The 144179-nt window shown below is 44.7% G+C and overlaps 1 protein-coding gene across 1 annotated transcript; it reads right to left on the bottom strand.

Annotated features, from left to right (window-relative positions):
• Positions 1-38627: 38627 nt before the first annotated feature.
• On the bottom strand, positions 38628-129397 carry LOC138365575 (probable glutamate receptor). The gene is made up of 6 exons (XM_069326051.1): positions 129350-129397; positions 129019-129185; positions 126287-126501; positions 96984-97201; positions 50873-51198; positions 38628-38844 (listed from the first exon to the last, which is right to left on the bottom strand). Exons 1-6 carry the CDS (start codon positions 129395-129397, stop codon positions 38628-38630), a joined length of 1191 nt encoding a protein of 396 aa, XP_069182152.1.
• Positions 129398-144179: the final 14782 nt, after the last annotated feature.

Below are 144179 nucleotides of genomic sequence, written 5' to 3'. Positions count from 1 at the left end.
ACAACCAAATTGCCAGCCAGGTCCACCGGCAAGCGGGCGCACTGCACCACAACCCACACCCGCCTCCACGCAACACCAGGCGACAACTGGCAAATCAGGGGGGGGGGCACGTCCAGACCCCCCTGGTGGTCGACGTTGCGTTGATGGTGTTGGGGACGCCGTGTGTTGTGTTGATGGCGTTGGGGACGCCGGGTGTTGTGTTGATGGCGTTGGGGACGCCGTGTGTTGTGTTGAGGGCGTTGGGGACGCTGTGTGTTGTGTTGATGGCGTTGGAGACGCCGAGTGTTGATGGCGTTGAGGAAGCAATTGGGTGGTGTAGTCTAGTGGCGTTTGGACGCCTGGTATGGAGTGTGGTGTTGTGGAGTATATGGTGGCGCAGGGGCGCAAGATAGTGGTCGGTAAGGTGAGTATCGGCGTAGCAAGGTCGGTGCGTTATGACGCAGGAAGTGGTTGGGGGGGATGTGTGGCGTTATAATGAGGTCATCAGTGGTTGGGATGACCAGAGGTGATGGTGTGTCGGAGTGGGTAAGTCTTATGGAAAAGATGAAATGTGGATAATTGCAGGAGTTGGTGGCTGCAGTAGGTGAGCCAAGTCGATATATCTACCAAGACTCATAAAAGACTAATAAAATTTCAATATTTTCATTAAAATTTTCTTTAATTAAGTCGGAGTGGGTAAGTCTTATGGATAAGACTACAAGGTAGAATTTAAAAATTTCAGGTGTTGGTGGTTGCAGTGAGCGACCCAAGTAGATATACTAATTTCTCATTAATTAAGTTGCTACAAGAATCTCGCTTGAGGCGAGCCAGTGGCTGTACGATGCTTTAGTGACATAAGTTGGAAATTATTTTTAATGAGGTATTTATTGTGATAATACATGTGTATGTATATATATATATATTACCTTATCGGCACCATTACTGAGTGTTAGGCTTGAGAAGGTCCCCTGGGATCATGTCACAGAGCTTCAGGTAGAGGAGAAGGGAAGCCATGACGCTAAACTCAGTAACTCTAGAAAAAAAGGGGGGAGGAAGTGAAACCAACGTGACATTATAGGCGAAATTCGCCCCCTGACATAAATGCAGGGATAAGGGTCAGCTGCAATGGCTTTGTAGCTGCACTCAGGCTATATACGGGGAGAGAGTAAGGAGCCGAGGGGGTGTCATGTACTCATTGGATCGAGCCAGAGGGCTCCGAGGGAATATTTTGCAGATACTGCGGTCGGGAAGGTGTGAATACAGGTGGACACACTCTGGGCAGATGGGTCTAGAGTAATGTGCTACAGCTGTGGTGAGCACAGCGAGGAAAGATGACCAGAGTGCTGTGAGGTATCTACAGCGTTCTGGGGTTGGTGCCCTGGAACGAGACGGCAGCATGGACCCGAGGGGACATGACCCTGGGGAAGGAATCTCCGTTGCTATGGATGCCAGGATCACATTAGCTCAGAGCAGCGATGGGACATTGACAGCAATCACCAGGCTGGGACAGCCTGTGTTTTGTCTGGGTCATGGAGGATCTATGACCTGGCAACCATGGGAGACGAAGACAAGAGAAGTGATGCGGCCATTTGTGGATGAGGCCAGTGAAACATTGTGTGATCATTGTAAGCCCTTATGTTAACAGTACAGGGCAAGATGTTAAATTGTTATTAACTTGTTACTAAGGATGAAGAACCTTAGATATTTATGTGTTGTGTACATATTAATGACTAGTGTCCTTTCTGTTTAAGTGCCAGCATTCTGGTCCATGTAATTATATGATTATGTATGTATTATGTCAGCAGTTTAGGTATATGTGCATTGTGAGGGATGGAAAAAAAAATATTACAGACTATTTTACCTATACTATGATGTGAATTTAATGTATATGTTGTATTGGTGTGAGTCATGTCGGGGGAAATTTTAAATTAGTTCATCGTGTTCATGATGAACTTATTGGATGAATTTTTAGTTGTACATATATGGTGGGTGCATCCTCCACGTCCTTGCTCCAATGGAACCATTGCAATGATGCATATGGGGACATATGCGTGTTTAAGGAGGAGGAGTGGTGTTGTAATTCACAAGTTGGTAGGGATTATTAGCTAGAGGATCATTACTACAATACTTAACGAATGAGGATTGAAGTACATGTTAAGTATACACACTATTGTCACACATCCAAGAAAGGTCAAGGGATTAAGACCGCAGCTGCTTAGCCAAACTAATAATTCCTGGAATTATTAGTTTCACTTTGAATTATTAGAAGACTCAGGCTTCTAGGAACAAGGTTACCACTTCTAGGGATAAGGTTAATCGGATTATACCTTCCTTGAGAGGCGGAGTGAAATGTTTGAGGTCAAGGCTGGCTGAAGACAGTCTGGTTGTGGGAGTGGAACTGGCAAGTCCTCTGGATCTCGTCTGTGGCAGCAATGAAGTGTAGCAAACAGCTATGCGGGAGCCTGATGTGATCTTAGTGACCAAGTTAAGTCTGCAGTATGTGAGTATTGAATGTAAGAGTAACCGGGTGTGATGCATTGCAGTAATCATTCAGTATTAGGGACTTAGGCGAAGTTAAGAGTGCAGGTGGTGACCTACACTCGTAAGGTCAAGTGGTATATGGGTATTGGGAGTTTATTTAACAAAATAGAGTATGCTAATATGTTATTTGTCAGAGTCTATTCTTTGTAATTAAATGACAACACCCGACGGCCTTTAAATACCTTCCATATGTTTCCTCATTGTGTTCCTGAACAAACCTAGTGGTACGCCTCAAGGGTCTGGTGTGTGTAGAAGTACACAGTGGTAGAAACGATTGCTGAGGCAAGGTGTTATGTGTTTTGTAATCGCTGTGTTCGGAATGAACTGGGGCTCAGCGTTACATGTTCACCTAGCAGTAAATAGGTACCTGGGAGCTAGACAACTGCTACAGGTGCTTCCTGGGGATGTGTTAGTGCGAAAATTAGGATTAAGGACTTGCCCGAAATGATATGCGTGCTAATGGCTGAACAAGAATGTAAGAACTCTAGTATATATAAATAAAAAAAAAATCTAATTTAGTTTGACTTTGGGGATATCCTAGATATATTTATTTCTGGTGTGGTGCTCATAGGTTCTATTACTCTTATAAATGAAAACTTTCAGATCGAGATAAGCACTTAGGCACAAGGTTTTGTACATGTAAATAGCACATGAGAATTTGTGGAGTGAATGTTTAACATGTTAGATGACTTAAACAGAGAGGCTGAGTCTTGTCTGAAGACAAAGTTTGTAATAGTTCAGGTAGCAGATTTCTGCTTAGTGATAATGGACTTTGCTTTACTTAAAAACAAAAGACTTGTACAGCCAGGTGTGTGGCTTCTTGGCTTCATTTTTATTAATTAATGTTACATATTAGGCATTTAACTCTAATAATTATTATTATATACAAGTATAACTATCACATAAAAAAAGTAATAGGAGTTTACCAATAAACTGGCCATAGTCTTGTGTTTTGGGCGTTCGATCATGTTTGTGAGCATTCAGACGTATAGTGTTTACACTGGCATGCCACGTTCTTATTAAGTCCTGATTATGTCTATCACATCACTAAACGTCATTTAATAACTATATGCATGTTAAGTACAAGATTTTAACTGTAAACATCATTATATTGTGGTTTTAATACTAAGAAAGTATATGTATACGAAACATACAAATTTGTTGGTACTGTGTACCGTGTTTTGAGGCCACTGTTACAGTCGTCAGTAAGTGGGGGTCACTTAGCTACTGTGTACCGTGTTCTGAAGCCACTATCACAGTTGTCAGTAGATGGGGTCACTTACTGTCTCTTGTCACTTGAAAATGACTGCTACTATCTAAGGTAATAGTAGCAGTCATTTACAACCCTCCATTAAATGTCTGAAGTCCCAGACAAGAGCTTGATAAAAACAACATGGTAACCATTAATATAATAGAGAGAGCAGCTTCAGCTGCCTGCAGGAATGGATCTAGACTCTTAATCATGGGAGACCTCAACCATGGAAAAATAGACTGGGAGAATGGGGAACCACTTGGAGGTGCAGATACATGGAGAAGTAAACTCTTGGAAGTGACAACAAGATACTTTCTTAGCCAACATGTCAAAGGATCCACAGGAATGAGAGGCAACAACGAGCCAGCTAGAATCGACCTGAAATTCATCTTGAAATAGTCAGACATAAGGGAAGTCAAATTTGAAGCCCCATAGGAATGTGTGACCACAGCATATTGACATTTCAATATCTGGTGGAGGTTGGGATAGCCTATCCAAGGTAGGGATCGGAAAGGAAAAAGCCAAGTTACCGAAGAGGAAAGTATGACGAGATGAGGGGCTTCCTAATGGGGTCGCCATGGGTTCTCCCCTAGGTGTCCTGTTTGCGAACTTCTACATGGGTACCATCGAGCAAAAAGTCTTAGTCGACATGAAATTGAAACCGGCCATATACTGCAGGTATGTTGACAACATTTTTACACAGGTACCTGATGTCAGACATCTGCAGGAGTTGAAGGAGGCATTTGAGCAGAATTCTGTGTTGCGTTTCACTTACGAGATGGAGAAGGATGGGAAGCTGCCCTTTCTAGATGTACCAGTCATGGAAAGGAGCGGAGGTTTCCACACTGCAGTCTACACTAAGGAAACAAACATAGGAATGTGCCCAAATGCCAACAGTGACTGCCCAGACCGGTACAAGAGGAGTGTTGTTAACACTTATGTCGACCGTGCTCTCAGCCACAGCTCAGGATGGAAGCAAGTCGACGAAGAACTCTGTAGGGTAAGGCAGGTCCTAGTCAACAACTGCTTCTCCAATGGTTTCGTTGAAGACATCATAAGAAGGAAAGTGAAACACCATGCAACCTCTGAAGAGACAACTAACACAACACCTATACCCCCTATTAGACTATTTTACAGGAACTTCTTTTCCACAGCTCATAAAACGGAGGAAAGGGTCCTGAAAGATATTGTTAATAGAAACGTTATCCCTACAGACAAAAATCAGAAGATACAACTGACGATTTACTATAAAACCAAAACAACGGCCAGCCGACTCATGAGAAACTCTCCAGACACAAAGCAGAACGCTTTAAAAGAGACCAACGTCGTCTATGCCTTCAAATGCCCTCTTGGGGTCTGTAAGCCTCAAAAAACTCAGTATATAGGCAAGACAACAACATCTCTTTCCAGGCAATTAACGATGCATAAGCAACAGGGCTCCATTAAGGAACATATAATCTCTTCCCACAACCAAACCATCACCAGAGAAATCTTAGCAAACAACACAGAAATCATCGACAGATATAGCGATAGCAGGCGGCTTGACATCTGCCAGGCACTACACATCAAGAAGTCAACACCAGCAATCAACAGCCAATTAATGCACAACTATATTCTACCCACTTCAAGACTCCGCTCCAATATAGAAGCATCAAGAAATACGGGCCAATAGGCCCTCGGCAATTACTTCCTTTCTTACCTTCAATACCCATTGTTTCGTGTTCTATCCTGTGTTGAAAGTTTTTGTTCACCTCATCCAAACCTGTTGTAACATACCACCTCACCCAAAATGCGGGTATAAAATGAAAAATCAAAGCTGTCTAAATTATAGCATAGTAAGAACTCTGTTTAGTGTTTGCAGGTAATAGTTGTGTGTGTGTAAACTAAAAGTCTTTGAAAATGTAATAAGTTATTATGAAACGCGTTCAAGTGTCACGTCAGACTAGAAATAAAAATGAATTTTGGAGAATTGATTTTTCAATTACCTTCAACAGTGAAAAGAAACATAAGAAAGATCGATTAAATTCGTGTTAGAATTATTAATCTTACTTTTTCAGTCATATTTAACATTTAAAAACAAATTGACCTCATACATAATGAAATGGGTAGCTTTATCATTTCATATTAAAAAAATTAGAGAAAATATATTAATTCAGGAAAACTTGGCTTATTAGGCAAAACGGGCCTTGCATAGTAGGCCGAGAACGACGTTCTGGCTACTAGGTACGACATATATATATATATATATATATATATATATATATATATATATATATATATATATATATATATATATATATATGTCGTACCTAGTAGCCAGAACGCACTTCTCAGCCTACTATGCAAGGCCCGATTTGCCTAATAAGCCAAGTTTTCATGAATTAATTGTTTTTCGACTACCTAACCTACCTAACCTAACCTAACCTAGCTTTTTTGGCTACCTAACCTAACCTAACCTATAAAGATAGGTTAGGTTAGGTTAGGTAGGGTTGGTTAGGTTCGGTCATATATCTACGTTAATTTTAACTAAAATAACAAAAAATTGACCTCATACATAATGAAATGGGTAGCTTTATCATTTCATAAGACAAAAATTAGAGAAAATATATTAATTCAGGAAAACTTGGCTTATTAGGCAAATCGGGCCTTGCATAGTAGGCCGAGAAGTGCGTTCTGGCTACTAGGTACGACATATATATATATATATATATATATATATATATATATATATATATATATATATATATATATATATATGTCGTACCTAATAGCCAGAACGCACTTCTCAGCCTACTATTCAAGGCCCGATTTGCCTAATAAGCCAAGTTTTCATGAATTAATGTTTTTTCGTCTACCTAACCTACCTAACCTAACCTAACCTAGCTTTTTTTGGCTACCTAACCTAACCTTACCTATAAATATAGGTTAGGTTAGGTTAGGTAGGGTTGGTTAGGTTCGGTCATATATCTACGTTAATTTTAACTCCAATAAAAAAAATTGACCTCATACATAGAGAAAAGGGTTGCTTTATCATTTCATAAGAAAAAAATTATAGTAAATATATTAATTCAGGAAAACTTGGCTTATTAGGCAAATCGGGCCTTGAATAGTAGGCTGAGAAGTGAGTTCTGGCTACTAGGTACGACATATATATATATATATATATATATGTCGTACCTAGTAGCCAGAACCCACTTCTCGGCCTACTATGCAAGGCCCGATTTGCCTAATAAGCCAAGTTTTCCTGAATTATTATATTTTCTCTAATTTTTGTCTTATGAAATGATAAAGCTACCCATTTCATTATGTATGAGGTCAATTTTTATATATATATATATATATAAAAATTGTATGTATGAGGTCAATTTTTCATAGGTCATACTTTCTTATGTATGAGGTCAATTTTTATATATATATATATATATATATATATATATATATATATATATATATATATATATATATATATATATATATATATATATATATATATATATATATATATATATGTCGTACCTAGTAGCCAGAACGCACTTCTCAGCCTACTATGCAAGGCCCGATTTGCCTAATAAGCCAAGTTTTCATGAATTAATTGTTTTTCAACTACCTAACCAACCTAACCTTTGGTTAGGTAGGTTTATATATATATATATATATATATATATATATATATATATATATATATATATATATATATATATATATATATATAAATATTTATATATATATATATATATATATATATATAAATATATATATATATATATATATATATATATATAAATATATATATATATATATATATATATATATATATATATATATATATATATATATATATATATATATATATATATATATATATTTATATGTCGTACCTAGTAGCCAGAACGCACTCTCAGCCTACTATGCAAGGCCCGATTTGTCTAATAAGCCAAGTTTTTTTGAATTACTATATTTTCTCAAATTTTTGTCTTATGAAATGATAAAGCTACCCATTTCATTATGTATGAGGTCAATTTTTTTTTATTGGAGTTAAAATTAATGTAGATATATGACCGAACCTAACCAACCCTACCTAACCTAACCTAACCTATCTTTATAGGTTAGGTTAGGTTAGGTAGCTGAAAAAGGTTAGGTTGGTTAGGTATATATATATATATATATATATATATATATATATATATATATATATATATATATATATATATATATATATATATATATATATATATATATATATATATATATATATATATATATATGACAATGTCAGACCACGGAGGAAAAATGACACAGGAAATTTCCTTAAGTACTTCCTGTTTCATTTCCTTTCCTGTTTCATTTAAATTTCCTGTTTCATTTTTCCTCCGTGGTCTGACATTGTCACATTCTTAATCACGTGTTTATTTTCGTGATATACACACACACACACACACATATATATATATATATATATATATATATATATATATATATATATATATATATATATATATATATATATATATATAATATATATATATATTAGCTCTCTTACAGAAGACCAGGCAGTAGTAAAATTAGATATTAAAAACGCTTTCAACTCGGTCAAAAGGGAAGCAATCCTCACTGCAGTCCAGGAACATTGCCCAAGCATTCTCCCGTTTGTGTCAGCAGGCTACAGCAAAGACTCAACCCTCCTGTTTGGCAAACATGAAGTCACCTCAGCAGAGGGAATTCAACAGGGTGACCCACTTGCACCGTTCCTCTTTTGCATAGCGGTTCGAGAAATTACAACCAGACTGTCCAGTGAGCTCAACATCTGGTTCCTGGATGATGGCACTCTGGCAGGCACACAAGATTCCCTGCTAGAAGACCTACAGCTGGTGAAGACACGGGGGGAGTCCATGGGTCTCGTTCTTAACCCCTCCAAGTGCGAAATTATTGCATCCAGTGAAGTAATCATTAGAGCAGTGAAATGAGTTTTACCAGAAGCCTCAGTCGTTAAACCTACCGACAGCACACTACTCGGAGCACCTCTGGGCCACAATGCTATTGCTGCAGTCCTTGACGAAAAGTTTAGAGACCTAAAGAGGATGGAAGAGAGAATTGGGGACTTGGACTCCCACGATGCCCTCTACCTTCTCACAAAGTGCCTTACCTTGCCCAGGCTAACATACTTCTTAAGGTGTGCACCAACTTTTGGCAACCCACTTCTACATCAATATGATGAGCTCCTCAGGTCAATATTCAGGAAGGCGCTCAACCTAGATTTAGATGACAGTCAGTGGGACCAAGCAACATTACCAATGAGATTTGGAGGGATAGGCATACGAAAGGCAACTGAGGTAGCACTTCCAGCATTCTTATCCTCATGTACAGCAGCCAACGAATTGGTAGGGCAGATCCTACCAGAGCGTATGAGAGAGACAGCGGGAACTCATGATCAAACGTTCATCGAAGCAGCCAAACAATGGGACACCATTTCACACCCTCAACCCCGACCACAAGTCCCAAAAGACCACAAGCAGGCCCACTGGGATAGCCCCATAATGGAAAAGACTGTCACAGCAATGATTGACAACGCTGATGCTGAAAACAAAGCCCGCCTCCTAGCGGTAACAGCACCCAACGCTGGGGATTTTTTATTTGCTGTGCCCAATGCAGCCCTGGGAACTCGCCTCAGTCATGACGCTCTCCGCATTGGAGTTGCCCTTCGCCTTGCCGCCCCCATCCTCACCGAACATAGGTGCATCTGCAGAACTGCGATGGCAGACCAATATGGTCGTCATGGTCTGGTATGTCGTAAATCACAGTGTAAAATTGCAAGACATGAAGAAGTCAACGACATCATCAAGAGGAGCCTCGCCACAGCCCGCTGCCCGGCACAAAGAGAACCACACTTATCCAGACCTAACGACCCTCAGAAGCGCCCTGATGGGGTCACCTTGCTACCTTGGAAGGATGGTAAGCAAGTGGTATGGGACTACACGTGCGCTGCCACACTGGCCAGTACCTACCTTCACTACAGCACACGTGAAAGCGGTGGTGCTGCTTCTTTCAGGGAATCGCAGAAAATTATTAAATAAAGAGGTCTAGCACACTGCTACAGCTTTGTTCCGATCGGCTCGGAGACCCTCGGTTCGTGGGGAAAATGTGCATTGAAGTTCCTGAAGGAATTGGGGGACAAATTGATCAGCGCTACAAAAGACCAGAGAGCAAAACGTTTCTTGTTCCAGCGCCTCAGTGTTGCGATTCAGAGGGGAAATGCCTGTTGCGTCTTGGGCACTAGTCCAACTTCAGAGGAATTCGAAGAAGTGTTTGACTTGCAACAATGATCGAACCCGTCTGTGACATTCATCAATGTTTCCCATTGTTGTGTTTTTCAAGAGATCCATAACCTTTAAGCACCTTTTTGCATTATTATTTTTGTATCAACCCATGTATATCTTGTAACCATCAAATGCACAATAAAGCACAAAAAATAAAAAAGGAAGGGGGTGGTAGGAGAAAAGCACACAGAAACTGTATTGGAGGGGATCTAAACATTCCCTCTAATGCGTTATGCGTGGTTTCCTCCAAGGCTATGGGTCCCCCTTCTTCCAGCTAGGGGTGGTACTCCCTCCTATATATATAATATATAAATATATATATATATATATATATATATATATATATATATATATATATATATATATATATATATATATATATATATATATATATATATATATATATATATATAAATTTGTGAGGGTACCACCTCTGGTGCCAATGTGGGGACCCATAGCCTCGGAGAAGAAAATAAAAAGTATTCAGAGGAGACCTTGTGGTTTCTCACTGAACACTAATATTATCTTCTCCTACCACCCCCATTCTTTTGTATGTACACATATATTTACTTTATTTGAAGTTTGTTACAAAAAAGGAGTTACATATATATATATATATATATATATATATATATATATATATATATATATATATATACATATATATAAATATATATATATATATATATATATATATATATATATAAATATATTTATATATATAAACAGACTTTCCTATAACTCGCAAGCTGAAGTTTATAACTTTTAACACTCAGCCCCACCAAGAGACTCGAACCCTGGCCCACAGAGTGGCAGGTACACACTGTATCCACTACACCATACTTCAAAGCCATAAGAGAGGTAGGAATTCTGGGGTATTTAACCCACAGAATTCCATTCTCTCCCAGGCAATGAGATGGATGAAGGACCTCTGGTGTTCTTTAATGGAGCCCTGTTATGTGGGAAAACTCAGTGTAAATGCTCAATGCACAGACTTGCCTATAACTTGCAAACTGAAGTTTATAATTTTTTAACACTCAACTCCACCAGGAGACTCTCTCATTGCCTGGGAGAGAATGGAATTCTGTGGGTTGAATACCCCAGAATTCCTACCTCTCTTATGGCTTTGAAGTAAGGTGGAGTGGATACAGTGTGTGCCTGCCACTCCGTGGGCCAGGGTTCGAGTCTCCAGGTGGGGTTGAATGTTAATAAGTTATATATATATATATATATATATATATATATATATATATATATATATATATATATATATATATATATATATATATATATATATATATATATATATATATATATATATATATATATATATATATACCCGAAAATATTCTAAGGAAACTACTCCAAGCTTGTACTAAAGAGGCACCCTTCTTGAGCCCGGATGGGCACATGTATAAGCAAGTAGATGGGGTCGCCATGGGTTCTCCCCTAGGTGTCCTGTTTGCAAACCTCTACATGGGTACCATCGAGCAAAAAGTCTTAGTCGACATGAACTTGAAACCGGCCTTATACTGCAGGTATGTTGACGACATTTTTACACAGGTACCTGATGTCAGACATCTGCAGGAGCTGAAGGAGACATTTGAGCAGAGTTCTGTGCTGCGTTTCACTTACGAGATGGAAAAGGATGGGAAGCTGCCCTTTCTAGATGTAACAGTCATGGAAAAGAGCGGAGGTTTCCACACTGCAGTCTACACTAAGGAAACGAACATAGGAATGTGCCTAAATGCCAACAGCGACTGCCCAGACAGGTACAAGAGGAGTGTTGTTAACGCATATGTCGACCGTGCTCTAAGCCACAGCTCAGAATGTAAACAAGTCGACGAAGAACTCTGTAGGGTAAGGCAGGTCCTAGTCAACAACGGCTTCTCCAATGGTTTCGTCGAAGACATCATAAGAAGGAAAGTGAAACACCATGCAACCTCTGAAGAGACAACTAACACAACACCTATACCCCCTATTAGACTATTTTACAGGAACTTCTTTTCCACAGCTCATAAAACAGAGGAAAGAGTCCTGAAAGATATTGTTAATAGAAACGTTATCCCTACAGACAAAAATCAGAAGATACAACTGACGATTTACTATAAAACCAGAAAAACGGCCAGCCTACTCATGAGAAACTCTCCAGACACAAAGCAGAACGCTTTAAAAGAGACCAACGTCGTCTATGCCTTCAAATGCCCACTTGGGGACTGTAAGCTCCAAAAAACCCAGTATATAGGCAAGACAACAACATCTCTTTCTAGGCGTTTAACGATGCATAAACAACAGGGCTCCATTAAAGAACATATAATCTCTTCCCACAACCAAACCATCGCCAGAGAAATCCTAGTAAACAACACAGAAATCATCGATAGATACAGCGATAGCAGGCGGCTTGACGTTTGCGAGGCACTACACATTAAGAAGTCAACACCAGCAATCAACAGCCAATTAATGCACAACTATATTCTACCCACCTCAAGACTCCGCTCCAATATAGAAGCATCAAGAAATATGGACCCATAGGCTTTCTACAATCACTTCCATTTCAATACCTATTGTTTCGTGTTCTGTCTTGTGTTGATGAAATTAATACCCTATTAATGCCACCTCTTGTTCTGTCTTGTGTTGATGAAATTATACCCTATTAATGCCACCTCACTCAAATGTAGATATAAACAAAATCGGAGATGTTTAAGTTCTATTCAGTTGTGTATTTGTAAACTAAAGTCTTTGAAAATGTAATAAGTTTTACGAAACGCTTTCGTGTCGCGTCAGACTAGAAATAAAAATGAATTTTGGAGAATTGATTTTTGAATTACCTCCAACAGTGAAAAGAAATGTACGAAAGATTGAGAAAATTCGTGTTAGAATTATTAATCTTACTTTTTCGGTCATATTTAATAATATACGTCTACAGGAAAGACTGCTACCAAAATATACTAATATATATATATATATATATATATATATATATATATATATATATATATATATATATATATATATATATATATATATATATATATATATATATATATATATATATATATATATATTTATATTTTAGTAGCAGTCTTTCCTATAGACATATATTATTAAATATGACCGAAAAAGTAAGATTAATAATTCTAACACGAATTTTCTCAATCTTTCTTATATTTCTTTTCACTGTTGATTGTAACTGAAAAATCAATTCTCCAAAATTCATTTTTATTTCTAGTCTGACGCGACACTTGAACTTGTTTCGTAAAACTTATTACATTTTCAAAGAATTTAGTTTACATACACACAACTATAACTGAACATAGTTTAAACAGCTTCGATTTTATACCTGCATTTGGGTGAGGTGATATATTACAACAGTTTTGGATGAGGTAAAATCAAACTTTCAACACAAGACAGAACACGAAACAATGGGCATAATATTTTGTAAGTTGAAGGGAAGAATGGAAGTAACTGCAAAGGGCCTATTGGCCAATATTTCTTGATGCTTCTATATTGGTGCGGAGTCCTGAAGTGGGTAGAATATAGTTGTACATTAATTTGGCTGTTGATTGCTGGTGTCGACTTCTTAATGTGTAGTGCCTCGCAGATATCGGCTTGATATCTGCAAGGCACTACCCATTCGTGTAGAAAATTTGTGTTAGAATTTTCTACACGAAAGAATTAGTTAGAAATGAACTCCTAACTCCATACACTCCAAGTAAGTATAGTCTACAATCATCAGCAGATTTCCTAGAATTAATCAAATCTACTCAGCCCGATGGAATCATTGCTTCCCTGGACGTTGAATCCCTATTTACCAACGTCCCAGTCGACACAACCATAGGAATGATACTGGACAGAGTATACAGAGACGAGAGCACCCCCAAATTAGACATACCTGAGCCACACTTGAAGAGTCTTCTCGAAGCATGTACAAAGGAAGCCCCTTTCATCAGTCCACAAGGAGACATGTATTTACAAATAGACGGAGTAGCAATGGGCTCCCCCGTAGGAGTTTTATTTGCTAATTTTTATATGGGAACCAACGAAGACAGAGTCTTCAGTAGCAGACAAAAACCAACTGTATATTGCGGTTATGTAGATGACATATTCGTAATAGTTAAAGACTCAGATGAACTAATTGATCTAAAAAACCATCTAGAGAGAGAGTCAGTACTCCGATTTACACATGGAAATAGTGAAAATAACAGTCTGCTATTCTTGGATGTACTAATAACAAAAACAGGAACCTCTTTAAGCACCAACGTATATACTAAGCCCACCAACATAGGATTAAGCCAGAATAGTAGAAGTGAGTGCCCCCAAAGATACATAGCCAGTGTTCTCAATGCTTATATTCGTCGAGCGCTTACCCACTGCTCTGAATGGAGCAACGTGAGTAGAGAGTTTGAAAGAGTAACTCAGGTATTGGTGAACAACGGATATAGCAACGCGGAAATAAACGCTGCTATAAGAAGACACTTCGACCGTTGGTATAATCCTGAACCCAGAACTGAAACTACAAAACTTCCAATAAAATTATATTACAAATCAACCATGCTCAGTGAACATATAGAAGAGGAAAGAATAATGAAAGAAATATTCCGTAAAGGAGTAAAAAGCATTACTCCTAACCAAAACATAAACCTGATAATATTCTACAAAACCAAGAAGACTTCCAAACTCCTTATCAAAAACAGCCCGAAGCCGACGGAGAACCCTCTACAGCAGTCAAGCGTTGTATACATGTACACTTGCCCCCACGAAGGATGTAACCTTCAATCTAAGTACATAGGTATTACGTCGACCAAGCTGACGAGACGTTTGACATGCCATCTTCAATCCGGTGCCCCCAGGAATCACATGAGACAAGCCCATGACATCACCCTAACAAGAGAAATGTTGAACAAAAATACCTGAATAATAGACAAAACCCAAGATGCAAGAAGATTACAAATTCTTGAAGCAATTCACATAAGAATAGAACAACCTACCATGAACACCCAAATCACGGAACTATTTACTCTACCCACCATGAGAGTAAGGACAAGACCAGAACATAACGATGCCAACACAGAAGACACTGTTCAACATAAAAGGCCAATTACACCTGATTAATCTTTGTATGTAGATAGGAGCTGCCTCGTATGGGCCAATAGGCCTTCCGCAGTTACCTCTATTCTTATGTTCTTATGTTTCACCCCCCAATTTATCCCTTATGTGTCCCCCATGTTTTCACCTTTATTGTCTTATCACCTGACCCAGTGCAACTATAAAATCAACCAGTCCTGAAAATTCTTTTCACTTGAGAATGAACCATGGAGGTTCGAAACGATGTGCAAATTGTATAAATGAGTGTAATACATTCTATAGTAATTCACTTCTTTTCTTCACCTTGAAATTACGAGAATGAGTTTTGGAGAACTCCTCTTTCAGCTAAGCCCTGATGCTAAGAAAATAGTTAGAGGAATAGAAGCCCTAAATCAGAAAATAGTAAATACAGAATATGCGGTCATATTCAATGAGACATGTTTAAAAGAAAACCTGCTGCCAGTATACACCAATATATATATACTCGGCACTCGGATGGTAATCTTGGGCATAGCATTTTATCAAATAACCTCATTTTTAAGGGCACACGTGAGGAACACAAATTTGAACAAGCCTGAATGGTCCCCAGGACTATATGCAACTGAAAACTCCCACCCCAGAAGTGACTTGAACCCATACTGCCAGGAGCCACACAACTGGTATGTACAGGATGCCTTAATCCACTTGACCATCTCGACCGGACATAAGGAAGTGATAGCCGAAGCTATATGAACCACTTCCCCACCGGCATTCGGATGGTAATCTTGGGCATAGCATTTTATTAAACCACCTCAATCTTTGGGGCACACGTGAGGAACACAAATGCGAACAAGCCTGAAATTCCTTCAGGCTTGTTTGCATTTGTCTGCCAGGTTGCTCCTGGCAGTATGGTTTCGAGTCACTCCTGGGGTGTGAGTTTTCAGATGTATATATATATATATATATATATAAATATATATATATATATATATATATATATATATATATATATATATATATATATATATATATATATATATATATATATATATATATACCTCTGGCTGGAAGAAGGGGGGGACCCATAGCCTCGGAGGAAACCACATTGTTTTTTTCCTTTATTGTGTATTTAAAGGTTACAAAACATACAAGACAAATGCCTAAAAGTTATGGATCTCTTGAAGCTCCTCCGCTTCTGGACAGAAACCGAGGACTCAGCAAGCATTTCTCCTCTGGATCGCCACACTGAGACGCTGAAACCAAAAACTTGAAGCCCTTGGGTCTCTGGTGACGTCAATGAGCTTGGAACCCAATTCCTTGAGAAATCCCAAGGAACTCTTGCCCCAGGGGCCATGCGTCTCAGACGCTATGGGAACAAAGAGGTATTGACCTTCCAGTCGCCTGTACTTGAGTGATTTTGCTGTTTCCCTGTGGATGGCCGCCCCACCTGCTTGATCAGCTCCGAAGTGTGCATAGGTGTCAGCCAGGGTGAATACACATGTGTAGTCCCACACCAACTGTCTACCCTCCTTCCATGAGTATATGGTGATGCCATCAGGGCGGAGTGCGGGGAAATCCGGGTTTTGGACCCCTAGGATGCGAGGTTCTCTCTCCGCTGGGCACCTAGCTGAGACGAGGCTTCTCTTGATGATGTCATTGACCTCGTTGTGTCTTGCATGCCAGCCCTTTGTGCTTCCGCAATGCAACTCATGCAGTCCGTATTGGTCTGCTTCCACCCTGTTGCAAATACACTTGTATTCAGTGTGAATTGGGGCACCAAGGCGGAGGGCCAATGCTACACGAAGGGATTCAGGATCTAGGCGCGTGCCCATTGCTGACATGGGTACTGCCAGGAGGAAGTCTCCTGCATGGGGGGCACGCACTGCTCTGAGGCGGGCTTTCTCCTCTGATGTTGCGACGCTGAGCATGGCATCAGCTACTTTTCCACTAGAGGGTGGTCCCAGCCGGACTGTTTGTGTTGTTTTGTTGGCTCTATAATGGTTGCTGGGGCTGCAAGAACATCCCACTGATTTGAACATTCAGTGAAAGCAGGATCGTGTATTCCTGCTGAATCTCTCAGGGTTGCAGGTAAAATATCTCTGACGAGGTCGTGCGATGCATGGGAGGAGGAAAGGAAGGCTGGTAGAGCAATTTGGGAGGCTGTGCGGACACCAAGGCCGCCGAGTCTTACAGGAAGGGTTGCTTGCTCCCACTGAGAGTCGTCCAATGGCAGGTTCAGGACTTTCACCAGCATGGACCTCAGAAGGGTGTCATACACATTTAACTTAGGGCTGCTGTAGGATGGAGAACATCTAAGAAAGTAGGTCAACTTAGGGAGAGATAGGCATCTTGTGAGGAGAAGGAGAGCATCATGGGCATCAATCTTGTCAATCCTGTCCAGCATTCTCTTTAGGTCAGTGATTTTTGCAACCAGGACCTCCTCGATTGCTCGTGGGCCAATGGGGGCACCCAGGAGAGTGCAGTCCGGTGGCTCGACAACGAGAATGTCTGGAAGAACATTTTGTATTTACCCAGTGATGTCTGGGTTGCGGGAGATTATTTCACATTTGGATGCATTGAGAATGAGGCCTAAGGCTCCTGCTCCCTGCTCCTGGATTTTCCTTATATCCTCCAAAATGGTTTCCGGAGTTCCAGCTAGAGTGCCATCATCCAGGTACCAGATGTTTAGCTCGCTTGTCAGACTATCAGTGACCTCTTTGATAGCTAGGCAGAAAAGGAGGGGGCTAAGGGGTCACCTTGTTGGACACCTTCACAGGAGTTTATTTCATGCTCCCCAAAAAGAAGCTTAGTGTCCCCACTGTAGCACGATCGGATGAATGGGTAAAGGGGACGAAAATGGTTGTGTACAGCCCTGAGGACAGCGTCTCGTCTGACTTGATTGAAGGCATTTTTGAAGTCAAGCTTTACTAGTGCCTTCTGGTCCGGGAGATCAGCAATGTAAGCCCGCGCTGCATGTGCTGCAGCTTCACAACCTAGGAGAATCCCAAACCCGAGCTGATGAGGTTTCAGCAAGGTGGCTGCTTCCTGGCTGATAGATCTCACTGCAGCCTTAGCTACAAGGCGTCGGAGGGTGTTGCCAATGGCAATGGGCCTGATACCCCTATCCTTCTTCATTAGAGCACAGAGTGCTGCTCCATAAAAGGCAGGCCTGATGTCCTCAGGAATGCCGCCAGCCAAACACATGTTGGAGAAACTGGTAAGTTCCATTAGAAGGTCCTTTGCAGCATCTCCAAGCACCGGGTTCAGCATTTGTTTGATGTGCTGGGGTCTTAGGCCTGTAAAGCCCCCTGCTGAACCTGTTGGGAAAGACATGGCTGCTTTGTACACCTCAGATTCTCGAACAGTCAAGGGTTCTATGCCAGCATTGTTTTCCTGGGGATCCCTGCTGCTGTTTGGGGCTCTGGGTGGGTGTTTGTCTTGAAGAGCCTCTGCTGTCGTCGCGTTCCTGGGGGCAATAGTGTCATCGCTGGTCATGATTCTGATGGCACCTGTTGTATTGCCCTCTTCTATTTTCCTGGTGATCTGTGCTCTCATTTTGTGGTTCTCAGATGAGTTATTGTTGGTCGTCCTGCGGCTGGTGTTCTTGGCACGAGGGGGGAGGCGGACCAGGTTGTCTGCTCTGGGGAATTCATTAAGTGCCCTGATTACAGAGGTTGCTAATGACTTGTCTCTCCTGGGCGGTAATGCTAGGCATTCATTCCCAAATAGAAGGAGATTGTGCCACGATCCAGAGGTTCTGGGAGCATTGTTGACCTTTGTCAGCAGACTGGTGAGTTTGGCTGCTGCTTGATGATGGGCAGCCTTGGGAATGTGGGGCAAGGTCCTGGTGGACGTCGCTTTGACTGCTCAAGCAGATTATCTGCTGAAATGAAGTTGAGGGAGGTATTGTTCCTCGCTCCTGCACCAGGTTGTCCATCGTCACTGCCCCGGGGCAGGCGCCTAGACCCTAGACAACCACCTGAATTGACAGAATGATAGCAGACAGTTCCATTTGAATTGAGACGATACCGTCTGTCACACACTTGACAGTTTCCTCTTGGGTGTTCATCTTCTTGGCTGGAAAGAGGCTGTGTGTCAGGTGCGACATGTGCCATGCCTAGATGTGATCCCAGCAAACACAAATCATCTAGAAAACGTTTGTCTATCTCTTCCCATAGGCGTGGGAATGATTTGCATTGAGAATGGTGCAGGAGAGCCTTTGAGAAACTTTTAATCAAAAAATCCAAACACAAAGGTTTTATAATAAATTGTTTTTCTCAACTTTTTTGTTCCTAATGTATTACAAATAGTTTTTACATGTTTAAATATAAAATTTATGGTGTTTTTTTTTGTAAAATTCATTAATAAATTGTGAATGATATATATTGGCTGAGTGAAACGTTCAAAATCCATTTTGTTACAATATGATCAGAAAAAAGTAGTTTTCCAAATTTTCTAAAAATCGCTCTTTTTAACACAATTTGACTCCTTATGCATTCCACTAAACACTAATATCATGTTTAAATATATAATTTATGTATTATTCCCTAAGATAATTTATATAAATTATAAAAGTTGCTGGAAAGTGGTGTGAAAGAATCTGAAAACGTTTTGTTGTCTTATATTGGCGTGTTCTTATTAACTAGAGTGAGTAAGAGTGAGCGAGAGTGGGTAAGAGTGACTGAAGGTGAGTGAGAGTGCCAGAGAGTGTGTAAGTGTGAGTAAGAGTGAGTATAAGTATGAGTGATTGAGAGTGAGTAAGAGTGACAGAGTGAGTAAGAGTGAGAGTAAGGGTGACAGAATGAGTAAGAGTGAGAGTAAAAGTGATTGAGAGTAAGGGTGAGTATGAGAGTAAGAGTGATTGAGAGTTAGAGTGAGAGTAAGAGTGATTGAGAGTTAGTGAGAGTAAGAGTGATTGAGAGTAAGAGTGATTGAGAGTAATAGTGATTGGGAGTAAGAGTGATTGGAAGTAGGAGTAAGAGTGAGAGTAGGAGTAAGAATGAGAATAAGAGTGATTGAGAGTAAGAGTAAAAATGAGAGTAAGAGTGATTGAGAGTAAGAGTGATTGAGAGTAAGAGTGATTGAGAGTAAGAGTGATTGGGAGTAAGAGTGATTGGGAGTAAGAGTAAGAGTGAGAGTAAGAATGAGAATAAGAGTGATTGAGAGTAAGAGTGATTGGGAGTAAGAGTAAGAGTAAGAATGAGAGTAGGAGTGATTGAGAGTAGGAGTGATTGGGAGTAGGAGTGATTGGGAGTAGGAGTGATTGGGAGTAAGAGTGATTGAGAGTAAGAGTAATTGAGAGTAAGAGTATGAGAGTAAGAGTGAGAGAGTGAGTATGAATGGGTAAGGGTGACTGAGAGTGAGTAAGAGTGACAGAGTAAGAGTGATAGAGAGTAAGAGTGATAGAGAGTAAGAGTGACAGAGAGTAAGAGTGACAGAGAGTAAGAGTGACAGAGAGTAAGAGTGACAGAGAGTAAGAGTGACAGAGAGTAAGAGTGACAGAGAGTAAGAGAGACAGAGAGTAAGAGTGACAGAGAGTAAGAGTGAGTATGAGAATGAGTAAGGATGACTGAGAGTAAGAGTGAGTAATAGTGCGTAAGAGTGATTGAGAGTTAGAGTGAGAGTAAGAGTGATTGAGAGTTAGTGAGAGTAAGAGTGATTGAGAGTAAGAGTGATTGAGAGTAAGAGTGATTGAGAGTAAGAGTGATTGAGAGTAAGAGTGATTGGGAGTAAGAGTGATTGAGAGTAAGAGTGATTGGGAGTAGGAGTAAGAGTGAGAGTAGGAGTAAGAATGAGAATAAGAGTGATTGAGAGTAAGAGTGAGTAAGAGTAAGAATGAGAATAAGAGTGATTGAGAGTAAGAGTGATTGGGAGTAAGAGTAAGAATGAGAGTAAGAGTGATTGGGAGTAGGAGTGATTGGGAGTAGGAGTGATTGGAAGTAGGAGTGATTGGGAGTAAGAGTGATTGAGAGTAAGAGTAATTGAGAGTAAGAGTATGAGAGTAAGAGTGAGAGAGTGAGTATGAATGGGTAAGGGTGACTGAGAGTGAGTAAGAGTGACAGAGTAAGAGTGATAGAGAGTAAGAGTGATAGAGAGTAAGAGTGACAGAGAGTAAGAGTGACAGAGAGTAAGAGTGACAGAGAGTAAGAGTGACAGAGAGTAAGAGTGACAGAGAGTAAGAGTGACAGAGAGTAAGAGTGACAGAGTAAGAGTGACAGAGAGTAAGAGTGACAGAGAGTAAGAGTGACAGAGAGTAAGAGTGACAGAGTAAGAGTGAGTATGAGAGTGAGTAAGGATGACTGAGAGTAAGAGTGAGTAATAGTGCGTAAGAGTGATTGAAAGTTAGAGTGAGAGTAAGAGTGATTGAGAGTTAGTGAGAGTAAGAGTGATTGAGAGTAAGAGGGATTGAGAGTAAGAGTGATTGAGAGTAAGAGTGATTGAGAGTAAGAGTGATTGGGAGTAAGAGTGATTGAGAGTAAGAGTGATTGGGAGTAAGAGTGATTGGGAGTAGGAGTAAGAATGAGAATAAGAGTGATTGAGAGTAAGAGTGAGTAAGAGTAAGAATGAGAGTAAGAGTGATTGAGAGTAAGAGTGATTGAGAGTAAGAGTGATTGAGAGTAAGAGTGATTGGGAGTAAGAGTGATTGGGAGTAAGAGTAATTGAGAGTAAGAGTATGAGAGTAAGAGACATTTTGAGAGCACGAGCTGGCAACACTGTTCTGGTGGTGAGAGAGACATGGTTAGTTGTGCTCAGACCTTCAGTGGTGAAGGGTGTGTCCCAGCTGGCCGCCACCAGCCGCCACCCGCCGCCATCCGTCACCACCCACCACCCACCACCAGCCGCCACCCGCCACCACCCACCACCAGCCGCCACCCGCCACCAGCCGCCACCCGCCACCACCCACCACCAGCCGCCACCCGCCGACACCACCCACCGCCACCACCCACCACCAGCCGCCACCAGCCACCACCACCCACCACCGCCACCCGCCGCCACCACCCACCACCACCAGCCGCTGCCGCCACCACCACCACCCACCACCACCGCCGCCACCACCCATCACCGCCGCCGCCACCACCACCCACCACCACCGCCGCCACCACCCACCACCACAGCCGCCACCACCCACCACCACCGCCGCCACCACCCATCACCGCCGCCGCCACCACCACCCACCACCACCGCCGCCACCACCCACCACCACAGCCGCCACCACCCACCACAGCCGCCGCCGCCACCACCACCACCCACCACCGCCACCACCACCCACCACCACAGCCGCCACCACCCACCACAGCCGCCGCCGCCGCCACCACCACCACCCACCACAGCCGCCGCCGACACCACCGCCACCACCCACCACAGCCGCCACCACCACCCACCACCACCACCACCCACCACCGCCGCCACCACCAGCCGCCACAAGCCGCCACCGCCCGCCACCGCCCGCCACCAGCCGCCATTACCACCACCACCACCACCAGCCGCCACCAGCTGCCACCACCACCAGCCGCCACCACCGCCCGCCACCAGCCGCCTCCAGCTGCCACCACCACCAGCCGCCACCACCGCCCGCCATCAGCCGCCACCGCCCGTTGCCACATCCGCCACCGCCAGCCGCCACCACCAGCCGCCATCACCGCCACCACCAGCCGCCATCAGCTGCCACTGCCACCAGCCGTCACCACCAGATGCCACCGCCCGCCACCAGCCGCCACCACCACCACCTGCCACCAGCCGCCACCACCCACCACCACCGCCGCCACCACCCACCACAGCCGCCACCACTCATCACAGCCGCCGCCGCCCGCCACCGCCGCCAGACACAGCCGCCAGTGTCCGCCACCGCCGCCACTGGCCGCCACTGTCCGCCACCGCCACCGCGGCCACTGTCCGCCACCGCCGCCACTGTCCGCCACCACTGTCCGCCACCGCCACCACTGTCCGCCACCGCAACCACTGTCCGCCCACCGCCACCACTGTCCGCCCGCCGCCACCACTGTCCGCCCGCCGCCACCACTGTCCGCCCGCCGCCACCACTGTCCGCCCGCCGCCACCACTGTCCGCCCGCCGCCGCCACTGTCCGCCCGCCGCCACTGTCCACCACCGCCGCCACAGCCGCCACGGTCCGCCCGCCGCCACTATCCGCCACAGCCGCCACTATCCGCCACCGCCGCCACTCTCCGCCCGCCGCCACTGTCCGCCCGCCGCCACTATCCGCCACCGCCACTGTCCGCCCGCCGCCACTATCCGCCACCGCCGCCACTCTCCGCCCGCTGCCACTGTCCGCCCGCCGCCACTATCCGCCACCGCCGCCACTGTCCGCCCGCTGCCACTGTCCGCCCGCCGCCACTATCCGCCACCGCCGCCACTGTCCGCCCGCCGCCACTATCCGCCACCGCCGCCACTGTCCGCCCGCCGCCACTGTCCGCCCGCCGCCACTATCCGCCACCGCCGCCACTGTCCGCCCGCTGCCACTGTCCGCCCGCCGCCACTATCCGCCACCGCCGCCACTGTCCGCCCGCCGCAACTATCCGCCACCGCCGCCACTGTCCGCCCGCCGCCACTGTCCGCCCGCCGCCACTATCCGCCACCGTCACTGTCCGCCCGCCGCCACTATCCGCCACCGCCGCCACTGTCCGCCCGCTGCCCACTGTCCGCCCGCCGCCACTATCCGCCACCGCCGCCACTGTCCGCCCGCCGCCACTATCCGCCACCGCCGCCACTGTCCGCCCGCCGCCACTATCCGCCACCGCCGCCACTGTCCGCCCGCCGCCACTGTCCGCCCGCCGCCACTATCCGCCACCGCCACTGTCCGCCCGCCGCCACTATCCGCCACCGCCGCCACTGTCCGCCCGCTGCCACTGTCCGCCCGCCGCCACTATCCGCCACCGCCGCCACTGTCCGCCCGCCGCCACTACCCGCCACCGCCGCCACTGTCCGCCCGCCGCCACTATCCGCCACCGCCGCCACTGTCCGCCCGCCGCCACTGTCCGCCCGCTGCCACTATCCGCCACCGCCACTACTGTCCGCCACCGCCACCACTGTCTGCCATCGCCACCACTGTCTGCCACCGCCACCACTGTCTGCCACCGCCACCACTGTCTGCCACCGCCACCACTGTCTGCCACCGCCACCACTGTCCGCCCGCCGCCACCACTGTCCGCCCGCCGCCACCACTGTCCGCCCACCGCCACCACTGTCCGCCCGCCTCCACCACTGTCCGCCCGCCGCCACTATCCGCCACCGCCGCCACTGTCCGCCCGCCGCCACTATCCGCCACCGCCGCCACTGTCCGCCCGCCGCCACTATCCACCACCGCCGCCACTGTCCGCCGGCCGCCACTGTCCGCCCGCCGCCACTATCCGCCACCGCCGCCACTGTCCGCCCGCCGCCACTGTCCGCCCGCTGCCACTATCCGCCACCGCCACTACTGTCCGCCACCGCCACCACTGTCTACCATCGCCACCACTGTCTGCCACCGCCACCACTGTCTGCCACCGCCACCACTGTCTGCCACCGCCACCACTGTCTGCCACCGCCACCACTGTCCGCCCGCCGCCACCACTGTCCGCCCGCCGCCACCACTGTCCGCCCGCCGCCACCACTGTCCGCCCGCCTCCACCACTGTCCGCCCGCCGCCACTATCCGCCACCGCCGCCACTGTCCGCCCGCCGCCACCCGCCACCACCCACCACCAGCCGCCACCCGCCACCAGCCGCCACCCGCCACCACCCACCACCAGCCGCCACCCGCCGACACCACCCACCGCCACCACCCACCACCAGCCGCCACCAGCCACCACCACCCACCACCGCCACCCGCCGCCACCACCCACCACCACCAGCCGCTGCCGCCACCACCACCACCCACCACCACCGCCGCCACCACCCATCACCGCCGCCGCCACCACCACCCACCACCACCGCCGCCACCACCCACCACCACAGCCGCCACCACCCACCACCACCGCCGCCACCACCCATCACCGCCGCCGCCACCACCACCCACCACCACCGCCGCCACCACCCACCACCACAGCCGCCACCACCCACCACAGCCGCCGCCGCCACCACCACCACCCACCACCGCCACCACCACCCACCACCACAGCCGCCACCACCCACCACAGCCGCCGCCGCCGCCACCACCACCACCCACCACAGCCGCCGCCGACACCACCGCCACCACCCACCACAGCCGCCACCACCACCCACCACCACCACCACCCACCACCGCCGCCACCACCAGCCGCCACAAGCCGCCACCGCCCGCCACCGCCCGCCACCAGCCGCCATTACCACCACCACCACCACCAGCCGCCACCAGCTGCCACCACCACCAGCCGCCACCACCGCCCGCCACCAGCCGCCTCCAGCTGCCACCACCACCAGCCGCCACCACCGCCCGCCATCAGCCGCCACCGCCCGTTGCCACATCCGCCACCGCCAGCCGCCACCACCAGCCGCCATCACCGCCACCACCAGCCGCCATCAGCTGCCACTGCCACCAGCCGTCACCACCAGATGCCACCGCCCGCCACCAGCCGCCACCACCACCACCTGCCACCAGCCGCCACCACCCACCACCACCGCCGCCACCACCCACCACAGCCGCCACCACTCATCACAGCCGCCGCCGCCCGCCACCGCCGCCAGACACAGCCGCCAGTGTCCGCCACCGCCGCCACTGGCCGCCACTGTCCGCCACCGCCACCGCGGCCACTGTCCGCCACCGCCGCCACTGTCCGCCACCACTGTCCGCCACCGCCACCACTGTCCGCCACCGCAACCACTGTCCGCCCACCGCCACCACTGTCCGCCCGCCGCCACCACTGTCCGCCCGCCGCCACCACTGTCCGCCCGCCGCCACCACTGTCCGCCCGCCGCCACCACTGTCCGCCCGCCGCCGCCACTGTCCGCCCGCCGCCACTGTCCACCACCGCCGCCACAGCCGCCACGGTCCGCCCGCCGCCACTATCCGCCACAGCCGCCACTATCCGCCACCGCCGCCACTCTCCGCCCGCCGCCACTGTCCGCCCGCCGCCACTATCCGCCACCGCCACTGTCCGCCCGCCGCCACTATCCGCCACCGCCGCCACTCTCCGCCCGCTGCCACTGTCCGCCCGCCGCCACTATCCGCCACCGCCGCCACTGTCCGCCCGCTGCCACTGTCCGCCCGCCGCCACTATCCGCCACCGCCGCCACTGTCCGCCCGCCGCCACTATCCGCCACCGCCGCCACTGTCCGCCCGCCGCCACTGTCCGCCCGCCGCCACTATCCGCCACCGCCGCCACTGTCCGCCCGCTGCCACTGTCCGCCCGCCGCCACTATCCGCCACCGCCGCCACTGTCCGCCCGCCGCAACTATCCGCCACCGCCGCCACTGTCCGCCCGCCGCCACTGTCCGCCCGCCGCCACTATCCGCCACCGTCACTGTCCGCCCGCCGCCACTATCCGCCACCGCCGCCACTGTCCGCCCGCTGCCACTGTCCGCCCGCCGCCACTATCCGCCACCGCCGCCACTGTCCGCCCGCCGCCACTATCCGCCACCGCCGCCACTGTCCGCCCGCCGCCACTATCCGCCACCGCCGCCACTGTCCGCCCGCCGCCACTGTCCGCCCGCCGCCACTATCCGCCACCGCCACTGTCCGCCCGCCGCCACTATCCGCCACCGCCGCCACTGTCCGCCCGCTGCCACTGTCCGCCCGCCGCCACTATCCGCCACCGCCGCCACTGTCCGCCCGCCGCCACTACCCGCCACCGCCGCCACTGTCCGCCCGCCGCCACTATCCGCCACCGCCGCCACTGTCCGCCCGCCGCCACTGTCCGCCCACTGCCACTATCCGCCACCGCCACTACTGTCCGCCACCGCCACCACTGTCTGCCATCGCCACCACTGTCTGCCACCGCCACCACTGTCTGCCACCGCCACCACTGTCTGCCACCGCCACCACTGTCTGCCACCGCCACCACTGTCCGCCCGCCGCCACCACTGTCCGCCCGCCGCCACCACTGTCCGCCCACCGCCACCACTGTCCGCCCGCCTCCACCACTGTCCGCCCGCCGCCACTATCCGCCACCGCCGCCACTGTCCGCCCGCCGCCACTATCCGCCACCGCCGCCACTGTCCGCCCGCCGCCACTATCCACCACCGCCGCCACTGTCCGCCCGCCGCCACTGTCCGCCCGCCGCCACTATCCGCCACCGCCGCCACTGTCCGCCCGCCGCCACTGTCCGCCCGCTGCCACTATCCGCCACCGCCACTACTGTCCGCCACCGCCACCACTGTCTACCATCGCCACCACTGTCTGCCACCGCCACCACTGTCTGCCACCGCCACCACTGTCTGCCACCGCCACCACTGTCTGCCACCGCCACCACTGTCCGCCCGCCGCCACCACTGTCCGCCCGCCGCCACCACTGTCCGCCCGCCGCCACCACTGTCCGCCCGCCTCCACCACTGTCCGCCCGCCGCCACTATCCGCCACCGCCGCCACTGTCCGCCCGCCGCCACTATCCGCCACCGCCGCCACTGTACGCCCGCCGCCACTATCCACCACCGCCGCCACTGTCCGCCCGCCGCCACTGTCCGCCCGCCGCCACTATCCGCCACCGCCGCCACTGTCCGCCCGCCGCCACTGTCCGCCCGCTGCCACTATCCGCCACCGCCACTACTGTCCGCCACCGCCACCACTGTCTGCCATCGCCACCACTGTCTGCCACCGCCACCACTGTCTGCCACCGCCACCACTGTCTGCCACCGCCACCACTGTCTGCCACCGCCACCACTGTCTGCCACCGCCACCACTGTCCGCCCGCCGCCACCACTGTCCGCCCGCCGCCACCACTGTCCGCCCGCCGCCACCACTGTCCGCCCGCCGCTACCACTGTCCGCCCGCCGCCACCACTGTCCGCCCGCCGCCGCCACCACTGCCCGCCCGCCGCCACCACTGTCCGCCCGTCGCCGCCACTGTTCGCCCGCCGCAACCACTGTCCGCCACCGCCGCCTCTGTCCGCCCGCCGCCACTGTCCGCCCGCCGCCACTATCCGCCACCGCCGCCACTGTCCGCCCGCCGCCACTATCCACCACCGCCGCCACTGTCCGCCCGCCGCCACTGTCCGCCCGCCGCCGCCACTGTCCGCCCGCCGCCACTGTCCGCCAGCCACCACTATCCGCCACTGTCCGCCACAGCCGCCACTCTCCGCCGTACAGCCTCCCCTCTCTCCGTTAGTAAATAATTATAATTGTTAGTAAATAATAAAAGAAATATAAATTATTAGATTTTTTTACCCTTAAATTGGTTTTAATATTTAAATTGAAAATAATAATATAATATAAAATATAATAAAAATAATATAATATAAAATATAATTTAATTTCAAGAAATTTATCTTTAAACACAAAGATGTGAAAAGGGTTCAGATTATAGGCTCAAACCTTTCATAAGAGATTCATATTGGTATATGAATGGATTATGAATGATTCAGGTTAGGATTGTAAAGTTCCCACAACATCTCAAATTATTGTTAGATACGTAGGTTTTGGTTATAAGTTTTGGAAACCTATTTAAGTCCACACACAATATCGTATCTGATACGATAAAACAAACGTTTCCAATCCTTTCAAATACTTTCCAGATATATTGTGGCAACCTAAAATTGTTTGCTGGGATGACGCCTGGCTGACCACTGAGTGCACCCTCTCCTTCCCAGGTGGAGAGTAACACGGCAAGCATTACCCTCCTGGGGGGGTTGGGCATGGCCTGGGCACCGTGTGTGGGTAGGCTGTGTGTTGATGGGCGGCTGGCTTGGTCGGTCGCAGGTAGCGGGGTGGGAGAAGATGGCGGGCGGGGGTGGTGGAGGGGGGGCACGCGAGGGAGGCCGCCGTCACACTTGTTACACACTATCAACACTCGTGGAAATCACTAGTGCACTTTGTTTTTAACACTACACTCACCGATTTGCTTATGAACGCACTAACTTTCCACTAACATCACTGTAGGCAGCTCGAGAGCCTCCCCCATTCCCCCCGTACCCCGCCTGGGGGCAGGTGGGTGGCGGCACTGAGACGGCGACGACCCTCCCCTCACCCTCACCCATACACTGTACCTGCCTCGCCATACACAAGGCTCAGACAACGCACCTTTCTACGTTCATAGTGTTGGAATGAAGGAGATACGGTTCTTCTTGTCACCCCCGGGGCCTTCAGCAGGTATTCATACCTACACAGGTCAAGTCTTGGCTGGCTCAGGCATCGTGATCCTCGTTGAAATTGGTTCAAGTGTAGGACCTTGCTCACCACATGTCCGTCCCCCTCTCCGTCCTCCCTCAGTGTATATATATATATATATATATATATATATATATATATATATATATATATATATATATATATATATATATATATATATATATATATATATATATATATATATATGCGAACAAGCCTGAATGGTCCCCAGGACAATATGCAACTGAAAACTCACACCCCAGAAGTGACTCGAACCCATACTCCCAGAAGCAACGCAACTGGTATGTACAAGACGCCTTAATCCACTTGACCATCACGACCGGACATAATGAGGTGATAGCCGAGGCTATTTGAACCACCCCACCGCCGGCACTCGGATAGTAATCTTGGGCATAGCATTTTACCAAATCACCTCATTCTTTGGGGCACACGTGAGGAACACAAATGCGAACAAGCCTGAATGGTCCCCAGGACAATATGCAACTGAAAACTCACACCCCAGAAGTGACTCGAACCCATACTCCCAGAAGCAACGCAACTGGTATGTACAAGACGCCTTAATCCACTTGACCATCACGACCGGACATAATGAGGTGATAGCCGAAGCTATTTGAACCACCCCACCGCCGGCACTCGGATAGTAATCTTGGGCATAGCATTTTACCAAATCACCTCATTCTTTGGGGCACACGTGAGGAACACAAATGCGAACAAGCCTGAATGGTCCCCAGGACAATATGCAACTGAAAACTCACACCCCAGAAGTGACTCGAACCCATACTCCCAGAAGCAACGCAACTGGTATGTACAAGACGCCTTAATCCACTTGACCATCACGACCGGACATAATGAGGTGATAGCCGAGGCTATTTGAACCACCCCACCGCCGGCACTCGGATAGTAATCTTGGGCATAGCATTTTACCAAATCACCTCATTCTTTGGGGCACACGTGAGGAACACAAATGCGAACAAGCCTGAATGGTCCCCAGGACAATATGCAACTGAAAACTCACACCCCAGAAGTGACTCGAATCCATACTCCCAGAAGCAACGCAACTGGTATGTACAAGACGCCTTAATCCACTTGACAATCACGACCGGACATAATGAGGTGATAGCCGAGGCTATTTGAACCACCCCACCGCCGGCACTCGGATAGTAATCTTGGGCATATGTGTATATATATATAACTGAAAACTCACACCCCAGAAGTGACTCGAACCCATACTCCCACAACTGGTATGTACAGGGACGCCTTAATCCGCTTGACCATCACGACCGGACAAAAGGAAGTGATAGCCGAGGCTATATGAACCACTTCCCCGCCGGCACTCGGATGGTAATCTTGGGCATAGCATTTTATCAAATCACCTCATTCTTTGGGGCACACGTGAGGAACACAAATGCAAACAAGCCTGAATGGTCCCCAGGACTATATACAACTGAAAACTCACACCCCAGAAGTGACTCGAACCCATACTCCCACAACTGGTATGTACAGGGACGCCTTAATCCGCTTGACCATCACGACCGGACAAAAGGAAGTGATAGCCGAGGCTATATGAACCACTTCCCCGCCGGCACTCGGATGGTAATCTTGGGCATAGCATTTTATCAAATCACCTCATTCTTTGGGGCACACGTGAGGAACACAAATGCAAACAAGCCTGAATGGTCCCCAGGACTATATACAACTGAAAACTCACACCCCAGAAGTGACTCGAACCCATACTCCCACAACTGGTATGTACAGGGACGCCTTAATTAATCCGCTTGACCATCACGACCGGACAAAAGGAAGTGATAGCCGAGGCTATATGAACCACTTCCCCGCCGGCACTCGGATGGTAATCTTGGGCATAGCATTTTATCAAATCACCTCATTCTTTGGGGCACACGTGAGGAACACAAATGCAAACAAGCCTGAATGGTCCCCAGGACTATATACAACTGAAAACTCACACCCCAGAAGTGACTCGAACCCATACTCCCACAACTGGTATGTACAGGGACGCCTTAATCCGCTTGACCATCACGACCGGACAAAAGGAAGTGATAGCCGAGGCTATATGAACCACTTCCTAGCCGGCACTCGGATGGTAATCTTGGGCATAGCATTTTATCAAATCACCTCATTCTTTGGGGCACACGTGAGGAACACAAATGCAAACAAGCCTGAATGGTCCCCAGGACTATATACAACTGAAAACTCACACCCCAGAAGTGACTCGAACCCATACTCCCACAACTGGTATGTACAGGGACGCCTTAATCCGCTTGACCATCACGACCGGACAAAAGGAAGTGATAGCCGAGGCTATATGAACCACTTCCCCGCCGGCACTCGGATGGTAATCTTGGGCATAGCATTTTATCAAATCACCTCATTCTTTGGGGCACACGTGAGGAACACAAATGCAAACAAGCCTGAATGGTCCCCAGGACTATATACAACTGAAAACTCACACCCCAGAAGTGACTCGAACCCATACTCCCACAACTGGTATGTACAGGGACGCCTTAATCCGCTTGACCATCACGACCGGACAAAAGGAAGTGATAGCCGAGGCTATATGAACCACTTCCCCGCCGGCACTCGGATGGTAATCTTGGGCATAGCATTTTATCAAATCACCTCATTCTTTGGGGCACACGTGAGGAACACAAATGCAAACAAGCCTGAATGGTCCCCAGGACTATATACAACTGAAAACTCACACCCCAGAAGTGACTCGAACCCATACTCCCACAACTGGTATGTACAGGGACGCCTTAATCCGCTTGACCATCACGACCGGACAAAAGGAAGTGATAGCCGAGGCTATATGAACCACTTCCCCGCCGGCACTCGGATGGTAATCTTGGGCATAGCATTTTATCAAATCACCTCATTCTTTGGGGCACACGTGAGGAATATAGTCCTGGGGACCATTCAGGCTTGTTTGCATTTGTGTTCCTCACGTGTGCCCCAAAGAATGAGGTGATTTGATAAAATGCTATACCCAAGATTACCATCCGAGTGCCGGCGGGGAAGTGGTTCATATAGCCTCGGCTATCACTTCCTTTTGTCCGGTCGTGATGGTCAAGCGGATTAAGGCGTCCCTGTACATACCAGTTGTGGGAGTATGGGTTCGAGTCACTTCTGGGGTGTGAGTTTTCAGTTGTATATAGTCCTGGGGACCATTCAGGCTTGTTTGCATTTGTGTTCCTCACGTGTGCCCCAAAGAATGAGGTGATTTGATAAAATGCTATGCCCAAGATTACCATCCGAGTGCCGGCGGGGAAGTGGTTCATATAGCCTCGGCTATCACTTCCTTTTGTCCGGTCATGATGGTCAAGCGGATTAAGGCGTCCCTGTACATACCAGTTGTGGGAGTATGGGTTCGAGTCACTTCTGGGGTGTGAGTTTTCAGTTGTATATAGTCCTGGGGACCATTCAGGCTTGTTTGCATTTGTGTTCCTCACGTGTGCCCCAAAGAATGAGGTGATTTGATAAAATGCTATGCCCAAGATTACCATCCGAGTGCCGGCGGGGAAGTGGTTCATATAGCCTCGGCTATCACTTCCTTTTGTCCGGTCGTGATGGTCAAGCGGATTAAGGCGTCCCTGTACATACCAGTTGTGGGAGTATGGGTTCGAGTCACTTCTGGGGTGTGAGTTTTCAGTTGTATATAGTCCTGGGGACCATTCAGGCTTGTTTGCATTTGTGTTCCTCACGTGTGCCCCAAAGAATGAGGTGATTTGATAAAATGCTATGCTCAAGATTACCATCCGAGTGCCGGCGGGGAAGTGGTTCATATAGCCTCGGCTATCACTTCCTTTTGTCCAGTCGTGATGGTCAAGCGGATTAAGGCGTCCCTGTACATACCAGTTGTGGGAGTATGGGTTCGAGTCACTTCTGGGGTGTGAGTTTTCAGTTGTATATAGTCCTGGGGACCATTCAGGCTTGTTTGCATTTGTGTTCCTCACGTGTGCCCCAAAGAATGAGGTGATTTGATAAAATGCTATGCCCAAGATTACCATCCGAGTGCCGGCGGGGAAGTGGTTCATATAGCCTCGGCTATCACTTCCTTCTGTCCGGTCGTGATGGTCAAGCGGATTAAGGCGTCCCTGTACATACCAGTTGTGGGAGTATGGGTTCGAGTCACTTCTGGGGTGTGAGTTTTCAGTTGTATATAGTCCTGGGGACCATTCAGGCTTGTTTGCATTTGTGTTCCTCACGTGTGCCCCAAAGAATGAGGTGATTTGATAAAATGCTATGCCCAAGATTACCATCCGAGTGCCGGCGGGGAAGTGGTTCATATAGCCTCGGCTATCACTTCCTTTTGTCCGGTCGTGATGGTCAAGCGGATTAAGGCGTCCCTGTACATACCAGTTGTGGGAGTATGGGTTCGAGTCACTTCTGGGGTGTGAGTTTTCAGTTGTATATAGTCCTGGGGACCATTCAGGCTTGTTTGCATTTGTGTTCCTCACGTGTGCCCCAAAGAATGAGGTGATTTGATAAAATGCTATGCCCAAGATTACCATCCGAGTGCCGGCGGGGAAGTGGTTCATATAGCCTCGGCTATCACTTCCTTTTGTCCGGTCGTGATGGTCAAGCGGATTAAGGCGTCCCTGTACATACCAGTTGTGGGAGTATGGGTTCGAGTCACTTCTGGGGTGTGAGTTTTCAGTTGTATATAGTCCTGGGGACCATTCAGGCTTGTTTGCATTTGTGTTCCTCACGTGTGCCCCAAAGAATGAGGTGATTTGATAAAATGCTATGCCCAAGATTACCATCCGAGTGCCGGCGGGGAAGTGGTTCATATAGCCTCGGCTATCACTTCCTTTTGTCCGGTCGTGATGGTCAAGCGGATTAAGGCGTCCCTGTACATACCAGTTGTGGGAGTATGGGTTCGAGTCACTTCTGGGGTGTGAGTTTTCAGTTGTATATAGTCCTGGGGACCATTCAGGCTTGTTTGCATTTGTGTTCCTCACGTGTGCCCCAAAGAATGAGGTGATTTGATAAAATGCTATGCCCAAGATTACCATCCGAGTGCCGGCGGGGAAGTGGTTCATATAGCCTCGGCTATCACTTCCTTTTGTCCGGTCGTGATGGTCAAGCGGATTAAGGCGTCCCTGTACATACCAGTTGTGGGAGTATGGGTTCGAGTCACTTCTGGGGTGTGAGTTTTCAGTTGTATATAGTCCTGGGGACCATTCAGGCTTGTTTGCGTATATATATATATATATATATATATATATATATATATATATATATATATATATATATATATATATAAATATATATATATATATATATAAATATATATATATATATATACATATATATATATATATATATATATATATATATATATATATATATATGATGGGCGGCTGGCTTGGTCGGTCGCAGGTAGCGGGGTGGGAGAAGATGGCGGGCGGGGGTGGTGGAGGGGGGGCACGCGAGGGAGGCCGCCGTCATATATATATATATATATATATATATATATATATATATATATATATATATATATATATATATATATATATATATATATATATATATATATATATATATATATATATATATGTATATATATGTTGTGGAATATGACCGAAAAGGTAAGATTAAAAATTCTAACATGAATTTTTTTAATATTTCTTTTGTTTTTCTTCACTGTCGGTGGTAATGGAAATATCAATTCTCCAAAATTCATTTTTATTTATGATCTGACGCCTGAACGCGTTTCGCAATGGCTTATTACACTTTCAAAGACTTAATTTACACACAAATTCATCGTACTTATACTCTATTGGGTGAGTTGATATGGTACAAAAGTTTTCGGTGACTTGAATAAACTTGTGATAAACACAAGACTGAACACGAAACAATGGATATAACTTGGATATGAGAACATAAGAATGAAAGTAATTCCAGGAGGCCTATTGGCCCATACTTCCTCTTGCTGGTTCCATCTTGGTTCGGGGTCTTGAAGTGGATAGAATATAGTTGTGCATTAATTGGCTGTCGATTGCTGATGTTGGCTTTTTGATGTGTAATGCCTCGCTGATGTCGAGTCGCCTGCTATCGTTGTACCTATCGATGATTTATGTGTTTTTTATTAAGGTTTCTCTGGTGATGTTCTGGTTGTGAGAAGAGATTATATGTTCCTTGATGGAACCCTGTTGTTTATGCATTGTTTTTCGCCTTGAAATAGACGTTGTTGTCTTGCCTATATACTGAGCTCTTTGGGGAGTTCCCCAAGTAGGCATTTAAAGGCACAGACGACGTTGGTTTCCTTCAAGGCGTTATGCTTGGTGTCTGGGGAGTTTTTCATGAGTAGACTGGTCGTTTTTTTTGGTTATATAGTACATTGTCAATTGCATTTTCAGATTTTTGTCTGTAAGGATAACGTTCCTTTCAACAATATCTTTCAGAACCCTTTCCTTCGTTTTATAAGCCGCCGAAAAGAAGTTATTGTAAAATAGTCTAATAGGGGATACAAGTGTTTTGTTGGTTGACTCTTCAGAGGTTGCTGGGCGTTTCACCTTTTTTTTATGATATCTTCAACAAAACCGTAGGTGAAGCCGTTGTTGAATAGGACCTGCCTTACCCTACAAAGTTCTTCATCGACTTGCTTCCATCTTGAGCTGTGGTTGAGAGCACGGTCGATGTAAGCGTTGACGACACTCCTCTTGTACCTGTCTGGTCAGTCACTATTGGCATTGAGGCACATTCCTATGATTGTTCCCTTTGTGTAGACTGCAGTGTGGAAGCCTCCGCTCCTTTCCGTGACTGTTACATCCAGAAAGGGCAGCTTCCCATTATTCTCCATCTCATAAGTGAAAATCAACACAGAATTTTGCTCAAATTCCTCCCTCAGCTGCTGCAGACATCTGGCATCAGGTACCTGCATAAAAATGTCGTCAACATACCTGCAGTATATGGCGGGTTTCAAGTCCATGTAAACTTAGACCCTCTGCTCGATGGTACTCATGTAGAAGTTCGCAAACAGGACACCTAGGGTAGAACCCATGGCGATTCCATCTACTTGCTTATACAAGTGCCCATCTGGGCTCATGTAGGGGGTCTCTTTAATGCAGCCTTGGAGTAGTTTCCTCAGTATTTTTCCTGGTATGTCAAGAGGAGTGCAAGCCAGGTCACGATACACTCTGTCTGCTATCATCCTCATTGTTTCATCCACAGGTACGTTGGTAAATAGTGACTACATCTAACAAGGAACTTATCCCCATGGTCCGTGCTCCCCCCAGTAAGTCAACGAATTCCTTGGGAGACTTCAAGCAGAAAGTACAAGCAAGATACATAAGGAGTCAGCAAGCCATTCAGTGGCTTAGCCAGTCTGTATGTGGTTGTGGGTATCTGGCTGATGATTGGCCGAAGTGGCTTTCCAGGCTTGTGGGTCTTGACATTTCCATAGGCATACCCAGGTTTGTATTCCCCAACAACTTTTAGCAGGTGGAGTCCGGATTTCTTGGCGTTCACAGTTTCGATCAATCTGTTTACCTTCATTTTCAATTCGGCTGTAGTGTCCTTCGTTACCCTTTGGAATTTAGTTTGGTCAGAGAGTATAAGTTCATTTTTGCCAGATATTCGTCTTTCTTAAAAATAACGTATATTGGCGACTTGTCACCTCGTCTGACGACTATCTCCTTGTTCTCGCGAATGCTCTTAGCTGTTGCTTTGAGTTCGGGGGACAGTATGGTGCTTTTATAGTTACCTTGAATCTTTCCTCCTTCTGCAATAAGTTCTGCTTGCAAGGTGTCTTTACTGGTAACCTTCTTTTGCTTCCCGAGGTCGAATATGTCGTCCAAAAGGATTTCCAACTCTACTTTTTGGGTCATCTCACTTGGTCTGGACATAACGTGACAGTTTATACCCAGATTTAAGAGAGTGATTTGGTCCTCAGTTAGGTTGATTCCAGCAAGATTTAAGAAGCCATCTCTGGGTCGTGGAATCGCCATAGGTTCTCCAAATAATGTTGTCAACGACCTAGGTTGTTGATTCAACTGTGTGTTGATTCCACACACAGACTCACAGTGTGTGTGTGTACTCACCTAATTGTACTCACCTAATTGTGCTTGCGGGGGTTGAGCTCTGGCTCTTTGGTCCCGCCTCTCAACCGTCAATCAACTGGTGTACAGATTCCTGAGCCTACTGGGCTCTATCATATCTACATTTGAAACTGTGTATGGAGTCAGCCTCCACCACATCACTTCCTAATGCATTCCATTTACTAACTACTCTGACACTGAAAAAGTTCTTTCTAACGTCTCTGTGGCTCATTTGGGTACTCAGCTTCCACCTGTGTCCCCTTGTTCGCGTCCCACCAGTGTTGAATAGTTCATCCTTGTTTACCCGGTCGATTCCCCTGAGGATTTTGTAGGTTGTGATCATGTCCCCCCTTACTCTTCTGTCTTCCAGTGTCGTGAGGTACATTTCCCGCAGCCTTTCCTCATAACTAACTAACATGTGTGTGTTTGTGTGTGTGTGTGTGTGTGTGTGTAAATCATGAAGAAATTAACACGTGATAAAAACTTCGACAATGTCAGACCACGAAGAAAGAATTAAGACAGAAAATTCGTTAAGTTCGTTGGTATTTAATAATACATCTTCAGAAGAATTGGTTTACAGTTCAGTGGGTGTGAATATATAAGCATGAAAGAGGTAAGGTGAGGTACAATGCCAATAATGAGATAATGTGATATTATTAAGGTATTAGTGAGATAAATGTGTATCAATGATCCTACTCAAATTGCCGTTTAACTGATCAATCAAAATTATCAAATCAAACCAAATTATACAAACCACTGCTTATGTTCAAATTACATGATTTTGTAATCTGTAAAGCAGATTCATTAATGTTCTTATTTAAACTGATTATATAATTCGTTATTGAAGAAGCCTTCTCCCAATCAATTTGCTGAGCGTTTTCTGACAAAGGAACAATCAAAGCATTAGACAATTGGTCATGTCTTGCAGAGTATTTATGTTGCGAAATCCGGAACTAGTTTCAGCAAATGGATATGCTATGCGAGTGTAGTAGTACTTTGTTTTGTAGTGTTTTACACTGCAATAATTAGTTTGCTTAAATGTTCAAGTTATAATGACAAACTCATGTGCGAAGGTTGACCCAGTTTTTGGTAGTTACGTGAGTTACGCGGAATACCCTAAATGGCTTTGCCGTGTAAGTAGTGTAAGACGCTGGAATTTGTGTTCTCATGGTTTGGGAGCTTTCATGAGTCTGGCGATAAAGATCTCGCCAATGAGAACGAGGACACTGATGACCATGCCACTACAGAGCACCAGATATACCGTGAACAAGATTTTCAATTGGATGGGCTCCGTGTGGAGCTGGTTACAATTATCCATGTTGCGTGGCGCCCAATCTTCCTGCAACTTCCTCAGGACCCCAGATGACTGCATCTCCAACACTCTGTCAACATACATATATATATCACACACAACATTTAAATTTAGTGACAATAATGTTACTTATCATTTATATCATATATATAATAAAAAAACGAGTATTATAAATAATATTTCTAAATGTTACTCTATATGAAAATAATATTTCTTTAAGACTAATAACTGTATAATATAAGCCATTGTTACATAAGACATAACAGATCCACGAGGCTCTCACTGCACCAAAACTCATAACACCAGATATATTAGGAGCGATCTTGCAGTCAAATCATGACAATATTCCAATCTTTTCTAATTAAAAAATATATCTTCAATAGTAAAAAATATTAAAGTGTTGTACATATATCTCTTTTATATGGTTGCCAAATGAGATATTGTTTATAGTCATAGCGAGATGTAAAACCATTCTCTTCATTGTAAAGGAGTAACTGTATGTTGCAGCCAACTAGACCCCGGACTACAATGTAACCACAATGTAAACATTACCTCCGCAGGCATAGAAGGAAGCTCCCCCAAAACTAATGTTTCATAGTTATTAAGAGATCCATGTGCTGGCTTAAGAATACAAAAAGAGAGTAGTGTTGTTTTAACATGCTGTGACCTTGTATTTACTTGCTGCGATCATAAACTCACGAAATAAAAGTGAGGAAGGGAAAATAGTGAAATGAAGCCACAGTAAACAGCACACTACCAGTATCTCTCTCTCTTCTTACCAGAACCTTAAGTAATCTTAATTTATTGCATTGGATCCCAGTATGATAAAAAATTACTGAAAAAAAGTTTAAGTGGGGACAGAGGTGGTTAGATTTTAGGCAACCAGATAAACACTCGGTTAACTGATGTCTAGATATTTGCTGCTTATTAGTCAACATTTAAGTAAATTTGCGTGACATAAATTCAAGAATTTAAGTGCGATAGGTTACTTTATGCATTCTAATGTCATTATCAAGTCTAGGATATTTAAGTGTCAGTGACTTTGCTCCATTTATTCATAACCTTATATATATACTAATAATATAAAAAACATAAATGTATACCACTTATATATATGCCAGTAATATATAAACTACTAATGTACATGCCACTAATATATAATAGTAATTATAGCACTAAAGCACACTAATTTGGCAGAGACGATGGCAGCAGCCTTCACCTTGCAATAAGTTCCAATTTCTCCCCAAACGAGAGACATTGACTAACAGCAAAGGAGATCCTAGACTCCTACATTCATCTAAGGCTCCAGTTTTATATTTATGTTAATATTTAATTTTGCTTTATTATTCAATTACTATTTTTTTACAATAAGCGCTTCTGTGTTGATATGTTAAAATAAAAACTGGTTGTAGATTCACCAAGCAATATATCCCTGGTATTTTATCACAGCATACCCCTATTGTCACGTGAATCCTCTGCATAGCAGTGGATGTTGGATATTTCCAACATCGAATACAGCACTGTTGTATTATCATTACTTATTACTAATCATATTAATATTGTAGTAAGTAAAATTAACAACTCGTAGAATTCTCCTGTACTAATAATTCATCTGTGCATTAGGCTAGAATTCTCACGTCACCTGACGCCAGTATTGCGTCAGATTTCTTTACAGTAAAACACATTATATACAATTTGTGTGAGAATTAAATACGATTCTCCATAATTAAAACATTCTGTATGACAACTGATTGCAGACGAATTGTTCTCTAACTAAAAGCCGAATAGAGCGTTAGAATTATACCGTCTACCTTGCGATAGTGTTAACGTCATCAATGAATGCCATGGGGAGACATTAATTCCTCTCCCTTATATATTTACTATTCTTAAATAGTTAAATAATAATATTTCGTTCCTCTAAATAATAAACCCGTCCAGTCTTTAGAGTTTCAAGCGCGAATGCGAGAAATATTAATGTTCATGCCAATAATTTGTGTAATGAACGTCGACTCAGCGTGGGTAGAGGGACGCCATCCTCAGTACACGTGGGGAACCGAAGAGAGGCAGACCTGCGCTTAACGTACTCACAAAGGACGCCAGTGTCCAGCAAATAGGACACGTGTGTCCATCCACAGATGAAAGCCGCCACTGTGAGGCGTGAACGACCTTGCAGATAGTATCTTCAACTAGGGCTGGTGTTAAATACGGGACCCCGAGACTTGGTTCCTGACGACACGTGATCAGCCAGCTTGAAACGCATCAATCCAAGATAGGTTCACCGGAGCCTGGGATGCGAAATTACGGCAATCTTAATACTTATACAGTGCCCACAGCTAAGTACTTTTTATTTGATGCATCATTTATAAGTTTATTAATAGCGGGGTGATTGCACGTCACGCGGCAAGATAACACCTAATAACAGGTGATTAGAATTCTATCTGTAGATATCAATAATCTTGAATATGAATTGAGTAGTTAAATCAATTGCTACTGGTAGTTATTTATCTTGCAGCTTGAGAGACGGATTCCTCATGCTGCCTTCTCCATGTTAATCGTGCCATTCGTCAATGTACCAGACTTGGAGATTAAGAGGACTTCCAGAGTTATCTAAAGGAACCTACTACAAGCTAAGGCTTATTTCTTTTTTCCTATATTTTAGCAATTTGATACATTCAGAATGTTCAACATAATGTGTGATTTACTGTAACTCATTACTATGCTCATATTCATGTTCTTCCTTATATGAACAATATTATGTTCAGCATTATTTATAGGATTAGATTATTATTAATTGAATTAGTGAACGAACCACACTGATTCCTGGACGTACTGACCTCCAGTAATAACCCCCCAATGTAGGTGTTTGAGGTTTGTTTTTTTAATAATACAGCCCATTAATTATTCTTATGATCATACTTTCTAGTCATATCCATAGTCACTGGTTTTCTCTAGAATTTTATCTAATGATCTGAAATTCTCAGTTTCCCTCTTTACTTTAAAAGCGGGTGGTCCTTCGTAATTTAATTTACTACTTTAATTATTAATTATTCAGAATCAAACCCAAATATCCCACATTATGGTCCTCTTCGAACCGGATAGGCATTAAATTTATAATTAAAATATTAACCATTAATAACTAATCCTTGTGTGATAGAAGCTAGACTAACTATTTAATTAATTGTGTCAACTAACAGTATAACACACCAGTTAGCCTAGATCACACTAACAGCTACCTTATACGTAGCTTTAGTGGGTCATAGCCAATTACCCACAACATTTAGACCTACACTTCATACTGAAGTAGAACCCTTAGGTCACCAAGAGCAACAGCTCATAACCTTATATTAATCACTAACACCAATTAAGTGTTAACCATTTAGGCTATACCAATGTTTCAATATATGGCTGTCAGCAGACTGTCCATTATAGCCTGAATCCATGTTAAAGTTACTGCTTCACTCAAGTCAGTGGATCATTAACATTTAGGGATCCAGTATACTAATATAAATTACTGATCTCATACTAGTTAATCATTACTAACCCTGATAATATTTTATTCCACAATTAGGAGTACATTCAGGAGTTAGATAATATTTACGGCAGTAGAATACTTGCCAAACACAATTAATTCCTTTGTGTTCATTTAATTTCTTATACACATAATTACACAAGTGTATATAAACAATAAAATACAAAAAACCCAAAAACACAGCACAATTATTTGCACATTACTGCACCATAATATAATCTTTGCCAACCTTCAGTAGGTAGCAATTTAGTCTGTGATTGTGTTGAATTTGGCACAAGCACAGACTAAATATAGTTGTAGTTTCTCAAGTAGAAATTCTCACGACTAGGCTTGAGCTAGTTACTGACATATATTATTCTTTTGTGCTGACCCTATCAAGGGTGGGATTATCCATTTATTGTGTAATTATTTTATTGCATATTTCTATGTATGTCTTTGAGTGTTACTGTAAGTCTGCTACCCATCCGAGGCTGATTCAGAAGAGCTAAGCTGAGGAACACCTGTAGTGAGACTAAGGTACCACTCAAATCTTAGTTGCTTATTATTAGGTAGGTAGCTAACCTCTAAATGAGGTAAATTGCAACCAGCCTCAAGAATATTAGGCTGTCAATACTTATACCTGCTCTGCATCAAGGAGCAGACAACATAACTATACCACTAGCTACACAAGCCCTATCAGGCTGTAAATAATTATACCTGTTCTGCATTAAGGAGCAGACACCATAGCTATACTACTAGCTATATAAGCCTTATAAGGCTCAAATTTACATCCAGAATGGATACCCCTGAAATATTAAAGAGAATCAGTATTATCTTGAGAAGTCTCCAAAAGTACCTATCAAGACGACTTAACGACTGCGACAACTGTTTAGAAAACAATCCAATTGACTTCTTTGAGTTCAACCTCTACACAGAGGCAGCTAACGAAAAATACGTCCAGGTGAAGGAGACCATCGAGGCTTATAAAGACAAACTCTTTAGCAGTAATACTGACCCAGACGAATTAAGTCAGATCGAATATGATCTTGATGAATATAAAGATACCATTCAAGAAAAGCTAGATCACTATAAAAGAGTGCTTGCGAAACAAAATGATCCGGATTGGATAGAACGTTTTTGTAGAAAAACTACAACCGAGCAAGCACACAGCTCAGATGAAATACTGGAGCTACATCAAGACGAGGAGAATCCTCTAATCAATACTGATCACTATACAGGATCAACAACTGAAGTTCAACTTTCATTTTCTAACCTCTCATCTAATACCGCTTCATGCGATGATTTGTTTACAGAGTCTGATCAAATTTCAGACCACTCTTCTCAATGTTCCCTGGATTCTATAAGTTCGATACATAATGCTACTGAATTAACTAGCTTAACACCAGAACCCAGAGAAACAGATGAAGCTGCCGATGAAACAAGTGAAACTGCAATGATCAGTGAATCTGAACCAGAAAATGATAAAGCTAATGCTGCAGCAGCAGCCGAAGCTGTAATCAAAGCTGAGGCTAAGCAAGAAGCCTTAAGCAACACAAGTAATGGTCACAATTGCTCACAACAGCCTTCTAAAGTAAGTGCTGACAATGAGAAGACTATTATAAACCTTGTGCACCAATTATTAAATTTATCTTCACCAGAGCAATCAGTTGACTCTTTACAAGACTTTAGTTTTCAGCTTGAGTCACTGATGAATTCTTTCAGTAAAGAGGTGGATCACCCAACTACTGAGTGGATGACTAAAATTATCATCCAGAGAAAATTGTCTGGTGACACACTTAATAAATTATATGTATGCCAGAATGGTAATACCCTGTCAGTGCAGGATATATTTACAGGTTTGCGTAATATGAGCAATCATACAGCAGACCAAGCAATTAATGCTAAATCTGAATGCACCAAAACTGTACCTACATCAGTTTCCTTACCAGAAACTTCTAAAGTGACACTGTCACTAGGTAACCAAGGTGCTAATACTCAATGAGACAACAATCAGTCAAATACTGATTCATCAGTGAGGCCTAAGAGTCCCACGGGTGCTCCTAAGAGACCTAATAGTCCAAAGAGCACTGCTAATAATCCCACAGGTGCTCCTAAGAGACTTAATAGTCCAAAGAGCACTGCTAATAACTCCACAGGTGCTCCTAAGAGACCTAATAGTCCAAAGAGCACTACTAATAACTCCACAGGTGCTCCTAAGAGACCTAATAGTCCAAAGAGCACTGCTAATAACTTCACAGGTGCTCCTAAGAGACCTAATAGTCCAAAGAGCACCCCCAATGACTCCACAGGTGCTCCTAAGAGACCTAATAGTCCAAAGAGCACTCCCAAGAGCCTGTTAATGGTTCCCCAGAGTACACCAAGTACTCACAAGAGAATAAATAACAAGCAAATGCAAGCAGCAAAACCATCACCACCTGCTAATACCGTTTTACCTAACCCGGTAACCCCTAAACGATCTGTAGGATGGGGAATGTGCTTGTTTTGCAATCAAAAACATTCTCTGTACAAATGTACTAATTATCCTAATAGAGACACAAGAGTCAGACGACTCAAACAGTTACACAAATGTACTAGATGTCTCAAACCACATAATGTTAACAGCTGTGACACCCCACTGAACACCTGCAATAGGTGTAGAAGGGGCAAGCATCATGCTGCACTGTGCAAATTAGTTAAGACTAATTATATCAATCCTAGAATAGGACGTAGAGAATCTATACCAGTACAGTGTTGCAAGGTACGAGATGTGTACAGCGTAACTACACAAGCATCTCAAGTGGATGCTGCTTTGCCTACTGCCCAACTTCAAGTGAAGAACAGAGGAGCCAAGATCACCATACGTGGACTATTTGATCAAGGTTCCCAGAGAACTTTCATTACTCAAAGAGCAGCAGAGGCACTTAATTTACAACCAATAGGACAAGTAAAATTAAACTTGTCAGGGTTCATGATAAATCGAGGAACCCATGAATACTCAGTAGTTCAACCGCTTGTACGACTAGGTAGTCAAGCCAAGGCTGTCCAAGCCATTGTTGTAGATCAAATACCTTTAGACTTACATATTAAGGGTCTGGGGTACACAGCCCACTTCCTGCAGGAACGTGAAATTAATTTGGCTGACAACAAGTTAATGTCTGACCGCCTTAATAATGTAGATGTACTAGTAGGAGCCGACTACTATTACCAGTTCATAACTGGACATGTTAAACGATTGGGAATGAATATGCTCCAATCTGCAGGAGGCTACTTACTTACTGCTAAAGTTCTGAATGTGAACAAGCCTAAGCCTGCCAACAATAATAAATTAGTCAGCAGTAAATCAATTCTCCAGCAACAAGCTAAAAGGAGAAACACAGCTGAGTAATAAACTCAGATTGAATGTAGTGCAATTGATACTCGCCGAGATGTTTCATAGCTCTCAGTGATAATCAATGGTCCGTACTCAAACAAGTACAAGTCACAGCGACCAAGCCATTGAACTCACTGCAGACCTAGAATTATTCTCGACAAGTAGTAATTGACCACACTCAGTCTTCCTAGTTAAATTGTAATGTTAGGCTAGAGAATCTAGTACTCCCTAGGAAATTAATAATGTTAGGCTAGAGAATCTAGCACTTAATGCCACAGGCATTTCCTGAATTTAGTAATTCTATGAAGTCATCAAGCAACTTCAGTAATTACAAATTCACTAGGGCCACTGGTCCACTATACTTGCGCTTAAAGGTTTGCCAAGAAAGCCTTCTTAATACCATGCTTTCTGCACTAAGAGTTAGTGATAAATACTTGCATTAATTGTTTGAGTTGTTATTCTTTCGTTTCTGCTTATTTAGTGTAGGAGCGCAACACGAACAAACTTGCAAACTTACTAATATGTAAGTGAATTTCCAGAGAACTAATATGTTTAATGCATTACCGTTAAACATTAGCATTGTTAATTAACATGCTTCATGAGCTTAACATAGCTCACCTTAGAATTAACGTAATAATATGAGTGCTCGTTCACCATGCGCACGAGCTTAATATTGCTCGCCATGATAACTGAATGACAAAACTCCACCTCGTTAATTCGAGTTCACTGAACTCAACCTGTTAACTGTTAACGAGCTCCATGTAGCTCACCCTGTCAGCCCTGCTGACGAGCTTAATACAGCTCACCCTGTCAACACTGTTGACGAGTTCAATGTAACTCACCCTGTTAACTGTTAACAAGCTCCAGGTAGCTCACCCTGTTAGCACCAGCTGACGAGCTCAATGCAGCTCACCCTGTCAACACTGTTGACGAGTTCATTGCAACTCACCCTGTTAGCACCAGCTAACGAGCTCCATGTAGCTCACCTGTTAGCACTAGCTAACGAGCTCAATGTAGCTCACCTTGTCAACACTGTTGACGAGCTCACTGTAGCTCACCCTGTCAGCACTGCTGACGAGCTCACTGTAGCTCACCATGTTCAAGAGTTTAATATAACTCGACCTGTTAATGAGCTCAATACTGCTCACAATGTTAATTCGAGTACAATTTTGCTCACAATTAGCTTAGTCCCTTACTTAGGTAGGTTAGAAATTCAAACCATTTATTTAGGTAGTTTTAGGGACTTTAGTTAGTGTCAACTGAGTACTAGCCTAATCTGTACTCACCATTAATTACAGTTGACTATACTTATAGAGACTGATTTAATAAACCCAAATTCATGTAAAGGTGATTTCGTATTAATCAGTTTACAGTGCCAAGTCTATGAGCTGCCATTTAATTAGCTCATAAGTCAGAATGACTAGGCTACTAATCTCACTGTCGACTCAGAATTTTCCTTGATTTTAATGAATAAACTTTTCAGTTCTCTACTTCTATTATTTTAGCTAGTTAGCAAATTATTTGTACCATCAGTCAGCATGACTACTGCACGGCAGTGCAAGTTAATTCAATTTCCTCATTTGAATTTGAGGTGATCGTGATGCTGCGTGATGTTATTGTCTAGTAACCCAATAGTTACAAGTCACAGCGACCCTAGACAGTGACCTTACTGTAGTGTCATAGTCTCCTTGATCTTAAATGACTAATAATACTCTACTGTATAATCATACAATAGTGTTATCAGTTCTTAGGAACTTATTCTGAGTTTACCTACGATTCAGCAGCTACGTAATACACCATTACATGTCACTGCGACCCTAGTTGTTGAGTTTATTGTGAGCTTTAGAGTGTTCCTGATTACCGATAACTTAATCATTTAATGTTTCATTATTTCATGCATGTTTCCACTAAGGGAAACTGCAAGCCTATTACAACTCTGAACAAGAGTAATTTCTTTCACATCCCACTGAGAAAACTGTGATGAAACTACGATGTGATATCACGTAACGAAACATTACACGTCACTATGACCCAGAATATCGCATCGCTGTAGATTCTGTTAGTTTAAATTGGGAGAGTTAAATTTATAAATATTGTGTAGGCTACAAACAACATGTTTCAGTTGACATGTAAATAGCAAGACTCAAATTCTTGTAAGTCCTTGATAAATCCGGGACGTTCGTTATGTGTGTACTAACATACTAACATACTAACATACTATTGTATTAATCTTAATATCACTTCGGGATAAGTCAGTACAACACAGTACACTGCGACCCTGGGAATCCCCCCCCGGAGTTATGTTGGATATTTCCAACATCGAATACAGCATTGTTGTATTCTCATTACTTATTACTAACCATATTAATATTGTAGTAAGTAAAATTAACAACTCGTAGAATTCTCCTGTACTAATAATTCATCTGTGCATTAGGCTAGAATTCTCACGTCACCTGACGCCAGTATTGCGTCAGATTTCTTTACAGTAAAACACATTATATACAATTTGTGTGAGAATTAAATACGATTCTCCATAATTAAAACATTCTGTATGACAACTGATTGCAGACGAATTGTTCTCTAACTAAAAGCCGAATAGAGCGTTAGAATTATACCGTCTACCTTGCGATAGTGTTAACGTCATCAATGAATGCCATGGGGAGACATTAATTCCTCTCCCTTATATATTTACTATTCTTAAATAGTTAAATAATAATTTTTCGTTCCTCTAAATAATAAACCCGTCCAGTCTTTAGAGTTTCAAGTGCGAATGCGAGAAATATTAATGTTCATGCCAATAATTTGTGTAATGAACGTCGACTCGGCGTGGGTAGAGGGACGCCATCCTCAGTACACGTGGGGAACCGAAGAGAGGCAGACCTGCGCTTAACGTACTCACAAAGGACGCCAGTGTCCAGCAAATAGGACACGTGTGTCCATCCACAGATGAAAGCCGCCACTGTGAGGCGTGAACGACCTTGCAGATAGTATCTTCAACTAGTGCTGGTGTTAAATAAGGGACCCCGAGACTTGGTTCCTGACGACACGTGATCAGCCAGCTTGAAACGCATCAATCCAGGATAGGTTCACCGGAGCCTGGGATGCGAAATTACGGCAATCTTAATACTTATACAGTGCCCACAGCTAAGTACTTTTTATTTGATGCATCATTTATAAGTTTATTAATAGCGGGGTGATTGCACGTCACGCGGCGAGATAACACCTAATAACAGGTGATTAGAATTCTCTCTGTAGATATCAATAATCTTGAATATGAATTGAGTAGTTAAATCAATTGCTACTGGTAGTTATTTATCTTGCAGCTTGAGAGACGGATTCCTCATGCTGCCTTCTCCACGTTAATCGTGCCATTCGTCAATGTACCAGACTTGGAGATTAAGAGGACTTCCAGAGTTATCTAAAGGAACCTACTACAAGCTAAGGCTTATTTCTTTTTTCCTATATTTTAGCAATTTGATACATTCAGAATGTTCAACATTATGTGTGATTTACTGTAACTCATTACTATGCTCATATTCATGTTCTTCCTTATATGAACAATATTATGTTCAGCATTATTTATAGGATTAGATTATTATTAATTGAATTTGTGAACGAACCACACTGATTCCTGGACGTACTGACCTCCAGTAATAACCCCCCAATGTAGGTGTTTGAGGTTTGTGTTTTTAATAATACAGCCCATTAATTATTCTTATGATCATACTTTCTAGTCATATCCATAGTCACTGGTTTTCTCTTGAATTTTATCTAATGATCTGAAATTCTCAGTTTCCCTCTTTACTTTAAAAGCGGGTGGTCCTTCGTAATTTAATTTACTACTTTAATTATTAATTAATCAGAATCAAACCCAAATATCCCACAGTGGAACTGCCTTTTCCCTTCACCTTCAATGCCTCTTCACTACACCAGCCCTGATGAGTCATCAGTCTTGCCACCTCTCTGTACCCCCCAAGGCCTGGCACGGCCTGGTACGACTCAGAGGCAAGCCGGGCGCCTCTGCTAACTGGTAGTTTGCCCCCACAAACAAGCAGTTAGCCGCCTTCAACTGGCAGTGGTGCAGCTCAACACAAAGTCCCTGCCAGCCACAACGAGCAGTTTGCTAGTTGACCAGATGTCCACCTCGTGTTGATACCGGATGAGTCATCACCGCTGGACTATATAAAGGGCACCGCCTCCCTGGAGAGGAGGCCAGCCAGCCCTCAAGGCTGAAAACCATCATGAAGACCCCCATCCATCGCCACATCTCTAGTATCAGCCACTGATACAGATAATGGCTCCAAAGAGCCTCCACTTACAGGCTCACCATAGCCCGTGCTACTGGAACTTATCATTCTGAGTAGCGAATCTTAAACAACAACAACAACCCTGGAGAGTCACTACGGGCTCACCATAGTCCGTGCTACTTGGAACTTTGTTCCAGGTAGCAAATCTTTAACAACAACAACAACCCTGGAGAGCCAGTCTCTCCCTTAGTGCCCTAGTAACACCTTAGTCTCCTGCAACGCCGTCTGCCTTTAGCCAACGTCGTATGCTGGATGCTGTGGTGGTATGGTAGTTGTCTTCAGCACCACCAGTATATTTTTGTGTTGTATTACAGTTACACTTTCATTTACTTATTTTATTTGTTATATAGTAATAGCCAAGTATTGTCATGTGTCATTTTTGTTCATTAATATTTAAATAAATTGTTTTAATTATTTATTTGACGATTTTCATTTGTTTCCACCTGCGACTTACACACTGCAAGGCCAATAGCAGCACTTTTTTATTTGTGTGAGGGAGAGCCATACCATCTTTGTTCAGTATAGCTGCGATACCACAACCCGTCACACTATGATCCAATTTTATTATGAAATCTAAAAAAAAAAACTTCTTTCTTTCTTCATCGCTGTATCTTTCCTTTTACATTGCCCCACCCGTCTCCCTCTCTTCTTCTTTACACTACTTCCTTCCTCTTCTTCTATCTTTCTCCCTTTAGTAAGACGTTTATAAATTCATAGTTTCAATCATATAATAAATACTTCTGATGTCTAATGGATTTAAAGTTGCATTTAGAGATTTTGTTTAACTTAGTAAGATAAACAGCCTAGCATAGTTTGAAATGGAATGAAAAAGTAATTGATTGATTGATGAAGATTAAGCCTCCCAAGAGGTGGTACGGGCATGAATAGCCCGTAAAAAAGAGCAATGACTTACAGTCTGTTAAATACTGGAAGGAGAGGTGATCCCTTCGGGAGTGCAAATGATGCCTGAGAGGGGAAATAAGCTTCCGGAAGGCAATAGAGTCGACAGTCTTGACCATATTTGTAGAGGAGAGATGCTTCGCACTCCATGAACACATACTCCTCCTTCAGCACCCGCTCAATACCCTCTTCCAAGCTGCCTACTACATTCTTGAAGTTCTTAGATTCAACAGACTGGTACGTCTCTTGATACACCTGCGCCGGTGAGTCCTGGGAGGGGTGGGAGGTTTTACTGAAACTCAAGAAGATTTCATGATATAATAAGTAATAACAAGTTGCCTAATCCAATTACATATAGTCATTGACAATAAAAACAATATAAATCACAAGTATTTGAAACACTATTATATATCATGAATTGCTTTATATATTATAGCCATTTATTTTCTTTATAAATTAGGATTAATTTGTTTTAAACAATTGATAAACTTTGCATAACTGTTTGAAATTGTTTGATTATACATATATATGCAACTCCATCCTCCTGAAACGATAGCACTTATAGTAACTATTCGGTCGAACCAGTAAAAACCACTTTTTGTACCATTCCTTTTATAGTCCAGAAAAAAACGAAGATCAAACTTAAATATTCCTTAGCCTAGTATAGCACATATGTGTATTAGGCCTAAAATATCATGTATTAGCCCTAAGATTGCTAGGAGAGGTTAGCCTAGGTTTCAAAATTAAAAAAGTTTCCAGTTTGTCAAACAGAGGTAAACTTTCTGGTGGGTCACCACAAAGTATCAGAGCTTTGGACCAAATAATTACTTTCATTTTAGGAGGATGGGCTGCTATATGAATGAGTTTGGGTGAATATAAATGAGAGCTGCCTCATATGGCCCATAAGGCATTCTACAGAAACCCAGCGAGAGCCATGTGGAGAATATGAGGCTATGCTCTGGGTATTCCCTGGTACACGCCTTAGACCACAACATCACGACATAGTAAAAGCAATGCAACCTGCGATTCCACTGAATCCTCCAGAGGTCGTTGGCTCCAACTAAAGCCAAGTTCAACTACTGGCTGTGGTCTAGTAGTTTACCGCCATTTACTCTGGATGTGGTCTATTAGTTCACCACCATGCACTTTGGCTGTGGTCTAGTAGTTCACCAACAACGCTTCTCTTCCAATACTCAAATAAATCACATTAACGTGATATATCAATGAGAAAGTCAGTAAGAACCGTGAGGTTGATTCAAATCTACGAATCCTCCTCGTGGCTCCTACTAATTCTCTTATTGATTCATCACGTTATTAACGTGAATCCTTCTCATGGCAATCTATAGTTTTCTTTGTTATTTTCTTATTATATAGCATTTTTGTCTCCGTCGTCGGTTCACACTTGCAACTGTAGGTTTGCAACTACATCATTTACTTACGAATACATGAATGTGAAAGAATCACATTATAGACAACTACTTAAATTATTCGCATGATATTAAAAATTTTAAGAATCACTTTTGTAACTACAAAAAAATCTCCAATAATCCCCATAATCGCTAATAACAGCTACAATCATATTCACTAACCTTTAACAACCAATTTCGCAAGGTTTTCATGAATCACTTAACACAACAGAAAGCTTGCCATCAGGCCAATGATGACCAGCCTGCCAGGTGAGGAGCAAACTCGGTCCAACACAAGGTCATGAAGACGCAGACATCAAGCGGCCGGAGACACACCATCACTCATGTTACAGCCCCGCTCCTGCACCCGGTAAGTCCACTACGTGCTCACCATAGCCTGGGCTACTTGCCCCACTCCTGTGCCAAGTAAGTCCGCTACGTCCTCACCATTGACCCTCCCTGCTGTTCCTGGTGGTGTGGACGTGGCGTGTTTGCGATGGGCAGCCATATTCCAGCTGTCGTGAAGGTAAACTCCATAGGTTTGGAGTTTACTTGACTTGCTGGTTACCCGATTGTGGACTTGGCCTTGAGTGACATGCTCAGGGTCCCGGTCCAGGACATATATGGTGTCGAGCTGGTCACTGCTCGCCGTGTCATCATCAAGTTTGTGGGTGAAGCAGTGTACCGTGATTTTCTCCGGAGGTACGAGGGGCGTACATTGCAGCTGCAAGACGGCACCGGGTCTGTGACCGTTTCGGACCGTAGTGGTGCTGTGACATATGTAAGTGTCCATGGCGCCCCCATGGAGTTTCCTTAGACTCTCCTCCGGCGTTTCTTCCAGAGGTACGGCTCCGTTGTCAGTGTGCGGATGAACTCAATATCGTCTGGAACGTGTTCAGGTGTGAAGAACAATATTCGGACCCTCGGGATGCGACTGAGGTCGGAAATTCCGTCATCTGTCCGACTGTTAGGGTACTACGTGAGGGTGTTTTATGCCCGACAACCCCGTACTTGTTTCCGGTGTGGCTTGTTGGGGCGTCAGGCTGCCGGGTGTACTGCTGATCCTATCACTTCCGTGAATTTGTTCCGTGAAGAGGATTTCCCGCCGCTCCCTCTGCAGGAGGACTCCGGGGGTGAGGAGGTGAGCGTCCTGTTCGCTGCTGAGGCTCCCCCAGCGTCGCCCGTTGTTCTCCCGGTTGTCGCCAGCCCTCCTCCGGATGTTGCCATGCCGTCGGATGTTACTCCTGCTCCTGTCTCTGGCCCTGCTGCTCCCTTGGGTCTTCCTGGTACTCCCTGTGGGGCGTCATCATCTGCATCCTCGTCTTCGGCTGCTGGACCTGGCCCTGCCGCCTCACCTCGGGTCCCTCCTGTGCTTGGTGCTGGGGTGGCTGCGGAGCCTCCTGATGTGTGTGGTCCGGTTCCCCCTGTGGTAGAGGCTGCTGCCGTTCTGCGTCGAGCGTCGGTTCGTCCGGCTAGTGGTGCCCATGTTTCTGGGTCCGTTTCCGGCTCTGACGATATCTGGAGCCCAAACGTTCCAGGCGTTTGTCTACTGCCTGGGCCGATGTTGGAGACTTCAGTGACTGTGGGTCTTCAGGTGTTGACGGCGTGGATCCGGATGCATCGTTGTCTCTGCGGGTGGTGGTGGAGAAAGGTTCATGTACCTTTTGGTGATGATGCCCGTGTCTCGGGTGTGCCTTCTGTTCCTTCCCCACCAGGGGGCTCTCAGCAGTGGGGTGTGGTGGCTTCCTCTGCCAAGGATAGTGCGGATGCTGGTGCTGGGCGTGGCCTGGTAGTGACTTTACGGAAGGATGCGCCGCCCCGGTTCCCTGCGGTCGTCTGGTGGTGTTCCTGCAGCTGCTGGTGCCCCTGTGATGGTACCCACTGCCCAGCCCTTTGCTGTGGGGTTGCGACCTGAGGCTCTGGAGGACGTGGTTGCCAAGTTCCTGCGATCTGAAGTACTGGAGGACTTTCAAGGTGGGCGGGTTCCCGATGTATGGCGTAGGGTGGCGGTTACTCGCCTCCGGTGTGACACCGTCTGTGTTCCCTGTATCCATGTGTTTGTTGCCGGGGTTCCGGATAACATGGCGCCCCCGGTGGAGGGTCAGATCACTTGGGGAAATTGGCTGATTTGGGAGGCGTTCATGTGCGGTTCCCCCGGGTCTTGTTCCCGGGCAAATATGTCAGCTGATTCAATGTTACTGTAGAGTTGTGTGCCCCTATGGCGTTTTGTTTGCCCTATTGTCTTTTGTACCCGTGCCTATCCCTTATTTGCAAGGCAGGTGTTTTGGTGAGGGCGTTTTTATTCCTGTATTTGCTTTTGTATTGTTACTTTGCCATGTGTGTTCTACTTATGCATTGCTAGATTGTGTTTTTTTTTGTTATTGTTTTTTTTTTATTTTTGGCTTGTTGTGTGCTGTGAGTTTTTCTTGTATCTATTTTCATGATGTCCTTTATATTGTGTTTTTGTTCCCGGTCCTTCAGGCCGGTGCTTGTTTGTTTGTTGTATATGTTACTATGTTTCGTTTCTTGATTGCATGGAGTGCTAGTTTGTTATTATTGTATATTTTGGGCCTCTTCCTTTGTTTGTTGCGAGGCGGTTGGTGTGGTGAGAGTGTTTTTATTCATGTCTTGTTTCTGTGATGTACATTTGCACTGGTGTTTTCTGCTTGCATTACAAGTTGTACTTGTTTGTTATTTTTATTTTGTTTTGTTGTATATTGGGATTTTCTTGTTATATTTTATATTGTTACTCTTGATGTTTGATTTGTTTTGTGATGTTTTGTTTTGAACTGTTACTGTGCTGGCTTGTTTGACATTGTTTTGTTTTTTGTGTCTTGGTGTATGCTAAATTTCTCGTGCATTTACCGTGTTTGTAATATGTTGTACTGTGCTCTCGGCCCTTCTGGCCGTTGGTTTCTTGTTTTGTTTTGTTATGTTTTCTATGTTCTTGTCTTGTTTTTTATTGTATTTAATTTGCATGCTATGCATGTAAAAATAAAAATAGAAAAAAAGCAAACTTTCCCCGCTTCTGTGCCAGGTAAGTCCACTACGTGCTCACCATAAACTGTGCTACTTGCCCCGCTCCTGTACCAAGTAAGTTCACTACGGGTTCACCATAGTCCGTGCTACTTGTTCTGCTCCTGTGCCAGTAAAGTTCACTATGGGTTCACCATAGCTCGTGCTACTAGCTCCACTATTGTGACAGGTAACTCCACTATGAGCTTATTATAGCCCGTGCTACTTGCCCGGATCCTGTGCCAAGTAAGTTCACTACGGGCTCACCATAGCCTGTGCTACTTGCTCCACTACTGTGACAGGTAACTCCACTATGAGCTTATTATAGCTTGTGCTACTTGACCGGCTCCTGTGCCAAGTAAGATCACTACGGGCTCACCATAGCCTGTGCTACTTACCGCTTGTCTGCCAGGTAAGTCCACTACGGACTCACCACAGCCCCTGCTACTTGCTCCGCTCCTGTGCCATGTAAGTCCATTACGGCCTCACCATAGCCAGCGCTACTTGCTCCGCTCCTGTGCAAGGTAAGTTCACTACGGCCTCGCAATAGCCAGTGCTACTTGCGCCGCTCCTGTGCCAGGTAAGTTAACTACTGGCTCAAGATAGCCCATGCTACTTGCCCCGCTTATGTATCAGGTAAGTCCACTACGGGCTCACCGTAGCCCGGGCTACTAGCCCCGCTCCAATGCCAGGTAAGTCCACTACGGGCTCACCATAGCCCGTGCTACTTGCCGCTCCTGTGCCAGGTAAGTCCACTACGGGTTCAAGATAGCCCGTGCTATTTGCCGCTCCTGTGCCAGGTAAGTCCACTACGGGTTCACCATAGCCCGTGCTACTTGCCGCTCCTGTGCCAGGTAAGTCCACTACGGGTTCACCATAGCCCGTGCTACTTACCCCGCTTCTGTGCCAGATAAATCAACTATGGGGCTCACCATAGCCCATGCTACTTGCCACTCCTGTTCCAGGTAAGTCCACTACGGACTCACCATAGCCCATGCTACTTGCCACTCCTGTGCCAGATAAGTCCACTACGGGGTCACCATAACCCGTGCTATTACATAACCCGTGACCCAGTGCGGGGTTACCATAATCCGTACTTCACACAAGAGGTAAGAGCTACGAGGAAAGGCTAAAGGAGCTGAACCTCACGTCCCCGGAAAACAGAAGAGTAAGGGGAGACATGATAACAACCTACAAAATTCTCAGGGGAATTGACAGGGTGGACAAAGACAAACTCTTCATCACGGGTGGGACACGAACAAGGGGATACAGGTGGAAACTTAGTACCCAGATGAGCCACAGAGACGTTAGAAAGAACTTTTTCAGTGTCAGAGTAGTTAATAAATGGAATGCACTAGGAAGTGATGTGGTGGAGGCTGAATCAATACACAGTTTCAAATGTAGATATGATAGAGCCCAGAAGGCTCAGGAATCTGTACACCAGTTGATAAACAGTTGAGAGGCGGGACCAAAGAGACAAAGCTCATCACCCACACGCACAATTAGGTGAGTACTTGCTCCGCTCCTGTGCCAGGTAAGTCCACTACGGGCTCATTAAAGCCCGTGCAACTTGCAACTTTTTGTTCCAAGTAACTGAAACTAAAACAACAACAGCAACACAGTATCACCAGCCTACTTCCAACTGCTAAACTGGTGTTGTAATCCACAAGTTAGTAGGAATTATTAGCTAGAGGATCATTACTACAACACTTAACGAATGATGATTGAAAGTACATGTAAGTAGACAGACTATGGATCACATATCTAAGAAAGGTCAATGGATTAAGACCGAAGCTGTTTAGCCAAATTAATAATTCCTGGAAAGAGGAATTATTCTTCGTCAGGCTTCTAGGAACAAGATTACCGCTCTAGGGATAAGGTTAATCGGATTATACCTTCCTTGAGAGGAGTGGTGAAATGTTTGAGGCCATGGCTGACTGGAGGCAGTCTGGTTGTGGAAGTTGAACTAGCAAGTCCTCTGAGGTCTCCGTTTGTGGCAGCAGCGAAGTGTAGCAGACAGCTATGCGGGAGCCTGTTGTGATCTTAGTGACCAAGTTAAGTCTGCAGTATGTGAGTATTGAATGTAAGACTAACCGGGTGTGGAGCGTTGTAGTAATCATTCCGTATTAGGGACTTAGGCGGAAGTTACGAGTGTGTGTGGTGATCGCGGAGGTCAAGTGGTCTATGGGTATTGGAAGTGTATTGACCTAATAGAGTATGTTAATGAATATAGTATTATTTGTCAGAGTCTATTCTTTGTAATTCAATGACAAAACCCGACGGCCTTTAAATACCTTCCGTATGTTCATTCAATGTGTTCCAGTACAAACCTAGTGGTACGCCTCAAGGGTCTGGTGTGTGTAGGAGTACACGGTGGTAGTAACGGTTGCTGAGGCAAGGTGTTATGTGTTGTGTAATCGCTGTGTTCGGAATGAACCGGGGTTCAGCGTCACGACACTAGACGTTAGAAGCCCCGCTATAAAGCAGTGAGCTAATCCCTGCCTCATCAGAGCTCTCCACTCTCGCCCTCGCTCGAGCTTACTGTTCTTGCCCTCCAGCGAGCTCTCCACCCCCTGCCTCGCTCAAGCTATCTGCTTCATTCAAGCTCTCCTCACCATGACTCACACCCACTCTCCTCACCATGACTCACACAAGCTCTCCTCACCATGACTCACACAAGCTCTCCTCACCATGACTCACACAAGCTCTCCTCACCATGCATCACACCAGCTCTCCTCACCATGCATCACACCAGCTCTCCTCACCATGCATCACACAAGCTCTCCTCACCATGACTCACACAAGCTCTCCTCACCATGACTCACACAAGCTCTCCTCACCATGCATCACACCAGCTCTCCTCACCATGCATCACACCAGCTCTCCTCACCATGCATCACACCAGCTCTCCTCACCATGCATCACACCAGCTCTCCTCACCATGCATCACACAAGCTCTCCTCACCATGACTCACACAAGCTCTCCTCACCATGACTCACACAAGCTCTCCTCACCATGCATCACACCAGCTCTCCTCACCATGCATCACACCAGCTCTCCTCACCATGCATCACACCAGCTCTCCTCACCATGCATCACACCAGCTCTCCTCACCATGCATCACACAAGCTCTCCTCACCATGACTCACACAAGCTCTCCTCACCATGACTCACACAAGCTCTCCTCACCATGACTCACACAAGCTCTCCTCACCATGCATCACACCAGCTCTCCTCACCATGACTCACACAAGCTCTCCTCACCATGCATCACACCAGCTCTCCTCACCATGCATCACACCAGCTCTCCTCACCATGACTCACACCAGCTCTCCTCACCATGCATCACACCAGCTCTCCTCACCATGCATCACACAAGCTCTCCTCACCATGACTCACACAAGCTCTCCTCACCATGACTCACACAAGCTCTCCTCACCATGCATCACACCAGCTCTCCTCACCATGCATCACACCAGCTCTCCTCACCATGCACCACACCAGCTCTCCTCACCATGCATCACACAAGCTCTCCTCACCGTGACTCACACAAGCTCTCCTCACCATGACTCACACAAGCTCTCCTCACCATGACTCACACTAGCTCTCCTCACCATGCATCACACCAGCTCTCCTCACCATGACTCACACAAGCTCTCCTCACCATGCATCACACCAGCTCTCCTCACCATGCATCACACCAGCTCTCCTCACCATGACTCACACCAGCTCTCCTCACCATGCATCACACCAGCTCTCCTCACCATGACTCACACCAGCTCTCCTCACCATGCCTCACACCAGCTCTCCTCAACAGGCCTCACACCAGCTCTCCTCACCAGGCCTCACACCAGCTCTCCTCACCAGGCCTCACACCAGCTCTCCTCACCATGTCTCACACAAGCTCCACTCACCAGGTCTCACACCAGCTCTCTTCACCAGGCCTCACACCAGCTCTCCTCACCATGTCTCACACAAGCTCCACTCACCAGGCCTCACACCAGCTCTCCTCACCAGGCCTCACACAAGCTCTCCTCACCATGACTCACACCAGCTCTCCTCGCCATGCCTCACACCAGCTCTCCTCACCATGACTCACACCAGCTCTCCTCACCAGGCCTCACACCAGCTCTCCTCACCAGGTCTAACACCAGCTCTCCTCACCATGACTCACACCAGCTCTCCTTACCAAGCCTCACACCAGCTCTCCTCACCAGGCCTCACACCAGCTCTCCTCACCAGGCCTCACACCAGCTCTCCTCACCATGCCTCACACCAGCTCTCTTCACCAGGTCTAACACCAGCTCTCCTCACCATCCCTCACACCAGCTTTCCTCACCAGGCCTCACACCAGCACTCCTCACCATGCCTCACACCAGCTTTCCTCACCAGGCCTCACACCAGCTCTCTTCACCAGGCCTCACACCAGCTTTCCTCACCAGGCCTCACACCAGCTCTCCTCACCAGGCCTCACACCAGCACTCCACTGCAGATCACCTTCATTAGTACATGCTACCTGACTCTGCCAGCAGCCCGGTATAAACATCCTATTGTGAGATTTTTTCTACGCCTACCTCCCTTAGGAGGTGGACCTCAAGCATAAAAAACTGCACACCGCAGATATTTCTACTCTAAGCATGAGACCAACAGAAAAAGGAAAAGCGGGAGCAAACCGCCAGGCTTCCACCACAAGGGTGAAAACCTGTCCACTTGGGCCGCTGGCTCCTCCTAGTTAAAAAAGGACGTTAAAACCAATAAAGGGTAACCGACGGGTTCTCACAATCAAATTTTACTTTGATGTGTAGTGCTATGAATTGGAATTCGAATTTCCCAAGAACAGCCGTCATTAAAAAAAGATCACATTTACAGACAATTGTATAAAGCAGAACATGGGTTGAAAATAATGGTTGAAGGGTTGACATCAAATTCCGTTTTCTATAACAAATTAACAATTTATTTACAAAAGACTAAACTATTCCAACATCGAGTTTACGTTACGTTAATGTCCATCAAGTGGCACTATAACAACAGCTAAATAGCAACGACTCCGGTCCATTGCTGTGTAGCTGCATACTGAACTAACCTGAACACAGGGGTGCCCTCTGACGACGCAATATTGCAAACAAATAATTCACAATACTAAGTTTACATAACAGTGAGTGATTCGTTACGTTAATGTCTATCCAGTGGCACTTGCAACATACCTATTCAACAGCCCCTCGAGAAATGACATCAGTCTCCATCTTGCTGACACTTCAGGCTGACTAAATGAACTAAGTGAACAATGATGCCCATTGATGATACAAGCTTGCAATCAATATTGTCACAGCTTCACGGTGAACAGATACTATAATCACAATCTTACAGGTCCTCCAACCCTCCAGGCGAGATACCCACGAAACAAGGCGGGTAGTCCAACACTGACTCCCCCTATCACAACCTAATGTGAACATTCTTTGCAACTCCCTGCAAGAAGTTGCACATGTAAACAGTAAACAAAGCCAGGCAAGGTGGGATTCTGAGACACTTCTCCTGAAATCCCTAAGTTACTTTACTCTCGTAAAGTAACAAAAGAAAATGCCTTAATCAATTACAAAATTGATTATGTGATTAATTACGTTAATTGACTGTCCACAGCAGTCAGCAACAAAGTACTTTACGTTAATCACAAACAATTGTCTCTCTTAACACAAGTCAACTTGTTAACAATAACTCATTCTCTTAAATTACACCACACTTGACTCCTTCAAGTATTCAGTATGTAATTCTTAATTAATGTCAAACGGACAACTAATTTAATCCCAATCGAGTTATGTTAACTAAGCCTACCTCTATCTTGGTAACTTTTCAACAGTCTATGTCAAACTTTTACTTTAATGAGCGTTAATTACCCAAATTAACCCCGAGCAATTAATTAACTGTCACTAGGACCGATACCTAATTATACATATATATATATACGTCTCACTCCGCTTAAGCAGGTCTCATCAAACACTGTGAATTCACGGACGAGGTGTTAATTACCTTAATTAACATGAGTGCATCTTAATCCACTGTCACCAGACAGGATATGATTAATTCAACGAGTTAAGCTAGCCCCATGACCTCGCTTTACCGAGTCATCAAGACCATTGCCGTTAATTACTCCACTAATTATCATGAGCCACTAATTGCTGTACCACAGACAAGCACTTAGTCTCGAGCAAATTACGTTAAGACAAATACTGCCAGACCTTGACAGTTCCTCCCTACTATGTGAATTCATGATGAGAATGCTAATTACACAATTAGCTAGAGTGGTCAATTAGTTGTCACACGGACAATTAATTGCACCTGAAACGTATCTCAACAAGCTCAGTACTTTTTTCCATAACAACTCTCTCTCATTAAGTGATGTACAACCCCGTATGTCGTTAATTACCCCTTAATTAACTCTCACTGAATCCTTAAGTCATCAACACAACTTAAAAAACACAGAGGAACAACAGGTTACATATGTCACACTTACAGTGGCATAACAAAATAAATGCACAGCCCACATACAGTTGCAGCTCTGCAACACGGTAATTACTGTACCCTCACAGTAATGACACACGGTTTGGCAACACAAAAGTATACCTACATTACTGCCCCCTCTAATCTTGCAACAGTTGCAAGAAACTACTGTGTGGATTCACTACCCTAGCAAAACAATTTACGTCAATATAAGACACTTTCACTACACTGACAGCTGGCACTAATTCTCCTAATTAGGCAGATAAACCAATCAATTGCTTGCTCTCTCATTAAGTACTGTGAAATCCCCTGAATAATGAAAGAGACCTCCTTAAATCATCAACACAGCTCCTAGGGCAGTAATATAACGTATACCAAACAACAACACTGCCCAAACATACAAACATAATGATGCCGCCAGCAAACCCCACATGCTAATGACATCATTAGGTAATCAGTCAGCAATCACAATTACTGACTCACCACACAACACTGTAATAATATACATGCAAATGAAACACATGGAAATGGTACACACTAATCAATGATCATAAATCAAATAGGTACCCAACATGCATCACAACAACATAAAATTACACATATATATAAATTATATCATCCCTAGAGTAGTAGTACTACATAATTATACAGACCTCAGGGTGTCCTCTGACAACCTTAACTACAGTGGCCTGCCTACCTCTGGAATAATATAATAACATGCAGCAACATGGCATTAATCTTGACTCTGAATGATATATAATGAATCGACAGATCAACAGACACTTATATGGTAGAAATGTCTACACTGACCGGTTTACATACTCGAGTCAGTCTACAAACAAAATATATCTATATACATCTACATGTGTGGTTCTGTGTATAAAATACACCTGTGGGATATTTGGGCTTGATTCTGATTAATTAATAATTAAAGTAGAAAATTAAATTACGAAGGACCACCCGCTTTTAAAGTAAAGAGGAAAACTGAGAATTTCAGATCATTAGGTAAAATTCTAGAGAAAACCAGTGACTATGGATATGACTAGAAAGTATGATCATAAGAATAATTAATGGGCTGTATTATTAAAAAACAAACCTCAAACACCTACATTGGGGGGTTATTACTGGAGGTCAGTACGTCCAGGAATCAGTGTGGTTCGTTCACTAATTCAATTAATAATAATCTAATCCTATAAATAATGCTGAATATAATATTATTCATATAAAGAAGAACATGAATATGAGCATAGTAATGAGTTACAGTAAATCACACATTAATATTAAACATTCTGAATGTATCAAATTGCAAGAATGTGGATAAAAAGAAATAAGCCTTAGCTGGTAGTAGATTCCTTTAGATAACCATGGTAGTCCTCTTAATCTCCAAGTCTGGTACACTGACGAATGGCACGGTTAACATGGAGAAGACAGCATGAGGAATTCGTCTCTCGAGCTGCAAGATAAATAACTACCAGTAGCAATTGATTTAACTACTCAATTCATATTCAAGATTATTCATATCTACAGATGGAATTCTAATCACCTGTTATTAGGTGTTATCTCGCCGCGTGACGAACAATCACCCCGCTATTATTAAACCTGTAAATGATGCATCAAATAAAGGGTACTTAGCTGTGGGCACTGTATAAGTATTAAGATTGCCGTAATTTCGCATCCCAGGCTCCGGTGAACCTATCCTGGATTGATGCGTTTCAAGCTGGCTGATCACGTGTCGTCAGGAACCAAGTCTAGGGGTCCCTCATTTAACACCAGCACTAGTTGAAGATATTGTCTGCAAGGTCGTTCACGCCTCACAGTGGCGGCTTTCATCTGAGTATGAATAACACCTGCCCGATTTGCTGGGCAATGGCGTCGTTTATGAGTACGGTAAGTACAGTTCTGCCTACTTCTGGCTCTGCACGTGTCCGCGTACCGACGGTCTACCGACTGCGGGGGATGGCGTCCCTCCAACCCACGCCGAGTCGACGTTCATAACACAAATTATTGTCTTGAACATTAATATTTCTCGCATTCGCGCTTGAAACTTTAAAGACTGGACGGGTTTATTATTTAGTGGAACGAAATATTATTATTTAATTATTTAAGAATAGCAAATATATAAGGGAGAGGAATTAATGTCTCCCCATGGCATTCATTGATGACGTTAACACTATCGTGAGGTAGACGCTATGATTCTAACGCTCTATTCGGCTTTTAGTTAGAGAACAATTCGTCTGCAATCAGTTGTCATACAGAATGCTTTAATTATGGAGAATCGTATTTAATTCTCACACAAATTGAATATAATGTGTTTTACTGTAAAGAAATCTGACGCAATACTGGCGTCAGGTGACATGAGAATTCTAGCCTAATGCACAGATGAATTATTAGTACAGGAGAATTCTACGAGTTGTTAATTTTACTTACTACAATATTTAGTATGGTTAGTAATAAGTAATGAGAATACAACAATGCTGTATTCGATGTTGGAAATATCCAACATAACTACGGGGGGGGGGGATTCCCAGGGTCGCAGTGTACTGTGTTGTACTGACCTATCCCGAAGTGATATTAAGATTAATACATTAGTATGTTTGTATGTTAGTACACACATAACGAACGTTCCGGATTTATTAAGGAATTTGAGTCTTGCTATTTACATGTCAACTGAAACATGTTGTTGGTAGCCTACACAATATTTATAGAATTCAACTCTCCCAATTTAAACTAACAGAATCTACAGTGATGCGATATCCTGGTCATAGTGACGTGTAATGTTTTGTTACGTGATATCACATCGTAGCATCATCACAGTTTTCTCAGTGGGATGTGAAAGAAATTACTCTTGTTCAGAGTTGTAATAGGCTTGTAGTTTCCCTTAGTGGAAACATGCATTAAATAATGAAACATTAAATGATTAAGTTATCGGTAATCAGGAACACTCTAAAGCTCACAATAAACTCAACAACTAGGGTCGCAGTGACATGTAATGGTGTATTACGTAGCTGCTGAATCGTAGGTAAACTCAGAATAAGTTCCTAAGAACTGATAACGCTATTGTATGATTATACAGTAAAGTATTATTAGTCATTTAAGATCAAGGAGACTATGACACTACAGTAAGGCAACTGTCTAGGGTCGCTGTGACTTGTAACTATTGAGTTACTAGACAATAACATCACGCAGCATCACGATCACCTCAAATTCAAATGAGGAAATTGAATTAAATGTGCACTGCCGTGCAGTAGTCATGCTGACTGATGGTACAACTAATTTGCTAACTAGCTAAATAATAGAAAGGTAGAGAACTGAAAAGTTTATTCTTTAAAATCAAGGAAAATTCTGAGTCGACAGTGAGATTAGTAGCCTAGTCATTCTGACTTATGAGCTAATTAAATGGCAGCTCATAGGCTTGACACTGTAAACTGGTTAGTACGAAATCACCTTTACATGAATTTGAGTTTATTAAATCAGTCTCTATAAGTATAGTCAACTGTAATTAATGGTGAGTACAGATTAGGCTAGTACTCAGTTGACACTAACTAAAGTCCATAAATCTACCTAAATAAATGGTTTGAATTTCTAACCTACCTAAGTAAGGGACTAAGCTAATTGTGAGCAAAATGTACTCGAATTAACATGGTGAGCAGTATTGAGCTCATTAACAGGTCGAGCTATATTGAACTCGTGAACATGGTGAGCTACAGTGAGCTCGTTAGCAGTGCTAACAGGGTGAGTTACAGTGAACTCGTCAACAGTGTTGACAGGGTGAGCTACAGTGAGCTCGTTAGCTAGTGCTAACAGGGTGAGCTACATGGAGCTCGTTAGCTAGTGCTAACAGGGTGAGTTACAGTGAACTCGTCAACAGTGTTGACAGGGTGAGCTGCATTGAGCTCGTCAGCAGTGCTGACAGGGTGAGCTACATGGAGCTCGTTAACAGTTAACAGGGTGAGTTACATGGAACTCGTCAACAGTGTTGACAGGGTGAGCTGCATTGAGCTCGTTAGCTAGTGCTAACAGGGTGAGCTACATGGAGCTCGTTAACAGTTAACAAGGTGAGTTACATGGAACTCGTCAACAGTGTTGACAGGGTGAGCTGCATTGAGCTCGTTAGCTAGTGCTAACTGGGTGAGCTACATGGAGCTCGTTTACAGTTAACAGGGTGAGTTACATTGAACTCGTCAACAGTGTTGACAGGGTGAGCTGTATTAAGCTCGTCAGCAGGGCTGACAGGGTGAGCTACATGGAGCTCGTTAACAGTTAACAGGTTGAGTTCAGTGAACTCGAATTAACGAGGTGGAGTTTTGTCATTCAGTTATCATGGCGAGCAATATTAAGCTCGTGCGCATGGTGAACGAGCACTCATATTATTACGTTAATTCTAAGGTGAGCTATGTTAAGCTCATGAAGCATGTTAATTAACAATGCTAATGTTTAACGATAATGCATTAAACATATTAGTTCTCTGGAAATTCACTTACATATTAGTAAGTTTGCAAGTTTGTTCGTGCTGCGCTCCTACACTAAATAAGCAGAAACGGAAGAAAAACAACTCAAACAATTAATGCAAGTATTTATCACTAACTCTTAGTGCAGAAAACATGGTATTAAGAAGGTTTTCTTGGCAAACTTTTAAGCGCAAGTATAGTGGACCAGTGGTCCTAGTGAATTTTATCACTAAATTCAGGAAATGCCAGTGGCATTGAGTGCTAGATTCTCTAGCCTAACATTATTAATTCCTAGGGAATACTAGATTCTCTAGCCTAACATTACAATTTAACTAGGAAGACTGAGTGTGGTCAATTACTACTTGTCGAGAATAATTCTAGGTCTGCAGTGAATTCAATAGCTTGGTCGCTGTGACTTGTACTTGTTTGAGTACGGACTATTGGTTATCACTGAGAGCTATGAAACATCTCGGCGAGTATCAATTGCACTACATTCAATCTGAGTTTATTATTCAGCTGTGTTTCTCCTTTTAGCTTGCTGTTGGAGAATTGACTTACTGCTGACTAATTTATTATTGTTGGCAGGTTTAGGCTTGTTCACATTCAGAACTTTACCAGTAAGTAAGTAGCCTCCTGCAGATTGGAGCATATTCATTCCCAATCGTTTAACATGTCCAGTTATGAACTGGTAATAGTAGTCGGCTCCTACTAGTACATCTACATTGTTAAGGCGGTCAGACGTTAATTTGTTGTCAGCCAAATTAATTTCACGTTCCTGCAGGAAGTGGGCTGTGTACCCCAGACCTTTAATATTTAAGTCTAAAGGTATTTGATCTACAACAATGGTTTGGACAGCCTTGGCTTGACTACCTAGTCGTACAAGCGGTTGAACTACTGAGTATTCATGGGTTCCTCGATTTATCATGAACCCTGACAGGTTTAAATTTACCTGTCCTATTGGTTGTAAATTAAGTGCCTCTGCTGCCCTTTGAGTAATGAAAGTTCTCTGGGAACCTTGATCAAATAGTCCACGTATGGTGATCTTGGCACCTCTGTTCTTCACTTGAAGTTGGGCAGTGTTACGTACTCCTAGCAGAATACGTATATAAATTTAAAATAACTTGTTTTGTTCCATTATATCATTGCCTGTATATGTACACACATTGTGTTTTTGTAAATTATCGTGTGGTGTGGCAGCGTCAGTGGAGACAGGAGCGCGGTTGCTTTGCACACGTCTAATACCTGTTAGATTCGGGAAGTTGGACCTGTTCAGTTTTGGGAGTTCCAGATGTCACTTTTATTTAGTATATATAATAGTTTATGTACTGTAATTAAACAGGTGGCATTGTACTTATATATTTTGCAAGTAACTATTATATGTAATTTGCATTCTTATGTGTTTTGAGAACAAGTGGTTGTTCAATTAGTTTTAAATATTAAAAAGTCCTTAGTTTCCATCCCTCATCCTGGATGAGGCAGACGGGAGAGGATTATGGGTAGCGACAGAGCGAGAGTTCAGTAGCTTCGAGGGACCAGGAAGAATAACATGTGGGAGATAAGTCTGTTTACTTGTTGTTGTGTCATGTAGTAGATTTTTTACTCTGGGAGAGACAGTATTTGATGTTTGCTTTAATAGTGACCCACTGTTCATATATACCATATTGAGATGTATATGAAATATATATATATATTAAAATGCATACGTATATTTCTTCAGTCCTAAGGGAGATATACTTTTAATTCTGTGCCTGTTATCATTCATGGGGTTATACTGGTGCCCCGCTTTAAACAACAGCAGTTGTAGTAACCCTAGACTTAAAGCTTGGCTGTTGTAGGGTCACGAGCCGTAACGAACGATAGGTAACAAAGAGTTATGGGGGCTTGTGCCGGGAAATATTGTTCCTACTTAAACTTAACTGTGCTAATCTAACCTTGCCTTCCTAGGTACCAGTGTGTTAAGTGTCTGTGTGTTTCTTAAGAACTATTCCATGTGCCAAGCAAGCCTTCCTGTGTGTCAAGTAACAACGTTTCACGATTTTGAGGTAAGTCATCCTATATATTTTGTTTGTGCAGTGAGGCCAAGCGAATTTTCAGTGTGGTGACAATTTTACAGTGAAGTGTAGTGCAGTGCCATTGTTTTAATTATTGTTGTGAATCAAGTGCCAAGTGTTAGTAACGATGGAGGAGAAAGTTGCATCGTTGGTGGCTCACCCAGACTTTGAAGGGATTAAGAGCCTTAAAAAGACTGAGTTAATACAAATGGCAAATCATTTGGATTTGACCGCCAACAATAGAATGGTTAAAGCCCAAATATTGAAAGTCATTGTGACACATTTTGTTGAGAATGGAGAGTTAAATGAAGAAATTCTAGAAGAGTTAAGAGAGGAGTCGAGTGATCAGATGACGTTAAAGCGTCTTGAGTTAGAAGCTCGCCAATTAGAGCTTGAAGCTCAAAAAGAACAGAGAATATTAGAACTTGAAGCTCAAAAAGAACAGAAAATATTAGAGGCTGAAGCTCAGCAGAGGGAGCTTGAGACTAGACGTTTAGAGGTTATGGCACAGTTGCAACTAGAAGCCACAAAGAAGCAACAAGCCAAGGAACAAACTAGGCAATTAGAGATTCAACAACAAATGGCTGACACTAACTTCAGGCTTGAATCACAGCGTATGGCAGCTGGGCATGGAAATACTAGTAATGTTTCAACAAATAGTGATAATAATCCCATCAGGACGCATAAGTATATAGAATTACCCAAGTTTAATGAGGAGGATCCTGAGGTTTTCTTTGCCCATTTTTATAAAATTGCCATCAGTATGAACTGGCCAAGGGATCAGTGGGTAGCCATTATGCAGTCTCAATTTAAGGGGCGTAGTCAGGAGGTTTTTACATCCCTACCTGACGCTCATAGCTTTGATTACGAATTTGTAAAGAAAAGCATCTTAAATGCATATCAAATAAATCCAGAGGCACACAGGCAAAAGTTTAGGAACCTAAGGAGGGTAAGTGATCAGACAATAGCAGATTTTACTCGTCAGAAGACAAATTTTTGCAACAGATGGTTAAAGTCACTTTCAGTCACTGAGTTTGAGGCTCTAAAGAATCTTCTTATAATGGAAGAAGTATTGTCATGTCTCCCAGACCAGTTGTCTACTTTTATGGCAGAACAAAAGAATGTAACAGACATTTATGAGCTGTCAAAGCTCGCAGATGAGCATGAGTTGTTGACTAAGGCCCAGTTTACGGCCACTTCACCTAAGTCTAGTCGTAGAGTAAATTATAATGCTCACCGAACTCCTTATCAGAATCCATCCCGTCCTAGTGCTCCAGTTACTCCCATGAGTTCTTCTCTTACAAAACCTAACCCTGCTACTTCCTTGTCAGGAATGTCAAATAATAATAAGGTTATTTCTAAACCTACAGTTGGTTCCACAGGTGTGTCCACTGTAAGGTCTTGTTCCCATTGTAAGAGAAAAGGCCATGGAATTAATTCATGTTTTATATTGCACCCTGAGTTACGACCAACTGGTCTCATTTATTGCAGAGGTGTGAAAAATAAACTTACTAATAAACATGTAACTGTAAACCCCAATTGGGTGAAACAGTATTCACCATATATGTCTTCAGGTGAAGTTTTGTGTATTAATGGGAAGTGGAAACCAGTGGTTATTCTTCGTGATACAGGTGCTTCCCAAACCATAATTTCATCCAGTATTCTTTCTGATGTTGAACAGAGAGATACTGGAAAGTTTGTTGTTCTTCAGAGTGTTGCAGGATGTAAAACTGTACCTCTAATAGACATTAATTTCAGATCCACCATTACACCAAGTTTATGCACTGTGGGTGTTAGTACACAGTTGCCCATCCCAGGTGTGGATGTTATATTGGGTAATGATGTGGCCATAAATCATGTTGTGGGTGAGATTGATCCCCGTTTGTGTAAACAGCCAGTTGCAGACCATGTTTATTCTACCTGTGCTGAAGTTAGTTCTATGAATGAACAACCTGTTGTAGAAGATGGTTTTGTCCATTCTACCTGTGCTGATGTCAGTACTAATATAAATCCAGTTGTCAGTTCTGATGTTGTTACTCAAGCATTTGTTCCAGTAACCAGTACCCCTTCAGTGGAGAAGTGGGATGTGGTTGTTCCAGATTCCTGTGTGTCCGATTTAGTTGTTGAGAGTAAGCCTGATACTATGACTCTGCTTTATTCCAATAAATTGGGAAAGGATGTCCATGTACCATTGTCTTGCCCGCTCACTACGAACGTTGTGCCAGGAGTTGAGAGAAACTTAAAAGCCACGACTCTGTATTCCAGCCAAGTGAATGGTTTAGGACAAGATGTCGGGTTGGCAGAAGTATTCCCGCTCACTCCATGTTTAGATTCAGTTGTCGAGAGTAAGTCTGTTGTAGAGGCCCCGCCTCACCCTAGTCAAGGTGATATAATAGGGGAGGAGGTCAAACTACCTGTTACTTGCCCGCTCGTTTCAGATTCCCTTAATTTAAGTGCATTGAGTAGAACTGACCCTAAGATTTCAGAGAGAAGCAAGGAGACAGTCTGTACTGTAGATCCAGTTTTGGAGAGTGTGGGAAAGCAGCCAGAGGATCAGCTTCTGTTGAGTAGATGGAGACCCATTGAGCCTCCCTCTTCAGTTGTCTGTGAGGATGTGACCCAGCTTGGTAGTGATATTATTGATTGTGAGCAGACAGTACTCCAAGCAGCTCCAGAAGTCATGGGAGGAAATTTTGGTAAAATCATTAAGAGTGGTAAAGTAGCGGTTGGATCTAAGTTGCGGAGTTGTGATTCTTATTCCATGTGGAGTAAGTATTTCTCATTGTGTACATTGAGTCAGAGTGTGTGTAGGATGTTGAAATCTACTTTTATTCTGCAAGAGCCATTTTCTTGTGAAGTAATGGACTGTGGGACATCTTTGTCAAGCCTTGTGGTTGAGCAGAGAGAGTTTACTCAAGTAGGTTGTGCATCCAGTTCTGAGGAAGTGGTGAGTTATGCTAGAGCAGTGTCTCTATATTCAGATCCAATTAATTTTAATGCACGAGTGATAAAAGTGTATGTTCCACTCAAGTGTGGTGTTGACTTTCAGAGTCATATTGGAGTTGATTTTCAGAGTCATATTGTGGGTGAAGGATTAAATCATACTGGGGAGCAGATGTTTGAGGCTCCAGGTGTGTATTTCAAGTTGGGGGATAAGGTTATCCTACCTAGTGTTAATCATTGTGAAGGGTTTCAGATTGTCCTTGGGCGTTTCTCAGGTAATCTGCTGTGCATCTTCAAGATGTTAAGACCCTTAAACCTCTTGGTTGATTGGTTGTCATCAGACGTAAATCACTTGGGAAGTGATGGTGAGGGTTGTCAAGTTTTCGGTATGTTAGTCTTTTGGAAGACTAGACGGTGTGAACTTGTTCACACCATCAGAGGGTGTGAACTTGTCTTGAGAGTTATGATTGAGATATGGTGCCTAGGCATATGCCTGTTTTCTTTCACTGATCGTTATGACAGAGTTATGAGGAAATTGATTTCTGTGTTCCTTATGAATCATCTGAGTCAGTTCGATCAGGTAGTCTTTGCACTTATCTTGGGTTGTATTTCTTGGTTTGAAGGTCAAAGGTTTGCTAAGTCGGTGTCTTGTGTTTTGGAAGGTTCTATGAAGGGGAAAGTCTTATGCATAATTGTGAGGTTTAATGCTAATTTCTCTAATTTTAGTATACATTGGGCGAGAGTATGTGTTCCACAGAGGATCCAGAGTGATGAAGAGCAGATGTCTGTGTCAGAGCATACCCAGGAGAAGTCCCAAATCTACTCAACATCCAGTCAGCTTCAATTAAGCAGTTCAGCTCCAGAAAAAGGGAGTAATGGGAAATGGAGTCTGTCTTGGAAAAATTCACCATGTGGAAAAGGGATCACATGGAAATATGGGACTGATCTTAAAGGAAGAGTAGAAACAAATGAAAAGCTAAATTGCCATGATAACTGTGTGAAAGCAGCTACCTTTATTGACAATTCTATTCATGCTAATGATAATAATGTAGATAGGAGTGTGAAATATGATCTGCAACAAAGTGAAATAAATGAGATAGTACCTTGGAGAGATAAATTTGCATACTCCAGTGACACATATGTAGAACATAGTCATAAGACTGAAATTTCTGAGTTTCCTGTAAGACTATATTTGGAGTGTTTTCATTTTTGTCCAGAAATGTGTTCTAATTACTTTTACATGTTTGGTGTAATTAATACCATAAATCTCAAGTGTCATACATTTTACTTTGAAAAAATGCCATTGATCTTCAATCTATTGCATTTTTTTTCTTGGAGGTGGAAGTGTTACGTACTCCTAGCAGAATACGTATATAAATTTAAAATAACTTGTTTTGTTCCATTATATCATTGCCTGTATATGTACACACATTGTGTTTTTGTAAATTATCGTGTGGTGTGGCAGCGTCAGTGGAGACAGGAGCGCGGTTGCTTTGCACACGTCTAATATCTGTTAGATTCGGGAAGTTGGACCTGTTCAGTTTTAGGAGTTCCAGATGTCACTTTTATTTAGTATATATAATAGTTTATGTACTGTAATTAAACAGGTGGCATTGTACTTATATATTTTGCAAGTAACTATTATATGTAATTTGCATTCTTATGTGTTTTGAGAACAAGTGGTTGTTCAATTAGTTTTAAATATTAAAAAGTCCTTAGTTTCCATCCCTCATCCTGGATGAGGCAGACGGGAGAGGATTATGGGTAGCGACAGAGCAAGAGTTCAGTAGCTTCGAGGGACCAGGAAGAATAACATGTGGGAGATAAGTCTGTTTACTTGTTGTTGTGTCATGTAGTAGATTTTTTACTCTGGGAGAGACAATATTTGATGTTTGCTTTAATAGTGACCCACTGTTCATATATACCATATTGAGATGTATATGAAATATATATATATATTAAAATGCATACGTATATTTCTTCAGTCCTAAGGGAGATATACTTTTAATTCTGTGCCTGTTATCATTCATGGGGTTATACTGGTGCCCCGCTTTAAACAACAGCAGTTGTAGTAACCCTAGACTTAAAGCTTGGCTGTTGTAGGGTCACAAGCCGTAACGAACGATAGGTAACAGGCAGTAGGCAAAGCAGCATCCACTTGAGATGCTTGTGACGTTACGCTGTACACATCTCGCACCTTGCAGCACTGTACTGGTGTAGATTCTCTACGTCCTATTCTAGGATTGACATAATTAGTCCTAACTAATTTGCACAGTGCAGCATCATGCTTGCCCCTTCTACACCTATTGCAGGTGTTCAGTGGGGTGTCACAGCTGTTAACATTATGTGGTTTGAGACACCTAGTACATTTGTGTAACTGTTTGAGTCGTCTGACTCTTGTGTCAAATATTAGGATAATTAGTACATTTGTACAGAGAATGTTTTTGATTGCAAAACAAGCACATTCCCCATCCTACAGATCGTTTAGGTGTTACCGATTTAGGTAAAACAGTATTTGCAGGTGGTGATGGTTTTGATGCTTGCATTTGCTTGTTATTTATTCTCTTGTGAGTACTTGGTGTACTCTGGGGAACCATTGACAGGCTCTTGGGAGTGCTCTTTGGACTATTAGGTCTCTTAGGAGCATCTGTGGAATTATTAGCAGTGCTCTTTGGACTATTAGGTCTCTTAGGAGCACCTGTGGGACTCTTAGGCCTCACTGATGAATCAGTGTTTGACTGATTCTGGTTACTTGGATTATTAGCAGTGTTCTTTGGACTATTAGGTCTCTTAGGAGCACCCGTGGGACTCTTAGGCCTCACTGATGAATCAGTATTTGACTGATTGTTGTTACATTGAGTATTAGCACCTTGGTTACCTAGTGACAGTGTCACTTTAGAAGTTTCTGGTAAGGAAACTGATGTAGGTACAGTTTTGGTGCATTCAGATTTAGCATTAATTGCTTGGTCTGCTGTATGATTGCTCATATTACGCAAACCTGTAAATATATCCTGCATTGACAGGGTATTACCATTCTGGCATACATATAGTTTATTAAGTGTGTCACCAGACAATTTTCTCTGGATGATAATTTTAGTCATCCACTCAGTAGTTGGGTGATCCACCTCTTTACTGAAAGAATTTATCAGTGACCCAAGCCGAAAACTAAAGTCTTGTAAAGAGTCAACTGATTGTTCTGGTGAAGATAAATTTAATAATTGGTGCACAAGGTTTATAATAGTCTTCTCATTGTCAGCACTTACTTTAGAAGGCTGTTGTGAGCAATTGTGACCATTACTTGTGTTGCTTAAGGCTTCTTGCTTAGCCTCAGCTTTGATTACAGCTTCGGCTGCTGCTGCAGCATTAGCTTTATCATTTTCTGGTTCAGATTCAATGATCATTGCAGCTTCACTTGTTTCATCTGCAGCTTCACCTGTTTCTCTGGGTTCTGGTGATAAGCTAGTTAATTCAGTAGCATTATGTATTGCACTTATAGAATCCAAGGAACATTGAGAAGAGTGGTCTGAAATTTGATCAGACTCTGTGAACAAATCATCACATGAAGCTGTATTAGATGAGAGGTTAGAAAATGAAGGTTGAACTTCAGTTGTTGATCCTGTATAGTGATCAGCATTAATTAGAGGATTCTCCTCGTCTTGATTTAGCTCAAGTATTTCATCTGAGCTGAGTATTAACTTGGATACAGGTCTATTAATGATCTGATCCACCCACTCGGGAATATCTTGTCTCGCAAGCACCTCCTTATATCGGTCTAAACTGGTTTGAACAGAATGTTCATAGTTATCGAGATGAGATTCTGTTAGACTTGAGTGGTCTGAGACAGTATGACCGGCCTGGAGTAAATTCCTGTGGGACTCGATTACAGTCTTGATATAATCATATTTTTGGGTGGCGTACTTTATGTAACTTGCTAGTCTGTAGACGTCACCTGGGTCAGTTTCGACACAGAAATGACATTTCATTTGAGCCTTGAAGAGCTCTCAAGAATCTTGCGTTCCTTTCTAAAGGATTCATTCTTGTGGTAAATTGAGCCTGATAGGGCTTATGTAGCTAGTGGTATAGCTATAGTCTGCTCCTTGATGTAGAGCAGGTATAATTATTGACAGCCTGATAGGGCTTATGTAGCTAGTGGTATAGCTATGGTGTCTGCTCCTTGATGTAGAGCAGGTATAAGTATTGACAGCCTAATATTTCTTGAGGCTGGTTGTAATTTACCTCATTTAGAGGTTAGCTACCTACCTAATAATAAGCAACTAAGATTTGAGTGGTACCTTGGTCTCACTACAGGTGTTCCTCAGCTTAGCTCTTCTAAATCAGCCTCGGATGGGTAGTGGACTTACAGTAACACTCAAAAACATACATAGAAATATGCAATAAAATAATTACACAATAAATGGTTAATCCCACCCTTGATAGGGTCAGCACAAAAAATAATATATGTGTCACTAACTAGCTCAAGCCTAGTCGTGCGAATTTCTACTTGAGAAACTACAACTATATTTAGTCTGTGCTTGTGCCAGATTCAACACAATCACAGCCTAAATTGCTACCTACTGAAGGTTGGCAAAGATTATATTATGGTGCAGTAATGTGCAAATAATTGTGCTGTGTTTTTGTTTTTTTTGTATTTTATATAATATACACTTGTGTAATTATGTGTATAAGAAATTAAATGAACACAAAGGAATTAATTGTGTTTGGCAAGTATTCTACTGCCGTAAATATTATGTAACTCCTAAATGTACTCCTAATTGTGGAATAAAATGTTATCAGGGTTAGTAATGATTAACTAGTATGAGATCAGTAATTTATATTAGTATACTGGATCCCTACATGTTAATGATCCACTGACTTGAGTGAATCAGTAATTATAACATGGATTCAGGCTATAATGGACAGTCTGCTGACAGCCATATTGAAACATTGGTATAGCCTAAATGGTTAACACTTAATTGGTGTTAGTGATTAATATAAGGTTATGAGCTGTTGCTCTTGGTGACCTAAAGATTCTACTTCAGTATGAAGTGTAGGTCTAAATGTTGTGGGTACTTGGTTATGACCCACTAAAGCTATGTATAAGGTAGCTGTTAGTGTGATCTAGGCTAACTGGTGTGTTACACTGTTAGTTGACACAATTAATTAAATAGTTAGTCTAGCTTCTATCACACAAGGATTAGTTATTAATGGTTAATATTTTAATTATAAATTTAATGCCTATCCGGTTCGATAAGGACCATAATGTGGGATATTTGGGTTTGATTCTGATTAATTAATAATTAAAGTAGTAAATTAAATTACGAAGGACCACCCGCTTTTAAAGTAAAGAGGGAAACTGAGAATTTCAGATCATTAGGTAAAATTCTAGAGAAAACCAGTGACTATGGATATGACTAGAAAGTATGATCATAAGAATAATTAATGGGCTGTATTATTAAAAAACAAACCTCAAACACCTACATTGGGGGGTTATTACTGGAGGTCAGTACGTCCAGGAATCAGTGTGGTTCGTTCACTAATTCAATTAATAATAATCTAATCCTATAAATAATGCTAAATATAATATATTCATATAAAGAAGAACATGAATATGAGCATAGTAATGAGTTACAGTAAATCACACATTAATATTAAACATTCTGAATGTATCAAATTGCAAGAATGTGGATAAAAAGAAATAAGCCTTAGCTGGTAATAGATTCCTTTAGATAACCCTGGAAGTCCTCTTAATCTCCAAGTCTGGTACACTGACGAATGGCACGGTTAACATGGAGAAGACAGCATGAGGAATTCGTCTCTCGCGCTGCAAGATAAATAACTACCAGTAGCAATTGATTTAACTGCTCAATTCATATTCAAGATTATTCATATCTACAGATGGAATTCTAATCACCTGTTATTAGGTGTTATCTCGCCGCGTGACGAACAATCACCCCGCTAATTTTAAACCTGTAAATGATGCATCAAATAAAGGGTACTTAGCTGTGGGCACTGTATAAGTATTAAGATTGCCGTAATTTCGCATCCCAGGCTCCGGTGAACCTATCCTGGATTGATGCGTTTCAAGCTGGCTGATCACGTGTCGTCAGGAACCAAGTCTAGGGGTCCCTCATTTAACACCAGCACTAGTTGAAGATATTATCTGCAAAGTCGTTCACGCCTCACAGTGGCGGCTTTCATCTGAGTATGAATAACACCTGCCCGATTTGCTGGGCAATGGCGTCGTTTATGAGTACGATAAGTACAGTTCTGCCTACTTCTGGCTCTGCACGTGTCCGCGTACCGACGGTCTACCGACTGCGGGGGATGGCGTCCCTCCAACCCACGCCGAGTCGACATTCATAACACAAATTATTGTCTTGAACATTAATATTTCTCGCATTCGCGCTTGAAACTTTAAAGACTGGACGGGTTTATTATTTAGAGGAACGAAATATTATTATTTAACTATTTAAGAATAGCAAATATATAAGGGAGAGGAATTAATGTCTCCCCATGGCATTCATTGATGACGTTAACACTATCGTGAGGTAGACGCTATGATTCTAACGCTCTATTCGGCTTTTAGTTAGAGAACAATTCGTCTGCAATCAATTGTCATACAGAATGCTTTAATTATGGAGAATCGTATTTAATTCTCACACAAATTGAATATAATGTGTTTTACTGTAAAGAAATCTGACGCAATACTGGCGTCAGGTGACGTGAGAATTCTAGCCTAATGCACAGATGAATTATTAGTACAGGAGAATTCTACGAGTTGTTAATTTTACTTACTACAATATTTAGTATGGTTAGTAATAAGTAATGAGAATACAACAATGCTGTATTCGATGTTGGAAATATCCAACAACACCCTCGCATCACATCACTGTCACCTGGACGTCAGTACAGACAGCTGCCTCTCAGCTGTTTCCCTCGCCTGGCAGGCGCTATAGGACAACACAGCTGGCACCGGAATTAATATCAGTCCCGAGACACTGTAACTTACATTACATAATATTGAGTACTCACGTTACCAATCTCTTACATTCACTTCCCCGGTCACAATCACACTTGCTGAAGAACACCTAGCTAGCTCCCACGTGCGTCGACTAGGTGTGACCCTAGGGTGTGAACGGGGCATGTGGCCAAGGGGGTGGCCAAGGCATGTGGCCACTGTGTGGCCCTAAGGGGGTGGCCATGGAGTAGCACGAGGCGGTCGCAGCGCCCCACCCAGGATGAGGTGGCACACGGGGTGGCTGGTGTGGCCCACGGTGTCTGGCCACGGAGCAGTGCGGGATGGGGTAGCCGAGACCTCATGCTAGAGCTTCAGGCATACACAACGTTTGACGTCATACCTCACAGGGTGGGGGAGGCGACGTTCACCCCTCTGTCCCCCATCCCCCATGAAACCGTTGGCTAGCGAGTGCAAGTACCCTCTCATACCACACTCACTCTCACAAGTCCCATTTCTCAGAAAACACGGATTAATTCTGTAACTCTCTCTACAGAGCAGTCACAGACTCATGGCTAGTCTTAAAAGATAGCCCTAAGCATAAGGTATCATCCAACACCACACACGTGCTGGTAGAGAGAAAACTTCTTGTCTAGAGTGCACCCTACACTCTAGCCTAATCTGGATAACTAGAAAAACTAGCTGAGGGAATTTCCATTCCCTCACACCTATCACTAGACCATACCGTTTCTTTCCTCCAACTTCTCTAACCAAACTGCATTAAATAAAAATTTTAAATAAACCATTTTTCTGAATATTGTCGCCCAACATTACATGTTATAAAGGTCGACCTCTGTAACATGTTTGGTCCACTTGTGGTCCACCGGAAGTTTCCCAGTGCTGGCCAAAGGACTCAACTGAGAGCCAGTGTATGCAACTGTTGTTCTCCTAAAATGGGATGTTAATTAAACATCTTGTATTTGACCTCATCTGTAAAACCCCATGTGTCCCATCTTCCCAGTACTCTGTGTCAAATGACCTGTGTTTGTATAAAACGATGGGAATTATGGGAATTGAACTATCAGGGGGAAAGCGCCAAGCCATTACGACTATATAGCACTTGGAAGGGGTTAGGATAAGGTTTTGGGATGGGACGGGGGTTCGGAAGGAATGGTGCCCAACCACTTGGACGATCAGGGGATTAAACGCCGACCTGCATGAAGCGCGACCGTCGCTCTACCGTCCAGCCCAAGTGATTGGATCGGGAATTATGGGAACTATCTTCTAATTATGGGAACTAAGATATATTCTGTGCATCATGTCTTAATGAAATGTATATGTAGGTCAATGACAAAGTAACGGTGTTCCAATATTGGGTTACTGTTAGGGACTGTGATCCGATACTGGGTCACCTCATTAGTGTCTGTGATCCAATACTGGGTCACCGTTAGTGACTGTGATCCAATACTGGGTCATCGTTAGTGACTGTGATCCAATACTGGGTCACCGTTAGTGAGTGTGATCCAATACTGGGTCACCGTTAGTGAGTGTGATCCAATACTGGGTCACCGTTAGTGAGTGTGATCCAATACTGGGTCACCGTTAGTGACTGTGATCCAATACTGGGTCACCGTTAGTGACTGTGATCCAATACTGGGTCACCGTTAGTGAGTGTGATCCAATACTGGGTCACCGTTAGTGACTGTGATCCAATACTGGGTCACCGTTAGTGACTGTGATCCAATACTGGGTCACCGTTAGTGAGTGTGATCCAATACTGGGTCACCGTTAGTGACTGTGATCCAATACGGGGTTACCTCATTAGTGTCTGTGATCCGATACTGGGTCACCGTTAGTGACTGTGATCCAATACTGGGTCACCGTTAGTGAGTGTGATCCATTACTGGGTCACCGTTAGTGAGTGTGATCCAATACTGGGTCACCGTTAGTGAGTGTGATCCAATACTGGGTCACCGTTAGTGAGTGTGATCCAATACTGGGTCACCGTTAGTGACTGTGATCCGATACTGGGGTCACCGTTAGTGACTGTGATCCGATACTGGGTCACCGTTAGTGAGTGTGATCCAATACTGGGTCACCGTTAGTGACTGTGATCCGATACTGGGTCACCGTTAGTGAGTGTGATCCAATACTGGGTCACCGTTAGTGACTGTGATCCAATACTGGGTCACCGTTAGTGACTGTGATCCGATACTGGGTCACCGTTAGTGACTGTGATCCAATATTGGGTCTCGGTTAATAGCACTGATCCAGTATTAGATCAATGTATGTGACGGTGATCCACGCTGCTCCCACGACATTTGCGTCCTGGACATGATGACTGATAATTCACTTCACACATCCGTGATAAGGTTAAGACAGACGGCGACATAATTATTGTACTCTAATAAAATATATTAAACCTGAATTATTATACTGGTTAAGAAGTTATGAATATTAGAATTAATTAAGGAAACTACAGAATTCCTATTGACCCATACGAGGCAGTTCCGATTTTTATCCACCCATATCATATATATATATTATATATGTGTGCAACCTACACTTGAAGCCTATCCTAATTTAACCTAAACTAGCATAACTAAATCAATAATTTATGTTCTTAATATTTTTTAATCTAAAAAAATAAAAATGGAAATGTTCGTTTGTTCAAAATCGCTAATCTCCGAAAATTCTTCGCCGATTGCTTTGAAATTTTCACACAATATTCCATTCGTATCTGAGCGGGTTTATATATACATACAATACTGAAGTCACGTCTGTGACGGAAAAAACATGCTTTTTCTGAATAACTGTTTTTCATGTGTTTTTCAAGTGAATGAAATCTTTGAAACGACTTTACCAATTGCTTTGAAATTTTCACACAACGTTGCATTTGAGTAGGCGCGTCTTTTTATATATCTACCATATACATGCCTTACCTGTGACAGGAAAAAACATGCTTTGTTTGAAAAATAGCGCCATCTGTTGGACGTAAGAGCAACACACGCTGTAATCTCCAAAAGTTCTTCACCAATTGCTTTGAAATTGTGACACAATGTTCCTTTCGAATTCGCAAGTTATTTGATGTACCTATTATATAGATGCCCCACCTGTGCCAGGTAAAAACATGCTTTTTCTTGAAAAACAGTGCCATCCGTTGCACGTAATAGCAACACAGGTTGTACTAAATATGTTACGATTCCATTTTAATTTTCTGATACCATTGATTAATTGAATTTTCATAGATTTCGATTTTTTTCATTTTCATTTAATTATTTTGAGTGACATTGCATTGGAACTGAGCTGTGTTGTTCATCATACCTTTCATTCCGTAAGTATAGTTTTTTTTTCATATTTTTTCATTTCGTTTTTTAACTGTTCTTATTTTTCAGTGCAATTGGCGTTGGAATTCAGCTATGTCGATTGATCTGCGTTTTAATTGAAAAATTTCGTTAGCATTTTTTTTAAACAAGAAAATGGACAACGCATATATTTCACAGCTGCAAATGTGCAACAAATAGCTATGAATCCACCGGCTACAACGTTAACTGCTTTCTTAACGTTAAGTCAGAATGACGCATTTGCGAAAGCACTGCTGTATTCGGAAGTGCCTCCGTATTACATATGGAATGCGAGTAGAAAATCATTTGAACGACGCAGAGGAGGAGAGCTGCCTGGCATATTCAAATAAACTACGATAGGCACACTGTACACCGTGCATCCCAATCAGGATGAATGCTTCTTTATTCGCATGCTGTTGGTAAATGTGTTCGGTCCAACGTCTTTCAGCAATTGAGATTTGTCAACGGCGTTACAAATGCCACTTTCCGTAGTGCATGTCAAGCTCTGTATTTATTGGAGAACGACAGACACTGGGATGTATGCATTAATGATGCATCAAACACGTCACATTCAAATCCAATTCGTGCATTGTTTGCAATCATATTGACCGCCTGTTTTCCATCATCTCCAACAGTGTTATGCGAGAAATATAAATCGCACTTAGCTTAAGATATTTTCCGTCGAATACGCAAGGAAAATTCAAATATGAACATGGATTTCACAGCAGAAATCTACAACGAAGCGTTGATAATGATTGAGGATTTGTGCTTAGAAATTGCGAACAAAGTTCTAAATCAATTGGAAATGCTATCACTGAATCGATCTGCTGCTGCTTCGTTCGACGTAGAATTGCGTCGTGAACAAAATTACAACACGGGTGATCTGTTGTTGTTTGTGAAATCAAATATTCCTAAGCTAATGCTTGAGCATTAAGGCATTTACGATCAAATAACTCAAACTGTTAATAACGGGCTTGGAGAAATCTTCTTAGGCGCGCCAGGAGGAACTGGTAAAACTTCCTAATTAGATTGATTCTGGCAGCAATTCGATCCTAAAATGGCATAGTCGTATCTCTTGCATCGTCCGGAATAGCTGCAACATTGCTACCAGGTGAAAGAACTGCTCATTCGGCCTTGAAATTGACATTGAACATTAAATTCATTGAAACTCCTATGTGCAACATTTCCAAAGCATCCGGCATGGAAAAAGTATTGCAGAAATGCAAACTTATTGTTTGGGATGAATGCACAATAAGATCATTGATCGATCATTGCAAGATTTGCGTGGAAACATCAGACAATTTGGGAATGCATTAATATTGCTTGCAGGAGATTTCAGGCAAACATTACCTGTAATTCCTTAATCGACACCAGAGGGTGAAATAAATGCTTGCCTGAAATACTCTACTTTGTGATATCACGTAAAGACGTTAAAATTAACTACAAATTTGCGTGTCCAGCTTCAAAACGATCCATCAGCTGAGATATTCTCACATCAATTCTTGGAAATTGGAAACGGAAAGGTGCCCGTTGAATTCTCCTCAGGACGAATTTCATTGCATCATAACTTCTGCAATTTAGTGACGTCAAAAGAGGAATTGGTTGAAAAAGCTGTCCCCGCCACGCGTTGCTGTGGCTTAGTCTGGTTAAACGGAAAAGAAAGAAAAGAGAAAGCGCATGTTTCTAATATGTTTAATTTCACAATGATTGTGGGTATACAATACTTTTTGTTATTCCATTGTCTGTGGAGATATAGAGATTGTCTGGTTTGCCGACTCTAGAACACGCAACATGTAATTGTTCATGTGAGAAGCAATCCGTGTCTAGATACAAATCGTACAATTCTAAAGATTGGCCCTGAGCTTTGCTGATTGTAAACGCGAATCGAATTGGAAATTAAAATCTTTTAAATTGAAATGACATATCTGTTGGAATCATATGAATGCTAGGAATGAGGACATCTTTACCTTTGACAGGTCCTGTCAAGATTGTTGCTTCTACGACGTTGCTGATTATTTTTTTTACTGCAAATCACGTGGCGATGTAAAGTTTTGGCTGGTTGATATTTCGCAACATGATAATTGGCACGCCAATTTTCAATTGCAGTACGTGCGGTGGTGTCCATGGCAGATTGAGTGAATTCAAAAATTCTGTTTGGATAATTAACCGCTTCACCTGCTTCCTCAACAGTGTCAACGGACTTGTATGTGACTTTCTCCCTTTGAATGTAAGACTGAATAATATTTCTGAGTTCGTAGACGTCTTTGAACTTGGTCGGATGAATAGCTCTATCACTCAGTCAATCGTGATTTTTATAATGGGTCTGAATATTGGGAAATGCTTTTTCAACCGATTCCTCTTTTGACGTCACTAAATTACAGAAGTTATGATGCAATGAAATTCGTCCTGAGGTCAGATGAACTGGCACGTTTCCGTTCCCAATTTCCAAGAATTGATGTGAGAATATCTCAGCTGATGGATCGTTTTGAAGCTGGACACGCAAATTTGTAGTTAATTTTAACGTCTTTACGTGGCGCCACAGAGTAGAGTATTTCAGGCAAGCATTTATTTCGTCCGCTGGTGTCGATCGAGGAATTACAGGTAATGTTTGCCTGAAATCTCCTGCAAGCAATATTAATGCATTCCCAAATGGTCTGTCGTTCTCCAATAAATACAGAGCTTGACATGCACTATAGAAAGTGGCATGTGTAACGCCGTTGACAAATCTCAATTGCTGGAAAGACGTTGGACCGGGCACATTTACCAACAGCATGAGAATAAAGAAGCATTCATCCTGATTGGGATGCACGGTGTATAGTGTGCCTATCGTAGTTTATTTGAATATGCCAGGCTGCTCTCCTCTTCTGCGGCGTCGTTTCAATGACTTTCTACTCGCATTCCATATGTAATACGGAGGCACTTCCGAATACAGCAGTGTTTTCGCAAATGCGTCATTCTGACATAACGTTAAGAAAGCAATTAACGTTGTAGCCGGTGGATTCATAGCTATTTGTTGCACATTTGCAGCAGTGAAAGATATGCGTTGTCCATTTTCTTCTTTAAAAAAAAAAATACTAACGAAATATTTCAATTAAAACGCAGATCAATCGACATAGCTCAATTCCCACGCCAATTGCACTGAAAAATAAGAACAGTTAAAAAACGAAATGAAAAAAGATGAAAAAAACTATACTTACGGAATGAAAGGTATGATGAACAACAGTTCAGTTCCAATGCAATGTCACTCGAAATAATTAAATGAAAATTAAAATAAATCGAAATCTATGAAAATTAAATTTATCAATTAGGTACTAGGTACGACCTACACACACACACACACACACACACACATATATATATATATATATATATATATATATATATATATATATATATATATATATATATATATATATATATATATATATATATATATATATATATATATATATATATATATATTAGTATATTTTGGTAGCAGTCTTTCCTGTAGACATATATTATTAAATATGACCGAAAAAGTAAGATTAATAATTCTAACACGAATTTTCTCAATCTTTCGTGCATTTCTTTTCAAACAGAACGCTTTAAAAGAGACTAACGTCGTCTATGCCTTCAAATACCCTCTTGGGGACTGTAAGCTCCAAAAAACCCAGTATATAGGCAAGACAACAACATCTCTTTCTAGGCGTTTAACGATGCATAAGCAACAGGGCTCCATTAAGGAACATATAATCTCTTCCCACAACCAAACCATCGCCAGAGAAGTCCTAGTAAACAACACAGAAATCATCGATAGATACAGCGATAGCAGGCGGCTTGACGTTTGCGAGGCACTACACATCAAGAAGTCAACACCAGCAATCAACAGCCAATTATTGCACAACTATATTCTACCCACCTCAAGACTCCGCTCCAATATAGAAGCATCAAGAAATATGGACCAATAGGCTTTCTACAAACACTTCTATTCAATACCCATTGTTTCGTGTTCTGTCTTGTGTTGATGAAATTAATACCCTATTAATGCCACCTCTTGTTCTGTCTTGTGTTGATGAAATTAATACCCTATTAATGCCACCTCTTGTTCTGTCTTGTGTTGATTAATGCCACATCACCCCTTCCACCTCACTCAAATGTAGATATAAAATCGGAGATGCGTAAGTTCTATTCAGTTGTGTATTTGTAAACTAAAGTCTTTGAAAATGTAATAAGTTTTACGAAACGCGCTCGTGTCGCGTCAGACTAGAAATAAAAATGAATTTTGGAGAATTGATTTTTGATTTACCTCCAACAGTGAAAAGAAATGTACGAAAGATTGAGAAAATTCGTGTTAGAATTATTAATCTTACTTTTTCGGCCATATTTAATAATACATATATATATATATATATAACTGAAAACTCACACCCCAGAAGTGACTCGAACCCATACTCCCAGAAGCAACGCATCTGGTATGTACAAGACGCCTTAATCCACTTGACCATCACGACCGGACATAATGAGGTGATAGCCGAGGCTATTTGAACCACCCCACCGCCGGCACTCGGATAGTTATCTTGGGCATAGCATTTTACCAAATCACCTCATTCTTTGGGGCAACACGTGAGGAACACAAATGCGAACAAGCCTGAATGGTCCCCAGGACATATGCAACTGAAAACTCACACCCCAGAAGTGACTCGAACCCATACTCCCAGAAGCAACGCATCTGGTATGTACAAGACGCCTTAATCCACTTGACCATCACGACCGGACATAATGAGGTGATAGCCGAGGCTATTTGAACCACCCCACCGCCGGCACTCGGATAGTTATCTTGGGCATAGCATTTTACCAAATCACCTCATTCTTTGGGGCAACACGTGAGGAACACAAATGCGAACAAGCCTGAATGGTCCCCAGGACATATGCAACTGAAAACTCACACCCCAGAAGTGACTCGAACCCATACTCCCAGAAGCAACGCATCTGGTATGTACAAGACGCCTTAATCCACTTGACCATCACGACCGGACATAATGAGGTGATAGCCGAGGCTATTTGAACCACCCCACCGCCCAAGATAACTATCCGAGTGCCGGCGGTGGGGTGGTTCAAATAGCCTCGGCTATCACCTCATTATGTCCGGTCGTGATGGTCAAGTGGATTAAGGCGTCTTGTACATACCAGATGCGTTGCTTCTGGGAGTATGGGTTCGAGTCACTTCTGGGGTGTGAGTTTTCAGTTGCATATGTCCTGGGGACCATTCAGGCTTGTTCGCATTTGTGTTCCTCACGTGTTGCCCCAAAGAATGAGGTGATTTGGTAAAATGCTATGCCCAAGATAACTATCCGAGTGCCGGCGGTGGGGTGGTTCAAATAGCCTCGGCTATCACCTCATTATGTCCGGGCGTGATGGTCAAGTGGATTAAGGCGTCTTGTACATACCAGATGCGTTGCTTCTGGGAGTATGGGTTCGAGTCACTTCTGGGGTGTGAGTTTTCAGTTGCATATGTCCTGGGGACCATTCAGGCTTGTTCGCATATATATATATATATATATATATATATATATATATATATATATATATATATATATATATATATATATATATATATATATATATATTAATATATATATATATATATATATATATATATATATATATTAATATATATATATATATATACATATATATATATATATATATTAATATATATATATATATATATATATATATATATATATATATATATATATATATATATATATTAGTATATTTTGGTAGCAGTCTTTCCTGTAGACATATATTATTAAATATGCTCAAACGCTGAAGGAGGCGTTTGAGCAGAGTTCCGTGCTGCGTTTCACTTACGAGATGGAAAAGGATGGGAAGCTGCCCTTTCTAGATGTAACAGTCATGGAAAAGAGCGGAGGTTTCCACACTGCAGTCTACACTAAGGAAACGAACATAGGAATGTGCCTAAATGCCAACAGCGACTGCCCAGACAGGTACAAGAGGAGTGTTGTTAATGCATATGTCGACCGCGCTCTCAGCCACAGCTCAGAATGGAAGCAAGTCGACGAAGAACTCTGTAGGGTAAGGCAGGTCCTAGTCAACAACGGCTTCTCCAGTGGTTTCGTCGAAGACATCGTAAGAAGGAAAGTGAAACGCCATGCAACCTCTGAAGAGACAACTAACACAACACCAATACCCCCTATTAGACTATTTTACAGGAACTTCTTTCCCACAGCTCATAAAACGGAGGAAAGGGTCCTGAAAGATATTGTTAATAGAAACGTTATCCCTACAGACAAAAATCAGAGGATACAACTGACGATTTACTATAAAACCAGAAAAACGGCCAGCCTACTCATGAGAAACTCTCCAGACACAAAGCAGAACGCTTTAAAAGAGACCAACGTCGTCTATGCCTTCAAATGCCCTCTTGGGGACTGTAAGCTCCAAAAAGCCCAGTATATAGGCAGGACAACAACATCTCTTTCTAGGCGTTTAACGATGCATAAGCAACAGGGCTCCATTAAGGAACATATAATCTCTTTCCACAACCAAACCATCGCCAGAGAAATCCTAGTAAACAACACAGAAATCATCGATAGATACAGCGATAGCAGGCGGCTTGACGTTTGCGAGGCACTACACATCAAGAAGTCAACACCAGCAATCAACAGCCAATTAATGCACAACTATATTCTACCCACCTCAAGACTCCGCTCCAATATAGAAGCATCAAGAAATATGGACCAATAGGCTTTCTACAAACACTTCTATTCAATACCCATTGTTTCGTGTTCTGTCTTGTGTTGATGAAATTAATACCCTATTAATACCACCTCTTGTTCTGTCTTGTGTTGATGAAATTAATACCCTATTAATGCCACCTCACCCCATCCACCTCACTCAAATGTAGATATAAAATCGGAGATGCGTAAGTTCTATTCCAGGTCCATCTCTCTCCAAAGCTGTGCAGCCAAGACGGCTGACAGAATGGCACTCAACCAAGACGGCTGACAGAGTGGCACTCAACAGACTGGAGTGGAAAATGCCTAAACTGCACCATGATATGTATGCCTATAGAAGAGGGGTTGGCACAGTGGAATGTATTACAACTCTGTTAGCCCACTTGAATGACAGACCAGGAATGCTGATATTCCTGGACCTCGAAAAAGCCTTTGAACTGGCTAGCGCCCCAGCTATTCTCTGCTGCCTCATTGACAAAGAGGTCAGAGGCAACCTGCTCTCCTGGACCAAAAACGGTCTCATAAACAGAGAAGCAAGAGTAAAACTTCATGGCACAGTCTCTGAGTACAAAAGACATGAAAATGGTACACCGCAAGGAAGTATTCTTAGCCCTCTTCTCTTCAACTGTTTAATGGAAAGAATAATGAGGTTGAAACTCCCACATCACTGCAGGCTGCTAAACTACGCGGACGACTTTGTCATCATCATAAAAGGAAGGGATGCGGCACGCCTTGCACCCAAATGCTTAGACTGCATCAGTAAAGAGGCAAAACAGATTGGGATTAAACTCAACCCCTCAAAGTCAAAGGCCATGCCCATAAAAATAGCGAAGCCCAACATCCAACTCACAGTACAGGGTCAACCAATAGAATGGGTCGACACCTATCAGTATCTAGGAATCATCCTGGACACACACATGAATTTTAATGCTGAGGTCACATACTTGAGAGAGCGAACTGCGGCCCGGACGGCAATCCTCAGGTCGCTAACCTCCCTTTCTGGAGTAGCCAATCTGCAAGTCCTTCGCACATACTATGTACAGGCAGTCAGATCAGTGATCGATTATGCCGCACCTGCACTCACAAATCTATCACACCAACAGTGGAAAAAGCTTGAAGTTGCCCAAAACAATGCTATGAGAGCTGCACTGGGAGCCCCCATGTGGACCAGGCTAGAAACTCTTAGACTGGAGACGGGTTTGCCCTCTCTACAAGAAAGAATATCACAAAGGACAGCTACAATTATCAGTAAGATAATTATTTCTTCTGATCCAATCCCAGTACGGCAGGCCTTGGTGGTTGGACTAGGCCAAAACAATGGAAACTCTTGGGTTGCAAGAGCAGGAAAAGTCCTAAACAGACTACATTTAAAAAACATGATTCTTGATAGAGAGGGTGATCATCCACACCCAAATTACACTCCTTCCGCGCCGTGGGAAGAGCCTACTTTCAAAATAGTAATAGAAAGTCTCCCAATGAAAAAGGCTGCCTATGATCCGACAATCCTAAGGCGCATATAATAGAAGAGCAAATGTATAGCATAGCAGTAGCAGGAGCCACCCACATCTTCACAGACGGATCGGTGGACACAGAAAATGAGAGTTCTGGCGCTGCTCTTTGCACGACCAGCGTTCAGGCATATTGGAGACTGGGAGGACTAGTATCATCAACCCAAACTGAGCTGTTTGCCATACAACAGGCATTCGCATATGTGATTGCACAAAACACTCAAAATGCAATCATACACACAGACTCAAAAGCTGCACTTCAAATATTAGGACAAAAACAGTGGAAGGATAATGTGGAAATAATTACCACCATTTTGTATCAAGGAGCAGTCGCTAAAGGCAAAGGCCTCAACATAACTTTAAACTGGATCCCATCCCATATTGGAATCACATTAAATGAAAAAGCTTATGAAATTGCTAAATTGGCAACTCGTCATCCAGTGATACATAAAACAATTCAACCCAGCCTAGAGAACATAAAAAACATCATCACCAAAAAACTCTCACATCTCAACAAAGCCTACCTGCACCAGAGAATAGCTGAAGGTTCGCCATCTGCAACATGGTATCTTCAGGCAACGAAATTAGAAAGGTTAAATATCCCAAAAGGAATCCACAGGGAAATAGCAGTTAGGCTATATAGACTACGTCTAGGTTACAGATGCAACTGGGAGATTGGTGAACCCCGACAGAGAGAGTGCATCTTCTGCCAAACTGTCACAGAAAAGCCATTACTTCACTATCTTCTGGAATGTGAAGCAACCAATGACCTTAGAAGAGCTTTAAGAGTTCGTGAATCATGCAGTGGCCACCCTGAAGCCATCAACACAGCCACTCTCCTGGTCAACAAAGGTGTCCAGCAGCTGGACACCCTCATAAAGACTGTGAAGCAGTATCCTCTTCCGCGATAACAGCCTGATGGTTAAATGCAACCTCAGAATACTGAGAAAAATAAATTGTACCACTTACGGGCTATTCATGCCCGTGCCACCTCTTGGGTGGCTTAATCTTTATCAATCAATCAATCAGTTCTATTCAGTTGTGTATTTGTAAAGTAAAGTATTTCAAAATGTAATAAGTTTTACGAAACGCGCTCGTGTCGCGTCAGACTAGAAATAAAAATGAATTTTGGAGAATTGATTTTTGATTTACCTCCAACAGTGAAAAGAAATGTACGAAAGATTGAGAAAATTCGTGTTAGAATTATTAATCTTACTTTCTCGGTCATATTTAATAATATATATATAAATATATATATATATATATATATATATATATATATATATATATATATATATATATATATATATATATATATATATTATTAAATATGACCGAGAAAGTAAGATTAATAATTCTAACACGAATTTTCTCAATCTTTCGTACATTACGCTTCACTGTTGGAGGTAAATCAAAAATCACTTCTCCAAAATTCATTTTTATTTCTAGTCTGACGCGACACGGGCGCGTTTCGTAAAACTTATTACATTTTCAAAGACTTCACAAATACACAACTGATTAGAACTTACGTATCTCTGATTTTATATCTACATTTGAGTGAGGTGGGAGGGGTGATGTGGCATTAACACAAGACAGAACAAGAGGGGATATTAATAGGGTATTAAAAGTATCAACACAAGACAGAACAGAAACAATGGGTATTGAATAGAAGTGTTTGTAGAAAGCCTATTGGTCCATATTTCTTGATGCTTCTATATTGGAGCGGAGTCTTGAGGTGGGTAGAATATACTTGTGCAATAATTGGCTGTTGATTGCTGGTGTTGACTTCTTGATGTGTAGTGCCTCGCAAACGTCAAGCCGCCTGCTATCGCTGTATCTATCGATGATTTCTGTGTTGTTTACTAGGATTTCTCTGGCGATGGTTTGGTTATGGGAAGAGATTATATGTTCCTTAATGGAGCCCTGTTGCTTATGCATCATTAAACGCCTAGAAAGAGATGTTGTTGTCTTGCCTATATACTGTTTTTTTTGGAGCTTACAGTCCCCAAGTGGGCATTTGAAGGCATAGACGACGTTAGTCTCTTTTAAAGCGTTCTGTTTTGTGTCTGGAGAGTTTCTCATGAGTAGGCTGGCCGTTTTTCTGGTTTTATAGTAAATCGTCAGTTGTATCCTCTGATTTTTGTCTGTAGGGATAACGTTTCTATTAACAATATCTTTCAGGACCCTTTCCTCCGTTTTATGAGCTGTGGAAAAGAAGTTCCTGTAAAATAGTCTAATAGGGGGTATAGGTGTTGTGTTAGTTGTCTCTTCAGAGGTTGCATGGCTTTTCACTTTCCTTCTTATGATGTCTTCGATGAAACCATTGGAGAAGCCGTTATTGACTAGGACCTGCCTTACCCTACAGAGTTCTTAGTCGACTTGCTTCCATTCTGAGCTGTGGCTGAGAGCACGGTCGACGTATGCGTTAACAACACTCCTCTTGTACCTGTCAGGGCAGTCGCTGTTGGCATTTAGGCACATTCCTATGTTTGTTTCCTTAGTGTAGACTGCAGTGTGGAAACCTCCGCCCTTATCCATGACTGTTACATCTAGAAAAGGCAGCTTCCAATCCTTTTCCGTCTCGTAAGTGAAACGCAGCACGGAACTCTGCTCAAATGCCTCCTTCAGCTCCTGCAGATGTCTGACATCAGGTACCTGTGTAAAAATGTCGTCAACATACCTGCAGTATATGACCGGTTTCAAGTTCATGTCGACTAAGACTTTTTGCTCGATGGTACCCATGTAGAAGTTTGCAAACAGGACATCTAGGGGAGAACCCATGGCGACCCCATCTACTTGCTTATACATGTGCCCATCCGGGCTCAAGAAGGGTGCCTCTTTAGTACAAGCTTGGAGTAGTTTCCTCAGAATACTTTCTGGCATGTCAAGAGGAGTACAGGCTGGATCACGATACACTCTGTCGGCTATCATTCCGATTGTCTCGTACACAGGTACGTTGGTAAACAGCGATTCTACGTCCAACAAGGCTCTTATCCCTGTGGCCAGTGTGCCCCGCAGTAAGTCCACAAATTCCTTTGGAGACTTCAGGCTGAAGGCGCAAGGAACATAAGGAGTCAGCAGGCCGGTGAGTCGCTTCGCCAGTCTGTACGTGGGTGTGGGTATCTGGCTAATGATTGGCCGAAGTGGGTTTCCAGGCTTGTGCGTCTTGACATTTCCATACGCATATCCAGGTTTATATTCCCCAATGATCTTTGGCAGGTGGAGTCCGGATTTCTTGGCGTTCACAGTTTCGATCAGTTTGTTGACCTTTGCTTTTAATTCGGCTGTAGTGTCCTTCGTTACCCTTTGGAACTTAGTTTGGTCAGAGAGTATGATGTTCATTTTCGCCAGATATTCGTCTTTTTTAAGAATGACATATATTGGCGACTTGTCACCTCTCCTGACAACTATCTCCTTGTTCTCACGAAGGCTTTTAGCTGCCGCTTTAAGCTCGGGGGACAGTATGGTGCTTCTGTAGTTGCCTCGATTCTTTCCTCCTTCTGCAATAAGTTCTGCTTGTAAGGTATCTTTGGTAGTTACCTTCTTTTGTGTCTCGAGGTCGAATATGTCGTCCAACAGAATTTCCAACTCTACTTTCCGGGCCATTTCACTCGGTCTGGACATAACATGACAGTTTATGCCCAGATTTAGGAGAGTGACTTGGTCCTCAGTGATGTTAATTCCTGCAAGGTTCAGGAAGCCATCTCTTGGTCGTGGAATTGCCATAGGTCCTCCATATAATGTTGTTAGTTTCTTGATAATCCTTGTTTCAGTGCTGAGGTGATGTTGGTCTGTGAGGATGTCGAGGTGTTGTTCAATGCGGGTACGGATACTATGGTCGATGTTGCTATCTCTCCACTCGTTTGTAGCATGAAGTAGTTGCGTTTTGTTGTCTTTGATTTCATTCTCTGCCTTGTATATCTGATCACGAATCAGATCCTGGTGATATTTTATCGTGAAGGCTTGATTCCTTGCTGCTGGGTCGTGCACTTTAATATTAGTATATTTTGGTAGCAGTCTTTCCTGTAGACATATATTATTAAATATGACCGAAAAAGTAAGATTAATAATTCTAACACGAATTTTCTCAATCTTTCGTACATTACGCTTCACTGTTGGAGGTAAATCAAAAATCACTTCTCCAAAATTCATTTTTATTTCTAGTCTGACGCGACACGGGCGCGTTTTGTAAAACTTATTACATTTTCAAAGACTTCACAAATACACAACTGATTAGAACTTACGTATCTCTGATTTTATATCTACATTTGAGTGAGGTGGGAGGGGTGATGTGGCATTAACACAAGACAGAACAAGAGGGGATATTAATAGGGTATTAAAAGTATCAACACAAGACAGAACAGAAACAATGGGTATTGAATAGAAGTGTTTGTAGAAAGCCTATTGGTCCATATTTCTTGATGCTTCTATATTGGAGCGGAGTCTTGAGGTGGGTAAAATATACTTGTGCAATAATTGGCTGTTGATTGCTGGTGTTGACTTCTTGATGTGTAGTGCCTCGCAAACGTCAAGCCGCCTGCTATCGCTGTATCTATCGATGATTTCTGTGTTGTTTACTAGGATAAAGATACCTTACAAGCAGAACTTATTGCAGAAGGAGGAAAGAATCGAGGCAACTACAGAAGCACCATACTGTCCCCCGAGCTTAAAGCAGCAGCTAAAAGCCTTCGTGAGAACAAGGAGATAGTTGTCAGGAGAGGTGACAAGTCGCCAATATATGTCATTCTTAAAAAAGACGAATATCTGGCGAAAATGAACATCATACTCTCTGACCAAACTAAGTTCCAAAGGGTAACGAAGGACACTACAGCCGAATTAAAAGCAAAGGTCAACAAACTGATCGAAACTGTGAACGCCAAGAAATCCGGACTCCACCTGCCAAAGATCATTGGGGAATATAAACCTGGATATGCGTATGGAAATGTCAAGACGCACAAGCCTGGAAACCCACTTCGGCCAATCATTAGCCAGATACCCACACCCACGTACAGACTGGCGAAGCGACTCAACGGCCTGCTGACTCCTTATGTTCCTTGCGCCTTCAGCCTGAAGTCTCCAAAGGAATTTGTGGACTTACTGCGGGGCACACGGGCCACAGGGATAAGAGCCTCGTTGGACGTAGAATCGCTGTTTACCAACGTACCTGTGGACGAGACAATCGGAATGATAGCCGACAGAGTGTATCGTGATCCAGCCTGTACTCCTCTTGACATTCCAGAAAGTATTCTGAGGAAACTACTCCAAGCTTGTACTAAAGAGGCACCCTTCTTGAGCCCGGATGGGCACATGTATAAGCAAGTAGATGGGGTCGCCATGGGTTCTCCCCTAGGTGTCCTGTTTGCAAACTTCTACATGGGTACCATCGAACAAAAAGTCTTAGTCGACATGAACTTAAAACCGGCCATATACTGCAGGTATGTTGACGACATTTTTACACAGGTACCTGATGTCAGACATCTGCAGGAGCTGAAGGAGGCATTTGAGCAGAGTTCCGTGCTGCGTTTCACTTACGAGACGGAAAAGGATGGGAAGCTGCCTTTTCTAGATGTAACAGTCATGGAAAAGGGCGGAGGTTTCCACACTGCAGTCTACACTAAGGAAACAAACATAGGAATGTGCCTAAATGCCAACAGCGACTGCCCTGACAGGTACAAGAGGAGTGTTGTTAACGCATACGTCGACCGTGCTCTCAGCCACAGCTCAGAATGGAAGCAAGTCGACGAAGAACTCTGTAGGGTAAGGCAGGTCCTAGTCAATAACGGCTTCTCCAATGGTTTCATCGAAGACATCATAAGAAGGAAAGTGAAAAGCCATGCAACCTCTGAAGAGACAACTAACACAACACCTATACCCCCTATTAGACTATTTTACAGGAACTTCTTTTCCACAGCTCATAAAACGGAGGAAAGGGTCCTGAAAGATATTGTTAATAGAAACGTTATCCCTACAGACAAAAATCAGAGGATACAACTGACGATTTACTATAAAACCAGAAAAACAGCCAGCCTACTCATGAGAAACTCTCCAGACACAATACAGAACGCTTTAAAAGAGACTAACGTCGTCTATGCCTTCAAATGCCCACTTGGGGACTGTAAGCTCCAAAAAACCCAGTATATAGGCAAGACAACATCTCTTTCTAGGCGTTTAACGATGCATAAGCAACAGGGCTCCATTAAGGAACATATAATCTCTTCCCATAACCAAACCATCGCCAGAGAAATCCTAGTAAACAACACAGAAATCATCGATAGATACAGCGATAGCAGGCGGCTTGACGTTTGCGAGGCACTACACATCAAGAAGTCAACACCAGCAATCAACAGCCAATTATTGCACAAGTATATTCTACCCACCTCAAGACTCCGCTCCAATATAGAAGCATCAAGAAATATGGACCAATAGGCTTTCTACAAACACTTCTATTCAATACCCATTGTTTCTGTTCTGTCTTGTGTTGATACTTTTAATACCCTATTAATATCCCCTCTTGTTCTGTCTTGTGTTAATGCCACATCACCCCTCCCACCTCACTCAAATGTAGATATAAAATCAGAGATACGTAAGTTCTAATCAGTTGTGTATTTGTGAAGTCTTTGAAAATGTAATAAGTTTTACGAAACGCGCCCGTGTTGCGTCAGACTAGAAATAAAAATGAATTTTGGAGAAGTGATTTTTGATTTACCTCCAACAGTGAAGCGTAATGTACGAAAGATTGAGAAAATTCGTGTTAGAATTATTAATCTTACTTTTTCGGTCATATTTAATAATATATGTCTACAGGAAAGACTGCTACCAAAATATACTAATATATATATATATATATATATATATATATATATATATATATATATATATATATATATATATATATATATATGTATATATATATATATATATATATATATATATATATATATATATATATACATATATTTAAATATATGTGTGCGTGTGTGAGTGTTAAACAACACGGGTCCCAGGACATATCCTTGGGCCACTCTTTCTACAACAGTTTTCCACTCTGAGTTCATTACATATATACTCTTTATTTCCTTTTAAATATCCAAGCCCATATCCAACTTAAGATAGATTTTATCGAAGAAAAACAAAAAAACCATTTTGAGTTACCTGCTATGAAAGTGTGGATACATGTTTTTAGGGTACTTGATTACAATATAATATAACTCTCACCTTAAAATGTTCGGTTAGAGAAGAACCTTTAACATAGCCAAGAGTGAGTGAGGGGTTGCGGTTGATATCGTTTAAGTTAGAGATGAGTGTGAGAGGTGGTCCCACTGCCAGGGCAGTGATGAGGCCGCTGTTGTAGTGAGCCAGCAGCAGTTGGTGCAGCAGCAGACATGTTACAGCTACCACGCACAGCGACGCCGGCATCAAACCCACATTACCACCTAAATGAACAACCAATTGTACCATGCACATTATTATTATTATTATTATTATTATTATTAGTATTAGTATTATTATTATTAAACAGAGAGTAAACGCTCTGGAGTGATATATCAATAAGACAATCCGTTGGAGTTGTGATGAGGATTTGAACCTATAAAGTGAGTATTCCCACACACACTCCCCAGACAACCAGGCCTTGACAAGGTAAAAAGGATTGCAACCTGGCGTTCCACTGAACACATGATTGTGTATTGAGGCTTCCTGAGGTAGAACATTCCTAGATGACAGAGCCGGATTGCATGGGGGATTGTGTGAAAATTCTGTCCTGGCTTCAGTGGAAGCCTCAGAAAACCCTCGTATGTCCAGTAGAACTCCAGGTTGTAATGCTTTTGACCTAGTCGTGATATGATTGTCTGGGGCGTGTGCGTGGGAATCTCCGCTACATATGTTCCAATCATCATCATGATCCCTACGGATTTTCTCATTATTATTATATCAATATTAATATATAAGAATGTCAGCCTGTTTGAGGCTGGAGGCCAGATGCTTCGGGCTACCATATCTATCGATTTATCTATCTCTTCTTTCTTTGTCTTTCTGTTTTTGTCTGCCACCCTCTATGTTTGTGTTTGTCTATCTTCCTGTCTCTGTCTCTCTGTTTCTTGTGTATGTATCCATATATATCGATATATATATCGCAAGCACATCTCACTTTCAGAGAAGGGTTGGTCATATTTGGTTATCATTGGAGGGAGAGGTTCGGTTAACACGTAGGCTGTGTGAGCCAGTGATCTGGGCATCCCAGATCAGTCTGTATGTGTCTACCTACGTCTTATTCTGTTTATGTTCATGTCTTTGTCTTCCTATCTGTCTTAAGAGACTGTCAGTCTCTTATTCTCTCTCTATGGAGGTAGGGATGGATGATAGGGGAAAGGGATGACGAGAGGGATGACCTTGGCACGACATGTATATAAGGTGGGAGGAAGGGGAGTAGGATAATCTATGAATACAAAACCCTTATTCGGTTTTGGGTTACGTTTGATAATTTTAGGATTCCTCCCACATCCTCTTTTCATCTCAATAGCTCTCCTATCCACTAGAGACCACTGGTTTCCGCAACTTGGTTAGTTTACACTTCACTATTTGTGACTACTGGGAGAGCCTTGGTGACAGTCGGTTTACACAACCTGGTCAACTGATACATAATAGATTTGTGCTTAATGGGAGAGATTCAGTGGTTTCTGCCAAACGCATGGATGTTGCGAGAGTGTCAGCTCCCATCTGCCGTCCCAAAACCACCAGGGGGACGTATACTCCCCACCACCGCCCCTCTTTACCCCTTACCCAGCCACTCACCAGATTGGGAGAGTCCACTGCCCTGGTGCCCCCGGGAGGGGAGAGAGGTTCCCTCCTCAGGGTTCCTCCTCAACATACATCACCTGTGGTCATCAGTATATAAGTTACTCCAACTATCAGAACGCAGACATACAGACTTGCAACACTGACTAGTTAACAACTAAAAGATTATATTACAATAAATCTTCGCTATCAACACATTGAACAAGAAATAACACATAGCATTGAACAGGAAATTAACATCATTGAGCATCGCACAACGATAACAGTAAACAACATTACCCAAACAGCTGCCCACATCACACACAGCTGCAAACATCCCACACAGTTCCCCAATCCCAGACAGCTGCCCACATCTCTCACAGCTGCCCACATCCCACACAGCTGCCCACATCCGACACAGCTGCCCACATCCCACACAGCTGCCCACATCTCTCACAGCTGCCCTCATCTCTCACAGAGGCCCACATTCCACACAGCTGCCCACATCCCACACAGCTGCCCACATCTCTCACAGCTGCCCACATCTCTCACAGCTGCCCACATTCCACACAGCGGCCCATATCCCACACACCTGCCCACATCTCTCACAGCTGCCCACATCCCACACTGCTACCCATAACTCAAACAGATGCCCATAACTCACACAGCTGCCCCCATCTCTCACAGCTGCCCACATCCCACACAGATGTCCACATCCCTCACAGCTGCCCACATCCCTCCCTGCTGCCCACATTCCACACATCTGCCAACATCCCGCACACCTGCCCACATCCCCCACTGCTGCCCACATCCCACACAGCTGCCCACATCCCTCACAGCTGCTCACATCCCACACAGCTCCACACATCCCACACAGCTGCCCACATCCCACACAGCTGCCCACATTCCACACAGCTGCCCACATCCCACACAGCTGCCCACATCTCTCACAGCTGCCCACATCTCTCACAGCTGCAAACATCCCGCAAAGCTGCCCACATCCCTCACTGCTGTCCACATCCCACACAGCTGCCCACATCCCTCACAGCTTCCCACATCCCACACAGCTCCACACATCCCACACAGCTGCCCACATCCCACACATCTGCCCACATCCCACACAGCTTCCCACATCCCACACAGCTGCCCAAATCCCACACAGCTGCCCACATCCCACACAGCTCCCTACATCACTCACAGCTGCCCACATCCCACACAGATGCCCACATCCCTCACAGCTGCCCACATCCCTCCCTGCTGCCCACATTCCACACATCTGCCAACATCCCACACAGCTGCCCACATCTCTCACAGCTGCAAACATCCCGCAAAGCTGCCCACATCCCTCACTGCTGTCCACATCCCACACAGCTGCCCACATCCCTCACAGCTTCTCACATCCCACACAGCTCCACACATCCCACACAGCTGCCCACATCCCGCACATCCCACACAGCTTCCCACATCCCACACAGCTCCACACATCCCACACAGCTGCCCACATCCCACACAGCTCCCTACATCACTCACAGCTGCCCACATCCCACACAGATGCCCACATCCCTCACAGCTGCCCACATCCCTCCCTGCTGGCCACATTCCACACATCTGCCCACATCCCACACAGCTGCCCACATTCCACACATCTGCCCACATCCCACACATCTGCCCACATCCCGCACAGCTGCCCACATCCCACACAGCTGCCCACATTCCACACATCTGCCCACATCCCACACAGCTGCCCACATCCCACACAGCTGCCAACATCCCATAAAGCTGCCCACGTCTCACACAGTTGCCCACATCTCACACAGCTGCTAACATCTCACACAGCTGCCCAAATCCCTCACAGCTGCCCACATCCCACACAGCTACCCACATCCTACACAGCTGCCCACATGCCACACTTCTGCCCACATCCCACACAACTGCCCACCTCCCAAACAGCTGCCCGCATCCCACACAGCTGCTCACATCCCACACATCTGACTACATCCCACACAGCTGCCCACGTCCCACACAGCTGCCCACATTCCAGACACCTGCCCACATCCCACACAACAGCCCACATCCCACACAACAGCCCACATCCCACACAGCTGCCCACATCTCACACAGCTGCCCACATCTCACACAGCTGCTAACGTCTCACACAGCTGCCCAAATCCCAAACAGCTGCCCACATCCCTAGCAGCAGCCCACATCTCACACAGCGGCCCATAACTCACACAGATGCCCATAAATCACACAGCTGCCCAAATCCCACACAGCTGCCCATATCCCTAACAGGTGCCCACATCCCACACAGCCCCCCCCCCCACATCACACACAGCTCCGCACATCCCACACAGCTGGACATCCCACACACCTGCCCACATCCCATACAGTTGCCCACAACCCACACAGCAGCCCACATCCCACACAGCTGCCCACATCTCACACAGCTGCCCACATCTCACACAATTGCTAACATCTCACACAGCTGCCCAAAACCCTAACAGCTGCCCACATCTCACAAAGCGGCCCATAACTCACACAGATGCCCATAACTCACACAGCTGCTAACATGTCACACAGCTGCCCACGTCTCACACAACTGTTAATATCTCACACAGCTACCCAAATTCCACACAGCTGCCTACATCTCTCACTGCTGCCCACATCCCACACAGCTGCCCACATCCCTCACTACTGCCTACCTTCCACACAGCTGCCCACATCCCTTACAGCGGCCCACATCCCTCACTGCGGCCAACATTCCACACAGCTGCCCACATCCCTTACAGCTGCCCACATCCCTCACAGCGGCCCACATCCCTCACTGCGGCCAACATTCCACACAGCTGCCCACATCCCTCACAGCTGCCCACATCCCACACAGCTGACCACATCCCACACAGTTGCCCACATCCCACACAGCTGCCTACATCCTACACAGTTCCCACATCCCACACAGATGCCCATAACTCAAACAGCTGCCCACATCTCACACAGCTGCCCACATCTCACACAGCGGCCCACATCCCACACAGCTGCACATAACTCACACAGATGACCATAATTCACACAGCAGCCCACATCCCACACAACAGCCCACAACCCACATAGCTGCCCATATCTCACACAGCTCGCCTTTCCCACACAGGTACCCACATCTCTCTCAGCTGCCCACATCTCTCACACCTGCCCACATACCACACAGCTGCCCACATCCCACAGAGCTGCCCACATCTCTCAAAGCAGCCCACATTTCTCATTGCTGCCCCGCATCTCTAACAGTTGCCCACATCCCACACAGCTGCCCTTAACTCACACAGATGCCCATACCTCAAACAGGGGCCCACATCTCTCACAGCTGCACACATCCCACAATGCGGCCAACATCCCTTACATCTGCCCACATCCCTTACAGGGCCAACATCCCTCACTGCGGCCCAAATCCCACACAGCTCCCCACATCCCACAAAGCTCCCCACATCTCACACAGCTGCCCACATATCACAAAGCAGCTAACATCTCACAAAGCTGTCCAAATCCCAAACAGCTGCTCACATCTCACACAGCTGCCTACATCCCACACAGCTGCCCATAACTCACCCAGATGCCCATAAAACACCAGCTGCCCACATCCCACACAACTGCCCACAACCCACACAGCTGCCCACATCTCACACAGCTCGCCAACTCCCACACAGCTGCCCACATCTCTCACAGCTGCCCACATCTCTCACATCTGCCCACATCCAACACTGCTGCGCTCATCCCACACAGCTGCCCACATCTCACATTGCTGCCCACATCCCACACAGGTGCCCATACCTCACACAGATGCCCATCTGCCCGCATCTCTCACTGCTGCCCACATCCCACACAGCTGCCAACATCCCTCACAGCTGCTCACATCCCTCACTGCTGCCCACATCCCATACAGCTGCCCACCTCCCACACAAACCCCCACATCACACACAGCTCCTACACAGGAGGGCCTCGTAGCCTGGTGGATAGCGCGCAGGACTCGTAATTCTGTGGCGCGGGTTCGATTCCCGCACGAGGCAGAAACAAATGGGCAAAGTTTCTTTCACCCTAAGTGCCCCTGTTACCTAGCAGTAAATAGGTAACTGGGAGTTAGTCAGCTGTCACGGGCTGCTTCCTAGGGTGTGTGTGTGTGTGTGTGGTGTGGGGGAAAAAAAAAGTAGTTAGTAAGTTAGTAGTTAGTTAGTAAACAGTTGATTGACAGTTGAGCAAAGAGCAAAGAGCAAAGCTCAACCCCCGCAAAAACACAACTAGTAAACACACAACTAGTAAACACACCACACAGCGGCCCACATCCCTCACAGCAGCCCACATCGTCACCGCTGCCCACATCCAACACAGCTGCCCACGTCCCACAAAGCTGCCCACATCCCACACAGCTGTCCACATCCCACACAGCTGCCCACATCTCACACAGCTGCCCACATCCAACACAACTGCCCACAACCCACACATCTGCCCACATCTCTCTCAGATGCCCACATCTCTCACTGCTGCCCACATCCCACATAGCTGCCCCGGATCTCTAACAGTTGCCCACATCTCATACAGTTGCCCACAGCCCACACAGCTGCAACGTTTCTCTAACAGTTGCCCACATCTCACACAGATGCCCACATCCCACACAGCTGCCCATAACTCACCCAGATGCCCATAACTCACACAGATGCCCATAATGCACACAGCTGCCCACATCTCTCACTGCCGCCCACATCCCATACAGCTGCCCACATCCCTCACAGCTGCTAACACCCCTCATTGCTGCCTTCATTCCACACAACGGCCCACATCCCACACAGCTGCCCACATCTCACACAGCTCGCCACATTCCACACAGCTGCCCACATCTCTCTCAGCTGTCCACATCTGTCACTACTGCCCACATCCCACACTCCTGCCCACATCTCTCACAGTTGCTCACATATCTCATAGCTGCCCCGCATCTCTAACAGTTGCCCAAATCTCACACAGCTGCCACATCCCACACAGCTGCCCATAACTCACACAGACGCACATAACTCACACAGCTGCCCACATCTCTCACAGCTGCCAACATCCCACAATGCTGACCACATCCCTCACAGCTGCCCACATCCCTCACAGCGGCCCACATCTCACACAGCTGCCCACATCCCACTCAACAGCCCATAACTCACACAGATGCCTAACACTCACACAACTGTCCACATTTCTCACAGCTACCCACATCCCACACAGCTGTGCACACCTCTCACAGCTGATCACATCACACACAGCTGCCCACATCCCACACAGATGCCCATAACTCACAACGCTGTCCACATCTCTCACAGCTACCTACATCCCACACAGCTGCCCACATCTCTCTCAGATGCCCACATCTCTCACTGCTGCCCACATCTCACATAGCTGCCCCGGATCCCTAACAGTTGCCCACATCTCACACAGCTGCCCACAGCCCACACAGCGGCAACGCTTCTCTAACAGTTGCTGACATCTCACACAGATGCCCACATCCCACACAGCTGCCCATAACTCACACAGATGCCCATAACTCACACAGATGCCCATAACTCACACAGCTGCCCACATCTCTCACTGCCGCCCACATCCCATACAGCTGCCCAAATCCCTCACAACTGCTAACATCCCTCACAACGGCCCACATCCCACACAGCTGCCCATATCTCACACAGCGGCCCACATCCCTCACAGCAGCCCTTAACTCACACAGATGCCCACATCCCACACAACTGTAACTACCCACACAGCTGCCCACATCTCACACAGCTCGCCACATCCCACACAGCTGCCCACATCTCTCTCAGCTGTCCATATCTCTCACTACTGCCCACATCCCACACAGCTGCCCACATCCCACACTCATGCCCACATCTCTCACAGCTGCCCACATATCTCATAGCTGCCCCGCATCTCTAACAGTTGCCCACATCTCACACAGCTGCCCATAACTCACACAGACACACATAACTCACAAAGGTGCCCACATCTCTCACAGCTGCCAACATCCCACAATGCTGCCCACATCCCTCACAGCTGCCCACATCCCTCACAGCGGCCCACATCTCTCATAGCTACCCACATCCCACACAACTGCGCACACCTCTCACAGCTGATCACATCACACACAGCTGCCCACATCCCACACAGATGCCAGTAACTCACAACGCTGTCACATCTCTCATAGCTACCCACATCCCACACAGCTGCGCACACCTCTCACAGCTGATCACATCACATACAGCTGCACACATCAAACACAGTTGCCCACATATCTCACAGCTGCCCACATTTCTCACAACTGCCCACATTTCACTCAGCTGCCCACATCCTACAAAGCTGACCATATCTCTCACAGCTGCCCACATCACACAGAGCTGCCCTGCATCCATAACAGCTGTCCACATCTCACACAGCTGCCCAAATCCCCTACAATAGCCCATACCTCACGCAGATGCCAATAACTCACACAGCTGTCCACATCTCCCACAGCTACCCACATCCAACACAGCTACCCTCATCCCACACAGCTGCCCACATCCCACACAGCTGCCCATATCAAACACAGATGCCTACATCCCACAAAGTTACCCACATTCCTCACAGCTGCTCACATCTCACACTGCTGCAAACATCTCACACAGCTGTCCACATCTCTCACAGCTGCCCACATCTCTCACAGCTGCCCCGCATCCCTTACAGCTGCCCACATCTCACACAGCTGCCCACATCACTCACAGCTGCCCAAAACTCACACAGATGCCACATAACTCACACAGCTGCACACATCTCTCACAGCTGCCCGCATCCCTCACAGCTGCCCACATCCCCCACAGCTGCCCACATCTTTCACAGCTGCCTACATCTCTCACAGCAGCCCCGCATCCCTAACAGCTGCCCACATCTCACACAGCTGCCCACATCCCACACAACAGCCCATAACTCACACAGATGCCTATAACTCACACAGCGGGCCACATCTCTCACAGCTGCCCACATCTCACATAGGTGCCCACATCCCACACAACAGCATTTCCTCACATAGATACCAATAACTCACACAGCTGTCCACAACTCTCATAGCTACCCACATCTCAAACAGCTGCGCACACCCCTCACAGCTGCTCACATCCCCCACTGATGCCCACATTCCACACAGCTGCCCACATCCCTCACAGATGCCCACAACCCTCACTGCTGCCCACATCCCACACAGCTGCCCACATCCCTCACAGCTGCCCACATCCCACACAGCTCCTGCACATCCTTCACAGCTGCCCACATCCCACACAGCTGCCCACATCCCACACAGTTGCCCACATCCAACACAGCCCCCCGTATTCCAAACAAATGTTCACATCCCACACAGCTGCCCATATCTCACACAGCTGCCCACATCTCACACTGCTGGTAACATCTCACACAGCTGCTCAAATCCCACACAGCTGCCCACATCCCTAACAGCTGCCCACATCTCACACAGTGGCCCACATCCCACACAGCAGCCCTTAACTCACAGATGCCCATAACTCACACAGCTGCCCACATCCTACTTAACTGCAGCAACCCACACAGCTGCCCACATCTCACACAACACGCCACATCCCACACAGCTGCTCACATCTCTCTCAGCTGAACACATCTCTCACAGATCACACAGCTGACCACATCCCACACAGCTGCCCACATCTCACACAGCTGCCCACATCTAACACTGCTGGTAACATCTCACACAGCTAGCCAAATCCCACACAGCTGCCCACATCCCTAACAGCTGCCCACATCTCACACAGCGGCCCACATCCCACACAGCAGCCCTTAACTCACAGATGCCCATAACTCACACAGCTGCCCACATCCTACTTAACTGCAGCAACCCACACAGCTGCCCACATCTTTCACAGCTGCCCACATCTCTCATAGATGCCCCGCATCTAAAACAGTTACCCACACCTCACTCAGCTGCCACATCCCACACAGCTGCCCATAACTCACACAGATGCCCATAATGCACACAGCTGCCCACATCTCTCACTGCCGCCCACATCCCATACAGCTGCCCACATCCCTCACAGCTGCTAACACCCCTCATTGCTGCCTTCATTCCACACAACGGCCCACATCCCACACAGCTGCCCACATCTCACACAGCTCGCCACATTCCACACAGCTGCCCACATCTCTCTCAGCTGTCCACATCTGTCACTACTGCCCACATCCCACACTCCTGCCCACATCTCTCACAGTTGCTCACATATCTCATAGCTGCCCCGCATCTCTAACAGTTGCCCAAATCTCACACAGCTGCCACATCCCACACAGCTGCCCATAACTCACACAGACGCACATAACTCACACAGCTGCCCACATCTCTCACAGCTGCCAACATCCCACAATGCTGACCACATCCCTCACAGCGGCCCACATCTCACACAGCTGCCCACATCCCACTCAACAGCCCATAACTCACACAGATGCCTAACACTCACACAACTGTCTACATTTCTCACAGCTACCCACATCCCACACAGCTGCGCACACCTCTCACAGCTGATCACATCACACACAGCAGCCCACATCCCACACAGATGCCCATAACTCACAACGCTGTCCACATCTCTCACAGCTACCTACATCCCACACAGCTGCCCACATCTCTCTCAGATGCCCACATCTCTCACTGCTGCCCACATCCCACATAGCTGCACCGGATCCCTAACAGTTGCCCAAAACTCACACAGCTGCCCACATCCCACACAGCGGCAACGCTTCTCTAACAGTTGCCCACATCTCACACAGATGCCAACATCCCACACAGCTGCCCATAACTCACACAGATGCCCATAACTCACACAGATGCCCATAACTCACAACGCTGTCCACATCTCTCACAGCTACCTACATCCCACACAGCTGCCCACATCTCTCTCAGATGCCCACATCTCGCACTGCTGCCCACATCCCACATAGCTGCTCCGGATCCCTAACAGTTGCCCACATCTCACACAGCTGCCCACATCCCACACAGCGGCAACGCTTCTCTAACAGTTGCCCACATCTCACACAGATGCCAACATCCCACACAGCTGCCCATAACTCACACAGATGCCCATAACTCACACAGATGCCCATAACTCACACAGCTGCCCACATCTCTCACTGCCGCCCACATCCCATACAGCTGCCCAAATCCCTCACAACTGCTAACATCCCTCACAACGGCCCACATCCCACACAGCTGCCCACATCTCACACAGCGGCCCACATCCCACACAGCAGCCCTTAACTCACACAGATGCCCACATCCCACACAACTGTAACTACCCACACAGCTGCCCACATCTCACACAGCTCGCCACATCCCACACAGCTGCCCACATCTCTCTCAGCTGTCCACATCTCTCACTACTGCCCACATCCCACACAGCTGCCCACATCCCACACTCCTGCCCACATCTCTCACAGCTGCCCACATATCTCATAGCTGCCCCGCATCTCACACAGTTGCCCACATCCCAAACAGCTGCTCATAACTCACACAGACACACATAACTCACACAGGTGCCCACATCTCTCACAGCTGCCAACATCCCACAATGCTGCCCACATCTCACACAGCTGCCTACATCCCTCACAACGGCCAACATCTCACACAGCTGCCCACATCCCACTCAACAGCCCATAAATCACACATATGCCCAACACTCACACAGCTGTCCACATCTCTCACAGCTACCCACATCCCACACAACTGCGCACACCTCTCACAGCTGATCACATCTCTAACAGGTGCCCACATCTCTCACAGCTGCCAACATCCCACAATGCTGCCCACATCCCTCACAGCTGCCCACATCCCTCACAGCGGCCCACATCTCTCATAGCTACCCACATCCCACACAACTGCGCACACCTCTCACAGCTGATCACATCACACACAGCTGCCCACATCCCACACAGATGCCAGTAACTCACAACGCAGTCCACATCTCTCATAGCTACCCACATCCCACACAGCTGCGCACACCTCTCACAGCTGATCACATCACATACAGCTGCACACATCAAACACAGTTGCCCACATATCTCACAGCTGCCCACATTTCTCACAACTGCCCACATTTCACTCAGCTGCCCACATCCTACAAAGCTGACCATATCTCTCACAGCTGCCCACATCACTCAGAGCTGCCCTGCATCCATAACAGCTGTCCACATCTCACACAGCTGCCCAAATCCCCTACAATAGCCCATACCTCACACAGATGCCAATAACTCACACAGCTGTCCACATCTCCCACAGCTACCCACATCCCACACAGCTACCCACATCCCACACAGCTGCCCACATCCCACACAGCTGCCCATATCCAACACAGCTGCCTACATCCCACAAAGTTACCCACATTCCTCACAGCTGCTCACATCTCACACTGCTGCAAACATCTCACACAGCTGTCCACATCTCTCACAGCTGCCCACATCTCTCACAGCTGCCCCGCATCCCTAACAGCTGCCCACATCTCACACAGCTGCCCACATCAATCACAGCTGCCCAAAACTCACACAGATGCCACATAACTCACACAGCTGCACACATCTCTCACAGCTGCCCGCATCCCTCACAGCTGCCCACATCCCCCACAGCTGCCCACATCTGTCACAGCTGCCTACATCTCTCACAGCAGCCCCGCATCCCTAACAGCTGCCCACATCTCACACAGCTGCCCACATCCCACACAACAGCCCATAACTCACACAGATGCCTATAACTCACACAGCGGGCCACATCTCTCACAGCTGCCCACATCCTACACAACAGCATTTCCTCACATAGATACCAATAACTCACACAGCTGTCCACAACTCTCATAGCTACCCACATCTCAAACAGCTGCGCACACCCCTCACAGCTGCCCACATCCCCCACTGATGCCCACATTCCACACAGCTACCCACATCCCTCACAGATGCCCACAACCCTCGCTGCTGCCCACATCCCACACAGCTGCCCACATCTCACACAGCTGCCCACATCTAACACTGCTGGTAACATCTCACACAGCTAGCCAAATCCCACACAGCTGCCCACATCCCTAACAGCTGCCCACATCTCACACAGCGGCCCACATCCCACACAGCAGCCCTTAACTCACAGATGCCCATAACTCACACAGCTGCCCACATCCTACTTAACTGCAGCAACCCACACAGCTGCCCACATCTTTCACAGCTGCCCACATCTCTCATAGATGCCCCGCATCTAAAACAGTTACCCACACCTCACTCAGCTGCCACATCCCACACAGCTGCCCATAACTCACACAGATGCCCATAATGCACACAGCTGCCCACATCTCTCACTGCCGCCCACATCCCATACAGCTGCCCACATCCCTCACAGCTGCTAACACCCCTCATTGCTGCCTTCATTCCACACAACGGCCCACATCCCACACAGCTGCCCACATCTCACACAGCTCGCCACATTCCACACAGCTGCCCACATCTCTCTCAGCTGTCCACATCTGTCACTACTGCCCACATCCCACACTCCTGCCCACATCTCTCACAGTTGCTCACATATCTCATAGCTGCCCCGCATCTCTAACAGTTGCCCAAATCTCACACAGCTGCCACATCCCACACAGCTGCCCATAACTCACACAGACGCACATAACTCACACAGCTGCCCACATCTCTCACAGCTGCCAACATCCCACAATGCTGACCACATCCCTCACAGCGGCCCACATCTCACACAGCTGCCCACATCCCACTCAACAGCCCATAACTCACACAGATGCCTAACACTCACACAACTGTCTACATTTCTCACAGCTACCCACATCCCACACAGCTGCGCACACCTCTCACAGCTGATCACATCACACACAGCAGCCCACATCCCACACAGATGCCCATAACTCACAACGCTGTCCACATCTCTCACAGCTACCTACATCCCACACAGCTGCCCACATCTCTCTCAGATGCCCACATCTCTCACTGCTGCCCACATCCCACATAGCTGCACCGGATCCCTAACAGTTGCCCAAAACTCACACAGCTGCCCACATCCCACACAGCGGCAACGCTTCTCTAACAGTTGCCCACATCTCACACAGATGCCAACATCCCACACAGCTGCCCATAACTCACACAGATGCCCATAACTCACACAGATGCCCATAACTCACAACGCTGTCCACATCTCTCACAGCTACCTACATCCCACACAGCTGCCCACATCTCTCTCAGATGCCCACATCTCTCACTGCTGCCCACATCCCACATAGCTGCCCCGGATCCCTAACAGTTGCCCACATCTCACACAGCTGCCCACATCCCACACAGCGGCAACGCTTCTCTAACAGTTGCCCACATCTCACACAGATGCCAACATCCCACACAGCTGCCCATAACTCACACAGATGCCCATAACTCACACAGATGCCCATAACTCACACAGCTGCCCACATCTCTCACTGCCGCCCACATCCCATACAGCTGCCCAAATCCCTCACAACTGCTAACATCCCTCACAACGGCCCACATCCCACACAGCTGCCCACATCTCACACAGCGGCCCACATCCCACACAGCAGCCCTTAACTCACACAGATGCCCACATCCCACACAACTGTAACTACCCACACAGCTGCCCACATCTCACACAGCTCGCCACATCCCACACAGCTGCCCACATCTCTCTCAGCTGTCCACATCTCTCACTACTGCCCACATCCCACACAGCTGCCCACATCCCACACTCCTGCCCACATCTCTCACAGCTGCCCACATATCTCATAGCTGCCCCGCATCTCACACAGTTGCCCACATCCCAAACAGCTGCTCATAACTCACACAGACACACATAACTCACACAGGTGCCCACATCTCTCACAGCTGCCAACATCCCACAATGCTGCCCACATCTCACACAGCTGCCTACATCCCTCACAACGGCCAACATCTCACACAGCTGCCCACATCCCACTCAACAGCCCATAAATCACACATATGCCCAACACTCACACAGCTGTCCACATCTCTCACAGCTACCCACATCCCACACAACTGCGCACACCTCTCACAGCTGATCACATCTCTAACAGGTGCCCACATCTCTCACAGCTGCCAACATCCCACAATGCTGCCCACATCCCTCACAGCTGCCCACATCCCTCACAGCGGCCCACATCTCTCATAGCTACCCACATCCCACACAACTGCGCACACCTCTCACAGCTGATCACATCACACACAGCTGCCCACATCCCACACAGATGCCAGTAACTCACAACGCAGTCCACATCTCTCATAGCTACCCACATCCCACACAGCTGCGCACACCTCTCACAGCTGATCACATCACATACAGCTGCACACATCAAACACAGTTGCCCACATATCTCACAGCTGCCCACATTTCTCACAACTGCCCACATTTCACTCAGCTGCCCACATCCTACAAAGCTGACCATATCTCTCACAGCTGCCCACATCACTCAGAGCTGCCCTGCATCCATAACAGCTGTCCACATCTCACACAGCTGCCCAAATCCCCTACAATAGCCCATACCTCACACAGATGCCAATAACTCACACAGCTGTCCACATCTCCCACAGCTACCCACATCCCACACAGCTACCCACATCCCACACAGCTGCCCACATCCCACACAGCTGCCCATATCCAACACAGCTGCCTACATCCCACAAAGTTACCCACATTCCTCACAGCTGCTCACATCTCACACTGCTGCAAACATCTCACACAGCTGTCCACATCTCTCACAGCTGCCCACATCTCTCACAGCTGCCCCGCATCCCTAACAGCTGCCCACATCTCACACAGCTGCCCACATCAATCACAGCTGCCCAAAACTCACACAGATGCCACATAACTCACACAGCTGCACACATCTCTCACAGCTGCCCGCATCCCTCACAGCTGCCCACATCCCCCACAGCTGCCCACATCTTTCACAGCTGCCTACATCTCTCACAGCAGCCCCGCATCCCTAACAGCTGCCCACATCTCACACAGCTGCCCACATCCCACACAACAGCCCATAACTCACACAGATGCCTATAACTCACACAGCGGGCCACATCTCTCACAGCTGCCCACATCCTACACAACAGCATTTCCTCACATAGATACCAATAACTCACACAGCTGTCCACAACTCTCATAGCTACCCACATCTCAAACAGCTGCGCACACCCCTCACAGCTGCCCACATCCCCCACTGATGCCCACATTCCACACAGCTACCCACATCCCTCACAGATGCCCACAACCCTCGCTGCTGCCCACATCCCACACAGCTGCCCACATCCCTCACAGCTGCCCACATCCCACACAGTTCCTGCACATCCTTCACAGCTGCCCACATCCCACACAGCTGCCCACATCCCACACAGTTGCCCACATCCAACACAGCCCCCCGTATTCCACACAAATGTTCACATCCCACACAGCTGCCCACATCTCACACAGCTGCCCACATCTAACACTGCTGGTAACATCTCACACAGCTAGCCAAATCCCACACAGCTGCCCACATCCCTAACAGCTGCCCACATCTCACACAGCGGCCCACATCCCACACAGCAGCCCTTAACTCACAGATGCCCATAACTCACACAGCTGCCCACATCCTACTTAACTGCAGCAACCCACACAGCTGCCCACATCTCACACAGCACGCCACAACCCACACAGCTGCTCACATATCTCTCAGTTGAACACATCTCTCACAGCTCACACAGCTGCCCACATCCCACACAGCTGCCCACATCTTTCACAGCTGCCCACATCTCTCATAGCTGCCCCGCATCTCTAACAGTTACCCACACCTCACTCAGCTGCCACATCCCACACAGCTGCCTATAACTCACACAGATGCACATAACTCACACAGCTGCCCACATCTCTCACAGCTGCTCACATCCCTCACTGCTGCCCACATTCCACACAACTGCCCACATCCCTCACAGCGCCCCACATCCCTCACTGCGGCCCACATCCCACACAGCTGCACACATCCCTCACTTCTGCGCACATCGCACACAGCTCCCCACATACCACAAAGCTCCAAACATCCCACACAGCGGCCCACATCCCACACAGCTCCCCACATCCCACGTAGCTGATCACATCACACACAGCTGCCCACATCCCACACAGATGCCCACATCCCACACAGCTGCACACATCCCTCACTGCTGCCCACATCCCACACAGCTCCCCACATCCCACACAGCGGCCCACATCCCACTCAGCCCCCCACATCTCACACAGCTCCCCACATCCCACGTAGCTGATCACATCACACACAGCTACCCACATCCCTCACAGCTGCTCACATCTCACACTGCTGCAAACATCTCACACAGCTGTCCACATCTCTCACAGCTGCCCACATCTCTCACAGCTGCCCACATCCCACACAACAGCATTTCCTCACATAGATACCAATAACTCACACAGCTGTCCACAACTCTCACAGCTACCCACATCTCAAACAGCTGCGCACACCCCTCACAGCTGCCCACATCCCCCACTGATGCCCACATTCCACACAGCTGCCCACATCCCTCACAGATGCCCACAACCCTCACTGCTGCCCACATCCCACACAGCTGCCCACATCCCTCACAGCTGCCCACATCCCACATCCCTCACAGCTGCCCACATCCCTCACAGCTGCCCACATCCCTCACAGCTGCCCACATCCCACATCCCTCACAGCTGCCCACATCCCACACAGCTGCCCACATCCCTCACAGCTGCCCACATCCCACATCCCTCACAGCTGCCGCATCCCTCACAGCTGCCCACATCCCACATCCCTCACAGCTGCCCACATCCCACACAGCTGCCCACATCCCTCACAGCTGCCCACATCCCACATCCCTCACAGCTGCCCACATTCCACATCCCTCACAGCTGCCCACATCCCACACAGCTCCTGCACATGCTTCACAGCTGCCCACATCCCACAGGGGGAGGCTGTTCCATGGGTGTAAGGACCTGTGAGGTGGATAACAGGGTCTCAGAGGATACTGGGATGAGGGGCGGGGGATCCAGTGAAGTGGAAGGGACAGGGAGGGTATGAGGTGAAAGGGGAGGGAGGACGGGAAGGAAAGGGGGGGAGGGAGGACTCGGGAGGAAGGGAGGGGTAGAAGGGTGGGGATTGGGTGTGGGGGGGATGGAGATTTGGCTGAACATTTGGGTGGGGGCAGGGAGGGTTTGGGGTAGGGGGGTTTTCTATGCAGAGGAGGGAGGTGGGGTTGTCCTCCCTTCTGGTGTTACTGGGTAGCTGGTTGTGGGTGTCCCCCTCGCCTCTGGGGGTGTTGTGTTGGGAGCTGTGACTTCCTGGTTTTTCCCTCTCGCCCTGCGCCTCTTCCTTGCTTCTGACGCCACGGCTCTCTCCTCCCTTGTCATGTCTCTCTGGAGGAATACATTTTTTTAATTTTCCCACATTTTTCAGGGAGCTCTTCCTTGATAGGATCTTCTCCTTTGTGCTCTCGTTTGCAAACACTATCTTTATCATTCGGTCTCGGTCTTTGTTGTACCAATCTAGCCTGAAAACCTTCTCAATGCTATGCTCAGCCCCTTCCATGTCTAGTGCCTTTAGAACTTCATTCACAGCTGCTTTGTCCTTGTCATTCCACTCTGTCCTATTAGAGCCTTCCTGCTCTTTAATACCCACAGCAACCACTGATCTGTTCCTTTCCAGCAGTTGGCTAGTGGAGCGTGCCACCTCCTGTGAGGTGGCTGCTTTCATGGCCACCTCCATCACTGCAGTCATTACTTCAGAGTTATTTTTTTTAGTATTTCCGCAAATGTTGCTTTTATTGTGGCATTCTCATCCAAAAAACTATTACCACCTTCTCCCTAGATGGTTTTCTGATTCTCAGCCTCGATACCATTCTCTTTGAGGGCTCTAATCTCCTCCTTTGCTGCTGTCAGCTCTCTTTTCAGGTTGCTTATTTCGTTCTTCATTTCCTGCATCATTTCTTGCATCTCACTCTTAATGTCCTCCAGAAACTGGGCGAATATTTCCTTCATTTCGTCATCTTGGCTCTTCCCTGTTCCCCTGGTACCTCTGGCTGCCATGCGTGACCCTGTTCCTATAGTTGTGCCGTGATAGGATTTGTCAGGAGGGCAGAGCGGGATGGGGGAGGGAGAGAGAGAGAGAGAAAGAGAGAGAGAGAAAGGGAGTGATAAAGGGAGAGATAAATTTTTCCGACCCTTCCACTGAAGTGAGAAGAAAGTAGAAGGGGAGGGGGGAGGAGATGGAGAGAGAGGCGGGAGGGAGAGAGGGAGAGAGAGGAGAGGGAGAGAGATGGAGAGGGAGAGAGCGGGTGAGGGAGAGAGCGGGTGAGGGAGAGAGGGGGGGAGGTGTGTGTGTGTGTGTGGGGGGGGGGCAGAGAGGGAGAGAGAGAGAGAGAGAGAGAGAGAGAGAGAGAGAGAGAGAGAGAGAGAGAGAGAGAGAGAGAGAGAGAGAGAGAGAGAGAGAGAGAGAGAGAGAGAGAGAGAGAGAGAGAGAGAGAGAGAGAGAGAGAGAGAGAGAGCAGGAGATAGTGGGAGAGAGAGTGGGAGAGATAGAGAGTGGGAGAGAGAGAGAGTGGGAGAGATAAAGAGTGGGAGAGAGAGAGAGTGGGAGAGAGGGAGTGGGAGAGGGAGAGAGGGGGAGAAAGTGGGGAGGGAAAGAGTGTGTGTATGGGCGATGCTGGGGACTGGGGGTGGGGGGGGGCTGGAGATGGCGACCAGGTCAGGTCAGGTCAGATGGGGGTGTCAAGGGGGGGATAGTAAGGTCCTGATCCCAGGTGTTAATGCCTTTTCCCTTGACTGAACGATTGTGTGTGTGTGTGTGTGTGTGTGTGTGTGTGTGTGTGTGTGTGTGTGTGTGTGTGTGTGTGTGTGTGTGTGTGTGTGTGTGTGTGTGTGTGTGTGTGTGCGCGTGTGTGCATGTGTGTGTGTGTGTGTTTTAGCGTGTGCAAACTTGTGTGCGTGTATACGTACGTGGGCGGACATGCGTGTATGTGTCAAGATATCCCTTATGCGTTACCTCTAACCAAATTAGCCACCCTGAGATTTTTAAATATATATGATATCCTGAACAAGAATTTGATAATATTTTACCTCAATCTGTACAACTGATTAATTGACCAGAGAGGGGGTACATACCAGTCTCCTCCCGCTCACACAACCAGATGAGTAAGGACGATGTATGATGACGATGGTTATCCGTCATTGTCTCCCACTAGGTGATTCACTAAGTGCTGGTAGATTGATGAGGTCGGTTCTTCTCTGTCTACACAAAGCTCTGGAGTCAGTCACTGTATCGTTGTGTGACAGTTCACTAATTCACTGTACCACTGATCACAGTCACCACTCAACAGCACAATCAGGTAGTTCCACGGCGGGGCGTCCCACCTGGTCAGGTAGCACACTTACATGCACCGGTGATGCCACTAGCTCCAATTTAATTCTAGCTCAATTAAACAGTCTCCGTGGTGTAGTGGTAAGACACTCGCCTGGCGTTCCGCGAGCGCTATGTCATGGGTTCGTATCCTGGCCAGGGAGGATTTACTGGGCGCAATTCCTTAACTGTAGCCTCTGTTTAACGCAACAGTAAAATGTGTACTTGGATGAAAAAACGATTCTTCGCGGCAGGGGATCGTATTCCAGGGACCATAGGATTAAGGTCTTGCCCGAAACGCTACGCGTACTAGTGGCTGTACAAGAATGTAACAACTCTTGTATATATCTCAAAAAAAAAAAAAAAAAAAAAAAAATTTGGTTTCTTCGCCAAATCTTCGCACTATCGCTAGCGATATGACTATGCTATGTTGCACCCTGCTAGCTACACACTGCGAGAGGCCAAATACTATGATCTAGCCTCTATACTCCTTCAATGTCCCGAGAAATTGACGAATTTCCGCGGACCTCACTAAACGTGTGTGTCTCCTATCGTCTCCCGGCCTACTGTGTGTGTGTACTCACCTAATTGTACTCACCTAATTGTGCTTGCGGGGGTTGAGCTCTGGCTCTTTGGTCCCGCCTCTCAACCGTCAATCAACTGGTGTACAGATTCCTGAGCCTATTGGGCTCTATCATATCTACATTTGAAACTGTGTATGGAGTCAGCCTCCACCACATCACTTCCTAATGCATTCCATTTACTAACTACTCTGACACTGAAAAAGTTCTTTCTAACGTCTCTGTGGCTCATTTGGGTACTCAGCTTCCACCTGTGTCCCCTTGTTCGCGTCCCACCAGTGTTGAATAGTTCATCCTTGTTTATCCGGTCGATTCCCCTGAGGATTTTGTAGGTTGTGATCATGTCCCCCCTTACTCTTCTGTCTTCCAGTGTCGTAAGGTGCATTTCCCGCAGCCTTTCCTCATAACTCATGCCTCTTAGTTCTGGGACTAGTCTAGTAGCATACCTTTGGACTTTTTCCAGCTTCGTCTTGTGCTTGACAAGGTACGGGCTCCATGCTGGGGCCGCATACTCCAGGATTGGTATTACATATGCGGTGTACAAGATTCTGAATGATTCCTTACACAGGTTCCTGAACGCCGTTCTGATGTTAGCAAGCCTCGCATATGCCGCAGACGTTATTCTCTTTATGTGGGCTTCAGGAGACAGATTTGGTGTGATATCAACTCCTAGATCTTTCTCTCTGTCTGTTTCATTAAGTACTTCATCTTATGGGTTTTACACATCTGTGTGCATACACAGCACACAGAGATGCACACATCTTATACACACCTGTGTGTATGGGTGTGTGTGTGTGTGTGTGTGTGTGTGTGTGTGTGTGTGTGTGTGTGTGTGTGTGTGTGTGTGTGTGTGTACTCACCTATTTGTACTCACCTATTTGTGCTTGCGGGGGTTGAGCTTTGGCTCTTTGGTCCCGCCTCTCAACTGTCAATCAACTGGTGTACAGATTCCTGAGCCTACTGGGCTCTATCATATCTACATTTAAAACTGTGTATGGAGTCAGCCTCCACCACATCACTGCCTAATGCATTCCATCCGTTAACTACTCTGACACTGTGTGTGTGTGTGTGTGTGTGTGTGTGTGTGTGTGTGTGTGTGTGTGTGTGTGTGTGTGTGTGTGTGTGTATGTGTGTGTGTGTGTGTGTGTGTGTATGTGTGTGTGTGTGTGTGTGTGTGTGTGTGTGTGTGTGTGTGTGTGTGTGTGTGTGTGTGTGTGTGTGTGTGTGTGTGTGTGTGTGTGTATTTGTGTGTGTGTATTTGTGTGTGTGTGTGTGTGTGTGTGTGTGTGTGTGTGTGTGTGTGTGTGTGTGTGTGTGTGTGTGTGTGTGTGTGTGTGTGTGTGTACTCACCTAATTGTGCTTGCGGGGGTTGAGCTCTGGCTCTTTGGTCCCGCCTCTCAACCGTCAATCAACTGGTGTACAGATTCCTGAGTCTACTGGGCTGTATCATATCTACATTTGAAACTATGTATGGAGTCAGCCTCCACCACATCACTTCCTAGTGCATTCCATTTACTAACTACCCTGACACTGAAAAAGTTCTTTCTAATGTCTCAGTGGCTCATTTGGGTACTCAGCTTCCACCTGTGTCCACTTGTTCGCGTCCCTCCAGTGTTGAATAGTTCATCCTTGTTTACCCGGTCGATTCCCCTGAGGATTTTGTAGGTTGTGATCATGTCCCCCCTTACTCTTCTGCCTTCCAGTGTCGTAAGGTGCATTTCCCGCAGCCTTTCCTCATAACTCATGCCTCTTAGTTCTGGGACTAGTCTAGTAGCATACCTTTGGACTTTTTCCAGCTTCGTCTTGTGCTTGACAAGGTACGGGCTCCATGCTGGGGCCGCATACTCCAGGATTGGTCTTACATATGTTGTGTACAAGATTCTGAATGATTCCTTACACAGGTTCCTGAACGCCATTCTGATGTTAGCCAGCCTCGCATATGCCGCATACGTTATTCTCTTTATGTGGGCTTCAGGAGACAGGTTTGGTGTGATATCAACTCCTAGATCTTTCTCTCTGTCTGTTTCATTAAGTACTTCATCTCCTATTCTGTATCCTGTGTCTGGCCTCCTGTTTCCACTGCTTAGTTTCATTACTTTGCATTTACTCAGGTTGAACTTCAACAGCCATTTGTTGGACCATTCACTCAGTCTATCTAGGTCATCTTGTAGCCTCCTACTATCATCCTCTGTTTCAATCCTCCTCATAATTTTTGCATCGTCAGCAAACATTGAGAGGAACGAATCTATACCCTCTGGGAGATCATTTACATATACCAGAAACAGTATAGGTCCAAGGACTGACCCTTGCGGGACTCCACTTGTAACGTCTCGCCAATCTGAGACCTCACTCTTCACACAGACTCGTTGTCTCCTGTTGCTTAGGTACTCCTCTATCCACCGGAGTACCTTCCCTTTCACTCCAGCCTGCGTCTCCAACTTTCGCACTAGCCTCTTGTGTGGCACTGTATCAAAGGCTTTCTGACAGTCCAAAAATATGCAGTCTCTTTCTTGCCTTATTTTTGTTGCCTGGTCGTAGAATTCAAGTAACCCTGTGAGGCAGGACCTGCTATCCCTGAAACCATGTTGATGCTGTGTTACAAAGTTCCTACGCTCCAGATGCTCCACTAGTTTTTTTCACACAATCTTCTCCATCATCTTGCATGGTATGCAGGTTAGGGACACAGGCCTGTAGTTCAGTGCCTCCTGTCTATCCCCTTTCTTGTATATCGGGACTACGTTAGCTGCTTTCCAAATATCTGGCAGTTCCCCTGTTGCATTTGTTATACACTATGGAGAGTGGTAGGCACAGTTCTCCTGCTCCTTCCTTTAGAACCCAAGGGGAGATTCCATCTGGGCCTATAGCCTTTGTCACATCCAACTCTAGTAAACACTTCCTTACTTCCCTGCTGGTAATCTCAAAATCTTCCAGTGGTTCCTGGTTAGCTATTCCCACACTTACCTCTGGAATTTCTCCTTTCTCTAAGGTGAAGACCTCCTGGAATTTCTTATTCAATTCCTCACACACTTCTTTGTCATTTGTAGTGAATCCTTCCGCCCCTATCCTTAATTTCATAACCTGTTCCTTTACTGTTGTTTTTCTCCTGATGTGGCTATGCAACAATTTAGTCTGAGTCTTTGCCTTGCTTGCGATGTCATTTTCGTATTGTCTTTCTGCCTCTTTTCTCATCCTGACATTCTGGTATCTTTCTCTGCTCTCCAGTGTGTGTGTGTGTGTGTGTGTGTGTGTGTGTGTGTGTGTGTGTGTGTGTGTGTGTGTGTGTACTCACCTAATTGTACTCACCTAATTGTGCTTGCGGGGGTTGAGCTTTGGCTCTTTGGTCCCGCCTCTCAACTGTCAATCAACTGGTGTACAGATTCCTGAGCCTACTGGGCTCTATCATATCTACAATTGAAACTGTGTATGGAGTCAGCCTCCACCACATCACTGCCTAGTGCATTCCATTTATTAACTACTCTGACACTGAAAAAATTCTTTCTAACGTCTCTGCGGCTCATTTGGGTACTAAGTTTCCACCTGTGTGTGTGTGTGTGTGTGTGTGTGTGTGTGTGTGTGTGTGTGTGTGTGTGTGTGTGTGTGTGTGTGTGTGTGTGTGTGTGTGTGTGTGTGTGTGTGTGTGTGTGTGTGTGTGTGTGTGTTTGCATGTGTGTGTGTAGTTTTTATTCTATTTTATTATGCCTGTGAGAAGACACTAGCATTACTTTATGGTAGCATTAATAATGGTAGTAATGATAATAATAAGAACGGTGTAGGTAATGACTGTCTTGAGTGTAGGTGCGAGAGATACATAATATTTTACACGTGGAAAATAGTAGAGGGGGGTTGGTCCCTAACCTGCACACAGAAATAACACCACATGAGATCAGAAGGTATGGCAGAATGTGCAGAATACCCCTGTTAAGGAGCAGAGGTGTAATAGGTACTCTGAGAGAGAGAACTCTATCAATATCAGAGACCCAAGACTGTTCAACACGCTTCCACTACACATAAGGGGCATAACTGGCCGACCTTTTACAGTGTTCAGGAGAGAACTGGATAAACACCTCCAAAGGATACCTGATCAACCAGGCTGTGACTCATACTTCAGGCTGCGAGCAGCTGCGTCTAACAGCCTGGTTGTCCAGTTTAGCAACGAGGAGGCCTGATTGAGGACCGGGCCGCGGGGACGCTAAGCCCCGAAACCATCTCAAGGTAAGGTAACCTCAAGGTAAGTTATGTAATAAATTGTAATGATTCCATTCATCATTTGTTGGAGAAACTGGTCGTGTTTTATTGCAAAGAGCTGAAGAACACACCCACAAAAAAATAACAAAATTATATAAGAATAATGTCATTACTAACTATTGCTGGGATTTTAATCGTAGAAAAGATTTTAATAATAGAAAAAATGCATAACTGTTCAAATATAGAAGAGAACCGCCTAATAAGAGAAGAAATTATAGATTCTATAGAGACAATATAGGGGCAAGAAATCATTTAGTAAAATATATCCGATTAACCGTAAAATTATTCTTGAGGAAGCAAAGTTCACTAATCTTATTACTTCTTATATGCACAGATTGTGGTGTTCAGAGTGGAAACAATAAGTCCACGAACCCCTGCCCACAGTTCCCAGAAAACTGGATAATTGGTTATTTTTCTGAAACGTTGACATTCCTTGGCGAGTTCCTGGGGAGCATTGATGATTGAGTGATGAAAATTAAGCCACCCAAGAAGTGGCACGGGCATGAATAGCCCGTAAGTAATAGATGTTTTGGAGTGAACGTGATCTTTGCTCGTGAAAGGATATATTGGGTCCTGAGATTGCATTTAAATCGTCGGTCCTCACTATGTGGCTGCTATCACTGGGAAGTATACTGCTTGACAGTATTCATATGGGGTGTCCAGCTGCCGGACCTGGGGAGCATAATCACGACGACGTCTATTGATAAACACCAAGTGTGTCAGCCAGACATAAACGCATGCTCCTAGAATCATGTTCAGAACATTGTATAATGTACCGTGACAAAAGATGTAGGTTAAATCTCAAAACTTGGTTTTAATACTCTATTAGTATTTTTAATTATTATTATTAATATTATTATTATTATTATTATTATTATTATTATTTTTATTATTACACAGAGAAATCACAATAACGTGATAAATCAATGAACAAATTCACAAAGGCCTTGATGAGGATTCGAACCTAGGATCGAATTCTAGGATTCTAACCTTGATTAGGCTTGAATACTCATCAAGACACTTGTGAATTTGTTCATTTGTATATCACGTTATTGTGATTTGTCTGTGTATTGAAATAGGGGCATCAGAGGTAGAACTATTTGGTTGACTTGAGCCCGGGCACATCGGGGAATTGTGTGAAACCCCGGCTAGACTTCAGTGGAAGCCTCGGGATCTTCGTGAGGAATGGGGGGGGGGGCTGTAGCACTGAAGGTTGAAATTTTTCTGTGTCGTGGTACAGTTGGGAACATCCAACACATAGGTTCGAATCCTTGTCAATGCATTTGTGAATTTGTTCATTTATTATTATTATTATTATTATTATTATTATTATTATTATTATTATTATTATTATTATTATTATTATTATTGTCCGTATTTCGGGTGAAGCAGCTATATTAATTAGTACTATACTTACTCCATATTTTCCTTAGTTTATGTACAGATAATGTGATGGGTCTGTTAATTCTACAAAACCTCTCTAAGTGTTTCACTTTCCGTGAAGTTCTCCACTAATTCGAGGTCCCCTAACAATTCCCAAGTGTACAGTTTATTACAATTAAAATCTCTCCCCAAGGGTACAGGATCAATCAGGCTAACCGATACGTAACCTACTAAATGTCGGTCAGTTTGTCCAAGGTGAAGAGAAGCTTGTAATATAAGTCCTCTTCAGAGAAACATCATCAGTCTAAATTCCAAAAGTGGTTCAGTGCAGTTACTTGAGAAATACCGCAGATAATCAACACCTATAAAAATTTACCAGCAAGAGTGTAACACCCCATGAGTCCAGTTTTACCATCACAAGACGCTTCGGCCTCACTACTGAGCAGACAGCCAGATTCCAGCTGCATCAAGTTTCCACGCTCTCTTCCCGTATTCGAGCTCTTCGACCCAGGCCGCATTTGAGCTCTTCGACCCATGCCGCATTCGAGCTCTTCGACCCAGCCCGCATTCAGAGCTCTGCTCTATGCACTCCACCCACATTCGAGCTCTCTACCCCCCGGCCTCACTCAAGCTCTTTGCTCAGCTCCAGACTTTGTCTAAGCTACTACAACACTAGTAGTGGTAATAGCAGCTAAGCTGTAAATATTGGTTTCGGGCCAAATTTACCGCTAAGCTGCCACCCTTAAAATTGTAAGAACCTTAAAAGGAGTTCCGAATGTGTTTTTAGTAAAATCGCATCATGACCATTTTCAGAGAATATGTTCATTAGGAGTTTGTTAAACAATTATTATTAAGAAAAATATGCACGCTAAGCTTTACCCATTCAAGAGTAAAGTTAAGGTAAAATGAAGCTCATTTTCAGAGAATATATTTATTAGGAGTCTTATTTCAGATGTAACAAGAAAAGAAAACCTCACCCCCCAACACACCTGCCTCCTCCTTATAATCATCATAACACCCACTCCAGCCTGCTCGCTTATCTCCTCCCTCACTCCACAGCTCCCCGCTCTCTTATCTTCCCCATCCCTCACCACCTGCTTCCCCCAAATCTCAACCCCTTCCCCAACTACTCCTTAACCTCATCCCTCCCCAAATCCCATCACAACTTTACCCTACAAGAATTTGAATTAGAATTTATTTTTACATCTCTCATTTTATCCGTTCTACGTCTATAACTCTATAATGTTCGGTTATTATCTTGAGACATTGTCTCATGAAACAATATTTCTTGTAAAACAGATATTACCATGCATCTTACTGTATTTTGTCAATACTCGAGTGTAAATACGTAACATCTCTGCACTCTTTGCGTGTTCATCTGTATGTTCTCACCATGTTCTGCAAATTTTCACAGCATGACCTTTGCACACATTATATGTTCCTTCCATGTTCTCAGAATGTTCATACATGGCCTTACATGTTCTCTGCACAACTTGTTTAACGTCATTCATGTTCTCAGCATATTCTCTGCAAGTTCAATCCATGTTCTTCGCATATTCGTTGTGTTTTTTCAAATTCTCCATGTTTTCAGAATGTTCTTACATGTTCTTTGCACAACTTGTTACACGTTATTCATGTTATCTTCAGGATTATCTTGAGATAATTTCGGGGCTTAGCGTCCCCGCGGCTCGGTCCTCGACCAGGCCTCTTTTTTGTTACACACCCCCAGGAACCAGCCCGAAGCAGCTGTCTAACTCCCAGGTACCTATGTACTGCTAGGTAACAGGAGCATTAGGGCAAAACAAACATTTTGCCCATTTGTCACCACCTCCACTGGGGATCAAACCCGGAACCTCAGGACTACGAATCTGAAGTGCTATCCACTCAGCAGTCAGGCGCCCTTGTTTACAGCATATTCTTGACAAGTTCAATTCATGTTATCTGTTTTGTTCGCATTCTCTTAAATGTTCTTCGTATTCCTTTAAACAAAATGTACAATTACATCTTTATACAGTAACTAGTTCCTTGTTACATATTATCAACACCAATACTATTTCTCAACAAATTAATTATTACAAATTATTTATTTATTCTAGTTACAAATGATTAATTTATTTATTTACAAATTATATATATTGTTATTTAAAAAAATATTACACAGTATTTATTTAGTCATTTACCGAAATTTATTTGTAAATCTGTCAATGTATTTATCTCCATCAACTTAATATTTCTTACTAACACTGTTCTTAAACCAACTACGCTTTATGCAGTAACAAATTTAATAACACAATCTTTTCTTAACGTTTCTTAACCAGCATTACAATTCGTGATACTGTAAATAATTTATAATAACGTCTTTACATCTTTTCATAACTAGCATTACTCTTTATGCAGTATAAAGTTTATAAAGACTTTATTTTCATGTCATATGTTAATTAAGAATACACATGAAAAATAGTTTAAGGAATCATTTTTACATTATTTCTCAACTAACAGTACTCTTTCGTAAAGGTATTAAATTATTGTGGGTAACTATGTAACCTAAGTCAAGCCTGGCCCAGTGCCGGGCATAGGGAGCAGAACTCCCAGAACCCCATCAAGCAGGTAACTTCTTTACAAAGTTTCCTCACTTATATATTCGTCAAATATCAAAGGAAACATTCTAAGATATTGTTAGGCTTCAAAGATACTCTTTGAGATATCAAGAATACACTCAAAGACATCAAAAATACATTCAGAGACATCAAAGATAATCTCAAAGACATAAAAGATAATCTCAAAGACATCAAAGGATGCTCTTCGAGACCGATTTGAATAGACTGAAATCCTCAGCACCGCAACAGCTTTTTTTTTTTTAACATGTAGCCCCCCTAAGAATTCCTTAAAATCTAAATTTCTCCAAAACCGTGCAACTCTGACACTTCCTGTTTGAATTGAAATAAAATCTGGGCCATCAAGTATGTACAGTACATAAGATAAGCAAAATAACTCTTGATGAACGAGTCAGTAATAACTCTTGGGAAATGTATGAACGTGACGATAATCGTAACAGTACCTTGACCCATCAGGAATCCCAAGACTGTGATGAGTGTATCAGAGAGGGAGATGTGGTGTCCCCGTCGGCCGGAGCAGATTACCACCAGGGTCGTGACCAGCAGCGAGAGCACCACCACCGCCCCCATCGCTGCCCATGCCCTGTTCTCCATCTGTTTGGTGTACGCTGTCCACACATAGTCACTGCTTGACGGGCGACGCATCACCAGTTGGTATCTAACAGCAAAACACTAATAAAACACTGCATGTGAAAAACTTTAGAATTTTATTGCCGTCTATTATATAACTTTAGTGATAATATTGTTTTTATTTATTTACACATAATGGTCTTTATGAGATAAAGAAGGAAACTTTCTACAGAAAGATATTATAATCCAAATGAAGGGCAGCTTTCGTTTAATGATTTATGAGGTTTTACCTACACAGGAGCATATGGCTTTTGTCAGTTGAGGTTTTACAATGGAGATACATGGAAATTAGGTCCAGTTTATAAATCTCCATTTATTACCGAGCTTTGATTTTATTACCTAATAAGATGATTACATTCGTTATTATACATAAAATGTGGTGACCAAACCACACACTAGAAAATGAAGGGACGACGACGTTTCACTTTCTAGTGTGTGGTTTAGTCAAAATATTTCAGCAACGTTATTGTGACTCCTCGTCTGCATACATAAAAAGTAACTGATGAAGCAAACGTTAGAAAGGGAAGAAACAACAAAGTTTTGGTTCATCCTGGACCATTATCAATTCGAGGTCCAGGACGGATCGAAACGTTGCAGTTTCTTCACTTTCTGATGTGTAGTTTCGTTATCATATGTTCAGCCACGTTATTGTAGCTCATGGTCTGCATAAAAATGAACTAATTTGAAGAATTATAACATTATTGGTATTATAATTTACAATAATATATAACTTATAAAATTGTTTCAGACATTTTTCAATCATTTTTTTGTAATTGAACCATTTATCTACACTCTCAAGAGCCCAATAAAAAAGATAATAAATTTTCGGAAATGTTTCTCTCTAAATTTCAGTATCTGCTATATAAATATCTGGTTTTTATTATTAATTTATTGTATATAGCCAAGATAACATCAAATTTGCTTTAAATCTTGTTTTCATATTTTTAGCTCTTCCTTTGAAGAAAGAGACTCACAAAACTATTATTTTTGATGTGTTTTAAAATTATGAATTGGTTACACAAATGGCTGAAACAATTGTTCGTTCCTAATGGTTAGCATGTTAACGTAAATTTATTATAATTAACACCTTGAAAAGCAGTGTTCTAAATTGCCTGCCAAATTGTGCAGCGACTTATGCTTATATGAACTTTTCTTGCACACAAGCACATGTCTTTGTCGCCGAGGTAACTTTCAGAGCTCTTGAAAGCTGTAGCATCGACTAGCAACACTAGTCTTTTCTAGTGAATCCACACTTCGTAAGGGTAAAGGGTTCACATCTGTTAGGGGGTCTCGTCTCCTTCGTCGGATTGTAGAGTGGCAATTCCAGCGCCACCTATGGGCCGCACTCCAACCCCCTGATATTGGACACTACGTGGACAATGCCATCAATTGGTGGTGGCGTAGCAGTGACAATGGCTCCTATTTCCTGCCTTGGTCAGACAAAGAGGTCGTTGTGGATGACCTTTGGTGGTGGACGTATCAAGATCAGCGCCACCTAGATTGTGCTACGGAGCATAATGTCAACTCCCAGGTAAATGAGTGTTACCTCATGGTACCATCCATGTAACTGATGACGTTTTATGTCCACAGAGGTGACGTGTGGAAGCAGTCGTACTGAGAAAGGCAGGTTACCTTGGGCAGTCCACGTACTCTCAGTTTGGTTCTGGAAGAAGACTAAGTAAGCCGCCGCCGATCTGAGCAGTGTGTTAGCTGCTGATTTACACAGTGTTGGAAGAGATCGGCGTACCCCGGGATTGGCTTAGGAGAGTAACAGACAACAGTGAGGTGCCTGTTGTGAAGTGCTGCTAGCCGGTCGCTAGAGGCTTCTGCCAGGGGGTTAGCTACCCTGTATCTGGTTGTTTTGACCCCGATCAGCGTGTGACAGAAATCCTCTGCCAGGGAGTGGCTGGTGATAGTTGGGTATAGGCACCTTGTGATACTGTGTCGGTGGGCTGGCCCACATAAAAGGTGAACGCGCCAGTGTTTTCCAATACGAGTGGACAAGGTACTGAATGGTGAAAACTCTGGGGTTGGTGAACACTGCATGTGTGCACTTTTGGTGTCCTGTGTGAAAGTGACACTATTGTAAATAATTGTGGTAATAGTCCGTTTTATTTAAGATATTTAACGGTGCATGTATAAATATATTGGTGAAGGGAACTGTGTGTATTTTCAATTTCCCCTTATTCTATTGCACTATACAACCATTTCTTGAAAGTGTACTACCAACTTGGGGTCGGGGACTATAAACGAGGTTCATCCATCAGGGACCCGGTTACTGGTCCATAGTGGCCGTAACAACATCATTCACACATATAATTGCTCATTGGTTTGTTAATTGTAAGCCAATGTCTAACTGTTGCAAACATATTGCTGTGAATTAGAATTACTTCAAACTTAATATAAGTAGTTATCATTATGGAATGGGTGATTTGCCACTTCTTTCTGGAAAAATAGGCCTGAAATATTTAACCAACAAAGTTCAATCCAAGCTCGGATCAAATTTATAATGCTTAATAGCAAATAAATGTAACCGCAAGCGTACTTAGAGTAGAGAAAACCAAGAAGGAAGTCGACAGCGGTGCTGCGCTTGTGAGTGATGTCGAGGGCGGCGACGGCGATGTCTGCCTCGCCACGCACCAGCTCCCCCACCATGCCGCCCCATTCACCCTGCACTTGCGACCCCCACCCGCCATCCCTCACACGCTCACACTGAAACCTTCAATATTGCAGTCATTAAATTAGCCAAGCTCATTTACTATGACTCCTAGTCCAATATTCCAAGTTTGCCTAATATAAATAGTGCAGAAACTAAGCAGAGGTTGCAGCAATCTTCAATACTGCCTTCTCTGGAAAACTTAATCAGGTTTACTGACATGAGTAAGTGCTTTGGCTGCCTGTGACTTCTCTGGTAGGGTAAACATCGTGTCTGAAGCATTATATGTAATAGGATAAAGAGTACTGTTTGCCTTTCAGTTGCTTACTAGGTTGAATCAAGATATACATTATTATTGTGATACTAACTAAGATATGGTTCATGTCTAGAGGAACGATGAATAAATAGGCATCAGTAGAGTAAATAAAGGACCACCCTCTTTCTCAGTGAAACAGAACATGTACTTTTTAGTCAAGCAACAAGTATTTACTGCAAATTACCAATTTCTCCAAATAACTTACTTTATGCCTGAAACTCATTAAAAGAAAAACTCTCACTGAATAGCTGAAGATATAATCATTATTAATCAACATGTAGGAATACATGATCCATTAATGGAAACCATGCACCTCTCCACGTCGCCATCATGTTGGTAAGATAAATAAATAAAACAACAAGTAGGCAGCCAAACACCCTGTCGTATTGCAACTTCCTCTGACATCACACTGCCAGGCCACTCACTGAGGAACTACCCAGACTAGCCTCAAATTGTGGAGGAGTATATTCGTCTCGTGCTCACACTCCAAACTGAACAACCTGTGACTTATCCTATGTTATTATGTGTGTGAGAAGACATTATCATTACATATCTGTAGTATTGATAATGGTAATAATAATAATAAAAACGATGTAGGTAATGGTGTTTGTGTAATAAATTGTAATGATTGCACTTTATCATATGTTGGAGAAACTGGTCGTGGTTTATTGAAAATAATTCTTGAACACAAAAAGCATAAATAAAATGATACAAGAATAATGTCATTATTAACTATTTTTGGGGTTTTAATCATAGAAAGGATTTTAAAAAGATAATAATTGTATAACTGCTCAAATGTCAAAGAGAAACGCTTATATGAAAGAGTGATAATAGATTTTATAGAGATATAGAATATCTATGATATAGATATGTATGAAAATATATTTTAATTTATTTTTTCAATGCATTTTAAATGCTTTCTAATTAGATTTTTTTAATCGTATCTGATGCACATTTGTATCCTTTACAATATTTATACAGAAGAACTTTCCTAATGTTCCAGGAAACTGTGGTGATGTGTCAGTAATGTGTCCACAACATTTTTTTTTTGTCATAATATTACTTGTTCAATATTCAATTTATTAACAATATGTACAATTTCTCACACTCTTTACAGTATGTACACTTCACACACTATTTACAATAAGGACACTTTCACACACTATTTACAATATGTACACTTTCACACACTATTTACACAGTCTCACACACTGTATTAAACAGTACTTCGGATGTGAGTGATATTCAAAGAAGCAGTCCATGAGACAGAGCGCAACTTTGTACTCGATGCACAGATTCTCGCTTCCTGGTTTTTCGTTCTTTGTGCTTGCAAATAATGCACTTACGTACACCCTTGGCTTTAGTTCCTGTACGTGGTATGTAGCCAAGCTTGTTAAGTGCATGGTGGGATTGAAAAGATCTTGGACAAAATCCATGTGTAAGGTAGGATTGTAAATATCCAACCCGTTCTCGCAAATTTAATAAGTCAATATTGACTTATTAAATATGTGCATAGGTGACATACTTAACATAATAGATACCCTTAAAAAGATTCATAGAAAACACCGACCTTACCTAACCTTGTTAGTATCTTAAGATAAGCATCTTATTGCTTCGTAATTACAATTATTACCTAACCTATAATAGGTATAGGTTAAGTAATAATTGTAATTACGAAGCAATAAGATGCTTATCTTAAGATACTAACAAGGTTAGGTAAGGTCGGTGTTTTCTATGAATCTTTTTAGGGGTATCTATTATGTTTAGTATATCACCTATGCACGTAGTTAATAAGTCAATATTGACTTTACGAATTTGCGAGAACGGGTTGAAATATCTAGGAAGAGATCAATGTGTAAGATAGTCGTCAAAAGATCTAGGAAAAGATCAATTTCAAAATTCTGTTCTGGTATCACACATTTCATATCGGCACCTGTATATGAGAAAGTGAGTACAACACCAACATCATAATCATCAAATTGTGCTTTGTGCGGTACAAAACTATCACAGTCCTCCCTCACGAATTCACCCGGGCTCCTTGTACTGGCACCACCACCACTGGGATAGTAACACCACCATGGAAGCCGGTAACACTCTGTTTATCTATGCTACTTGTATCAGAAGCATCAGCACTAAACCTAGAAAACAATTCATCTAGAGTATCACTTTATTCAAAAATTGGAGATGACATGGGTGGTGATAATATTGACTTGGGAGGTCGCAGAAAGCCTAGCGAGTGCTTAGCTTCTATGCATACGCTCGCTGTATTGTCCTCATCCGTGCTGCATCACTTGAATCCGACTCTTCTGTTAGGTCTTTATTGTGCCTTACTTCATCAATATCAATATATACTAATCTTCTCAAACAATAAGGTCTGAATTTCACCATCAGAGGGCGATCTTTCAACACTGCTTCCGACAGGGGATTGAGAGCCAGAGATGTGTGGGTAACCCGTGGATGCTCACACAGAACTGATCCAGCCCACAGCCCTAGGGCATTCAGGGAATATTTTTCGAAAAAACTGCCGTTCACTGGAGGCCTCAGGTGTCAATTGCGTACCCAACCTACCGCGCGAGTTTTGTTGCCTGCCTGGCTGCGTTGATGTGGCAGTTCTGACATGGGGGGGGCCATCTTCCTCCTGTTCAGCGTGTGAACTCCGTGGGCCTGGAGTTCACTTGTAAGGCTGGTTATCCGACCATCGAGATGGTGGTGTGTGACATGCTTTGTGTCCCGGTGGAAGCTGTTTACGGTGTGGAGCTGGTTACGGCCCATCGGGTTGTTATTAAGTTCGTGGGGGAGGACGAGTACCGGGACTTCCTCCGTCGGTATGGGGGGCGTACGTTGCCGTTGCCAGATGATGCCGGCTCTGTGGCGATTTCGGACTGCAATGGTGCCCTGACTTATGTCAGTATCCATGGTGCGCCCCTGGAATTCCCTGATGACCTCCTCCGGCGTTACTTCGGGGGGTTTGGTACTGTTGTCAGCGTGCGGGTGAACACGCTCTCCTCGGGGCGGTATGCTGGGAGGCATACAAACATTCGCACGTTGGGGATGCGCCTGCGGTCGGATATACCTTCTTCTGTCCGGCTTATGGGATACTACGTCTGGGTGTATTATTCCCGGCAGCCTCGTACCTGTTTCCGGTGTGGCCTGTTGGGGCATCAGGCTGCCGGGTGCTCTGAGGCCCCTGCTGCTCCTGTCAACTTGTTCCGCGACGAGGATTTCCCACCACTCCCTCTGGAGGCAGTCTCCGGTGATGTTGATGAGGTGGTGCTCGTCCCGTTTGCTGCTGCAGCTTTCCCGGCGGCGCCTGCCGTTCCTCCAGTTGTTGCCGTCCCTCCTCCGGTTCTTGAGGTACCGTCGGTTGGTCTGCCTGATCCTGTCGCTGTTCCAGCTGCTCTCGTGGGCCTTCCTGGAGCCCCCTGTGTGACGTCGCTGTCTTCTCCCTCGTCTTCTGATGCTGCGCCTGGCCCTGTGTCCGTGACTCGGGTCCCGGATGTGCTTGGTGCTGGGGTGGCTGCGGAGACTCCTGCTGTGTGTGGCCCAGTTTCCCCTGTGGTAGAGGCTGCTGCCGTTCTGGCGTCGGTTCCTTCGGCTCGTGGTACCCGTGTTTCTGGGTCCCTTACCGGCTCTGACGATATCCGGTCGGTGCCCAAACGTTCCTGGCGTTCGTCCTCTTCCTGGGCCGACGTTGGTGTTGGAAATTTCCAACACTAATACAACACTGTTGTATTATTATTAATTATTACTAAATCTACTAATCATTGTAGTAATTAAAATTAACCAAACGTAGAGTTCACATGTACTAATAATTACATCTGTACAATAAGGCTAGAATTCTTACGTCACCAGACGCCAGTATTGCGTCAGATTCCATTATAATAAACACAACTATATCCAGTGTGTTTGAGAATTGAGTTTGATTCTCTATAAAACAACGGTGTTCTGTGTGATAATTATTTACAGATAAACTGATCCCCAACTAATGCCAAATAGAGCGTTTATAGTTATAACTGTTATCTGGTAATAAATTTAACGTCACGCGTGAATGCCCTGGAGAGACTTTAATTCATCTCCATTGCTTGTTTACCATCGTAAAACGGGCGAATAATAATATTTAACTCCTCTGAATAATAAACCCGTCCTTATCCGAGCATTTCAATCACAACTGCGAGAAATGATATTATTCGTAGAAAATAATTTGTGTATCAAATGCAGGACGCGGAGCGGGGAGAGAGAGACGCCATTACCCAAGCCGCCGGGGTGGACGCCACCAAGAGCGGTAGACGAAAGTCGCCACTGTGAGGTGTGAAGAACAGTTGCAGACAACAACTTAGCTGGTGTCAGTGTCACTTTATACGCCATGTTGAATTGTCAAGAGAATTAACTTGACATTCAGCCAGGAACCTGTTAATTTGTTCCGTGTAGCACAACGTGACCGGCCAGAGGAGCGCGTCAACATCTAGGCTAGGCTCGACACCACGTGTTCGTTACTACGACGCCTGAACCTAGGACGCGAACTTCGGCAAGCCTTAACTTACACAGTGCCCTATTAGCTAAGTACCTTTATTCCTGTTTGATGCATCATTTAGGATAGGATATAGCTGGGTAGCTTGTCGTCACGCAGAGCGACTATAAAAAACCACAGGTTATTATCTGTCTCCATTCTCTAATTTAATTTTCTTGAACATAGATGTTTAGCAACTTAATATGTTGCTACTGAATATATTTGATTTGCAGCATGTGTGAAGAATTCCCCGAGCTGTCATTTCCCGTGTTAATCATCTCCCAGGGTTCCATGGTGAGTTCAGGAGATTCCGAGGATGAGTCATAACCGATGTCTTGGAAAACGTCTTCAAGCTAAGACCCTTTTCCGTATTCCTTAAATTACATTATCTGTAATACATTATTCTTGCGGATCACTGTTTTCTGGATTAACATGTGTTTATTATAATTATTAATTTCTCATGTTCATAATCTATGTTCTTATTGGTACCAAATACAATGATTCTATAATTGGTCATAGGATTAGATTATTGCATAATGAACTGGTGCACGAACCACACTAGTTCCTGGACATATATGAAGTTCCAGTAATAACCCCCCAATGTAGGTGTTTGAGGCTTTGATTCAGTTAAATTATACAGCCCATTAATTATATAAGTGATCATATTCTCTAGTATTTTATCCATAGTTACTGGTTCATCTAGGAATTTTCTAATGATCATATTTTATTAGTTTCCCTCTTTACTATAAAAGCGGGTGGTCCTTCGTAATAGAATTTCATTACATTAATATTTAAATAAATAGAGTCAAGCCCTAAATGTCCCACAGTTGGTGACTTCAGTGACTGTGGGGCTTCGGGTGTTGACAGTGTGGATACGGATGCGTCGATGTCTCCGCGGTTCGTGGTGGTGGTGGAGGTCCATGTGCCTGCCGGTGCTGGTGCCTGTGTCTCGGACGTGCCTTCGGTTCTTTCTCCGCCGGGGGACTCTCCACAGTGGGGGGTGGTGGCTTCCGCTGCCAGGGATGGTGTGGACTCTGGTGCTGGGCGTGGCCTGGTGGTGACGTTACGGAAGGATGCGCGCCGTCCGGGTTCCCTGCTGTAATCTGGGTGTGTGCCCGAGGCCGCGGGTACCCCTGTGGTGCGGGTGCGCGTTGGGGCCCTGGGGGACGTGTTGCCGGTGTCTGTGATGCCGCCGGGTCACTGATCGAAGATTGCTGCGTTACTGCTGTCTGACGGACCGGAGTGCTTTCATGGTGGGCAAGTTCCCTTTCTGTGGGGGCGGGTAGCGACTTCTCGCCTCCTGAGTACTACCATCTGGGTCCCCAGTTTGCAGGTGTTTGTTACCCCGGTTCCGGATGTTATGGCGTCCCCGGTGGATGGACGGGACCCTTTGCAATGGGTGTTCTGGGAGGCGTTTAATGTGCGGTTCCCACGGGCCAAGTTCCTGGGCAAGTATGTGCTCTGATTTCCTGTGTATTTGCTCTATGACATGCTGTGTGCCCTTCTGGCTGTTTGTTTGCCCTGTTCTATTATGTGCTTCTGCCTCTCCCTTTGTGTGTTGCTTTGCCGTATGGCATATTAGTTTCTAGTGCTTGGCGTCTCTCGTTTCGTGTTTTGGCTTGGCATTTCACCTTTCCTGGCTTTGCGATTCGCCCTTCACGGGTACGCCGGGGCGCATCCGATCCCACGATCGTCGTCACCCCTAACTCAACAAAAACAACAACAACCTAGCGTGCGTCTTAAATGATACAATATCATAAAATCAGGTTTTAGTGGCCTGTGCAACTCCTGCCATGAGTAATGTCGGGCATCGCAGTGCAGTGGTTAACGTAATTGTTGTTAATTAATTATCTTTGAACTGTTGACTGTTTGACTGACAGAATGTCATTAACGTAAATTATTTGATTGAGTGTTGTCTGTCCGAATAACAGAAGGATTAATGTAAATTAATTGAGTAATTAATTATTTAATTGTGATTGTATGTCTTGGTGGACATTGTTAAAGTAATTACTTGTTGTTGTTAAATGTAGCGATATAAATGCTTTCTATGGAGTGAGGTGTGGTGATATCGACGCATCTATAGATCTGCACTCCAACTACAAGGCATTAATTGAGACGAAGACAAGGCCATCTGTTGGCGGAGGTGTGGCATCTTTGAAAAGCTCCTGTTTCGTACCTCAGTTAGGAGGCGAGGGCGGTGATGATGACCTCTGGTGAGTAAAGTAACGACACCAACGCCATCTAGAGTGTGCATCTGACCATTTCACAGTTTCCCGGTGAAAGATTGGCAAAGTATGTTCATCTTGTATACTTTCTGTCTGGCTAATGACTTTTATGTCTACAGAGGTGACTTGGAAAGTCTATATCGCTGCAGAAAGAAGTTCACCTCGGGTAGTCCGAAACTCCTGACTTGGTCCAGAGAGAGGACAAGTGGCCGCCAGCGGTAGTAAGCAGTGTGTTAGCTGTTGTACTTATGCACTGTTGTGTGGACCGACACACCCGTGATTTAGCCAAGAGGAGTTACAAGACGACAGTAGTGACCTGCTGAAAAGTGCTGCTTGTGTGTTGCTAGAGACTTCTGCAAGGGTGTTAGAAACCCATGGAAGTGATTATTTGTGACCCCTGTCAGCATGTTGCTGAAGCTCTTTGTCATTATGTTTCTGGAGAGCAGATGTAGGGTATTGGGACATCGTGACGATATGGCGTGTGGACTTGCCCATGTTGAGGAAGGTGAACTCGCAGCTGGTAATCAAGTGATTGAGAGGTGATCTCGCAATGGTAATCAGTGTGATTACCATTGAGCGTGGACAACGAACACTTGAAGATAGTGGACTTACCGGGATTTGTAGTACACTGCTGATATATTGATTGTCCTGGGTGAAAGCGACACTGTGTACATAAGTATAGTTATACTTCGATAGATAATATATTGGTAAAGGTGTAATTGCGTCTTGTTTACCCCCTTATTCCTTGCATTATTTCTTGCTATAGCCAATTGTTGAGAACTTACCATTGACTTGGGGTGAGAGAATAGTAAAAGAGGCCTTAAGGCACATTCGGAGAAAGTACCCGGTTACTGTCTCAAGCAGGCTGTAACATAATTGCCAAAAGTTTGATAGAATTCTTCAAGTAATTATTGCAATCCCCTTGTATAGATTTCCCCTTTTTGTGTCAGTGTTAAGTGCAGTGTTACATGGAGCGCAGTGTTACGAAAGTGAACAATTGCTCAGAAACAGACTATTGATACTCAGGAAAGTGAAGTCCATAGTGAAGGAGAAAGTGTTATGGTGTCCACCGAAAAGGAAGACGAGGGAAATGATGGCGATAATGACAAAGAAGAATTTAATGTGAGCCTATTAATAGTTAAAAATGCGAAAATTAGAAATCCAACGTGAAATAGAGTGAAAAAAGCTAGAACTAGAGAGAGAAGAAAAAGGGAAAGAAACCCAAGAAAGAAGAGAAAGAGAAAAGAAGAAAAGAGTAAAGAGGAAAATGGAAATAAAACGTGAAATCGAAGTGAAACGGTTGGAGAAGGAAATGGAAATGACACGGTTGGATTGGGAATGCAAATTAAGCGTTTGGAAAATGGAGAAAGGAGAGAAAGAGAGGAGCGAGAAAGAGAAGAAAAGGAGAGATAACGGACATATGAATTAGAAGTGCTAACATTAAGTAGTAGAAAAGAGTCCAATAGATTCGACCCTGTGCGTAACATTAAAATGATGCCTAAATTCCATGAGAAGGAGGTGTCAAAGTTCTTTGCTGCTTTCGAGAAAGTAGCAGCATCATTAGACTGGCCAAGAGACAATTGGGCAATTATGATCCAATTGGTGCTGACTAGGAACGCCCAAACCGCATACTCCACACTGTTGGTATGTGACATTAGTGATTACGACGCTATCAAGAAGGTGGTGCTGATGGCTTACCAGTTGGTGCCTGAGGCATATAGACAGACGTTTCAACCTTAAGAAGAAATCAGGGCCCACCTTTACAGAGTTCTCTTGTATTATGGAGTGACTGTTTTACGAATGGTGCGCCTCTCGGAAGGTGGAGACCAAAGAACAACTGGAACAACTCGTCTTATTACAAGATCTCAAAGAGTGTTTGTCCGGTGATCTGAAGACATACTTGGAGGAGCAGCAAGTAGAGACCTTGGGTGTTGCAGCCACCATGGCTGAAAAATATATTCTAACCCATAGGCCCTGTATCAGGTATGTTACAAAGAGCTACTCCAAACCAATTTTTAGCTATTAGCCGGAAAAGAAGACCGTTCCACGTGGTGCCGAAAAAACACCCCTAGGTAGACCAAAACCTAGGAGAGACATAGTGTGTTGGACCTGTGAACAGAATGGGCGCATATCTGGTAAGTGTAGAACTAGAACAGGTAACGACCCGCATAGGCAGGTTATGCTGGTGAGATGTGTAACATCAGCAGTAGAAACCCAGTCTCTATGCACATATAGAGAGAAACCAGGATTGTTTGCCCCTACACTTCGGAAGGGTATGCATCGAGTGACCAGACTGGCCGGTCTGTAGTGATTCTCTGAGATAGTGGAGCAGCCCATTTTCTGATTCTGAGGAACTCGTTACCCGAGAAAGTGCTTACTGATAGGAAACAAAGGGTTATTTTAGGTGAGCTTCCCTCTATGTGGTACGTTGCCCTCCTTAGTAGAAATACATTTGGAATTGCCATATTTCAATGTCAAGTGTACTTTGGCAGTAGAGGGGATAGAGGTCATACTGGCCAATGACTAAGCTTTGAGTTTAGACAGTAGCCATCTCATAGTTCTGGACGGTCCTGTTGAAAAGTTGGCAAGACCTGAAGTAGCACTACAAACCAGATTACAGGTGCAGACGCAGTTGAGATGAAATGACAATGACTTGTTTATCCCTATATCTACCCCACCGGTTGCTGACAGCACTCCAGCGAACACTCTCGACTCTAACCCCGAACCAAAGCACAGGACTAGAGCGACCTGGACAACAAAGCAAGAGAAGGAACTCCCAATTGCAAGAACCTACAGTTACCCTAGAGTAACTATGACGGCAGGTGACTCATACCTTCGGACATATAAGGTGTGGTGCCAATGGAATCGACCAAGAACTCCCCGACTTCAGAGGTATGTGCACAGGGTATTGTGCCCTCAATGTTTGGAACAAGAGTGATGAAAACGGCCCGTTATGGATATTACAGGCTTGCGAAAATTATTAATCATCTAGACAGATATTTCTTCAGTATCTTCTGTGATTTTCTTATCTTTGCCATAGAATCAGTGCCGAGTAAGTCTCTGGAGTCCTCTCCATTCGAGATGGCATATGGTCACTCAGTGAGATGATTATTAGAGGTGACCAAGGAACAGTGGATGGACCAGATGAAGAGGCTGATACACGTCAGCATGATGAAGCAATACCACGGACAGGACGTTCGCTCAGTGACGATGGTTATGACAACGGAAGGGACCTAGAAGTGTTTGAGGATCTTGGTAGTCAAATAAATGTTGTAATGAGTGACAGGTCTAGAAAGGTTGATATTACTAATGTAACTAGTGAGCCAGGTACCAACATTATAAGGAATTTTGGCAGCCCTGAAGTTAGAAGAGTGAACGCAGTCTTCACCCCCACTGTCACTCAAGGTATCATCCTCGATCGTTGCGTTACAGTCATTGACCAGGCCTTCAACCACGTGGCTCTGACCCCTGACTTCCTTCAATGAACAGACTGTCGTCGTGGGAACATGCGTGAACCCAGTCAACGGCCAAAACACTGAAACTTATCCCCAAGCTGTACCTGGTAACCAAAGTTGTCTACTTCCTGTATTCCAGAATCTCCCTGGGGACATCCAGATCCGCACAGGAAACGCCTTCTGCAAGCAGGCGATGAGTCACAATAACGTGAATAAAGTATGTTGACCAGACCACACACTAGAAGGTGAAGGGACGACGACGTTTGGGTCCGTCCCGGACCATTCTCAAGTCGATTATGCCTTCTGCATCCAGCCACCAGCGGTACCGCTGACTCAGGAAGGTGTTAGCAGTGCGCCTCAGTTTTTCAATCTTCCTCAAAGTCTCAGTGCTTAAAATAAACAAGGCATGGAAGGTGGCCCCGCTCCTGACAGTCACGTCTGTTAGATCATTGCCCGTGGTCGTGGTGTTCGCTCTGTTCAAGGTATCCCTATTGGAAAAGCTCTAGGACCCGGACATTCTCCAGACATTGGTAGTCAATCTGCATAAGTCTAATTTGTTTTATTAAAAATAATAATTTGGTTTATTTTCTTTTTGGAAACCAAACCAAATTCTTTTTGGTGTGGGAGGTGTTACAATAACAACGCTTATTATGGGGTGAGGTGTGGTGATATCGATGCCATCTATGGACCTGCACTCCAACTCCATGGCATTAAGTGAGACGAGGACAATGCCAACTGTTGAAGGAGGTGTGGCGTCTGTGAAAGGTTCCTGTTTCATACCTTTCCTCTTATGTTATGAGGTGTGGGCGATGATGATGCCCTCTGGTGAGTGAAGTAACAACATCATCGCCATCTAGAGTGTGCATCTGATTACATTTCACAGTTCCCTGGTAAAAGGTTGACATCCTATGTTCCGCTTGTATACTTTCTGTCTGGCTAACGACTTTTATGTCCACAGAGGTGACGTGGAAAGTTTATTGCCCTGTGGAAAAGAGTTCACCTCGGGCAGTCCCAAACTCCTGCAGCCAGATTCACGAATCACTTACGCAAGTACTTAGGAATGTGTACATCTTTCCTCAATCTTTGATGGCTTTGGTTACATTTATTAAACAGTTTACAAGTTTTAAACAACTTGCCAATCAACTGTTGTTTTTGTTATAAACAGCCTCCTGGTGCTTTGGGGCTCATTAACTGTTTAATAATTGTAAACAAAGCCGCCAAAGATTGAGAAAAGATGTACAGGTTCGTAAGTGCTTGCGTAACTGCTTCGTGAATCTGGTCCCTGACTTTTTCCTGTGAGAGGACACGTGGCCGCCGTCGGTAGTAGACAGTGTGTTAGCTGTTGTACTTAATCACTGTCGTATTGACCGATGTACCCGGGATTTAGCCAAGAGGAGTTACAAGACGACAGTAGTGGCCGTCTGTTGAGAAGTGCTGCTAGTGTGTTGCTAGAGACACACAATGGAAATAATTTGTGACCTCTGTCAGCATGTTGCTGAAGTCTTCTGTCAGAAAGTTTCTGAAGAGCAGATGTGGGGTATTGGGACATCGTGACAATACAGTGTGTGGACGAGCCCATGTTGAGGAAGGTGAACTCGCCGGTGATTACCATTGAGCTTGAACGACGTAGACTTTATGATAGTAGACTCACCGAGATATGAAGAACACTGCAGGGATATTGAGTTTCCTGGGTTAAAGCGACACTGTGTACATAAGTGTAGTTATACCTCAATAGATAATATATTGATGAAGATGTAATTGCATCTTGTTTACCTCCCTTTATTCCTTGCACTATTACTTGCTACCGGCAATTTTTGAGAACGTTCCATTGATATGGAGTGGGATTATAGAAGAGGCTCTAAGGCACATTAGGCAGAAAGAACCCGGTTACTGGCTCAAGCTGTTGTAATATTATGTCTTGGTGAACTTTTCAGAGAAAAGTAATTAACTGGTGTTGATATTGTGGCTGAATATCTTGGTGACTTTGCCTTGAGTATTAATTTACGTATATGTAAATTTATTGTGTTGAAGTGTTTTGATACTGCCAGTAGCTAGAGCAATAATTGCCAATAGCGTTTACTTAGTGTTCAGGTTAGTTTACTTTTGTCCATGACCTGTCCAGTGGGTCGAGACTGTTAGTCTCTTTGCACCTGTAGAGTAGTGGGTCAGGAGACCTGCTACGAAATGGTGGTTTTGACAGTTGTTGAAGTGACACTCTTGATTAATGTAAAGAACGAGGGTTACTGTGTATTAGTCAGTAAGTTGTCGAATAAACCTAATTTTGCTAAAACACGTGACTTTGATGTTATTCCTCATTCTGCAGTACTGCCCCCCCCCCCCCCCCCACCATATTTCACTTGCATTCTTGACAATGTCATTGATTTAAGCTGGCTCGGGCTCTAACCCTCTAATCCCAATCAATAAATACAAATTTGGTGTTAGAATCCATCTTCTACCTGCTAGATTTGCTTGCAAGCAAATTGCAAAGCGAACAACTTAAGAAAGGGTTGGTATTGCTTGTGGAATTTGAAGACCCCCTGGCTTTCATTTCCACTTGAAGTGCTCATATCTTTGGCGTTTTGATCACGCCTCCGGAGTGTATTCCTTTGTCTAAAGCAAAAAATCGAATCCACATCTCATTAACCACTAATATCGCACATTCTGGCGCCCGGTATGCTCTTGTCTTGTGTGGTAAAATTTATCATTACACATCGGACGCCCAAGGTGGGGCTAAGATGTGAATAAAGAAAACAGGAAAACCATATTCTCACATCCATTGAGTGTGGATGCAAAGGGGGCCTCTCTCACACATCTGACGCCCAACATGGGTCCTTTGTGTTTACAATGACCCGGAGTATGCTCTCAAATCTGACGCCCAACGTGTAGGGCTAAAGCAGAGCCCAAGAGCTATAACTCAAGTTAAAAGTTGCAAAGTTGAGTAAAGTAATGTTTGGTATTCTGTGTTGTTTGCATTTCATGGTGGTAAGCAGTACTTAGGAACGGGTGAAATTGTTAGGTAGGAACATATCAAGTATGACTGGGTATGTAAGTACCATGTGTGCCACGAAGAGTCGTCGTGGACGACGGGATAAGTAGAGGACATGTTCCCTAAGTACGGGTGACCTGTGTGGAGGTGGGTCAGGCATCATTACTACTAAAGGGGACAAATGCCAGCCACATGTGGAGGTGGTTAGCACTGTATAGTATGAAGGAAGAATGTTGCCTGAGATGGAAGTCGAAGTTCAAGGCCATGAGGCATATGGTCTTGGCCTGAAAGATCTCATTCATCGGGGAAGTTCAGTGAGAATACAGTTATACACCAAGGATTAAGTTGTCGAGATGGGTACTTAAAGTTCCAATTCCCGTACAGTATTAGAATTTTATAACATAGTGTTATGATCCCAGGTAGCCGAAAAACGAGTCTTCCCTTTGAGAATTATTCTATCAAGCCTGACCTGGCTAGGAGGTCGGAAATACAGACATGAAGATTCATATGTAAAGATAATTGGGTAAATTTTACACGGAGTTTAAGATTATGAGCAGTGAATAAGAATAACAGATAAATGACTGGTTAGGAGACGTGGATAATTTGCTGGAGGCGTGAGGCTCGCTTCTGGAGGGCTTTGACCCCTCACTTGAGGCCAGACATCGCAGGGGGAAAGCCGCGCTCCGTTTGAGCTCCCGTCAGAAAGGAACTCCTAGTGATAAATCTCCAAGAGAAGAGAAGTGTGTAGACGTGCCAGCTGTGGAATTGAGTTCAGAAAGTTGTGGTCTCAAGTCCTGGACGGCGAGGAGAGTTTATTGAGCTGCCCAGAGACATTTTCGTGGGCTGTGTGGAGCGCCCTGACCAGACGCCGTCAGAGGGATAGCGCCCTCGACTAGACAATCTGTGGTTTGTCTTTGGGGAAGAAGTTGCCGAGAACTTCGAAGCCAGCACAGAGGGAGTAATTGATGAGACTCTAAGGTACTGGAGGAGAGGACCTCGAGCTGTGAGGAGAAGCAGTGAAGAGGAGTGTCACTTGCTTCTGTAGAGGTGGTGAAGCACCATAGTTGCTCGAGGGAACTTTATGGTGTAGCAGCCAGGAGAGCTGTGGAGGACCCTAGTAGAGGTAGTGAAGCACCATAGTTTCCCCAAGGAAAACTTCATGGTGTAGCAGCCTGGAGGAGCTGCAGAGGATCCTGGTAGTTAAGTCCGGAAGAACCTGAAGATATCAGGGTAGTGAACTTCCAGATGTGGAAGGGAAGTTCTAAATGATCACTTGTAGGGAGTTGATAGAGTGTTTGTCTTTAGCGTGTAAGACGCAGTGAAAGGCGAGTGATAGTTTGCCATTTTTGTACCAAAAAGTTTATACTGAAGTATAGAGTTACAGTCGCAGGCTGGATTACTTACAGATGTATGTGTTCTAGGACTGATAGAGTGATCGATTGATCATTGTTGTGTATCAAGGAACATTTATAATGATATATGTTATTGCATTCAATGCTGATTTTCCTTGTACATGTTCATAGATATATATATTCTCTTGCTGATAGTGCAACATTGTAAT

Source organism: Procambarus clarkii, chromosome 17 (genome assembly GCF_040958095.1).
Source record: "Procambarus clarkii isolate CNS0578487 chromosome 17, FALCON_Pclarkii_2.0, whole genome shotgun sequence".
NCBI classification, from domain to species: Eukaryota; Metazoa; Arthropoda; class Malacostraca; order Decapoda; family Cambaridae; genus Procambarus; species Procambarus clarkii.
The sequence above is the reverse complement of the archived record's forward strand: the minus strand, read 5'-3'. Positions and strand labels throughout refer to the sequence as shown.

What these genes read in the sequence shown, in the direction of transcription:
- LOC138365575 (XM_069326051.1), bottom strand. Translation starts at nt 129,397, where the DNA reads ATGTTTACCCTACCAGAGAAGTCACAGGCAGCCAAAGCACTTACTCAT. An exon ending in CAGCCAAAGCACTTACTCAT is followed by an intron (nt 129,186 to 129,349) that starts GTCAGTAAACCT and finishes TGAAGGTTTCAG; the next exon opens with TGTGAGCGTGTGAGGGATGG. An exon ending in GGGATTCCTGATGGGTCAAG is followed by an intron (nt 97,202 to 126,286) that starts GTACTGTTACGA and finishes TTGTTCATTTAG; the next exon opens with GTGGTAATGTGGGTTTGATG.